The 130,661-nt window shown below is 45.3% G+C and overlaps 2 protein-coding genes across 3 annotated transcripts in view; one reads left to right on the top strand and one right to left on the bottom strand.

The window, feature by feature from the left end:
• Positions 1-6,838, top strand: part of PLD4 (phospholipase D family member 4) — a 15,505-nt gene extending 8,667 nt beyond the window's left edge. Inside the window, exons 5-10 of the mRNA XM_044435866.1 lie at positions 1,277-1,404; positions 2,268-2,468; positions 2,670-2,809; positions 3,877-4,042; positions 5,255-5,351; positions 6,612-6,838. Of these exons, the coding sequence (XP_044291801.1) occupies positions 1,277-1,404; positions 2,268-2,468; positions 2,670-2,809; positions 3,877-4,042; positions 5,255-5,351; positions 6,612-6,838 (959 nt within the window). The remainder of the gene's footprint in view (positions 1-1,276; positions 1,405-2,267; positions 2,469-2,669; positions 2,810-3,876; positions 4,043-5,254; positions 5,352-6,611) is intronic.
• A 9,934-nt stretch (positions 6,839-16,772) lies between these two features.
• Positions 16,773-96,270, bottom strand: AHNAK2 (AHNAK nucleoprotein 2). Of its 2 annotated transcripts, none has more exons than XM_044436655.1 (7): positions 95,972-96,270; positions 51,041-51,108; positions 49,467-49,562; positions 46,832-46,894; positions 41,942-42,083; positions 39,880-40,061; positions 16,773-36,213 (listed from the first exon to the last, which is right to left on the bottom strand). In XM_044436655.1, the coding sequence occupies exons 4-7, from the start codon at positions 46,844-46,846 to the stop codon at positions 16,918-16,920; spliced, it is 19,635 nt and encodes a 6,544-aa protein (XP_044292590.1). In that variant the 5' UTR covers positions 46,847-46,894; positions 49,467-49,562; positions 51,041-51,108; positions 95,972-96,270; the 3' UTR covers positions 16,773-16,917. The 2 variants fall into 2 exon arrangements, with proteins under 2 accessions (XP_044292590.1, XP_044292591.1); XM_044436656.1 differs by lacking the exon at positions 95,972-96,270 and adding an exon at positions 94,779-94,990.
• Between the last annotated feature and the right edge of the window lie 34,391 nt (positions 96,271-130,661).

Below are 130,661 nucleotides of genomic sequence, written 5' to 3'. Positions count from 1 at the left end.
GTAAGCCGCCCCGAGGCTTCGGCAAGGGGTGGCTTACAACACAATAAGATACATTGAAATACAATAGAACATAATAAATTACCACTAAATACAAAAATACAAAAAATACACTGAGATACAATAATATAAAATTAAAATTAACAGTATAAAATAAGTAAATAAAGAATATAGGAGGAGAAAAGAGAAGGAAGAAGAAGTTGCCCTGGCCAGATCATATATTTTTACAATTAAAATGATGTTTAAATAAAAAGGTCATACGATTGTTCTATTCACATAGCAAAACAAAAACCAGATAAAATAATTACCCACAGTTCAGAAGCAATAAAATAAAATAATAAAATAAAAATCACATAAGGAGCCAGAATTAAGCATGAAGGCTTGTTAAAGAGCAAAGTGGGTAGAGAGGGGACCAAATATGGCTCCTGAGCATTCCAAACCTGAGGCCCAGCCTGTGTGCAGAAATGGACTGGAACCTGGAAAGAACAGCAGCTGCAGAATTGCTAGGCAAGAGAGAAGACATAAGAAAGCAGGCAAATAAGAGAGACTGGAACATAGATAAGAGTGCCGAGGAGTGCAGATTTTGCAAATTATTGATAGGGCCAAACAGATAAAGTCTGACTCTGGCAGATCTGCTACTGTGGCAAAGCCTCAGACCTGACCCAGAAGCATTTTCAGATAGGATGGGGAAACTCCAGGTGAATTTGGCCTTTGAATCTGGCAGGTTTCTTCTGCTGTTAAGAAGCTATTCAAAGGCAATTAACTTTTAAATAAAATGAATCAAATTGAAGGGTGCTTTACAGTCCTAAAAGCTGTTGCAGTGGGGCTTATGTTCAAGTGGGCATGCAAAAAATTAGGCTGTGGATTGTATGCTTGGTCGGACAATGTTCAAATTGGTAAGAATCACATTTTTGGCCTTGCCATGTGCCCTTGGCTCAAACGCAGCCCCTGAGACCCTTCCCAAATTGGCATTCAGCTTCTGGGCTGAAAAAGATTAATTGTCCCTGATTTACAGCCAGGAGAATGAGATAATGTTTGGACTGAAAGCATTTGGCTCATACACTCAGACTCTGTGCTATTCTAGTTTTTGCATGAGCATCAGCCAGGACACAAATGAGACTAGCAACCTCACATACCTCTGTACCACCAGAACAGATCTAAAGGACTTTGGCAAATTTGTTTAGTTTCAGTGTTTGGAGATTGGTAGTAAGTCAAATGTGGGTTGCAAGTCGAGGGTATGCAAAACAATTGTTTGGCTTAGCTTTTTTCTTTTGCACAGGAGCTCATGTAAAAAGGATTAATTTTGGGCAGCTGACCCATGGTGTCCTGCATACCAAATTCTGGATTGTAGACAGGAAACACATCTTTCTTGGAAGTGCCAATGTAGACTGGAGGGCCCTGACTCAGGTGAGAGATTTGAGGATAGGAAGTTGAAGGAAAGAAAAAGACTGCTTGGACAATACAAAAGGAATTGACTGAATTTGTATTGAAAATTGCAAGAACAATCCTATTATGATTGATTATTCTATTATGGGAGAATATTAAAGTGCAGAGTCCATATCCTGAGATGAAAATAGATTTGTTTATTATTTCTATTTCTAAGAGAAGAAACTGCTGCTTTATACTAAGCCCAGAGACCTTGGCTATGGAGTGGTATAAGAATGAAATTCATACTAATGATGAACTAGACACTTCATCCATATAAGCCCAGTACAACTGGCTTTCCATGATTTCAGGCAGAAGTTTTTCCAGCTTTACCAAGAGACATGAGGAAATCTTCAGTATCCAAAGCTTGTGCTCTGCCACTGAGCTGGTTCTTTCCATGCCTTAACAGTCGCTATTTAAGTAATTGTAGTACATCTGAAGCCTCCAACTGAATGGAAGCCTCCACCAACCCCCTTGCCCACTGGTTTTTATTTCATTTTTTAAGATTTTAAAAAAGTCTTAACATTTTGCACATCACAAAATGAACCACCACTCTCATCTTTATGTGGGTTCAGTTTGTGTTTTGTATCTCAGAGCCCACCTCTGCCTTGCATGGAAGTTCTTAGGATGGTTACTTTTCTTTTAGTTTGCCTGTGAGGAAATGAGTGTTTGTAACTGGCTGTGCCTGCTGTGGTACCCATTTTATGAATGGTCAAGCCCATGGCACTCTCAAAATTCCAATTGTGTCTACCAGCCCAAAAATATTTGGGACACCAGCTTTAGGGTGTAAATGATAATACATGTTTGCTTTGAAATGTTACTCTACAGCTTTTCTCCTTGTATAGGTGAAAGAACTTGGCGTTTTGATCACAAATTGCAGCTGCTTAGGCAATGACCTCTGGAAAACTTTCAAAACATACTGGGATCTTGGAGAACACAATGCCACAATCCCATCTCCATGGCCAAATAATTATTCTACCAATATTAACAGGCACAGACCATTAGAAGTGCAGTTCAATGGAACCTCCACCAAGACATATTTTTCTGTAAGTAGACTTTATAGTTCAATCCTAAGCATGTTTGCTCAGAAATGCTCAGTTTGCTTCCTGTGGGAATGTACCTTGAACAGCAAATGTTAATTTGAAAGCACAGAATAACCTTTTGCAGCAGGAATCCATTATTCTTATTGAATAAACTTGTGAATAGAGTACTTGATGCTGTAGTAATTAAACTTTTCTTTTATCTAGGCTTCTCCTTTTTCATTTTGCCCAGAAGGCCGCACCTTTGATCTTATGGCAATTCTTGATGTTATCTATGATGCAGAAGAATTTGTGTATGTCTCTCTTATGGCATATTTCCCAACAACTCACTTCAGTCACCCACAAAGGTATCAGGTTAAGCCTGAATGTATCCACTTTTCAATATAATTATCTGAATACCAATTGGTTTTATGGACTGTTCCCCCCATTCACTCCCCAGCATTTGAATTACAAGGGCCGCGGTCTTATTGAGGTGGCAAAATTGTGTCTGGATCATACTTCTTCAGACTGTGGCTACTGGCTTACAATGAATGATCTACAAATTAACATAACCATCCCTGCACACTGAAAACTAGCATGTCGGGATGAATGTGTGACTAGAACACTTCTCTCTGGCATTTTGTTCTAAATATTTTTTATGAGTGGAGATTTGCTTCATGAAATGCAGTGCTGACACCTGTTTACCGTCTCTGTGAGAACTATCTCTAAGTTCACCTCTGCCAGTATTCCATGGGTCCTAAAAAATGCCCCTGGACTGCTCAAAGTTACCCACAATATGCTGTTGCCCTGTAGAAGGGAAATATTTTTCATCTTAGAAAGGATAGTGGGATATTAATGCTGTTATATTCACAGACAAATAGCACCAAAAGGCTGGGGAAATGAAAGTGAGCTTTTCTGCAGGAGGCAGTTTTGGTGTGCTCATTTCCTCAGAATTGTTTCTGGGTTCTTTAGACTATGTCATCGATCTCCATTTTCACTTCTGTTTTTCAAGAAAATTTTCAATAAGATTATTTTTGACCAGGGAAATTATGGTATTATTATTAGTAGTAGTAGCCGCAGCTGCTGCAGCAGTAGCAATTTCATTTCTATATTGTTCTGTAGCCAATGCTCTGCCTAGTTTATTATTTACCAAAGCAAAAGTACCTGTGTTTTCCATCACTATTCTGCTGTAGAACAGATTATATAATGAAACTGTGGGAAAAGAAATGCTCTTTGCTTAGTGCTCACATCTTAGTTCTGTAGCCAACCAAAAGTAGATACTGCAGATTAATAGCCTCATGTAGAAAAGCCCAGTAACTCCTTCCAATCGTGCTATTCCCCCTCTGTGATTTGGATGGAGTAGAAAGCCCAAAGAAAGGTGCTCAGCATACATACAAAGCGCCACATTGCTTATATTACACTGTTATTCTTTCAGATACTGGCCACCTATTGACAATGCTCTGAGAAGTGTGGCGTTCAGCCATAAAATACACCTACGGCTTTTGATCAACTGTTGGATCCATACAGATCCTTCCATGTTTCATTACCTGAAGTCACTGAGTGTTCTCAATGATCCACACTCCAACATCACAATAGAAGTGGTAATTCAAACATGCTTTTGGGCTCATGTCACTTCCCTTCTATGGAGAAGTGAATAGGAAATATGTCCTTTGAGAGGGTTTAAGGGCTTTTTCTGAGTTTTACTTCTTTTCCCACCATGAATTCAAAAAAGCAGACCCTGCCCATATATTAAATTTAATGTGTTACTCTTAGCAGTGCTGCAAGAGTCTTGGAAGGAATGGGTCTGTGGTTCCTGGATGTTGTCAGAACAGTAGGACAGTTCAGATTTGCAGCTCCGAGGCTGGAGCCAGCTCTCCACCCTTGACGCTGGGAATCAGAACTCCGTCTCCTCCCTCCACCACTCACAGCCAGCACAGAAAGAATTACACTGGGAGCAATCCCTGGCTGAGAAAGCAACCTTGGAGAGCTGTGAAAGAGGTGGGAGGGGGGCGCAGGGGAAAAGACCGATAACGCCACCCTAAAGCCACCCCAGCCTCCTTCCCTTCCTCTCCGAGAAAATGACTGCCTAGTGAAATAGCAGAGCAGGAGGGGCGGGCAAAGATCACCTCCTCCACCGCTTCAGCTCTGCATGAGCTTTGAAGGCTCCTACTCCTCTGGATAAGATGGCGCCCTGAGGTTGCTTTTGCTGCAGTAGAGATTAACATCACTCTCCCAGTGGAAACAGTTAAATGCTAGTTACTATTATTGCTTTTAGGAGTATGCTTTCTTTGTTGGTTGATGTACCAGAAAACTGCAGACTATTTTAAAATACCATCAGCCTAGTGTAGCTTAGTCTATAAGGGCCAAAATAGACTTTGGCTTAATTACACAAGTTGAGTTTTATTTACTTTCGTGCACGTGAGCACAGACTTGGTTTTGAGGGGTCATGGTGCCCCAGCAGCATGTAGCTTAAATTTCTGATGCCTATTTCATCCTAAAACTCCTGCCCCCAGTGGGACAGATATTGAAATAAGAGGAAAAAACCTCAATTCCTGGCTTTGTTCTGCTGGAGTTGGGAGGAAGACATTTCAGGATGAAAACATGTTGCGTGAGGCAATGTTTAACACCCCTCCCCTCCTGGAGCACCTTCACTAATGCATGAGGAGATGCACATTTAATTTGATCTGAAAAATACTCTGCTGTAATTTATATTCCACCATTTGAAAATACAGACAATTTGAACAATTGTAAAAAGACACAAAGTGTTTAATTCTTGCTCATTTTTGCTATGTTTTATATTTACTTCTCACCAGAAAATCTTCATTGTTCCAGTTGGGAATCACACAAACATTCCTTTTGCAAGGCTGAATCACAACAAATACATGGTGACTGACAAGACAGCTTATATCGGTAAGCATTGTTGCTGGGCACCAGACCCTTTCAGGGGCCTGTGCTCCTACAGAGGACAGCCCTCTATTTGAAGTGTTGGACTGGGGCTCGCAAAACGTGGGGTCAGGTTCCCACCTGGTCACGAAGGTGACTGGGCCAGTCATTGACTCTTGGCCTAACCAACTCAGGGCCAGACTTTGGGCCAGTCATTGACTCAGGGTTGTCATGAGGATAAAAGGGAGAGGTGGATGATTATGTAAGCTCCTTTAGATTCCTTGCAGGAAAAAGGTGGGATGTAAATATAGATATATATTATATTAATATACTATCAGGGCCAACCTAAGACCTTTTGCTGCCTGAGGTGAAGTAAGGTGGCTACTTACTGGATTCCATATGCAGAAGCTAACCAGACCAAGACCTGAGCTTTACTTCAACCACGGCAATGGGGCAGAACCCCCCCCCCCATTTACATCCAAGAGTGACAGGTTGGCTTAGGGTAGTGGTTTTCAACCTTTCCACAGCTGGGGACCAGCAAAACATGGAAAACCACCCCGGGGACCGCTGAGTCAGAAACAAAAAGCACTGTACACATAATGCGGTATTTGTATTAGTTTCCAAACACGATGCCAAAAAATTGAAAATTCTCCAAAACAACCAGAAACCGAGCAGCAAAATATGCCAACAAAGGAACAAAATACTGTAATCGGCACAGCGTGGCTCACAGTCAACTCCCACTGAGTTGTTTCCCCCCCTCCCCTGGCCCTCTGGTGGCACCGGTGCACCCCCCGTGAATGGGATGCCAATTGAGGAAGAGGTGGTGGAGCACAGCCAGCTCCTGTGCCAGTCCATGGCGAGCAGGGTACAGCCCCCCATGGACCAGCAGGAAACCTCCTGTGGACCAGTGCTGGGCCACGGACTGGTGGTTGAAAACCACTGGCTTAGGGGATACCAAGCAGAATAGGTGGCTCCACACCTCTGACCTCCGACACCTTGCCACCCCTTAGCCTCTGCTGCCTGAGTGACTGCTTCATCCTGCCTCAGGGTACAGTCAGCCCTGATCAGTATGTTTTCCACAGAAACACACACACACGTTTCTTCCCCCACTCACTACTGCATTCGACTGCTTCACTTCAACTGGCCCTGCTCAGAATACTCATTTCAGGTTAGTGAAGTCAGAACTCTCACTTATTTGCCATAAGGAGCTTTGCCTTTTTGTGCATGATGAGGTCAATGACAATCATACTCTTTTTATTCACACTCTGCATTTTCTGCCATCTTCAGGGACTTCTAACTGGGCTGAAGAATACTTCAGTATCACTGCAGGTGTGGGACTGATTGCCGCACAGTCTTCAACAGATACTCAAAAGAGGAATTCATTAATACAGGAACAACTGAGGTCTCTTTTTGAACGAGATTGGAATTCCAAATACTCAGTAAATATGGAGGAACTGCCTGGGCAGAAGGACTGTGCTTGGCAACATGGCTTTACAACTTTGAAAGAATACTGAATTGTTTTGTTGTAGATGGAAATTCAGATTTCTGCATGTCAGATGCAGGATCTCTGTCTCACATTTGTTTGATAATGGGAATTTCAAACTTTGATTAAAGAGGTATTAGTTCCCAAATTACTTTTTGCAACTTACATCTAACATTTGGAGTGGGGGAGGGCCAGATAGAAGACTTTTAAAAGGAGAATTGTGCTTTGGCTGCCACCCTGTGCAAGGAACACTTGATTCCTGGCATTCTCTCTTGAAGATGAGTGCCATTCTGTAGCGTGGTGTGCCTTTTCTTGTGTGCTTTTAAAACGATGATTTTAAGGCAAACAAACTCAAAGGAATAAGTACCAAGGAGGGGTAAGTGAAATTCTTCTTTTAGTTCTACTGCGGTGGAATTCTACAAATACCCAGTGATGAACAGTCACAAATGGCTGTCTGGAGATCACAAAACGGTTATGCAACTTGGCTAAACAATTTGTTGCATTTGCAAAATGCCACAAGGTGGCAATGTTTGAGAAAAGTATGGCCTGCTTGACTCAGCTATTTTTTAAATAGTAAAGGCTGTGCTTTATAACCCGCCCAGTGTTCTTTGGTCTGAATTGACTTAAATTGTATGTTATATTTAAATAGACTGCATGCAGTTGCCCCACTTTAAAAACAAAACAAAACAAAAAACCTTACTCTGAAGTAAGTGCATCCCCACCCCTGCAGGATTTGTCAATCTAATTAAATCTGAGTGACCTTCTGTATTCCAGTCCCCTGTATAAAGTGGTTAACAGCATTCATTCTTGCATCAATTCACTGTAATTTCCCTTTAAAGATGGGGAGCTAAGGAGATTAGTTCGCCAAAGCCCATCAAATGAGTCTGTGTCCTTCTTGATGATCAGCCAAAATGGGCACACTAGAATTCACCTAAGGGAACCAGTGCCTATAGAATGCACCATGTGCAGTTGCCTTTATTTATTTAATTCATTTTTATACTGCCTAATAGCTGAAGCTCCCTGATGGTTAACAAAAGTTAAAATTAAGAAAAAGTTTAAAAGGACACTCACAAAAGCAAAGTATAATTGCAAATGCAATTGCTATTATTCAACACAGAAGTGCAGCAATGGTACAAAATAAAACGGGATATATAAAAACAAAGTTAAAAGGTCAGATTGTTAAAATGCTGGGAAAACAAAAAGGTCTTCACCTTGTGCCAAAAGGAATACAAAATAGGTGCCACCTCTTTCTGGAGCCCATTCTAAAGCTGGGGTGCCGCAACCAAAAAGTCCATCCTCCTTGTAGCCACCTGCTTTACTTCCTTTGGAAGCAGCTCCTGGAGAAGGACCCCTGAAACCGATCTCAGGGTCTGGGTAGACACATACGGGAGAAGATAACCTGACTGCAAGCTGTTTGGGGCTTTAAATGTTAGTACTAGTACTTTGAATTGAGCCCAGACTTTAACCAGCAGCCAATGTAGCAGGAAAAGGGCTGATGTAATGAGTCCCCATTCACAGTCTTGCTGCCCTGTTTTGGATCAGCTGAAGCTTCCGGACCATTTTCAAAGGCAGCCCCACATTCAGTGCACTGCAGCAATCCAAATGCGATGTTACCAGAGCCTGGATGACAATAGCTAGACTCTCTCTGTCCAGGGAGGGTCGCAGTTGGTATATCAGCTGAAGCTGATAGGCGGTGCTTTGTGCTGCAGAGTCCTCTTGTGCCTGAAGTGGTCACTTTGGGCCCAGGAACACCCACAAACTACAAATCTTGTTCTTTAGGGGGAGTGTAACACCATTCAGAACAGGTTGAATATCACCCAAATCACTGCAGACGAACCACCTACTTACAGCACCTCCATCTTGTTTGGATTGAGCCTCAGTGTGTTATCCCGCATCTAATCCATTACCATGCTCAGACACTGATTCACAGTGGCCACTGCCTCATCTGGGTTTGATGAAAAAGACGAGTCTAGCTGAATGTTATCCACGTACTGGTGACACCTCAGCCCATACCTCTGGAGAACCTCCCTCCCCTGCAGCTGTTTCATGTAGAAGTTAAATAGCCTAGGGAATAAAACCCTCTGGGACTCTCTGGAAAAATTGCCATGACACAGAGCAATCATGCACCAGCACCACCCTTAATGACAGATCAGACCCTTTTAATGCTACAGGATCCAGTTGGCTAGATGCTGGTTTGAGTCAGGTGGCTGAAATACGTTACATTAATTTTGTTCTAGTTTTGCTGGATACTGCTGGATTTAGGGCCTAATCTCAGGTACAGATAAAACCCTTAATGATTCTGGGCCATTTGAAGGACTGTTTCACCTATATGAACATGTCGAGACCTTAAGTCTGACCAAAGAGACCCATAATTGCGGGCTCATCTTTAAGGTGACTCAGATTGGTGGGCTCTAAACAGAGGGCTTTGTTTGGGTGGTGCCTCCATTTTTGTGGAAGGGTTATGAGGTTGGCCCTGTTACTGCTGCCTTTTCAATTGACCATGAAAACCCTTTTATTCCAAGCTGCTTTTAAATACAATGCTGTGCTGGCCATTTCCTGCTGAGTTTTGACTGTTGGTTTTAAAAATTGTTCTTTCAGCTATGTAAATTAATTTAAAAGAATGCAATGCTGGTCTTTTCCAAAAGACTGCTGGATTAATTTGCATGTATCTGACTGGAACTATGTTTTGTTCCTTTTTATATATACACCTTGAGAGAACTTAGCTCTAAAAGTCAGTGTAGAAATACTTGATATAAATAAAAATAACTTTCCTTAAGGTAAAAAAAAAGCCTTTAATGGATCACAGCCGAGGTGCAAAACTTCAAGCCTCTGGGCCAAATCCAGCCTTCCTCTGATGCTGGGACCTCTTGCCCTGATTATTTCTTGGCTTTTGTGAAGTTTCTCTATTTTAACCGCCCAGGATGCTCCTCCTAAAGTTTAGTTACTAGCAGTAATAGATTTAAGCAAAAGATATGCAGGATTTTTTAATGCCATTTGGGCCTACAGCTTCTGCTTCTGGCCTCACACACCACAGAAAGCCTTGGAGAGTTTCTCAAAAACTGAATCCAGTTCTGATACTGCACCTCTGGACTACAGCACATATGGGGAATGCCCTCCATCAGTCTCCCTAAGTTTAAAGCTCACAACCACCATCAAAAGGACTGGGTATTTTCTTCTTTTCTTTTTCATGGCAGTCGTGCCTGTTTCCTGCATGACAAGGGAGGACAAAGGGGAGGAACAGAATAGTGCACAAGAAGCACCTGGGGTGGGAGCTGAGGTCTAATAAGAGCTGGAGAGTCATGGTGGGTTGCAGCATGTGTTGGCTTCCATTTTGATTATTTAAGCTTCAACAGGCAAGTGCCATGGCATGTTGTGTCTTGCACACCTGAGCATGGTGGGTTCTGTGAAGGTTAAACAACCATCGGATAACCCTGGAACAACATGTAATGAACCCATGGTAGCTTAGTGTTACATGTGAATAGGCACAGTTTGTCAGGAGACCTTGCGGCATGCGATGAGCTGTGGTGGAGCACGGGGGACAGGAAAACAGACAGCGGTACTTTAATGTGAGTTAACCCTAAACCTAACCCTAATCCCTACAAAGGTCCTTTCCGTCAGGCCTTTTCATCCAGTTGCATCCTTTAAATACAGACTATAATATAATTGTGAATAAGAACTCAGTAATATACTCAAAAATATGTTCATTACGTATTGCTTGTTTCCATGTCTTAAATGTGCATGGAACATTTTTATATTTGTGTGCTGAATTACTGAAAATTGATTTAAAATGGCACAGAAAGTATATTATATGATTGTGGCATTTTGTCCTAGATTACTAAAGACACTGCACCCACTGCCTGATGTGGTCAAAAACTGTTTGTTAGGCCAATGTTCACTGTGATTTCCAGGGCCATTTGGGCCTTAGCGGCAGGTTTTGATGTCTGGAAAGTCCCTGAAGTAAGGAATTTATAAAAATTGCCTTACACTTTGAAAAACATGTATGCTTCATGCAGTGTTCTTTGTCAGGGGCTGTGAGGGGTTAACTTTCTTTCCTTAGATGCCACAGGCTTAGCAGATGCTTCTCAGAAGTAGTTACAACATACATGTTAATGCCTATATTTTTTGTGCAAGGCCTCTTGCCAAGACACTGCATCGTTGATTGTTCCCTGAGCTACAATCATACCTTGTTGTAAACTGCTTAGAGAGCTTCAGCTATGGGGCAGCATAGAAACAAACAAACAAACAAATACTTCATTTGAGGGCCAAAATTCTTTCTTCAGGTTCTCATGGTTCAAGACAGGGAGCAAGGCCTTTAACATAACAGAAGAGTTTCTCCTTCTGTCTGCAATGACGCCATGGTACAGAGGGAAGTGTGTTAATTCTTCCTCCTGCAAAGTTCCTTCCCCTCGTCAGATTTATGTGCCCCAGGAGGTGCCATAGCAGAAAATGGCCTTGTGGAGGCACAAAGAGCAGCTTCAGTTGTGAAGGAGGAGAAAGGATTTTTGACTGGGGAAGTCATGCCATGGGAATGATACTAACTTGGCTCTGGCCTCCATGAATGAGATTTTAAAAAGGAAGTGGCAAGATGAGATAGATGCTGATGTGTTTCACCTCATGTTTAGTTTGGGCTCCCCACAGTACCTGAGAATGGTTTATTTTTAAGCCCTGTTCAGCTTAAGTTGGGTAGGAAGCCATTTGTCTCCTGCAGGCTAGCCCTTGTCCTCTCTGTTCCTGATCTTGCTATGTTGAGGGGCAAGGCTGAAAGGGGTGCTTTTGAATGTGAGTTGAACTCTCTGCACAAGTCAGGATCCTGCTGCATTGTGTTCAAGTGACTGCAAGGGAAATCAAGTACTGCTCTCATGTGGGGCTGCAGGGGTGAGGATGAGGCCAGCATACCTGGCCTCGGCCCCTTCTCCTGTTCACACATTCAGGTAAATGTCTGAACAGGGTTTTAGAATATGTAAGATCTCCAAGTATGGGCCAGAATGGTTAAAGGCAAGCCAAGAACAGTCAGTTAAGGATAAAAGCTCTTGCCTCCTTGACGGCAGATAATTCTGCTAGAACAGGAGCAATGACCTTCCCCAGTTACACCTGGTCTGAGGGACAGGACAGAATCACCTTCCTTCAGTTCACCACATTTGCTACTTTTGGGTTTCATATAAATGGATCCAGAAGAATTTGCCACCTCTGGTTGAAAAATGCCACTTTTATGCTTCTCGCTGATACCAGAGTGTAGGACATGGAATAATCCAGTCAAGTTGTGACAACCCAGGTTCAAGCTAGACCTTAGGAAGTTTCCTCACTGTCAGAGCAATGCAGCAGTGGAACCAGCTGCCTAGGGAGGTGGTGGGCTCTCCCACACTAGAGACATTCAAAAAGAACCTGGACAGCCATCTGAGCGGGATGATGTAAATTGGTGTCCTGCAACAGCAGGGGGTTGGACCCGATGGCCTTCATGGCCCCTTTCAACTCTGCTATGATTCTGTTTCTGTAAATGCTAACATCCCACTGTAGAAAGGCCACCAACAGATGTTGGCGCCTTCAGGAAGCTATACAGGGTTTATAAGAGGTCCTGCCACCATGCAGCTGCTTGTGCTTCTCCCCTCTGTGGGACTGTATGTGTCTCCCCTAGACAATAAGAAGGAACAAAGACATTTCCAAAACAGAAAATCTTCCAATGCTTGATTTTTCAACAGAAAATATTCTGTTGTGTAAGCTCATTAGTAAAAACGAATCTGTGCTAATTGCAAATATAATATTAGATAGACTTGGCAGGGTCAAAGGTGCAATTAATATTTTTCAGGTGATTGTCCCTACCAAGTATATGAGAAAGTACTTAGATGTCATTGAAATACAGTTATGTCTCAGAGTGAAATGGAACTAATTATAATAACTAATAATGGCAGTGCAAGGGAAGGGGCCCCAATAACCTTGGTGGAAGAAAACTGAACTCTGGTGAAAGCAACTTTGTTGATGAGTGGTTTTCTGCATGTCATGAGCAGTTCTTTGGATTGCTGAAATCAATTAGTGTGTCAACAGTTTGCAGTACCTTTGTTTTTTGCTTCCATATTTAAACACTGTAAAGAAAATAGATGCTATGGTCTTTGAAATTTTACAAGAATTCACATAAAAAATTCTGCGCAATAGAACATTTAAGGGCACAGTCCAATGGCCACTAGTTGCTGTATGGCTGGCCACAGGAAGAATGGAGCCCCTGCTGTGAGCTCAGAAAAGCCTTCTAAGGTTGCAGCAGGGATGCTGTCTCTGATGGTCTCTGCTTCATCCTCTCCACTGCATGTTTCTGTCTGCACCAGCTAAAGCTCCAAAGGGTCTGGGACAAGCAATGGGGGCATTCCAGGGGGCAGAGAAGGAAGGGGTGAGCTGCCAGCTCTCAACAAATTCAGGTGGTGCCTCAGCTCCTCCTCATGAGAAGGAGAAAAACATTTAGAAGGCTAAAATGTTTTTATGGTCAAGGGGAGTGGGGAAATAATCCTCATCTCCATACTCCTGCTATACTTAATTGGATACCTCTAACCTTCTGAGGTTTTTAAGCTTACAGGCAGTCACACTTGATTTCTCCCTAAATCTTTAATCTTCTCCCTCAGATATTTCAGGTGAAATACCTTTGCTGTGTATTGGAACAAAAAATAACATGGGGTACTTTTTAAAAACATTGCTAGATTAATTTCAAGTAAAATGAGTATATTTCTCTAGGGCATCATACCATTTTCAGTGCAAACTGGACATTTTCCTATGCAAAAAACCTAATTCAAAATGTTCCAGAATACTGTACCCACATTGCTACCCTCAGAAATTTTTGGCGCCCTCTACTGCCTCAAAAGCATCCGAGGGAGAGCAGTTTAAATCTGTAGAGTGATATAACCATACAGGACTGCTTAACTCAGCAGAACCTGTGTGTGTCTGGGCCTTTAGAGGGCCAGTGTGGTGCAGTGGTTAGAGTGCTAGACTGGAGACCCAAGAGCTCTGGGTTCTGCGGCTTGGGCCACTGGGCGACTTTGGGTCATTCACTCTTTCAATAAAATGGAGCTGTGTAATGTGCTTTGGGTTCCTCACAAGAGGAAAAAACATGGGATGTAAATGTAGTTTAACAATAATAACAACATACAGATTCCCAAGCAAAAGGCTCCCTGTACTGTATTGTTTACTGTATTTCTTAGTAAACAAATTGGGAAGCCCATCTTAAGAACCAAAGACAGATTTATTTCAGCCTTTTCCATCATTTTCAGATTGCAGCATCCCCGTGTTAACAGAATGTATTTCTTCAGGATAGCTTATTTCATCAGAATGATTATCCCAATGCTAACAATACTGCTTTTATTTTTATATCAGGAGCAAAGCCAGGATACATTCCATATTTTTGCAGTACATAAGCACAATGTTTAAAAGTTCTGTACCATCTTATAAGCTGCTTACTTGTAAGAAGCATTCATATAATCCAAAAAGGACAAAGAAAAACTATTTACATCTCTAGCAAAGTGTTCAAACAACTTGCATATGCTCCCTTCTGTACATACTCCAAAGGCTAAACTCCTGACTATTACTGCCATTTTGAAGTCTTTAAATCTCAGTTTCCAATCTAGAGAAGGACTTGACTTTAATTCATATCAGAACCCTTGCAATGGAACCACTGTCCTGAGCCTCAAGTTTGATTCAGAAGTTTCTTTTTATCACTATTGTTGGATTTCACAATCCTTGTCTTAAGATCAATGTCAATGAATGCAACTTTTAAATGGTTATATAGATTTCATGTCAGCAAATACATTGGAATCTCATCTACAAGAGGACTTTGAGTGATTTCAGGTGCCCATGTGACCACATATCTGTACATGATATATTAGGAACTTCTCCATATGGTTGATGGATACAAAGAAGGGTTCACCAAATCGTTACATTCATATTGTGGTGAATTACCCACTGGTAAAAGCCTCTCAATCAATGATTATAGATGACTGTTGAGAAGTGAAAATTTACCATGGAATGTACATGGGCATTTTGTAGGACAACTCTATGTTTTTCCAAGTTGTAAGAAGAATTTGACCATACTACTGTATCTGACAAAAAGTCTGTAGTGGCAGTGATGACATTAAAATTTTGCAGGTTGGTAGCATAATATAGACAACCCCTTTAAGTGATTATATGTACACTATGCTAAGTTATCATGTGGTGGTGTAAACAGTCAGGAGTGTTTATCCTATATTTATTGTAAAACTGGGACTCAGACTGGGACTTGAAACATGGCAGCTGCAGGCCTGTGGGTAGCTGATCGTGTGCCTTTGTGGCCATATGTAGAATTCATTCCCTGGTTCTCCGTTCTAAAAGCATGAAAACAACCTCTGCAGTGGCATTACTCAAGCTGGTTCTTACACTTCGCAGAAGATGCATACACTCCAACTTGCGTGAATGGGTGTGAATGTAGGCCATACTTTTTTATGATTACTGTATACACAGATTATTTGTACCCCCACCCACCCACCCAGATACACGCATACAACACACAAAACTGCAATACAGATCTTAAGATACTGGTGTTAAGAGCTTTGACAATAAAAAGAAATTTCAGAAGCAACTTTCAAATATGTTGTTTGGGCACATAAGGACGTGGGATGAGTTGTATTAACAACTCTTCCAGCACAGTGCAAAATATGGCCTTATGATATTACCGTTCTAGGGCAGTTATAGAAAGGCATGTCACTGCAAATGTTTAGCATGGATATGTAATTGCTTCAGCTTTCGACACTTCAGCCAAACTGAGTTGTAGCTTAGACTGCAATAGGAAGAATAAGTAATATATCATTAAAGTGTTTTTCAATTTGGTCTATGTTTCAGAATGATCTTGGAATATACTGTTCATTCTAAGGTAATGAAAATATATATTTTTCATAAGATAGCAGCAGAAATACAGTTAAAAAAATAAAATCTAGAAAAGGAAATGCTTCTAATTGTTCCAGCACTAGCTTCCTACTACTTTTGCAAATAATCTAGAACAAAATCATCACTGTGATTTTCACATGAACATGTTAATGTTCCTTGATCTGTTTTTTTCTTTTAAATTGGTTTGAAGAAAGAACACTTCAGTGAAAATTAGTAGAAAGGATCTTTGTTAGTTTGATTGGAAGTATGGATACCATTCATCAGTAGTATTGTCTGTCTTTCTTTATGAACATCTCCCACACAGCAAATGTCTTTGTTAGGAGCTGTTTTTCTACATTTCAATATTCTTGTAAACACTATTGGAATATAAAATATTTCTTAGATAATTTTTGTGAAATACACTCTTTACTTTGGCTGGAAAGAAGGCAATGTGTTTTCTGAATTTTAAAGAAGCATTTTTCTCCATCACATTTTAGCATGTATTTGAATTTACAGGTAAAGAAACTATCTCATTTTGATGCCTGTTCTGGAAAGCTTTGTGATGGAACTTTTCCTTTTTCTAGCAGTATCAATTCAGTTCTTGCAGCTGAGGAAACGATGGGTGCAAATAGTGTGGTCCCTGGTGTTTCACTTTCTTCTTTCTCTGGAATCACCTCTTTAGGTGGTAAAGTTTCTTGTGCATCAAAAAAAGTTTCTGATTTTTCAGTTGGACTCTCCTCATCCAGAGATGTACTTTCTTTTGTATCTTTCTCTTCTTTGACAACTTCTGTGCTCTTTTTTGTTGGTGATGAAAAACCTAACTTGGGAAATCTGAACCATCCAGTTTTTTCAGTTTGTTTGGCAGAGTCACTGTCTGATGTGGATGGGTCATCAGGCTGACTTTCTTCTGGAAATGATTTTTGAGCTTCAGGCTTGGAATCTGAGGATGTGTCATCAACAGAGGAAGAAAACCCAATATTTGGAAACCAAAATTTAAACCTGCCAGAAGATTTCTTGCTATCAGATTTTCCTTTCTGATCTGTTGGCTCTTCTTCAGGAGCTGCTAGTTTAGTTTCTTCTGTTACTTCTTCAGCAGATTCAGACGTCTCTCTTGGCTGTGTATCTGAATGACTCTCTGCAAAGTCACTGGAAGATTCCACTTCCACTGTAAATGCTTTTAGCTTTGTCAGTGTAGTAGTGGAAGAAGCTCCTTCAGTGACAATTAGTTCTTCGCCTTTGTCAGATAATGTTAATTTTGTAAAACCAGTCTTTTCTATTGCTTTTTTTGGGGCTTTCATCTGATGATTGGTGATCTTTACTTTCAAATGTTTCACTCATATATTCTGTAGAAGATAGTTTAACTGGTATATCTAAATTCACATGAGATTCCTGTATTTTCACTTTGAGAAGGGAAAACCCATAGGTGGCACTTTTTACTTCTGAAGGAGGAATCTCAGATTCTCTTACTATCTCGGTGGAGAAAGACTCCTGAACTGCAGCATCATCATATCCAAATGAGGATTTACCTTGTATCTTTACTTCTTTATGCTCAAGGTATTGTTGTTGAGCATGCATTGGTGTACTTGGAACAAATGAATCAACTGATGGGAGTTTAATCTCAAATTGTGTTGTCTGAATGTCTGGTTCAGTCAGTGTTGTAATTTTAGCTATTGACTTCTGGATTTTACCATCCATGGCGTCTATGTTACCTGCAGGAAATGCAGTGCTGAATTCCACTGGCCTCGGTATGTGTACTGTTTTCTCTATAAAAGAAGAGTCTCCAGAGTCCATTTGTGCTCTTTGAATGGCAGGTTCAGATAGTGTTGTAATCCTGACTTTAGATTTCTGGATATTATAACCTGAATCTTCTGCTTTCTCTTCAAGGAATGTAGTTCTGAATTCTGATTGAGGTGCACCATCAGGATCAGTAGCAGCACATTTCATATCTGTTGCTCCTTCTGAAATCACAAGTTGTCCTTCAGCTTCAGATGTGCTATGTGTGAATTTGGGCATTTTAAATTTGGGAATTTGAAAACGTAGTTCTGAATCCTCAAACTGTTTGTCCATGAGGTCTACTGGTTTTCCTGTAAAATCTAATGTTAGACTCTTTACATCAACAGACCCTTCTGCTTTTTGAAGAGCTTCGGTTTTGAATCTCTCTCCTTCAGTTTTTGATATTGACACCTCAGTCTCTATCTTTGGTGCATCAGCATGGATGTCTGAACCCCGTGATTTGCTATGTAGACTGCCAAACTTTGGCATCTTGAATTTGGATGCTTTCGTTTTACTTGAGCCATCTCTCTCTTCTGCCTTCATTTCACTTTCGGTGGATGCATCTTTTTCAAAGCCTTCGGATGGGAAGTCTATTATTTCAAAGTCTTCATCAGCAACTGAATCATCCATTTTAACTTCTGAAGGGACAACATCAGACTCTTCCAGCCCAGATATCACATCAGCAACATTGCCAGTGCTCTTTGTGGTGGACCACCCAAACGAAGGCATGCCAAACTTTGGCATTTTGAATATGCTTTCTTTTCCTTGGGTATCCTTTCTTTGTAATTTCAGTTGTTTCTCTGTTTTTTCAGTTTTTGCTACTGTATCGGAGTCTTGCATAACTGCCTGTGCTTCACCAACATCAGCATCAATTTTCTTCTCTGTTTTGTCCACAGTCATTTCAGTTGATGATGCCTCAACCACTGTTATGCTGTCTAATTTGGCTTTGTGTCCTTGAAGTGTCACCTCACATTTAGGGAGAGTGATATTAACATCCATTTTTGGTACATTGTTTTCTGATGTAGGGACAGATAAAATGGGTGTATGCATTTGTAAACTCTCTCCTTCAGCACCATGTTTGACTACGTCAGCATATGTTTTAAACCCCAGGGCACTTAATTTACTGTCTGCTTTTCCTGGGGCTTCTGAAAGACGGCCTTCACTCTCTAATATACCTAAGCCAGATACCTTTTCTTTCAGTACTGATATGCCACCTTCTGTAATCTCTTCTTGAGGAAACATGACTTTGCCTTCTAAAACATCCTTTTCAAAATGTGATCCTATATCTACATGGGAAGACTGGATTACAGTTTCAAGACCTTTTGTTTCACTTTCTCCTTCTGCGACAGGAGCTTTTCCAGTGCTGCTTTCAACTTCAGCATCACCTTTTTTCCCTTTTGAGGATGATCGACCAAATGAAGGCATCCTGAACTTTGGCATTTTAAACCAACCCTGAGACTCCTCGGTCTGAATTTCTCCAGACATTGTTTTGTGTTCTCCTTGTACTTTTATATCCTTCTCATCAGTGCTGCAAACAGACATGCCAGGTACTTCAATTTCGACTCCAGGCGCTTGTGTCATTTTATTTTTTTCAGTTGAAACCTTCATTTCTGCATTAATGCTTTCAGCTTCTGAGGTTGGGGCTTCTCCATCAAGTCTCTCTATTTCTGTTGTCACTTGTAGCTGGGAAACTTCAGCTTCCATTTTTGGTAGAGTGATGCCACTCTCTGGCAATTTCCATTCAGAAACTGAAATTTCAAACTTTGGCATTTGGAGTTTTGGCATTCTAATCTTTCCCTCCATGCCATCCTTTTTTGTACTTGCATTATCCATATCAATTTCATCTTCAAATTCTTTTTCTGAACTCTTCTGCTCAAATGAACTACTGATTATGGGCACCTTAATATCAGGTTTTGGTAAGTTAACATTTGTATCTATTTGGGGAGATTTGACTTCTACTTTTGATATGCCCTTTGACATTTTAATGCTTATTTCAGTTTCATCTTCTTTTCTTGTGGTAAAACTACTTTCTATGTCCGGTATTTGTACCAAAGCTCCATCTCTTTCCATGGTAATATCAGCCTCTACTTTAGGAAGGCTGCCTTGTGATTTTGGAAGTTTTGTCCGAGAAAGGGAAATTTTGGGCATAGTAAAATGAGGCCTTTTCACCTGCCCCTTTTTTGTGGATGTTTCGATATCTTGTTCCATGTGGATTTCTTGATCTTCTGGTAGAATCACTTTTGCTTCGATATCAGTATCATCCAACAATATATTTAGATTAGGTTCCTCCAGAGGTTCTTTTATATTGGTTTTAAGGCTTGCTTCTTTTTTAGGGGACCAATTAAATGATGGCAATTTGAATTTTGGCATTTTGAAATGGCTTTCCTTCTCTTCTGAATCTAAACTTCCACTCTTCATTGTTTTCTCTAATTTTGCTTCTTCAGCTTTAGCATCTGACTCTTGAGTCTCTTGCTGTGGCTGTGTCACAGAAAAGCCAACTGAAGGGAATTTTAGGTCCAGTGCTGGAGTCTTGATGTCAGCACTAGGAATCTGGGGCATCTTAATTTTCCCTTCCACAATAGTTTTTTCTGTATCAACAATATCATACTCTGCTTCAAATGTTGGAGCTTCCACAGCAATATCGGCAATATCTGTGGTAGTTTTCAGCTGGGCAGTATCAGTGTCCTCAGATGGTAAATTAACATCAGTGTCCGGAACTTTACCCTTAGAAAATGAAATTCCAAATTTAGGCATTTGGAATTTTGGCCTTTTTATCTTTCCATCTACACATTCAGTTTTAATCTCTGATCCATCTACAGATACTTCAGTGGATGGTCCTTCCACTTTTATTTCTAGGCCTTTCACTGTAGGGACCTTAATTTCTCCTGTGGATTTATTAATCTCATCAGCAACATCAGTTATTTTTAATTCTGCTTTTGAAAAACTGTCATCAAGTGTAGGAACTTTGGTATCACTTTTAGTTAAGCTGGATTCCATGTCCACTTTGGGAGCTTTAATTTCTGGTTTGGAAAGCTCTACACTTGGAAGTTTAACTTTGGGCATTTTAATGCCTCTTCTAGCATCACCACTACTGATGTCTTTTTCTGATATTTGTGGTGAAATGTCCCCTGCTTCCTCAGAGGTAGACATGGCCATGTCAGTGTCCACTTGTGACATTGAAATGTCAGCTTTATGGCCTTTCATTTTTGGAAGGGATATTTTAGGCATGCTAAACTGAGGCCTTCTGGTTCTCTCACTATCTTTATCAATAGACATATGAACCTCCAATTCTTCTGTTTGGCCTTCAACATCCTCTACAGTGAGTGTTAATTCAGATTCTATTTCACTTGTTGAAAGTGAAACTGAGGGTTCTTCAAAGTTCACATCAGTATCAGTGGAAACACTTGCTTCTTTTTTCGGAGACCAGCTGAATGATGGTAGCTTGAATTTTGGCATCCTAAATTTACTTTCTTTTTCTAGAGTATCCTTTTCATCACTTTCACGTATTATATCTTTGCTATCTAAATCTGGTCCCTGGATATCAATCCTTGATTCTGGTACTGAAGGAAAGACAACATCTATCTGTGATGTTTTAGTATCAGCCCTTAGGATTTGAGGGCCCTTAACTGATGTAATTTCCATTTTTAGGCCTGAAACATCTGCCTCTACATCAAGAATTTCAGATTTTTTGATATCCAAAACTTGCACATCAGTATCTATGTCAGGAATGTCAGTTGCAACTTGGCGTACACTAATTTTACTCTCTGGCACTTTAACTCGTGATGATCCAAACTTTGGCATTTGAAATCTTGGCATTTTACTCTTCCCCTTTGAACCATCAACACTAATTTCAGCTGCACTGGAAACAATATCAGCTGACATGCCTTCAGCTTCTATATTTGGACCATGGATAGTCATTTCAGATTTACTTTCCACTTCTGGCAAATTTACAACTTCATCTCCAAGTTCCTGTTCTGATTCTTGAGAAGTCATATGATAACTGGTAAGAGTGACATCCTTATCTGCTATATTTTCACTGACATCAATTTTAGGAGTTACCTCCACCTTTGAAAAACCCAGATTAGGAAGATGAAATCTAGGCAAGGTAACACTTATCCCCCCTAAACGACCATGAGATTCAGGAACATCCATGGTGCTTTCAGGAATAATTCCTTGGGATAGGTCTCCTGCTCCACAAGCAGATGACTGACTATCAATTTCCACGGGTGGACTAATAGTTCCAATTCCAGACAAAACTACATCACCATCAATTCCAGCAGGAGAAACCAACAAATCAGGTGGTTCAGTCATAATACCAGTCTTGTAAGAGCTGGACTTGCCAAAAGATGGTATGTTAAATTTAGGCATTTTAAACTTACTACCTTTCTTCTTAGCCAGATTTTGTGAAGATAAAGAACCATCTCCCCAGTGCACATCCAAATCACCACCATCATCAGCATCATCAGAGCACGGCAAATCTATCTCTGCTTTACAAACTTCAGCATCCATGATTGGGAGGCCAATGTCCAGCTTTGGTGTTTTAATATCACCTTTAGACATCTTAGATTTCTTAAACGAGGGCATAGAGATCTTCCACACTGATGATTCACTGTCAACAACAGAAGGGTCCCCCTTAATATCAGCATCAATGGCAACAGAGGGCAGCGCCACTTCGGCCTTCAGTTCTGGCGTGGAGAGCTCACCATCCATGGAGGTAATAGTGATCTCGCTTTCTGCAGCTGCTTTCCCTTTGGGAAGGGAAACTCCAAATTTGGGCATGTGGAACTTAGGCATCTTGAACTTGCTGTCCATGCCTTCGAGCTTCACCTTGTCTGTGTCCAGAGAAATCTCAGCAGAAGGCCCCTCCACATGTAGTTCTGGAGCTGAGACTTCCACGGAGGCCTGTCCTGTGGGCACCTGAATGTCAGGTGCGGAGAGGCCAATCCCGGTTGAAAGGTCACCTGTTTTCAGTTCGGGCTTTGCAATGCTGACATCGACTGCCGGAAGAGTGGCATCCACTTTGGGGAGGTGGACGTCAACATCCACTTTGGGTCCTTTGATTTCGGGTTTGGAGAATCCCATGCTGGGCATCTTGAACTTGGACATGTGGATTTTCATTCCGGTGCCATCGATACTGCCTTCTGTCTCAGGTGCCTTGATGGAGACGTCCACCTCTGGGACTTCTATTTTTCCCTTTGGCATGGAGACATCTGCTTCCACCTTTGGCAGGGAGACGCCCACTTGAGGAGCCTTCAGTTTGGGGACTTTCCCAGTTGGCATCTTAAGATCAGGCATTTTCACCTTGCCCTTTTCAGCCACGCCAACTTCCACACTCGGTCCCTCAATCTCAACTGCTGGAACCCGGATGTCTGCATCAACAGCGACAGAGGGCAGCACCACTTCAGCCTTCAGTTCTGGCATAGGGAGCTCACCTTCCACGGAGGGTAGGGTGATTTCACCTTCTGCAGCTGCTTTCCCTTTGGGAAGTGAAATTCCAAGCTTGGGCATATGGAACTTTGGCATCTTGAACTTGCTGTCCATTCCCTCGAGCTTCACCTTGTCTGTGTCCAGAGAAATCTCAGCAGACAGCCCCTCCACGTGTAGTTCTGGAGCTGAGACTTCCCCGGAGGCCTGTCCTGTTGGCACCTGAATGTCAGGTGCGGAGAGGCCAATCCCGGCTGAAAGGTCACCAGTTTTCAGTTCAGGCTTTGTAATGCTGACATCGACTGCCGGAAGAGTGGCATCCACTTTGGGGAGGTGGGCGTCTATGTCCACCTTGGGCCCTTTGATTTTGGACTTAGAGAAACCCATGCTGGGCATCTTGAACTTGGGCATGTGGATTTTCATTCCAGATCCCTCAATGCTGCCTTCTGCCTCAGGCACCTTGACGGAGGCGTCCACCTCTGGCACTTCTATTTTTCCTTTTGGCATGGAGACATCTGCTTCCACCTTTGGCATGGTGACGCCCACTTGAGGAGTCTTCAGTTCCGGGACTTTCACACTTGGCATCTTAAGATCAGGCATTTTCACCTTGCCCTTTTCAGCCACGCCAACTTCCACACTCGGTCCCTCAATCTCAACTGCTGGAACCGTGCCGTCTGCATCAACAGTGACAGAGGGCAGCACCACTTCAGCCTTCAGTTCTGGCTTAGGGAGCTCACCTTCCACAGAGGGTAGGGTGATTTCACCTTCTGCAGCTGCTTTCCCCTTGGGAAGTGAAACTCCAAACTTGGGCATGTGGAACTTTGGCATCTTGAACTTGCTGTCCATGCCTTCAAGCTTCACCTTGTCTGCGTCCAGAGCAATGTCAGCAGATGGCCCCTCTATGTATAGTTCTGGAGCTGAGACTTCCACGAAGGCCTGTTCTGTGGGCACCTGAATGTCAGGTGTGGAGAGGCCGATTCCAGCTGCAAAGTCACCTGTTTTTAGGCTGGGCTTTGTAATGCTGACATCGACTGCTGGAGGAGTGGCATCCACTTTGGGGAGGTTGAGGTCGACATCCACCTTGGGACCTTTGATTTCGGCTTTCGAGAAACCCATGCTGGGCATCTTGAACTTGGGCATGTGGATTTTCATTCCACCTCCGTCAATGCTGCCTTCTGCCTCAGGTGCCTTGACGGAGACGTCCACCTCTGGGACTTCTATTTTTCCTCTTGGCAGGGAGACATCTGCTTCCACCTTTGGCAGGGAGACGCCCACTTGAGGAGCCTTCAGTTTGGGGACTTTCCCAGTTGGCATCTTAAGATCAGGCATTTTTACCTTGCCCTTTTCAGCCACGCCAACTTCCACAGTCGGTGCGTCAATCTCAACTGCTAGAACTGGGATGTCTGCATCAACAGTGACAGAGGGCAGTGCCACGTCGGTCTTCAGTTCTGGCACAGGAAGCTCAGCTTCCACGGAGGGTAGGGTGATTTCACCTTCTGCAGTTGCTTTCCCCTTGGGAAGTGAAACTCCAAACTTGGGCATGTGGAACTTTGGCATCTTGAACTTGCTGTCCATGCCTTCGAGCTTCACCTTGTCTGTGTCCACAGCAATCTCAGCGGACGGCCCCTCCATGTGTAGTTCTGGAGCTGAAACTTCCATGGAGGCCTGTCCTGTGGGCACCTGAATGTCAGGTGCGGAGAGGCCAATCCGGGTTGAAAGGTCACCTGTTTTCAGTTCGGGCTTTGCAATGCTGACATCGACTGTCGGAAGAGTGGCATCCACTTTGGGGAGGTGGGCGTCTACGTCCACCTTGGGCCCTTTGATTTTGGACTTGGAGAAACCCATGCTGGGCATCTTGAACTTGGGCATGTGAATTTTCATTCCAACACCCTCAATACTGCCTTCTGCCTCAGGTGCCTTGACGGAGACATCCACCTCTGGCCCTTCCATTTTTCCCTTTGGCATGGAGACATCTGCTTCCACCTTTGGCAGGGAGACGCCCACTTGAGGAGCCTTCAGTTTGGGGACATTCACACTTGGCATCTTAAGATCCGGCATTTTCACCTTGCCCTTGTCAGCCATGCCAACTTCCACACTCGGTCCCTCAATCCCAACTGCTGGAACCGGGACATCTGTGTCAAAAGTGACAGAGGGCAGCGCCACTTCAGTCTTCAGTTCCGGCATCAGGAGCTCACCTTCCACAGAGGGTAGGGTGATTTCACCTTCTGCAGCTGCTTTCCCTTTGGGAAGTGAAACTCCAAACTTGGGCATGTGGAACTTTGGCATCTTGAACTTGCTGCCCGTACCTTCGAGCTTCACCTTGTCTGTGTCCAGAGAAATCTCAGCAGACGGCCCCTCCACATGTAGTTCTGGAGCTGAGACTTCCACGAAGGCCTGTTCTGTGGGCACCTGAATGTCAGGTGTGGAGAGGCCGATTCCAGCTGCAAGGTCACCTGTTTGTAGGCTGGGCTTTGTAATGCTGATGTCGACTGCTGGAGGAGTGGCATCCACTTTGGGGAGGTTGAAATCGACATCCACCTTGGGACCTTTGATTTCGGGTTTCGAGAAACCCATGCTGGGCATCTTGAACTTGGGCATGTGGATTTTCATTCCACCTCCGTCAATGCTGCCTTCTGCCTCAGGTGCCTTGACGGAGACGTCCACCTCTGGGACTTCTATTTTTCCTCTTGGCAGGGAGACATCTGCTTCCACCTTTGGCAGGGAGACGCCCACTTGAGGAGCCTTCAGTTTGGGGACTTTCCCAGTTGGCATCTTAAGATCAGGCATTTTCACCTTGCCCTTTTCAGCCACGCCAACTTCCACAGTCGGTGCGTCAATCTCAACTGCTAGAACTGGGATGTCTGCATCAACAGTGACAGAGGGCAGTGCCACGTCGGCCTTCAGTTCTGGCACAGGAAGCTCAGCTTCCACGGCGGGTAGGGTGATTTCACCTTCTGCAGTTGCTTTCCCCTTGGGAAATGAAATTCCAAGCTTGGGCATATGGAACTTTGGCATCTTGAACTTGCTGTCCATGCCTTCGAGCTTCACCTTGTCTGTGTCCAAAGCAATCTCAGCGGACGGCCCCTCCATGTGTAGTTCTGGAGCTGAAACTTCCATGGAGGCCTGTCCTGTGGGCACCTGAACGTCAGGTGTGGAGAGGCCAATCCCGGTTGAAAGGTCACCTGTTTTCAGTTCGGGCTTTGCAATGCTGACATCGACTGCCGGAAGAGTGGCATCCACTTTGGGGAGGTTGACGTCTACGTCCACCTTGGGCCCTTTGATTTTGGACTTGGAGAAACCCATGCTGGGCATCTTGAACTTGGGCATGTGAATTTTCATTCCAGCACCCTCAATACTGCCTTCTGCCTCAGGCATCTTGACCGAAATGTCCACATCAGGCACTTCTATTTTTCCTTTTGGCATGGAGAAATCTGCTTCCGCCTTTGGCAGTGTGATGCCCACTTGAGGTGACTTCAGCTTGGGGACTTTCACACTTGGCATCTTAAGATCAGGCATTTCCACCTTGCCCTTGTCAGCCACACCAACTTCCACACTCGGTCCCTCAATTTCAACTGCTGGACCTGGGATGTCTGCATCAACGGCGACAGATGGCACTGCCATTCCAGCCTCCAGTTCCAGTTTAGCGAGCTCAGCTTCCACGGGAGGTAGGGTGATTTCACCCTCTGCAGCTTCTTTCCCTTTGGGAAGTGAAATTCCAAACTTGGGCATGTGGAACTTTGGCATCTTGAACTTGCTGTCCATTCCCTCGAGCTTCACCTTGCCTGTTTCCACAGCAATCTCAGCGGACGGCCCCTCCATGTGCAGTTCTGGAGCTGAAACGTCCATGGAGGCCTGCCCTGTGGGCACCTGAATTTCAGGTGCGGAGAGGCCAATCCCGGGTGCTTTCAGTTCGGGCTTTGTAATGCTGACATCAACTGTTGGAAGAGAGGCATCCACTTTAGGGAGACTGACGGCGACATCCACCTTGGGCCCTTTGATTTCAGGTTTGGAGAAACCCATGCTGGGCATCTTGAACTTGGGCATGTGGACTTTCATTTCAGTGCCCTCGATGCTGCCTTCTGCCTCAGGCACCTTGACGGAGACGTCTACCTCTGGAACGTCTATTTTTCCCTTTGGCATGGAGACATCTGCTTCCATCGTTGGCATGGTGACGCCCACTTGAGGAGTCTTCAGTTTGGGGACTTTCACACTTGGCATCTTGAGATGAGGCATTTTCACCTTGCCCTCGTCAGACACGCCAACTTCCAAACTCGGTCCCTCAATCTCAACTGCTGGAACCGGGATGTCCGCATCAACGGCTACAGAGGGCAGCACAATTTCAGCTTTCATTTCTGGCTTAGGGAGCTCAGCTTGCACTGAAGGTAGGGTGATTTCCCCTTCTGCAGCTGCTTTCCCTTTGGGAAGTGAAACTCCAAACTTGGGCATGTGGAACTTTGGCATCTTGAACTTGCTGTCCATGCCTTCGAGCTTCACCTTTTCTGTGTCCACAGCAATCTCAGCGGACGGCCCCTCCATGTGCAGTTCTGGAGCTGAAACTTCCATGGGGGCCTGCCCTGTGGGCACCTGAATTTCAGGTGCGGAGAGGCCAATCCCGGGTGCTTTCAGTTCGGGCTTTGTAATGCTGACATCAACTGTTGGAAGAGAGGCATCCACTTTAGGGAGACTGACGGCGACATCCACCTTGGGCCCTTTGATTTCAGGTTTGGAGACACCCATGCTGGGCATCTTGAACTTCGGCATGTGGAATTTCATTCCGGTGCCCTCAGTGCTGCCTTCAGCTTCAGGCACCTTGACGGAGGCGTCTACCTCTGGAACTTCTATTTTTCCCTTTGGCACGGAGACATCTGCTTCCACCTTTGGCATGGTGACGCGGACATGAGGCGTCTTCAGTTTGGGGGCTTTCACACTTGGCTTCTTAAGATCAGGCATTTTCACCTTGCCCTTGTCAGCCACGCTGACTTCCACACTTGGTCCCTCAATCTCAACTGCTGGAACCGGGATGTCTGCATCAACGGCAACAGAGGGCAGCACCACTTCAGCCTTCAGTTCTGGCTTAGGGAGCTCAGCTTGCACTGAATGTGGGGTGATTTCACCTTCTGCAGGTGCTTTCCCTTTGGGAAGTGAAACTCCAAATTTGGGCATATGGAACTTTGGCATCTTGAACTTGCTGTCCATGCCCTCGACCATCACCTTGTCTGTGTCCAGAGCAATCTCAGTGGATGGCCCCTCCACGTGCAGTTCTGTGGCTGAGACTTCCACGGAGGCCTGTCCTGTGGGCATCTGAATGTCTGGTGCGGTGAGGCCGATACCGGCTGCAAGGTCACCTCTTTTCAGTTCGGGCTTTGTAATGCTGACTTCAACTGTCGGAAGGGAGGCATCCACTTTAGGGAGACTGACATCGAGTTCCACCTTGGGCCCTTTGATTTCGGGTGTGGAAACACCCATGCTGGGCATCTTGAACTTGGGCATGTGGAATTTCATTCCCGTGCCCTCAATGCTGCCTTCTGCCTCAGGCATCTTGACCGAAATGTCCACATCAGGAACTTCTATTTTTCCTTTTGGCAGGGAGACATCTGCTTCCACCTTTGGCAGGGAGACGCCCACTTGAGGAGTCTTCAGCTTGGGGACTTTCACACTTGGCATCTTAAGATCAGGCATTTTCACCTTGCCCTTGTCAGCCATGCCGACTTCCACACTCGGTGCCTCAATCTCAACTACTGGGAGCGGGATGTCTGCATCAACGGTGACAGATGGCAGTGCCATTCCGGCCTTCAGTTCCGGCTTATGGAGCTCAGCTTCCATGGAAGGTAGTGTGACTTCACCTTCTGCAGCTGCTTTCCCTTTGGGAAGTGAAACTCCAAACTTGGGCATGTGGAGCTTTGGCATCTTGAGTTTGCCATCCATGCCCTTCAGTTTTTCCTTATCTTTGTCCAGAGCAATCTCAGCAGATGGCACCTCCATGTGTCCTTCTGGAGCTCTTAATTCCAACGAAGCTTGTCCTGTTGGCACCTGAATGTCAGGGGCGGAAAGGCCGATCCCAGCTGTTTTCAGTTCGGGCTTTGTAATGCTGAGATCGACTTTTCGAAGAGAGGCATCCACTTTAGGGATGCTGAGGTCGACGTCCACCTTGGGGCCTTTGATTTCAGGTTTGGAGACACCCATGCTGGGCATCTTAAACTTGGGCATGTGGATTTTCATTCCAGTGCCATCAATGCTGCCTTCTGCCTCCCGCGCCTTGACAGAGACGTCCACCTCTGGCACTTCTATTTTTCCTTTTGGCATGGAGACATCTGCTTCCACCTTTGGCATGGTGACGCCCACTTGAGAAGTCTTCAGTTTCGGGACTTTCACACTTGGCATCTTAAGATCAGGCTTTTTTACCTTGCCCTTGTCAGCCACACCAACTTCCACACTCGGTCCCTCAATCTGAACTGCAGGAACTGGGATGTCTGCATCAACGGTGACAGTTGGCAGTGCCATTTCAGCCTTCAGTTCCGGCATAGGGAGCTCTCCTTCAACAGAAGGTAGGGTGACTTCCCCTTCTGCAGCTGCTTTTCCTTTGGGAAGTAAAACTCCAAACTTGGGTACGTGGACCTTTGGCATCTTGAGTTTGCTGTCCATCCCCTTGAGCTTCACCTTGTCTGAGTCCAGAGCAATCTCAGCAGATGAAACATCCATGTGTAGTTCTGGAGCTGTTGATTCCACAGAAACATGTCCTGTGGGCATCTGAATGTCTGGTGTGGAGAGGCTGATCCCAGCTGCCAGGTCACCTGTTTTCAGTTCGGGCTTTGTAATACTGACATCTACGGTTGGAAGAGAGGCATCCATTTCAGGAAGACCGAGGTCAACGTCTACCTTGGGCCCTTTGATTTCAGGTTTGGAGACACCCATGCTGGGCATCTTGAACTTCGGCATGTGGAATTTCATTCCGGTACCCTCAATGCTGCCTTCTGCTTCAGGCACCTTTACGGAGACGTCTACGTCTGGAACTTCTATTTTACCTTTTGGCATGGAGACATCTGCTTCCACCTTTGGCATGGTGACGCCCACTTGAGGAGTCTTCAGTTTGAGGACTTTCACACTTGGCATCTTAACATCAGGCATTTTCACCTTGCCCTTGTCAGCCACGCCAACTTCCACACTCGGTCCCTCAATCTCAACTGCTGGAACCGGGATGTCTGCATCAACAGCGACAGAGGGCAGCACCACTTCAGCCTTCAGTTCTGGCTTAGGGAGTTCAGCTTCCACAGAAGGTAGGGTGATTTCACCTTCTGCAGGTGCTTTCCCTTTGGGAAGTGAAACTCCAAACTTGGGCATGTGGAACTTTGGCATCTTGAACTTGCTGTCCATGCCTTCGACCTTAACCTTGTCTGTGTCCAGGGCAATCTCCGCAGACGGCCCCTGCACGTGTACTTCTGGAGCTGAGTCCTCCATGTAGGCCTGTCCTGTTGGCATCTGAATGTCTGGTGTGGGGAGGCCGATACCGGCTGCAAGGTCACCTGTTTTCAGTTCTGGCTTTGTAATGCTGACATCAACTGTCGGAATGGAGGAATCCACTTTAGGGAGACTGACATCGAGTTCCACCTTGGGCCCTTTGATTTCGGGTGTGGAAACACCCATGCTGGGCATCTTGAACTTGGGCATGTGGAATTTCATTCCCGTGCCCTCAATGCTGCCTTCTGCCTCAGGCATCTTGACCGAAATGTCCACATCAGGAACTTCTAATTTTCCTTTTGGCAGGGAGACATCTGTTTCCACCTTTGGCAGGGAGACGCCCACTTGAGGAGTCTTCAGCTTGGGGACTTTCACACTTGGCATCTTAAGATCAGGCATTTTCACCTTGCCCTTGTCAGCCATGCCGACTTCCACACTCGGTGCCTCAATCTCAACTGCTGGAACTGGGATGTCTGCATCAAAGGTGACAGATGGCAGTGCCATTCCGGCCTTCAATTCCGGCTTATGGAGCACAGCTTCCATGGAAGGTAGTGTGACTTCACCTTCTGCAGCTGCTTTCCCTTTGGGAAGTGAAACTCCAAACTTGGGCATGTGGAGCTTTGGCATTTTGAACTTGCTATCCATGCCCTTGTATTTTACCTTATCTGTGTCCAGAGCAATCTCAGCCGATGGCACCTCCATGTGTAGTTCCGGAGCTGTTAATTCCAACGAAGCTTGTCCTGTTGGCACCTGAATGTCCGGAGCGGAAAGGCCAATACCGTCTGTTTTCAGTTCGGGCTTTGTAATGCTAAGATCGCCTGTTCGAAGAGAGGCATCCACTTTAGGGAGACTGACGGCGACATCCACCTTGGGGCCTTTCATTTCGGGTTTGGAGACACCCATGCTGGGCATCTTAAACTTGGGCATATGGATTTTCATTCCACCTCCCTCAATGCTGCCATCTGCCCCAGGGGCCTTGATGGAGACGTCCACATCTGGAACTTCTATTTTTCCCTTTGACTGTGAGACATCTGTTTCAACCTTTGGCAGGGAGACGCCCAGTTGAGGTGTCTTCAGTTTGGGGACTTTCACACTTGGCATCTTAAGATCAGGCATTTTCACCTTGCCCTTGTCAGCCATGCCAACTTCCAAACTCGGTCCCTCAATCTCAACTGCTGGAAGCGGGATGTCTGCATCAACGGTAACAGATGGCAGTGCCATTCCAGCCTTCAGTGCCGGCGTAGGGAGCTCAGATTCCAAGGAAGGTAGAGTGATTTCACCTTCTGCAGCTGCTTTCCCTTTGGGAAGTGAAACTCCAAACTTGGGCATGTGGAGCTTTGGCATCTTGAGTTTGCCATCCATGCCCTCGAGCTTCACCTTGTCTGTGTCCAGAGCAATCTCAGCAGATGGCACATCAATGTGAAGTTCTGGAGCTGAGACCTCCACGGATGCCTGTCCTGTTGGCACCTGAATGTCAGGTGCAGAAAGGCCGATCCCAGCTGCAAGGTCACCTGTTTTCAGTTCGGGCTTTGTAATACTGACATCAACTGTTGGAAGAGAGGCATCCATTTTAGGGAGACTGACGGCGACATCCACCTTGGGCCCTTTGATTTCAGGTTTGGAGAAACCCATGCTGGGCATCTTGAATTTGGGCATGTGGACTTTCATTTCGGTGCCCTCGATGCTGCCTTCTGCCTCAGGCACCTTGACGGAGACGTCAACCTCTGGAACTTCTATTTTTCCTTTTGGCATGGAGACATCTGCTTCCACCTTTGGCATGGTGATGTGGACTTGAGGCGTCTTCAGTTTCGGGACTTTCACACTTGGCATCTTAAGATCAGGCTTTTTTACCTTGCCCTTGTCAGCCACACCAACTTCCACACTTGGTGCCTCAGTCTCAACTGCTGGGACCGGGATGTCTGCATCAACGGTGACAGATGGCAGTGCCATTCCGGCCTTAAGTTCCGGCTTAGGGAGCTCAGCTTGCACTGAAGGTAGGGTGATTTCACCTTCTGCAGGTGCTTTCCCTTTGGGAAGTGAAACTCCAAACCTGGGCATGTGGAGCTTTGGCATCTTGAGTTTGCCATCCGTGCCCTCGAGCTTCACCTTGTCTGTGTCCAGAGCAATCTCAGCAGATGGCACATCCATGTGTAGTTCTGGAGCTGAGACCTCCACGGACACCTGTCCTGTTGGCACCTCAATGTCAGGTGCAGAAAGGCCGATCCCGGCTTCAAGGCCACTTGTTTTCAGTTCGGGCTTTGTTATGCTGCCATCAACTGTTGGAAGAGAGGCATCCACTTTAGGGAGAATGACGTCGAGTTCCACCTTGGGCCCTTTGATTTCGGGTTTGGAGACCCCCATGCTGGGCTTCTTGAACTTGGGCATGTGGACTTTCATTCTTGTCCCCTCGATGCTGCTTTCTGCCTCAGGGGTCTTGACCGAGATATCCACATCAGGCACTTCTATTTTTCCTCTTGGCAGGGAGACATCTGCTTCCACCTTTGGCAGGGAGACGCCCACTTGAGGAGTCTTCAGTTTGGGGACTTTCACACTTGGCATCTTAAGATCAGGCATTTTCACCTTGCCCTTGTCAGCCACGCCAACTTCCACAGTCGGTGCCTCAATCTCAACTGCTGGAACCGGGATGTCCGCATCAACGGCTACAGAGGGCAGCACCACTTCAGCCTTCAGTTCTGGCATAGGGAGCTCACCTTCCACGGAGGGTAGGGTGATTTCACCTTCTGCAGTTGCTTTCCCTTTGGGAAGTGAAACTCCAAACTTGGGCATGTGGAGTTTTGGCATCTTGAACTTGCTGTCCATGCCCTCGAGCTTCACCTTTTCTGTGTCCAGAGCAATTTCAGCGGACGGCACCTCCACGTGTAGTTCCGGAGCTGTTATGTCTACAGAAGCTTGTCCTGTTGGCACCTGAATGTCAGGTGCAGAAAGGCCGATCCCGGCTTCAAGGTCACTTGTTTTCAGTTCAGGCTTTGTTATGCTGACATCGACTGTTCGAAGGGAGGCATCCACTTTAGGGAGACCGAGGTCGACGTCCACTTTGGTCCCTTTGATTTCAGGTTTGGAGACACCCATGCTGGGCATCTTGAACTTCGGCATGTGGAATTTCATTCCGGTGCCCTCAGGTCTGCCTTCTGCTTCAGGCACCTTGACGGAGATGTCTCCCTCTGGAACTTCTATTTTTCCCTTTGGCATGGAGACATCTGCTTCCACCTTTGGCATGGTGACGCCCACTTGAGGAGTCTTCAGTTCCGGGACTTTCACACTCGGCATCTTAAGATCAGGCATTTTCACCTTGCCCTTGTCAGCCACGCCAACTTCCACACTTGGTGCCTCAATCTCAACTGCTGGAACCGGGATGTCTGCATCAACAGCGACAGAGGGCAGCACCACTTCAGCCTTAATTTCTGGCTTAGGGAGCTCAGCTTCCACAGAAGGTAGGGTGATTTCACCTTCTGCAGCTGCTTTCCCTTTGGGAAGTGAAATTCCAAACTTGGGCATGTGGAACTTTGGCATCTTGAACTTGCTGTCCATGCCTTCGAGCTTCACCTTGTCTGTGTCCAGAGCAATCTCCGCAGACGGACCCTCCACGTGTACTTCTGGAGCTGTTAATTCCACGGAAGCCTGTCCCGTTGGCACCTGAATGTCAGGTGCGGAGAGGCCGATCCCTGCTGTTTTCAGTTTGGGCTGTGTCATGCTGACATCGACTGCCGGAAGAGAGGCATCCACTTTAGGGAGACTGAGGTCGACATCCACCTTGGGCCCTTTGATTTCGGGTTTGGAGACACCCATGCTGGGCATCTTGAACTTCGGCATGTGGAATTTCAGTCCTGCGCCCTCGATGCTGCCTTCTGTCTCAGGCACCTTGATGGAGACGTCTACCTCTGGAACTTCTATTTTTCCCTTTGGCATGGAGACATCTGCTTCCACCTTTGGCATGGTGACGCCCACTTGAGGAGTCTTCAGTTCCGGGACTTTCACACTCGGCATCTTAAGATCAGGCATTTTCACCTTGCCCTTGTCAGCCACGCCAACTTCCACACTTGGTGCCTCAATCTCAACTGCTGGAACTGTGCCATCTGCATCAACGGCGACAGAGGGCAGCACCACTTCAGCCTTCAGTTCTGGCTTAGGGAGCCTTGCTTCCACGGAAGGTAGGGTGATTTCCCCTTCTGCAGCTGCTTTCCCTTTGGGAAGTGAAACTCCAAACTTGGGCATGTGGAACTTTGGCATCTTGAACTTGCTGTCCATGCCTTCGAGCTTCACCTTGTCTGTGTCCAGAGCAATCTCAGTGGACGGCCCCTCCACATGTCGTTCTGGAGCTGTGAATTCCACGGGGGCCTGTCCTGTTGGCACCCGAATGTCAGGTGCAGAGAGGCCCACTCCAGCTGCAATGTCCTCTGTTTTCAGTTCGGGCTTTGTAATTCTGACATCGACTGTCGGAAGAGAGGCATCCACTTTAGGGAGACTGACATCAACATCCACCTTGGGCCCTTTGATTTCGGGTTTGGAGAACCGCATGCTGGGCATCTTGAACTTGGGCATGTGGATTTTCATTCCGGTGCCCTCAATGCTGCCTTCTGCCTCCGGCGCCTTGAAGGAGACGTCCTGCTCTGGCACTTCTATTTTTCCCTGTGGCAGGGAGACATCTGCTTCCACCTTTGGCAGGGAGATGCCCACTTGTGGAGGTTTCAGTTTGGGGACTTTCCCAGTTGGCATCTTATGATCAGGCATTTTCATCGTGCCCTTGTCAGCCATGCCCACTTCCACAATTAGTCCCTCAGTCTCAACTGCTGGAACCGTGCCGTCTGCATCAAGAGCGACAGAAGGCAGCGCCACTTCGTCCTTCAGTTCTGGCTTAGTTAGCTCTCCTTCCATGGAGGGTACAGTGATTTCACCTTCTGCAGCACCTTTCCCTTTGGGAAGTGAAATTCCAAACTTGGGCATCTGGAACTTTGGCATTTTGAATTTGCTTTCCACTCCTTCCAGCTTGAATTCTCCCCCATTCTGAACAGTCTCAGTTGTACGGGCCTCTATACCTTGGTGTGGTTCTTTCATTTCCAGTGAAACCTGTGTTGTCGGTATTGATGCATCAATTGCATGTACCGTGACATTTATGTCTTCTTTTATGTGTGTTATTACATCTTTTAGTTCACTTTTTATTTCATTTTCTTTGTTTTCATTCTCTGATTTTATTTCCAATTGTAATTTTTCTTTTGATGCCTTCTGTTTCTTTTTTCGTATCTTTGGAAATGCTTGTGATGTTCCTATCTGTGAGGTCACAATTGTAGTTTCTGGTTTTGTAGTTGTTTGTTTGGATTTTTCCTTCTTGGTTTTTTTAATAGTCAGTTCAACTTCAGGACATTTTTTCATAAGTTCTGGATGTTCTAATTTTGTTTCACTTATATCTTTTTTGTCTTTATCCCACGAAGTAGCATATGCTACTTCGATCAGTTCTGGAATTTCATGGGTAGTGTCATTTTCATACTTTGTGAGAGGTTTTACATCATATTTTATCCTTCCCTCTGTTTCTTGTCTATTTTTATGCATCTTGAATCCAATACTGGGGAATTTTAATTTCTTTTGACTTCCTTTTTTAGCCTTCACATGCATTTCTTCTGGTTGAAATTGTGATTCAGTGTCTGTGCTTGTTGGAGAAACATCTGGAATGGCTTGCTCATATGCATCTGAAGTGCTTCGAGATCGCCTATGTCCCAAAATAGTTTTTCCTTTTATTGACTGAAATTTTGGCCAGGAGAGTCTGTCCTTCTTGGTTCTTTTTGGTCGCCCAACTCTTTGCTTTACAATTAAGTTTGCTTTGTCTTCTTCTGAGATAGTCTTCTCTGATATTTCCAGAATTTCTTTTCCCTGAGAAAGAGAATTTCCAAAATGATCGCTATGATCTAGATTTTTAATTTAAAATTCCACATTAAAAATATTCAGTGTAGTTTTACCAGTGAACATTTAAACCATAAGTACTAGCAGATGTGGGGACACTGAAATCAAACAATTAGAAATGAGACTTGAGGAAGAAGGTAAACATTTCATAAAAATCACATTCTTTAAGAAGCCGGAAGAATCAGCAATTCAAAAGACCAAACTCTGGCAAAGAATACAAGTATACACATAATATCATTTTTTCCAATATTTAAATTAATCTCATCTTCCTTAATAATTTTTCCCACTGAAACCCAGACACAATGTTCCTAGGCTCTATTTTTCAATGCAAATCTGGAATAAGAGGTGGAGGGGAAGAAGGTACGTACCTCTGTCATGTGTAGTAAGCAATGGTAACCTTAGTAATGCTTTCTCATTTCTCACATTGCCATGTGCAGATTCACATGTTACTTTTTCATGTGTTTAATATATGCAGCAATGGTTTAATTTGCAAAATAATTGAAGCTACAGAGAAGCAAACCAATGATAGTTCCCCATCTGCCTCAGAAATAAATGGAAATTTGAGGGGAACTTGAAATCTGTATTTATCACATTATTTTCAAAACATAACGCATTGGATTGTATCCAGACTTGGTCATAGTTAGCATGAAGTTTCCAACTCTGTATAAAACTGATCTCTCTCTAACATAACAAAACCAGACTGGAAGGGGCCAAGAAGGCCATCAGCTGAATGTAGAATCACTTCAGCATTCACCTCATATGGTTTCCAGTAATGTTAGAAAGGAAACTTGTAGAGTCTTGCTCTCAACCTACAGGATGTGCAATTCTGTGAAATTTCTGTTTAGTTTTCTGAATCTAAGGTTAACATTTGGTGCACTGAATCACAGTGCTCAATAGCGTCTATTGTGGGAAACTATCTTGATACTGAAAAAGGTATTGTGTGCAAAACAGCACTACCTGTTATGGCTAAATACTGCTTTGGCTTCTGCCATTGCTTTTGGCTTTCTCAGAAGATGTGCTTTGTCATGATCTTCTACTCATTATTTATTAGGACATTGTCACATTCTGTGATATTGGTCCTCACCTTGTCAAAAGTGGTTACCCACTCCAATCTAGCAACCCATTTCCTGTAGTTCTAGGTGAAGTAGAGGTGAAGTCTAGCAGTAAACTGGTGAGGTCTCTGCACGCTCTGGGCCAATATGAGGAAGTGCAACAGTGCATTAGCACATGGTTTCAATTCTGAGGTTAGAAGGGCAGTTGTGGAGGAGGCCTTTCCTTCCCAGAAAACAAAATGGCAGTGGCAGCACTGAGATTGGGCTGCAGGCCTGTTGTAGGTCTTCAACGAGCAGTGGGAGGCTCATGTTCTGCATTACTGCAGTTTGGGGCTGTAGATTAAGACCTTTCCTTGTGTGTGTTTATGAGGAAGAGATGGCTTAATCACACACAACAGCATATGGGTGGTTTTAGATTGGCCTTCCATAGCCTTCCCCGACACGATGCTTTCTAGATGTTTTGGACTGGAACTTCTATCAGTCCTGACCAGTGGCCATGCAAGCCAGACTGATAGGAGTTGTAGGCCAAAATACTTGGAGGACATCATTTGAGGGACCTGCTGGTACTACTCAGTTTGGACCAGCAGGTAGATGTATGGGCCCCTGCAGCTTGGAGACTTGCAAGACATCCCGAGACATCTAAGTATGAGATGGTATAGAAATGATTTAAATAAATAAATAAATTTATTTATTTATGGAATGTGCTCCCCAGAGAGGTCCGCCTGGTGCCATCATTATTTGTTTTTCAGCACCAGGTTAAGACCTTTTTATTCCAACAATACTTTAATAACTTTTAATATTGGTTTAATATGTTTTAATCTGCAGCCAGGGTGGATCTGAAATTCATTTGTATTATGTTTTATTATTTTTTATTTATTTATGTAAGCCGTCCTGAGGCCTTCGTGACAGGATGGCATATAAATATTATAATAGATAAATAGATAGATAGATAGATAGATAGATAGATAGATAGATAGATAGATAGATAGACTTCCACCCTACACTAGTGCTCACTTGCTTCCTCATTGACTCACATTTTGTTCCCCCCACCCAGCACTCTTCTTTCTCTCCCCTTCTCAATTTTCTTCAGGGTTGTCTGTCTGTCCGCTCTTCAGATATCCTATGCTGGGGGGAAGGGTGCACTCATGTCAGACATTTTCATTTCTCGAAATATCCTCTAGATGGCCTCCCGGGTCCACAGGCATGCTGCAGAAATTAAGGTCAATTGGAGCTTCTTCTGCAGTGGACTAGGCCTTTTCTAAAAGTTAGAGGGGGAGCACCGTCAAGGGCGAGAGGATGGGGAGAGCAAGGACCAGGATGGGAGAAAGAAAAAGCAGAGAGAAAGAAATAGCGTAGGAAGTTTGGAGAGAGTGACAGAGAAAGAAAGAGCGTGGTGGGGAGTGGTGGACACAGACTGAAGGGGAATAATTAGGAGGAGCAGTGAGGAGTATTTTATTTATTTAGGACATTTATAGGCTGTCCATCACTGTCGTCTCTGGACAGCTTACAAGCGTCTCTGGACGGTATCTGTGTGGGACTTCTTGGGCAGGGCCCCTTGGTCTAGCAGTGCCACTTTTTTTGGTAAGGCTGGTCTTCAGCATCACTCTGCCCTCCTCTCAGAGTGTTCCTCTGTATGTACCTGGTGCAGGATGCAACCAGCCAAAGGATATCATGGCTGGTCATCCAAGTAAAGCTTCCAAGAGGTGCAAGAGTTTTTTCTGTGTAAACATGCAGAAAGGCATGCTTTCAGAGGTAAAGTTCAAGGCTTTCAAGGGATAGGCTCTGTTTGGTAGTGGCACCTGCTGTGGGGAACTCCCTCATGTTATTTTTTCCTAGTGCAAAACTGTGTACACTAGATGAAAACAGTTTTCTGGTCTTTATTTTTTTATTTTTGGGTGGGGGTATATAGCATTTGGTTGTATTGCTGTTCTGTCTTTTCCTGGTGGTGTGCTACTGTGTTTGTTTTCTTGTTATGAATGATAGTTGTTAAACAAAGCTGTAAGCCAGCTTGAAAGCCAAAGATCAAATGGCATGCTAAATTTAAATAATATTATTTGAGGAAAAAAATATCTTTCTAAAACCAGCAGCTGTGCATCAAGTTAGATGATCTTGAGCAAGTCATTTCTCTCAGCTTAATCTACCTTTTGGGCATAGTGAGATATGTAACATGGGGCAGGGAAAGGGAACCATATGCACTCCTTGAAGATAAATACTTAATATAAATTCTGCCCCAAGAAAACCCACCTCTTTAGATTAAGCAAGTGAGTATATATTTTTCAAATGATGCATTTTGCCATTTTTACTATTTTGCATAATTTATTTTGGTTTTGATAGTCATTGATAAGGATAAGGAGCTCTACAAGGCATAGTAGGCTTGTTCACTGATTTGGTTTCTAAGATTTCACTTTAAAGCCAATTTTCACAACCATGAGGTCTAGAAATGTGCTTTTTAAAAGAATATGACATTAGAGATTTTATTTCCATGTGAGGGATTTCTACATTGATGGTCAAATTAATATTTCCCATTATCTGTGTGATATATTTTGATCTTAGTCCAAAAGATCATGCCACAGCTGTACCTTACCTGGCTCCATTTTTCCTTTTTGGACTGTGTTGCAGAAAGTATTTTTTCCACCTCTTCCTTCTCAGTGAGTTTTCTTTTAAGGTTGAACTGTACTTTGTATGGTTCAGAATACTGCAGAATCTTCAGTGCATCTTCATATTTGATATTGTCAAAAAAGACTGTGGCACTCAGAAGCTGATCACCTGTAAAGGGGTAGGAGAAACTGATTGAATTGCAAAATATTATACACATCCACCAATTTTATGTCCATGGACTCAGGGCAGGCTTGCAAGGTGCACAGAAGCACTTCAGAAGACATCTGGGACTTTCAAAATCATAGCTGTAAAATATCTAGTGGAAAGTAGCTTACTGCAAAATTAAAACTGATATTTTATTGTTACCAGCACTTGGTCCCACAATGTACTCATAGAAACATTCACAGTACTTCTAACATCAAAAGCTGGTGTTTGTAACTCCTTGTTTTCTAGATCCTTTCTTCATTCTGGCTGTACATATTTTTCCATCTCTAAGATGTCCCCATGTATAGGCCACCCCTCACTTTTCTTACCGATCTCCAAGCGAGCAAGCTGCTGCCCCGCGCGCGCCCACCGCCTCGCTGCCCCCCTGCCCATGTGCCCATAATTGTGCCAGTATCCCCCCCCGAGCGCACCCACAGTTCTCCTCTCGGCCCCCCGTGTATAAGACACCCCTTCATTTTTAGGTAAATATTTTTAAGGAAAAGTATTGTCTTATACACAGAAAAATACGGTAACTATTATGGCTTGAGTCACAGGTAGACCAGCAAATTGCTTATGACCTTTATGACCTTTTGCCAAATGTTGATGTTAAGGTGTAATCTTATACACGGTGAGACTAAAAAATGTCCTGTGACTCCCAGTATTCCCCAGCCAGTTGTAGACCTTTCCATGGCTGCAAAAGATGCTAGCACTTTCTGCTTGCTTCCCTTACTTGGAACAAACAATCCTATGACCCTTGTGCATTGTGATGTGTTTAGGTGCATGGGATAATTTGGATTCCCAGCATCAAGGTTGGAGACAGCAGTCTGACCTTGTAGCTGGGGAACTGGTGCTCTGTTCTATCTCCCCTGTTTCATAGAAGCTGGTGTGGACTGCTCTGCAAGGTTGGGAATATGACCTTGGAAAGGAGTTACAGAGGGCATTTTGGGAGGTGGAGAGGGGAGGAGACAGGAGCAACAAGGAGACAAGGTATCTGGAAGCTGCTCCAGCATCCTTCGATGCCTCTCTGAGACACTGTAACTAGATGGCTGAAAATGGCCCAGTGGATTGGCCCATTTGCAATGGAATAACAAGCAGCCCAGACTGATTAACTGATGAACATGTATACTGAATGTAGGTCATTCCATAGGCTCTGTTCAAAACTCTTCTGAGCTAGGGGTGCAGGATTGTTATCCAGCCATTCACAAAACAAAGTGCAGGCAGATAAACATCCCCAGGTGCTTGGGGCAGCAGAGGGGTTGGAATCACTCTGGTGTACAGAATGGCTGTATCTGGTCATATGAAACTGCCCTAATTTTGTATGAGCACTGCTGAGCAAGATTTTTGTGTGCATTTGCTTTTATAGTCTAACTGCTGAGCTACAGCAGACTATTTATACATCAACACCACTAAAGGTTTCCTTTCTGGAACAGAAGCTCCAAATAAATTGACTAAGGACACAATCCTATACATGTGTAGACAGAAAAAATCCTACACATGCCAGTATGCCTCAGCCAGACATGCCGTGGAATATTTTTTCTGTTTAAACATGCTTAAGATTGTGCCTTAGGTAGATGACTCCTATAGCTACTGATATTTTTTTTTCAATCATTCATTTATAAGATATATATCTCCTTTTGCCCTTCTCTGTAGAAATCTGAAGGCTTCCTTTATGGCTGAAAGGCATGTGCTATCACAAAGGTTTTGTCCTAAAGCAATGTCCAGTCAGAATCCGATCCCATAATTATGTTTGACTATATTTTCTGAGGTTTGGAAGTAACTTTTGGTGAAATGAATTGGTTAATTTCCAATGAACCAATTGAATATACCATAAGGCCATACCATACCTTCTCTCAGATTGAATAACTTTGATGCTGGGGACTCCTTGAGCACTTGTTTCACAAATATTCCTTCAGCTCCTCCACCAGTCACACTAAATCCGCTTGCGCCAGATTCCACTTCAGTTTGCAAGGTCACCTCCATAGGCTCCTAGGTGTCCCGAAAGTATATGATCAAACCTAATTTCTTATCAGTATATAAGACTTCAAATTGTTCCTGTCATAACATCAACACATATAATAGCATCACAAGCATCACCTACCAGACACCTCAAATGCATACTTCTGAACATCATGTAGATCGGGGTGGGAATTTCAAATGGTTTGGCCTAGAACTCCCATCCCTCTCACTACTGGTGATGTCATAAGTTGCCCACACTTGACACAGTGCTAAAGTGATCTCTGGCCTTTAAAAACTAACTTAGGGTGCTGTCCTATGACCGCAGGATGCTGTTTAGCTGACCACAGGAGAGGTTGTAATGCTAATTCTGACCTTGAAAAGACATTTCAAAGTTGGCACTAGGATTCCATCCTTGGTGCATCCTCCCTCTGATCTTGTAGTTGGTATGGTTCTTTCCACACCATATATGGCTCTGAGAAGACTGATCCCAGAGTCAGTGTTTTATGGATTCTGGGGTGGGGAGGAGCAAGAAAGGGAGAAGTGAAGCTTGCTGGAATATAGTGCATCCTGATGGCACCTCAGGCTGTTCTCCATGCAAGCACAGGACTCGGATAGACAATTTCACAGGGCAGGAGAAGGATGACCTTTGTTTCCATGCTCCTTCTATCCTTGATAGGATGTTCCTAACTCTCAGATCACAGTCATTTATCATAAAACGGAGGGCAAAAGTTTGGAGATTGTGTTGCTCTGAACTTGTGGCCTGATTACTGCGAATGCAACTATCACAATTTAATTTTTGGTGCATATCCAATAAACAACACAGTAGACTGTTAAGAAGTTGTTCACACACTTATCTTTCATTAATAAATAAATCATTCTTAGTTGTTAGGGCCTGTTTCATCTGGATCCCAACAGCTCGGCAGTGACCTTTGCATAGGATAATCCTCTCAGTTTAAAATCAAAACAGAAGACTAATGGCTTCTTAAGGCCATTCCTTCATCCAGAGACCATAACATGATGACCCATGCTTTGAATATTGTCAGATTTTCTTGGTTTGGACAAATGAATGCATACTTAGGAGCTTGGTAATATAATAATTCAATAGAATTGTTGCAGTTCAGCTACTTGCATATCTTGTTCCATTTCATAGGTGTCTACCTTACCACAAATATATCAGGCACCTGCGTAACCTGGATAAACAGGTAGATTCATTGTGACAAATCTGCATGTGAACCTTCCCACACAATTTGGCTTTCCAGATTGGCCTTACCTTCAGCAGATTCAGTTTAACCTTGACAGTCATAAGTCAGCAAAACTACATCTGCTTCACTGGTACTATTCTGCTCATTTGCATGCACTCAAAAGTCAGATAAAATTGTACAGGCAGCCCAGACTGCAGTCTTTCCAGTTTAAAACAACTGACTCTTGTTTCAGTCATGCAAATTAAATTATTTATTTAAAACATTTTCTTCAGCACGAATGATAAATTATTACTGTGGTTGGTTGCGTCTCAGTTTAGCAAGAGGAATGCATGGACAGACTGCCTTCTGGGTTCCTCCTCCCTCCATGACTTCCATGTATTGGTGGTTTCTCTAGTCATATCAGGACTACACAATGTTGCATTGAATATATGGTCAGGTCTGCCTGTTTTGATGGTGCCAATCACCTGTTCAGGGCAGGGGGCTGATTTCAGGCCTGTTTTCTCCTCCTCCCTGCAGCAGGTGATTGTTGTTATGTGCCATCAAGTCATCTTCAACCTATGGCAACTCTATGAATGAACAGTTGATCAGCATGGGTAGAATAGGCAGAGGCAACCATGGCTTGTGGATATGTACATGGGCAAACAATGTGACGCAGCTGCAAAAATGGCAATTGCACGCTTTAATAGAAGTATTCCAAATCATGAGTATTAGTAGTTCTGCAGTACTGTGTCCAGTTCTGGGCACCAAGATTTATGAAAGATGCATTCTTAGAAAGAGTCTAGAAGAGGCCAACAAAAATGATCCAGGGTTTGGAAATATTGCCCAGTGAGGAGAGACTGAGAGAACTGGGCATGTTTAGCCTTGAGAGAAGATTGAGGGGGGCAAGCTATCCCACTATAAGTACCCGAAAGGCTGTCACAAAGAGGAAGGTCAAGATCTCTTCTCACTGATACCAGAGTGTAGGACAATTCAAGTCATGACAAGCCAGATTCAGGCTAGATATCAGGAAAAACTTCCTCATTGTCAGAGCAATACGACAGTAGAACCAATTGTCTAGAGAGGTTGTGGGCTCTCCCACAGAAGACACATTCAATGTGAAACTAGACAAGTCATCTAAGTAGAATGATGTAAACTGGTGTCCTGCAGCAACAGGGCACTGGACCCAATGGCCATCAAGGACCTTTCCAACTCTACTATTCTGTTTCTGTGAAGATATTTTGTAGGTCATAATTCTGCAAGAATGTGGGAAAGGTACAGAATATATTAGTTGGTCCTGAATTCAGCAGCCTTCTAAGAATCAGAATTTTAATTAGTTCATTTTATGTATGTATGAATATATGTGTACATACATGCACACCCACATATACATGCATGTATGTTTTAAGTTTCTAGCAATTAAGGCTGCAAAATTATGCTTGCTATCATATAGGTGATATCTGCTGAAATCTCAGCAAACAGAAAACTCACTGAAAAAAATATTAGGGTGGTGTAGAATGGGTCTTCAGTGTCCATACCCATCTTATCACAAGCAAAGCCAGACTACAATAGAAAACACTGTAGAATGAATTGTGCAAACAATGCTTTCTGAATCCAGCATTTCTTGGCACAGAATTGGGATCGCATGTGGATATATGGGTAGAATACAACACACCCCTGGATGTGTACAGAGCCTTCAGCTCAGCACAGCACAGCCTTCTGTGATGGGCAGGAATCAGTGGGTTGTTGCCTTGCCACTTACTAAGAGTTGGATGTTCTCCAGGGAGCAGTTTAGGGAGCGTGTGGTCTGCTTTAGACAGGCAATATGGCTCAAATGCACCCAGAGTAGACAGGGCACCAACAGAAGCATTCCAAGCTGCAGAGAATGAATCAGTCCAAATCCTAACATGAATATGCCAACAAATGTGGAAAACAAAAGAATGTCCCACAGTTCAAAATACATTCCAATCCCTAGGAAAGGAGATGCAAGGGAGTGCAGCAAGTATAGGACCGTTGCACTGATTTCCCATGCAAGTGATGCTTGAGGCGTTGTAACAAATAATTTTACTTCATGTGGAGCAAGAAATGCCAATTTTCAAGCTGGATTCCAACATGAAAAGGCACTTGAGATCATATTGCAGATGCATGCTAGCTATTGGAGTGCACCAAAGAATTTCAGAAGAAGATCGCTCTGTGTATTATTGACTTTGACTGCATGGATCACGAGAAGCTAGGGAACGGTGTTTCTCAGCACTTGATTGTCCTGATGCATAACTGGTATCTGGACAAGAAACTATTATTATGACAGAATACAAGAAACAGAATAGTTTCCTACAGGCAAAGGCTAAAATCAAGGGCGCATTTTATCCCTATGTGTCCAATCTGTACGTAGAACATATAAGGAAAGCTGGATTAGAATCAGAAGGAAGAGGAGTAAAAATTGGCAGAAGATGCATTAATGGTTTGAGATATGCAGATAACACTATATGGCAGAAAGCAGCAATGAACTGAAACAACTCCTGATCAAAGTGAAAGAAGAAAGTGCAACAGCAGGATTGCAGTGTAACATGAAGAGAACAAAAACCATTACTACAGAAGAACAACACAGCTTTAAAGTTACTAATGAAGAAATTAAAATTGTGAAAGGCTTTGCATACTGTGGCCCAGTCATCAATTCAAAGGGAGACTGCAGCCAAGAAATTAAATGACTGAGACATGGAAGGGCATCAATGAAAGGCCCAGAAAAAATAATCATGTGTAGGGACATTTCAGTGAAGGCCAGGGCCAAGATCATCCAATACTATTGCATTCTCAATCACTGTGTCAGGGTGTGAAAGCTGGACAGTGAAGAAAACAGGAAGAAAATTCAAACCATGGTGCCGGAGGAGAGCTTTGCAAGTATCCTGGACCAACAGAGAGACAAACAAGTCGGTCCTAGGTCAAATCAATCCAGAGCTTTCCTTGAAAGGCAAAAGGACAAAACTGAAGCTGAAATACTTCGGGCGTATCAGGAGAAGGTGAAACTCCCTGGAGAAAACAATCATGCTAGGGAAAGTCGAAGGCAGAAGAAAATGGCGAAGACTAAAGATGAGGATGGCTTAATTCCATAAAGAAAGCCAGAGCCTCAAATTTACAGCTGTTCAGGATTGTAAATGACAGGGTCCTTTATGAATTTATCCATAAGGTTGCTAAAAGTCAGAGATGTAACAAAAACAAAAATGTCCCACCCAATGATCCATCCATTCTTAGTTGTTTTACAGTGTGGCGCTTGAATTGTGTGGATGGTGATTACTTGTATACTCAGTCGCACGCTACTTACTGTATTTGTGGCAAGGAAAGTGGGACCATCTCTCATTTTTGTCTGCACAGACATCCTTCACACCCATGACATGTATCAACTGGCCCTGTGCAGCCTAACAAACTGAAACAATGGGGGAAGTAATCTTCTGCAGGTAGCAGTAAAGCTCCTATTTGTACACTGAGGTTGCATGTACTTCCATGGCCAGACAGAGCGAGGCATCGTGCACTTTAAAGAACTTGAGCACAATGCTCTTCTTTGTTGAAGGGCGTACCTGGCATTTATCAGATACTTAATCTTACCTGTGAATCACTCATTTTGATAGAAGAATCCCTTCTTTGTCTGTTCTCTATATCCTGCTGAAGCTGTAAATGTAAGCAAATTTTTTTCATGCTCAGCTATGATGGATTTGAACACACCATGCAAAACTCTCTGGACACCTGTTCTCCTGAAATCACTAACTCTGGGTGGATGTGTACGTGGGTGGCAGACTAACTAACCAAAGCTATGTTAAAACGACTGGGTGAATTAGCCAAGTATTGAAACAGACAATTAATTTCAAGTGTTTTGAAGCTGTGATAATCCATCATTCACCCATAATATTATTTAACAACTACTTTGCATTGTGGATGAAGGCATAGAAAATAATTGAGTAAAAAGCCCCCTTCAGCTTTCAAAGGCAAATCTATATACATGTGTATTGTAACAAAATGGTGCAGTGCATCCACAGCCATTGAAAGGGGTGCCCCAACCAGCCTGGGATAGGAGCTGTATATTGCTTGTTCAGGTCTTGTGTGTAGATGTTTCTGGCAGAGGGAAAGATACAAAGGTCATTGTTTCCCCACCATTCCCCTTAAACATGTCCTTCCCCTGTTGTGGTGTATAGTGCAGGTTCCAGATATTGTCAGTAGCCTCTATGTATCTTCAAATAATTTCTGTGCTTGATACCATGGCAAAATGATTCGACTTTTTATGCTATCATTTGGGCCCTGGGCAAAAGTTGCTTCTATTTGTCAAGGCATTCCAGAACATAGGCTGTTCTTGGTTTTCATGGTGGCGTTACAGTCGTTACTATTATCATTAGACCATTACTGGTCCCACCAATTTTTGGTACTTTTAGGGATGGGGCAGGGGTGGGAACTGTCCACAAATATTAGATTTTTTTAGAGGGGAGATTGAAGAATAATAGGCTTTTCCTTTATAGACAAGCTGACCAAGAGTTTCTTTCCACCCACCCCTTTTTTAACAAGGGAAACGTATCCTTTTGCCACTGCTGGCTTGGCCACTCTTAGCAGCCCGGCAACTTTCCTTCCTGAAATCGAGAAAGAATGCCCTCTGGCGGAGGGAGACAACTTTTATGCAGCCTTCAGCCTAATTTCAGAAGCCCTCAGCAGACCTCTGGCCAAAGCAATCTGCCCCTTGCGTGCCAGCCCATTGCAAGAGAAGGAAGGGGAAAGAAAACAGAGAGGCAAATGAAGAAAGAGTGGCTTCACTGCCACTTAGCATTAGGATTTCCATTTTAAAATGTGATCTCTGTACTTTTATTAGTGGAAATTTGTGCAAAATTTGTGCCTCCAGTTTGAAAAACTATCCAAATTGCATAGTGGAGGCCTGAATTTTGTACAAATCTGAAATCAACTGTCAGAATTTCAGGGTGGAATGTGTGTGTATGCATTGAGAGAGGCCCCTTCCAAACTTCTCATGTTAAATGCTGCAACAAAAAGAAGAAAGAATTAAATCAAATGAGTCAGCGCATAGCATTCCCAGGACACTCTTAGGGCAGGGAAAGGGAGCACAGGGGGCAGAAGGAAGAGAAAACACCTATTATCCATCCATCAGCTGCGTCCCTACCTGGAGAACGATTGCCTGGCAACAGTGACACACACATTGGTTACTTCCCGATTAGACTTCTGTAACGTGCTCTACGTGGGGCTGCCCTTGAAGATGGTCCGGATACTTCAGATGATGCAAAATAGAGCTGCCAGGTTGCTGACAGGGACTGGGTGTTGTGCTCACATGACTCCAGTCCTCTGACAGCTTCACTGGCTTCCCATCGAAGTCTGGGCCCTATTCAAGGTGCTGGTTATCACCTAAAAAGCCCTTAACGGCTTGGGACCTGGTTACCTAAAGGAGCGCCTGCGTCCATATGTGCCCTCCCGCTCGAGACCGACAGCAGAGGCCCTTCTCCGGGAGCCCTCCGTGAAAGATATTAGGAGGGTGAGTATCCAGAGGAAGGCCTTCTCTGCGATGGCGCCCCAATTATGGAACGCGCCCCCCAGAGAGGTCCGCCTGGCACCGTCGTTATTTGTTTTTCAACGCCAGGCCAAGACCTTTTTATTTAAATGTTATTTTAAATGTTGACTTTATTTATTGATTTTAAATCCGCTACTAGGATGTCTCCAGTATTTTATGTATTTTGTTTAGAAATATATTTATTTATGTATTGGAAGCCGCCCCAAGGCTTATGCAAATGGGGCGGCATACAAGTTGTCCAATAAATAAATAGATATTTCATTGACCAATTAATATCAATTTTGCTTGAGTTCAGAGACCACATCAATCAACACTCAGTGACTGAATATGAATTGATTAGGCTGTTGAAATAAAGATTGCTGTTGAACTGTGGGTTATCCTGTTTCCTGTATCCACTTGTATTACGCCACAATGTCTTGTTGATCAGAAACAATTCATAAAGAAAACCCATGATTTGCTGTTGGGTTGTGAACTATGAATAATTCACCATGGTTTATTATTTTTGCTGGGTTCAGACAACATGATAACCCACACTCCAACCACAACCCACACTCAAGGTTTGTTATCCTGTTATCTTCAGTAGACTAAAGAAAGCAATAAGAATCGGGTCAATAGCTCCACAGGAAGGAGAAATTGCCATTTAATAATTAGATTAATATGAAACTCCTTTGTTTAAAGTCTTGCCTTTTTGTTAAAATACTCGTCTTCTATGCAGTACTCGTAAACTGGAGAGGATCCTTGTGGTCTTGGCCGTATATTTTCAGTTGTCACTTCATCAACCTGCAGAAATTGAACAAAAACAGAGTGAGCAAGAGCCGTCAGGTGTGCTCCGTTACTTCTTGAGCCTTGGAGCAGCAGCTATAACAATGCAGACCCCAAGTTTTACACAGCAGACCATGGAAGAGGGGAATGCTTTGACATTTTCACATCCCTTTTCTTCAACAGACATTGTATAAGCTAGAAATGTTTGCTGTATGATGGTAAAGTAACCATGTTCAGAGTCAATATGGCCAACTTGTGGGGGGGTTAAACAAAGAGGGAGGTCTCCTGCTTTAATGTCAAAATACTGAGCTTTTAAGAGACATTTGTTTAGTTGCTGCCAATAAGAGAATGCTGGACCAGGAGGCAGACTTTGGATTTGATCTCCCCAGGCTCTTCCTGTGTTTTTGAGCATTTTTGGAAAGGGAGTCAAAGCCATGATTTAAGACAGGAGCCAGCATCTCCTTTTATGCACATACACTCATATATAAATATATGTATGTATATGGGTTGCAGGCACATATATATGTGAGTGGATCTCACTACTGACCTTGAGGATAAAGGCAGGTATATTTCCTTTGTACTTGCCCTTTCACAGAGCAACACCAGGAAACTCCTGCAGCTGGTGGCGGTCCATGTGCATGTCAGCGCTCCCAAACCCATAAGAATCAGCACATGTGGGTAATCCTTCTGTGCACATAGTCATGGACAGAACTGGGCATCCTTTCTGAGAAGGATGACTTGTTACTGGCATTTAAATCTATGGATGCATTTTCACAAATCAAAAGAAGCCATGCCAGCTTCAGACAAGCCAACCAGAACCACCCAACAACAATCCATGGGTACACAGGGAAGCTTGTTAATGGAAAACAATCCAAGATGGAAAGAATGCTCCAGGCTTGGCTGTCATGACTTGCGACTGAAACAAAGCGTGATGGCAGCCCATTGTGGTTTCTTGTGTCATGTGAACAAGGTGTCTGTCAGCTGACACAGGCCAAAGCAAGGTCGCTTTAATTAGGTATTGCAAAGGAACATGTGGAAATGGAGAGTGTTATGAATCCATAAGTTGGAGAATCTCAGCCATGGAGTCCTGACACTTAGTTTTTATGTTAATTCTAGTTTGAGCTAATCTGAGGCTGGCATTGTTTTTGTTCAGAAAGGCTTTCTAACCAGTATGGCACAGTTTGAATTCATGGGTCTGATAAGTTTCAAGTAAGTGTCAGTCATGTGCTGCGTAAGAGGCATGAAATAACAATGATATCATATTTAGTATGCACCTGAATGCCTGAAGCAGCATTTATCATAAATGGAAGTAATGAAGCATTTTTTGGGAGGACTGTTCTGGGTCAGGTGCCACAGAATCTTTTAGGCAGTAATGCAGATTCTGTTCCAATTCATGGGAGGAAATGGTTCTTAGCTCCTGCTATAAAGGAAATGAAACTCCAGTAACCTTTCAATTACACAAAATGGAGGCTGTAAAAGCAGTGGCTGATACTCACAGAATCATCTTCCGCATCAGCCTCTCCATCAGCCTCAGTGTCCTCTGGTCTTAGTTGTCTGCCAGAAGCTGTAATCATTAAACAACCCATCAAACAATAGCAGTGAAAAACAAAGATTATAAGCCTCACAAAAGGCAAGAACTTGAAATGCACTCAGATGCAAGAGCATCATGGCCCTGATAACCCTGCTGATATAGCAATAAATTATGAATAATAGTGGTCCTTCATTAGAACACACATCTGTTCTTTCATGCAAAAATGCAAGCAGGAAACGATGGGACATTCATTTAATAGTAATAACATAATAATAGTCTATTCCATTAAGCAGGGCTCAGATGAGCCTCCATACTCGCAATGTACACTGAAGTATTTTCATATTCAGAGATTCTGACAAACTCACATTTGAATATTCTTTTTTTAAAAATTGCTTTCTGCTGATACTCAGGAATGGGTGCTTTTTCACAAAAGAACGCTTTTCAGATGACTTCCACAAATTTGTAACATCTCATGATGTCCACCACATTCAGCAGAGGTGATATCTCCCTTCCACTTCCCATCTACTTAGCGACCATTATATCTGTATCCCAAAATCCTGAATTCTATAATCCATATGATTCAGGGACTTTTATTCATTTTGCATAATTTATTCTAGTTCCACTAATCACTGGGAGAAGCAAAAGATTATGAAGGTCAAGCCATGTTCTAAGCCAGGGGTCCTCAGGTGCCAGTGGTGGCCGCAGGCTGCCAAAGTGGGGACGGGGGCGGGGGCATGTGAGGCGTCGGCTTGCTCATGAGGAGATCGTTTTCTCCTAGCGAGTCCAAAATGACCTCGTGAGCAAGCCCCCACCGGGCGCGCGCATGGCGAGGTGCCAGCTTGCTTATGGGGAGATCGTTTCTCCAAGCGAGTCCAAAATGACCTCCTCACGAGCAAGCTGTGTGCCGGCTCACACCCACGCCCAGCGAGTGCAAAACCTGTGGGGCGGCCCAGTTAAAAGGGCATGGCGGGCCGGATCTGGCCCACAGGCCTTAGTTTGAGGACCCATGTTCTAAGCACTGGTACCTCTTATATTCTTCCTTAGCCATCCTCTTGTCCTGTATGTTTGGAAGGTATTGTGTGCAGTGCGCACAGACAAGGCCAAGTCCCATGGGATACTTGCGGAAGGACTGGGAGGCAAGCAGTGGGGGGAAATTCATGGTCAGCACAACTGTCTGTTGGGCACACTGTAGGTTGTTTGCACCACAACCAATCCACTGTGGCTGATTGCCAAAGTGGCTTAATATATGTGTGAACCCACCCACTGGGAGTGAGCTCCTGGCTAGAACATAGGCCTTAGCAAATACCAGACCTTAATTGTTTTTACCAGCCATTTAGCCTCATGACAGAGAAACAGGCATCCACATTTCACTTTTTCTTAAAGTCTCTCTTTGTGGACTGTGTTTCATAGTCTTATGATATTAAAATGTTCTTCTGATCTGTATAACTCCTACGGTTTTTGTTCAGACTTATTCCCTTGTTTTGAAAGTGGGCCAGTGTCCACTGGAAATAGTTAGTGATGAATTCCATCATGTTTGTGAAAAGCGGCTTGAAACAAAGCATCAATTGTAAAGGATTTATGAAAGAGTAAAAACTTTGAAAAAGTTAGCCACATAAAAAGCGACCACAGCCAGTCATTTCATCTACTTCTTAGTCCATTTCTTTACCGAGGAAAAGTAAGATATGCTCAGTCTGGGATTTACTCTTGTTTTTCAGAGGCTTGAAATTAGTACCTAATGAAATGAGTTTGCTAAATTCTAGAACTTGCATTTCCAGGGCCACAGAATAGCGCAGCTGATGAGGGAAACGCTGCCGACTCATCTGGAGGGAAATTAGACACAGAAGAATTCCCTCCATCATTGAAAAAGTTCATAAATAAACTCAGCAGGAAGCAAATAAGACATACTTATCAGTGTAATGGTGTGCATTTATTGGAGTGTTTAGGTTCCATATAGGGATGCTGGGCAAACCTGTAAACAATTCAAATAAGTTTGGATTCTAGAAATCCAACCGTGAATTCTGCAGTGGATTGGTTTTTCCTGAGTTACACAGATTCTGTGGATATACAGACCGGTTTTTCACTTTTCAGATTTTTATGCAAATTCAATGGTAGAAAAACTCAAAAAATGAAAAGCAAAGACCAAAACATGCATTTCTACCTATAAACTGTACATTTTGGGGAGATTTGTGCAAAAAAGGTAAGACTTGAAGCATTCTACTCCAACCCGGTGCTCTCCAGATGTATTGGACTGCAGCTACTGCCATTCTGGCTGCGGATGATGGGATCTGTAGGCCAACACATCTGGAGGGCACAAAATGGAGGAGGACAGTCACACAAGAATCTGGCACAGTTCTAACCCAAATGTTATCTCCGAACAAGCTACACTGAACCAGATTGTCTTGACAGATTCTGAGAGTCCTCATGCTAAGTGTTTGTTGATGCTAAAGTTATGTCAGTAAAACTGTATTCTGCTTGTTTTACTGCTCTGCACTTTCTTGGGTCCCAGAAGTATCTTACATTTATTCTTTCCCATGAAATTGAATGGTTCCTATTGTCTGCAGCAGGAGAAAGCAAATCAATGTTGTATCCTGTGTGTGCAAAGCTCTGTTTAATAAAGTATATTGTCCGTTATCTTTTAAGCATTAGGACCGAAGTGGGCAGCCTTTCTTCTGCTGAGGGCCATCATCTCCTCTGTCGGGATGGGCATGTCAGAAACCAGAGAAAGATAAAGCTTGGACCAAAAGTGCTGGGCCACCTCTTTTCCCAATTTCTTCCTGCCACCTTCTTTTCTAAAGCTCTTTTAATATATGTTGCCACTGATTTTATTCCGCATTTCAAAAATACTGTCTGCCAGCTAAGAGCTTTGGATATAGGGTGACCCATACATTGAATGAACAAATAATTAAATATAAGGGTGCTTGTTTAATTTTATACATAAACTGCTATTTGTTGGTTGGCTACCTTTCCAGGTGTGTTCATGTGGGGGATTTTGTTTTTGTTCACTGAGTGATGAACTGCTTTTACCTGCTGTTTCAATAAGTTTAACTTTTTAAAATAGTTTTTATTATGGTTCTTTGCATGGATCTTGTCAAGGCCTTGTTAGATGGAAGAATGGGGCAGATGTTTTCCAAATACGACTGAGAACAACCCTTGGTTCTCTACCCAGACAGTGGGTAGAGTACATCCATCAAATGTGATATCTAAGCAGCAGGGAAAGTGGTGGGGGGGGGTTGTGGGGAGTAGGGAGCAAGGGAAATATGTCGGGTTGCTTGATCCCTTTCTTTGCCTCTCTTTTTTGCTCATCACCCCCACCCCCATCTCACTTGGTGGCTCCCAGACATCTGCGGGAATCTGCTTTGTTCTGCTCTGGATTGCAGCCAGTGCATTAAAGCCCCGGTAATGGAGATCTGATTCTCCTACCATTGGTGGGGCTGCTACCTCAAAGATCCAAGTTTGCTTAAAGTATAATGTCTGTTGTACATTCCCCGTGCAACAGGCACCTGGTCCGGTTCTACTTGTGCAGCATCACCAGCAACCTTGAAGGGAATTGATATTCCCATCCAGTTCAAAAGATGTATCTGTTCAATTCACCAGGGGTCAGATGAGCATGACAATAGGCAAAAAGAGGCCCTCCAGCTGTGTGACTACACCCACAAGAGTCTGCATAAGAAAGGCCTCTTCCATAATCAGCCAATCTGCTTTGCTGGGCTGGGGTGCAAATGTTTTCTCAGCACAGAGCAACCTTAATCAATCATCCAAAAATGAACATTTTCTAGCCAAAAGCATGCACCTGCAGTATTTAGCGTTGTTAATCTTTCATTAAAATCGACCTGACCAGCAATGAAGATGTATGAATGTACATAATTGCTTTATTTTCCCTAAGTGCATCATTTGGCTTGAGCAATCTTTGGTCATCCATCTGCTAAAAGCACTATCTCTACAGTATGAACAACACAAAAAGAGTTATTTCACTCAAGAAAAAAAGAAATCAAATGCACAGGGGATATTTAGCCCAACAATGCTGCACACAAGAAGGATGTCAGAATTATTTGTAGATCACAAGATGAGAATGAGTCAACAGTGTGATGTGGCTGTGAAAAGGCAAATGCTATTTTGGGCTGCATTAATAGAAACATCACTTCCAAATCACATGAAGTATTAGTTCCCCTCTACTCAGCACCAGTTAGGTCCCGTCTGGAGTATTACCCCCAATTCTGGGCTCCACAGTTTATGAAAGATGCAAACAAGTTAGAAAAAGTGCAGAGGAAGGCAACAAAGATGATCAGGGTACCAGAAGAGACAGGAAGAATGGGCATGTTTAGCCTTGAGGAGGGGAAATATAATAGCACTCTACCAGTACTTGAAAAGGCTGTCACAGAGAAGAAGGCCAGGACCTCTTCTCAATCATCCTGGAGTGCAAGACATGGAATAATAGCCTCAAGTTAAAGGAAGCCAGAATCTGGCTAAACATCAGGAAAAATCTGAGGCAATATAAAAATGGATCCAATGACATAGTGAGTTCATGGGCTCTCCCACACTGGAGGCATCCAAGATGCAGCTGGACAGCCATCTGAGAGGGATGCTTTGACTTGGGCCCAAATGCTTTTAACTTGGGGTTGGATCCAGTGGCCCTCTAACGGTGATTCTATGCTGTCACAAACATCAGTTTACAGCAGTATCTCTACTTTCCCTGCAGAGCATCTCCTCTTCAGATCTAATTACAAATGGAAGACATTACCTAATGCTAAACTGAAATGATATAAAACAATTCTTTTCATGAGATCTTAGACATCCAGCTCCCAAACAAAACCCCAACGGACTTGCTTTCTGAAATTCCACTCTTCAATGCATCTTTAAACATTCATCTTGGCCCCTGGTCAGTCATCATGACTGAAAGCTCAATATGATCTGAAACCGTTTCTAATTCGAAAGCCATGTTCTTTAAATGCAAAGAATTACAGTGTTTGGACAGAAGAGAAAAGGCAGTGTGATTCAGCATCTGCTGATCAGTCTTTTCTTCCACCCCAAGTATGGTCTTGAGCAACGTAACTTTTCTTCATTATCTCCTCAAAGATCAAGACAGTTTAAACTCAGATGAGTGGCATTTATTAGACTAAAATATCTAAAGCTGCAATTCATATACATATGCACCTGAGATTTATAAAACTCAGGTAGTGTACTTTTGAATTACATGTCTAGAATTGCACTGTTAATAACTTCACAGAAATACAGCAGTGTTTTGATAAGACAAGTGATATTTTCCCCAGAAGTTTGTTTGGTTTTGAAGTGCAGGTGCTCAACATCACAACAGCCCCCACGGCTACACCCCCCAGGGAGTGTCCAAAATTTCATCCTTTGGTTTGGCTTCGATTTCAGCAAAAGTGCAGGTCAACAGGACTTAGAAGGCATATTGTTTCTGTATCGCTTTCCTTATCATAAAGGCATCATGCTAGAAGCTTAAATATCCATGCAAACTTGATTAAGGCCAGTTCTATGCTACAGCCCTTCTGCATGTGGTATTTATGCAAAATGCACATGCTAATGAATCCCATGTTTATCACAGGTGGGGCACATGCTAATGCATACACAACAGTTTCCACTGTGCTGAAAATGTGATCTTGTGCCACATACAGTTGAAATGTGGAAGAACTGGAAAGATTCAAAAACGAAGGTGTGCAGGGAAATGTTCCTTTGAGGTTTGTTTGGTTTTGTGTGTGTTTGATTTTAAGACTGATTAGTTATGCACAGATTCACTGGAGTGAAAAAGCAAAGGAGTGCATTTTTTTTAAGGGAACAAATTAATGGGTAAAACTTCCTCTCTCTCCTCACGTGGAGAAGAAGAGGTAGGGAGAGAAGAAGAGGAGGAGGCCATGGTGAAGGATCAGCACCCCCATTCTTCTCCACCCAAAAACTACTTTTAAAAGCAAGTTAGCCGCTCTCCCATGCCAACTTTCCCATGCGTATGATTTACTTCTGAACAAGGCCACTGGAGATGGTGTGATTCACTTCTGAGTAGACATGAATTTTCAGCTAGTTGTTCCTTGAAGCAAGAGGACAGAGGAGACAACTGAGAAGACTTGAAAGGACATTGGAATCTTAAGCTGTTCAAGGGACGGGGAAGAGAGAAGGGAAATGGCCTTACATTTAATCTCCTGATCACTAGGTGGACAAGAGAGAGAGAGAGCGAGCGAGCGAGCGAGCGTGAACGAAGGTGGATTGGGCGCAAGCAAAATGGGAAAAACTGATCAGACTTCTCCTGTTACAGCTGCTACTGTTTTGTCACTTGTTCTTGCAGTGGCCCTTCCCATCCAGCTGACTTGAAGTCATTTCTCCCGCAAAAGCAGTACCGGAAATTAAGCACCCGCTGGAATATCTCCCTCTGAAAAAAATACAGCCTATGAAAAGCTGTGCTATAACTGGGATAATAATGACAGGAAAGGCACGAGGAGGATGGTCTGGCATTAGCATTATGCCAGATGCCATGAGTCAAAATACTTAGTTTAGATCTCCCCGCCCCACCAATGAATGTTAATTTTTTAAAAACGTTCTTAACTTTCCCTTCTGCCTGCCACACTTCATGTGCATCATCTGCACATTCATTCCGTCGTTATGAAATGGGAAACATAAAACAGTTGCTTTTGACCAACTTGTCCCATGAGGGAAGTGGTATAACTCATCTGGATCAAAGAACATTTTCACTTAAGAGAGTGTTTTCTTTGACTCATGGATACCCAGTGGGTGCTTGTTACTGAATCATCATTTCTATGCAAATTGAGGTGGAGAGACAGGCCCTTGTGGCCTCATGAATACCTTAACTGAAAAATTGGCTAAATTTTAAGGTTTATGTCCTGTCCTCAGCCATACAGTTCGAAGGCAGTTGCATGTTTCTTGTTTCCCTATATACCCTTGCAATTGTAAACTTCTGAACTTGAGATTTATGGGCATCTGGTTGAGCATGGGAAGACCATGTGCTTCTGTGCTCCCCTCACCTTCAAAACCATAAATACTTTGGCTGTGTAAATGGGCAATCATCAGGATGGTGGCCAGTGACAAGCAGGGTCCCCCAGGGGCCTATCCTGGGGACTGATCCTGTTCAGTCTTTTCATCAATGACATGGAAGAGGGTGACCAGTCTGCCGATCAGTTTCACAGATGATACTAAAACGGGGGCAGTGGCCACAACTGAGGAGCAGGTACTCCAGATCCAGAAGGAACTGGACGGACTATGGAAGTGGGCAGGAGACAACAGGATGGCGTTCAATGTGGACAAGTGCAAGGTCTTGCACTTGAGGCACAGGAATAGGTGTCATAAGTACAGGTTAGGTGACAAGTGGCTGGAGAGCAGCGCTTGTGAAAGGGACCTCGGGGTACTGGTTGACTGCAGGCTAAACATGAGTCAGCAGTGTGATACGGTGGTCAAGAGGGCGAATGCCACCCTTGGTTGCATAGCCAGAAGTGTGGCATCTAGATCGAGAGAGGTATTACTACCGCTTTATATGACTGATGCACCCACAACTGGAGTATTGTGTTCAGTTTTGGGTTTCACATTATAGGGAGGATATAGCCAGGTTAGTGCAGAGTGGGCCACAAGGATTGTAGGGAAAGGCGTATGAAGCGAGACTGAGGGAACTGGGTCTTTTCAGAGAGGAGAAGAGGAGACTCCAAGGGGATCTGTTGGTGACATATAGGTTGGTGACAGTGGAAGTGGTTGCCTGGAGAGGGGGTTGGCTCTCCCACACTGAAGGCATTCAAAAGGAAACTGGCCAGTCATCTGAGCGGGATGGTGTCAACTGGTGTCCTACAACAGCAGGGACCTGGACCTGGTGGCCCTCTGGCCCCTTCCAACTCTACTATTCTAGAACTCTATGAGATGCCATAAGGAAGGCTGGATTTCCATCTCCAGGGCTGGAGACAGCACTCTGATCATTGGACATCTGGGCTCTATCCCCCGCTCCCACTCCCTTGTAGCTTCAAAAGACCTCTGCTGGCTGTCCTCCAAAGTCAGCAAAGTGGCATTGGAGTGGTGGGGAAAGAGGCATTTTTGCGGGTGGAGAGAGAAGAGAATAAAGTGGCCAGGATATGAGCTATTCTGAAATTGCCCCAGCCACCACCTCACTGAAACACATTTAGATGAGATAAAGATAAAGCTCATTTAGAGAGAATGCCGGGCAGGAAAATGGGGAGGCAAAGACTCTTTCTCTGCACTGATGCCCTTAAACCTGAGTTCAGGAGCTTAAGGGTATCCCAGCAGGACTGTACCCTACAGTCACGAAAATGAATAAATCAAAAGCAACAATACCAGAGAATGATTCCATAAAGTTCTCCCCACGAGTCCTCCTGTGCTTTCTCTCAGGGCACCTTCTCCAGCCCAGATGTGTTGGATTGTGACGGACAGCATGGGCGGGGATTTTGGGAGTTCCAGTCCAATGAAGTGGCGGGCATCAGGCTGGGCAAGGCTGCATACGCTATTCACACTGGGGCAAGCACCAGAGTATGACTCATTTGGGAAAAATCCATCCACACCATTCTTTAGTAAGCCTAATTGAATGAACTGCCTTGTTTACATGCTCACCCCTTAATGTGCACAGAGATTTCCATTAGGTTTTGGTACCTCATGATGCTTGTCAGCATCTGGGAAATGAGCCAGGCCTCCCAGGCAGGGTACCCCTGTACACCAGTTGCTGGGGAACATGGGTAGGAGGGTGCTGCTGCACTCATGTCCTCCTTAGGCCACTGCATGATCAGAATTTGGGTGGGATGAGCCCTCCCTGCCTGCCCAGCATGGCTCCTCCTGCCTTTTTTGGATACAAGGTTTGATACTTCTTTTATTAGCAGAAATGCTGACCTCATTTGTCCCCTCCCTCAAAATTTCCTCTCCCCTCTAACCTCAGCCCTTGCACCAGGGGTGGGGGGGATGAATGAATGTTCCCAGCAACAATCCGATCATTCCCTGTGGTAATGTAAAGTCCTTTGAGTTGCTTTACAGAAGATTTGCTCCTAGTAGAGACAGACATGGCTAGAATTGGGCTTTTGAAGTGGAGCAAGGCAACTTGCTGAATTTTTGGACACACCTTGGGGGTGTATCTGTGGTGAGTACCTGCACTTCGAAAGTGACCACTCTACCATTGAAAGGAACAGAGTGCCTTCCCCTCAATGCACACAATTCCTCAAATACAAAGCAAAAAAAGATGAGTTAAATCCAATCCATTGCCTTTAAAGTTCAGAACTAGTAACATTTTCAAGGGGACCAGCTACTAGAAACAATAAAATGACCCTTGACATCAATAGGAATAAAGGAAGGAAGAATGGAACAAGGGATAAAATATTCCGATATAAAGAGGCCATCCCGGTGACCGAGGAGAATATTTTTCCAGTCTTTCTATTGAAGGCAGCTCCATCTCCAGATCCAAACTATTACACCCTGCATGACTTCTTCTTCCAAATTCCTTTCTTTCTCATTACTTTTCCCCTTACAAAGACATTGTGACAAGATGTAGGTCTTCTGTAAAGGTGAGGCATCCCTCCTGGAAGAATGCTGAAAAAATTGCCAATTTTTCACTTGGTCTGCACAGCTGGGCCTCTTACCCCCCCGCCCCCCCCCCATGCCCCAAATTCATATTCTGAACTAGGAGGATATTTTGCATGAATGTATCTGTGGAACGACTATCTTTCTCTTCCTCAGAGCTCTTAAATTGACAGGGGCCACATCCCAGAGAACAAGATGAATTTCCTTCCAGGCTTGCCAAGAAATTCCTGCAGCCTTCCAGAAGATACTTTCCAGTTCCCTTATCACTCTACCTTGTATTCCTCTCCCTCAGGGTTAATTTGAAGCTTTCCATGTTCCCCTCTCCTCCCTGCTTAGCCTCTCTCCTGTGAAACCTGCATTTCTTTCTTCATTTCCAGTCAAGCACCCCTGGCCCTGCTCTCACTCCACCTCCAGCTCTCACACATCCCTTCCCGCCCTAAAGAACTGCTTATTTCCTAAACTAGATTCACCACCCTAGGTAACTAGCTAGACTGAGGGAACCCCAACATGATCAAAGAAGCCAGTCGAAAACTAGTTCTGTGTTCAGAAGTCATCAGAAGACTGGTGGTTTTATTGGTAATGTTTTTATGCAAGCACAGTCTAACTTCTGCAAAAAAAAAAAAATCCCATAAATGGAATGATTGGTTGCAAAAAACTGACAGTCGTAGCAATGAGAAACAGCCATTTAATGAGACCACTGGAACTCGGGGGATTTATGGAGCTCACAGAGGGCCAATTAATCCGTGCATAACTTATAGAAAAAAGAGCTTCCAGGGCTGGAGACTGCATTGGTGGTGGTGGGGAATCTTTGTTATGGAAGCCTTTCCTCTAATTCTTGATGTGTAGGCCTCTCTCTAATTACTTGCTGCTGAAGGAAATGCAACTTGCATCCATTTAAGAGCATAGGATTGCAAACCGACCCAGAAAGATCCTGCCCTGTTCTTGTGCCTATAGCAACTGCTTGGCCCGTGAAAATATTAAGATGAAGCTTTGCAAAGGATTGAGAGATGCACCATCCCTTGTTAATACCTGCAGGTAAGGCAGGTATTAAATTAAAGAAGATACAAGGAAAGAAGTTGGCAATCCTAGAATTACTTCTGAGCCTTTTATAGGCAGAAAGGATTGTTTATTTGAACATTGCAAGGGAAGCCTCCAAGAGGAGGTAACTTTAGCAAAATAAATAGTTCAGGCCCCGGGGATCTACCTTCTCTGTCATGCTTCTGGCGAAATGCTAGTGTCCCTCCTTCCCCAGCTTTGGAAGTAAAGAGATGGTGATCAGAGCAAAGGCCTTCTCGGTGGTGGCCCCTTACTTATGGAATGCCCTCACCAGGGAGATCTACTTTTCACCAAATAGGTCCTTTCATCAGCAGGTGAAAACCTTTTTATTTTCCCAAGCTTTCCAGATTACTTTCTGGGGAAATGACCCTATGACTTGTAGACATCTTCTGACAGGATAACTGCCTCCTAAGTACTTCAACTGGATGGCCAATATTAGCTATGTAGCTGAAATGAAAAGCTGATGACCTGGTGGGGGGGCTGAATTACCTTTGTTTCCTCCCACCCCCCAGCTCTGTACCTCCAAGTTCAGGACTCATGAGCATCACTGGTACAGGTGGTGGGATTGCTCCTTAAGTTGGTTTTAATGAGAAGGCAGGAGATCTTCCTGCTAGCCCAGAGGTATCTACTCTGCCAGCTCCCTCCTAGGCCTCAGGCAGAGCCATTTCTATCTCCTGAAACTATTTTATTTTCACATAATTTTCATAAAACAGCTTTTCAATTTCAATTTGCTTTTTGCAAGTTCCAGATGATTGGGCCCAGGGTCTTGTACTCCGTATGGAGAAGGCTAGAAACTGGCAATGTAGTTCTTATGGAGAAACTGTTTTCCCCTGTGTCCCCAGAAGAAAAGGGCCAAAGACTTGTACCCATACCCAGATTCAGGGCTAAGTGTAGCCCTGATCCAGTTGCTGGTGACAGTGACAATCAGCTAATCGAGGAAGGAAAAAGCATTGTGGACATAATCCTGGCTCTGCCATTCCTTCTGAACACTGATTAGTTGTTTGATGTCTGGGTGCTGAGTAACAGTACAAACTGCACACAGAGTATGTATTTCAGGGCATCATCTGTCACCCTGTTGGAGGAGTTTTGACCCTTTCACAAGCCTTTTCCTAAGACAGTTGAACCAGAAGAGGCATTGTTACAGCATGTGATTGGAACAGCAACAACAACTCTGTTTATGCAGCAGAATTGAACATGAGTTATGAACAAGAACTTTGTTCAAGTGACCAACAAGAACATTTGGGGTCATAAGACATAACTCTTTAATGAGAAAAAGACATCGAGTGATTGCCCCATTCGCCTGTCCTGGTCTCAACTTGGAACTGTGACCAGCAACACATTTGTAGAAAGCCATTCTCCAGGGTGGGCCACTGAAGGGCCAGAATCATCCTTGTTTGAAAAGGTGAGACCACCTTCTTCTACCGGTCTTTTTCCTTTCCCTGTAACATCTGCCTGCTATGCAACAGTCATTCCTAGAACATTAAAGTTGGAGGGGGCTTTGTAGGCCATCTAGTCCAACCCACTGCTCAATCCAGGAAACCTGAAGCTAAAGCATTCCCTAGAGGTGGTTGTCCAAGAGCTGCCAGGAAACCTCAGCAAGAGAGGTCATTGGTTTCATTGTTCACTGCTCTCACTATGAGACCATTTCTCCTAATGTTCACCTGAAATCTACCCTCCTGTAACTTATGCCTATTAAATCTGATCCTGCCATTTGAACCAACAGAGAACTGAGTTCAAGACAACAGTATAACCCATGCTAAGTGGTTGAGTATGGGTGGGATGTGGGTCGTCATTGAACTGTGAATTCTTGTTGAACCATGGGCTATCATGTTGTTTGAACTCAGTCAAGCTAACAAACCATTGTGAACAATCCACAGTTGATAACCATGGGCTCCACGACAGAAATAAAAATAAAAAAGGGTTAATGAAAGCAAATAAATATAATGAAATTTGGGAAGATGTTGTAAAAGCAGTACTGATAGAAGGTAAAGGTTGTAAACCTAAGCAAGATTATATGAATTTCTGGAGGGGATATGGATATAATTGAAGTATATTATATATGTTATAATATGTGAGTTAAGTGCTAGTTGTATCGATCTCCAGGGTGGTGGGGGAACTATATTATTTACTCTTTAATTATTGTGTTTTTGTTATGTTATAATATTATTGTTGTGATATGTTGTATTCATGTTTATTTTTTCTGTTTTTAAAAAAATTAAAAAGGGAGAAAAATAACCATGGGTTCCTTTCATGGGTTGTTTGTGGTTAACAAACTATGGCTTGTTAGTGAAATTGGGTTGATAATCTTGTTTAACAACAACCCATGGGTCAATGACAACTCACACTTAGTTCCAACACAAACCTTGAGCATTGGTTATCATGTTGTCTGAACCCAGTTGATAAATTTTTGTACCTTCTCTGTGATAGCACCTCCATTTTCAAAGAATGCTATCATATCCCTCTTCTCCAAGCAAAATATTTCTAGTCCCTTGAACCTTTCCTCCTGGGACTCATATTCCTTGCTGGTGACTCTCCTCCTAACCTTCCTTTGAGTTCCCTCCAGCTTGTCTCTATCTTTCTTAAACTGTGGTGTCCAGAATTGGATACAGTACTCCAGATGAGATCTAACCAGCACATCATAAACGTAGAACTATTCCATCTTGGAACCAGGGTGGCCAAGTGTCCGCTTTTACAGAGCATAGTTTGTATGCTGTGTTTGAAGGACCGCCAGAGGCCTGTCCTATCTTTGAAGGCATTCTCTTTTTATAAGGCTCTTCTGTCCAATTTTTGTTTAAAGGCAATGGACCAGAAAAACTGTAGCCCATCAAACAGTTAGTGGAGGGGCAGGTGGCTGAACAGGTGGGAATGCAGCTGACACAGCCAGAGTCTTCCATGGTATGGTGAGATAGACTTTATTTCTGTTTAAACTATACTTATTTCTAAATCTGCACATCTATGTATAAATTACCACATGCAAATATTTATTTATTTAAGATATTTGTATGCTGTCCTTTGTGAGATCCTCAGGACGGCTTACACAAATAAAATTCCAAAATACATAACAATAAATAAATTGACGACCCACTCTGGCTGCAATTAAAATACGGCAATAAAATTCAATATTAAAACTTATTAAAATATTGATTAAATAAAAAGGTCTTTATTTTTAAATACCAAGCAAATTATTGTCCTCTCTTTGGTGGTGATGCACATCCTCTCTTTCAGCAATTCATAAGTGGCCACACTAACTAGGGTTCCATCAATATAGCCTAAAATTGCTATATTTTAGCCTGTTCTGCAGCTGCTATTTCAGCTTGTGACCCCTTCCTGAGATCCTGAGAATCCCTATTTCCTGGACCCTGATGAATCATGGTCTGCACTTTGCCCAGATTCTTCCCCTTGGGAGTCCTTCCTAAAAGTTTGTTGAGCTGAGTTTTTAGAGTGGCTCTTCTTCACAGATCTACTTCCTCTTCAGGGCTCTAAAAACATTTCTGCACATCTTGTGTCCAGAGCACATGCCTGTAAAGACACATGCAGCAATACCAAGGCAGAGCCTGCTATTTTGCATGCTGCTGCTGGGTGAGATAGTGAACTGTCTGTAATGTACCTGCATGTAACTTTTAAAGCATTGTCAGGTGGGCATTGCAGGTATTAAACAGATACAGTTTGTACTGGGAGCCTTCAGCCAAACATCACAGCAGGGGCTTGCACCGAGATCTTTGCTCAGAGAAACGTATGCATGTTCTGACTTTTGCCCCTGAAATGCTGGAAACTTTTTATCTGGGGAACCGTCATAGGTGGGCATGTCTGCACATCCAGTTCCTGTTTAAGAGCTGGGAACAGGGCCAGTAAAAAGATTCCTACTGCATGTGAGATGAGACTCAGCCTTTTCATTGATCTGGAAGCAGTACCCATCCACAGACAAAGCCTTGCCCAGCCAGCCTGGGAATGCATTGATTGCTGAGAAAGAGAAGGCTGCAGGCAAGCAGAATTAAAAATGGAAGGTTTGCACAACATCAGAGCCACACGGGAAACCCAGCCCTTCAGCTCTGTATGGCACCTCCCTGCCAGGCCGTAACACAGCTCTTGGACTAGGACGGCAGCACCTGTGCAGGTGTTTGTGAAGCACCTGGTGGTGTGGCATGTGACACTGGTGGATGCTATTCAGCTTGGCGGGTCACAAGATGCACAGGCTTGCTCTGAAGAGCGCTAGTGGGCTGGGTGTTTGCAACTGCAACCCTCTGCCAGAACCACAGAACTCTGGAAGGGCCCACAGGTGATATCTGTATTGGGCATCTCAGCCTGGGAAGCCAGAATTTTAATATCTCTGCCATGTCTCAGAGTGAGTCTGGGGGATTGTGGGGAATTTAAAAGGGTGGCTTCCCACCTGCCTGCCCCTGCTTCCAGGTGACCCCTCATTTCTGGGAAAGGTATGGTTAGAGGGGTCCACTAGGGGTTATTTTACAGAGAGCCCCTTGACCCAGGAACTGGTTCTGAGAACTTGATAGGGTCTTGGGTGTTGCTGGCTTTTTAGATTGCATGGAAGAAGAAGTGGAGCTTTGAAAAATAGAAATTGGGGTCTCAGGTAACCAGGGCAGTCCTAGGTACTAAAAATGTGGAGCTCATTTGGGGAAGTAAGCACATATTTACATATTCTAATTTAGATATGCTTCAAAGTCTCTGTGTTTGTTTCTGAATGAGCCGATCTTGTAAGGATACCCCCTATTTGAAAACGAGATGAGTAGATAAAAGAAATGTGGGAATTTGATTTCAGGAAAAAAAAAAAAACCTGGGGCAGAAAGGTTTGAGGAGTGGGCAGCAGGAAGGGAAGCATTGGTGGGCAAATGCTTTGCAAATCCAGAGATCACAGTCCTGGTATCTTTATTTCAGCAAGAACTGAAGGCCAGCCAGTGGGGCAGTAGAGCAGATGGCCACCAAGGGATCTGTGGCTCCAGCTGAAAGAGTTGTGATCCAGCCCCTAACGCGGCTTTTGCTGGACAAGATGTTTTTTAAACATAGAAAAAAGTCAGTCAGAAGGGACCTTCTGGGCCATCTAGTCTGACCTCCAGCTCTAGCCGGCTCTGCTCATGTAATCCCCAACATGTGGTTGTCTGATCTTTCCTTGAATGCCCTCACTGATGGAGCCTCAACCACCTTCCTTGGAAACCCATTCCGTATCCCAGGAGTCCTAACCAGCAGGAAGTATTTCCTGACCTCCAACCTGAAGCCTGGTTCCTTGAGCTTTGCCCCATTGGAATGCATCCTGCCCTCCACTGCAGGGAAGAACAGGTCACAGCCCTCCTCCACAGGACATACCTATAAGTCTCTAAAAGATCCCCTCGGAGTCTCCTCTTCTCCAGGCTGAAAAGACCCAGTTCCCTCAATCTTTCCTCATACATAAGCCCTCCCAACCCAGCTACCATTCTTGTGACCCTGCACTGAACCCATTCTAAACTAGCTACTTCTTTCCTATAATGTGGAGCCCAGAACTGGACACAGTACTGCAGTTGTGGGTGCACCAGAGTTGTGTAGAGTGGTATCAACACTTCCTACATCTGGAAGCCATGCTTCAGGCTATACATCCAAGGGTGGCACTTGCCTTCTCAACCACAGTGTCATCCTGCTGGCTCATGTTCAGCCTGCAGTCAGTCAGTACCCCGAGATCCCTTTCACAGGTGTTGCTTTCCAGCCACTTGTACCTGTGACACCTATTCTGTGTCCCAAGTGCAAGACCTTGACATTGGGCCAGTCACAGGCAATCAGCCCAGCCTACCTCACAGGGTTGTTGTTGTGGGGATAAGTGTGGAGAGAGCCAGCGTGGTGTAGTGGTTAAGAGCATGGGACTGGGACTCAGGCGATCTGGGTTCTAGTCCCCGCTCAGCCATGGAGCCAACTGGGTGACTTTGGGCCAGTCACAGACTCTCAGCCCAACCTACCTCACAGGGTTGTTGTTGTGGGGATAAGATGGAGGAGGAGAATGATGTAAGCTGCCTTGAGCCCTTTGTAGGAAAAAGGCAGCATAGAACTTGAAAAATAAATAAGTCTGAGAACAGCAGGAGCATTGAAGTAAGCCACTTTGAGTTTGTTGTAAGGGAAAGTAGCTTATAAATCTAATAAATAAACACTAAAGATGCTTTATTTACAATGAGGCACGGCTTCAGCTTCTACCAGCAAGCTGTCGCTTAAGCACGTTCCCTTGCAGACAGTCTTCACCACCTGTTTGGGGACCCTCCCAGACCATAGGGTCTGAGCCTTCTGCCCCACAATCAGGTCCTTGCAGGGCCTTTGTGCTCAGTCTTTGCTGCAAACTGGCCTGAAGATCTCAAGACCCACAGGGCTGCAGACAGTCCACCAGCCCTGTAATGTGTCTGGCATCATCTTCTAGCACCCAGTCCAGCATTAAAACCGAGAGGTTTACTGAGCGCTTGCTGGACTATTCCCATCTGTGGATGATGTGTTATATTTAGGGTAGACCAAAAAGGCCCCGCCGTATGAAACATTTTATCCTGCTCTTGATTTTTAGGAGTGGTTGAATCATATGCAGGAGTTCACCTACGAAACTTTTGCAGCACTGGAAACAAACAGCAACCTTTCCTGTCTTTTTCCTCCTGCAAGAAACTCATGGTCCTCTCCCTCTCCATTTTACTTTCACAACAATCCTGTGAGGTAGGGTAGATTGACTCTGATTGGCCTTAAGTCACTCACTCAGCTTCATAGCCAAGTAGATCCAGTGGCTGTTAATGGCTCAGTTACACGGGCCAATCCTAAGGCTGGCCACTGGCCACTATATTTCAGCTCAGGGGTGGGTGGTCACAAGAGGGGCAGGGCTGGATTCAGCTGCTACCCATTTTTAATGTTTCTATTCTTTTATTCCTCTTTCTTGCAAGCTGAAGCTTCTGTGCTGATTTCCTGGAAGAAGCCCCAGATTTGCGAAAGAGTTTGGAGGCATATGGGGCCAATTTCATGAAGTCTGTAAACAAACCCAAGAAGAAGATACTAGTTGGGGGATCATTCTCTGCTTGGCACCAGCAGAATCAACCCTCCACCTCTTGCTCACTTGCCATTTTGTCATGTGTGTGCTGAAGAATTAAACAAAGCAAAAATGCCTCAGCAGTTCACAAACTGATCCTAAATGAGCTCACAGAGAAGTAAGGCATTTTCACCACCATAATGACTCAATGTTTGCATGTTTAAATCTTACTTATTTATGTGGATATGAGCAGCTAGACTAATGCCTGACTATCAAAAAGAACTGGATCAGGGTTTATAAACTGAAATTCAATCCAAATTTGACCAAAATGCTGCTAGGCAGTGGTTTTTCTGATGAATTGTGTTCTGCCACTCTGAATGGGGTTACGCTCTCCTGAAGGAGGAGTTTAGAGTTGGGAGTTCTCCTGGAGCTCTTCAACTGGCAATCCAGCTATGCCCCCCCCCCACCTAGGCAGGGAAAAACTTCCATGTGCTCCAAGAATCTCCAGGTTAAATTGCAGCAGTTCATTCTATGTGGGGCTGCATTTGGAGATGGTTTAGAAACTGCAGCTTGCACAAAATTTAGCTGCCTGATTGCTGAGGGGACCAGAAAGTCCAAGCAATTCTGGCCATCTTCCACTGGATGTCGATATGTTTCTGAGTCTAATACAGGGTGCTGGCTTGAAACATTAAACTGTATACAGGACAGACTTGCAAAACTCGATGGAGTGCCACTATGACCAACCTTTAAGGCCTTTCTCTGAAAACCTTCTCTGAGGAAGGTTTGATGGATGGTAACAATGGAGAGGGTCTTTTTGGTGGTGTCCCCCATTTATGTAATGCTGCCCCTTGGAAGTCTAGCCAAGGTCGTTATCTTGTCAGAGCCAGATTAAGATTGTCCCAGGCATTTGATGCCATAAGATGGACTGTCTGATTTTTTTGGTGCTTTCACTGATTTTCTTTTTAATGAGGTGGTTATATTTCAATGAATTCTTCTTTATCTACTTTCAATTTTCTATGTTTATATCTGTCTTAAGTTATACCTTGAGTCTTTTTTTTTTTGCTTTGAGGAAAGCATTTAAAAAACCTATTACATATAATTAATACTATCAAGAATTCATTAAACAGATGTATGTGGCTAACCCTGTTACCAGACCCTTCAAAATGACAGACACTCTGCAGTGAAACAGTAAAACCAGCATAAATTACACTGGGGTGCTCCTACAGCGCTCTTAAGCACCCACAGCACAACAAACTAGGGGGGCTGTTCAAATATTTGAAACCACGTGCTCCCCATCCCATGGTACTCCGTGAGGGGTGGGACCACCTTTGCTAGCCCTACCTCCTCTGCTGGGTCCCCACGTACGACTCTGCAGCGCCTCATAGGATGCCAAAATGAACTTCTACAACCTGTGGTCCTTAGGCAGTCTCCCCACCGGCTTCAGAGCCTGGATTTCCAGAGCTCTTACACTTGCGAGAGCACGTTCCTTGCTGCAGAAGGTTGGCAGCAACATAAGAGAGGAGCCTCCGTGGGCTAATTAGGATGGCCCTGCTTGTCTGTCACATGATGGGAAACACATGACTTTGACTGGCTAAGCAGAGCTGGTGCAGAATCAGATAGCTATACAATCCACCTACTCAAAAATATATTATCATCGAAACCTAAAATTATTTTTACTTGGTGCCTGAAAGATAAAAGAGCAGGCCGACTAGGGCTACACAGGGGGAGCTGCATGTCCATGATGCCCCCACTGAACCTTCGAAAGCAGGAGCTGCAGAAAATGGACTGAACAAGTGTGCAGTGTGGAGATGAATTGCATATGCAGAGCACGTCTCTTTATCTGCCCTTATCTGCCAATGAACTAGCTACTCCATTTCCCAGTTGTAGACTCATCATGTCCCAAGCCTCTTTCAAATGACCAGACTTCTGTCTAACAGGGAGAAGTGAGAAATGTTCCCACAGTGGTCACCCTTTCATGTCATTGGACATGTGCTCATAGCGGATTTTCAAACCTCTGTGTTGAATCTGAGTAGCCCACCAGGGTCAAATCTTATGTGCATTCTTAAATCAGGAACAACAATTGTCCATACAGGAGATAATGTTATATACACACCACAGAGAAGGCTCTGCCACCTGCAAGCCAAGAATGCAAACCACAGTTTGATCCTGGTTTCAAACATGGTTTGTAGGGAGTGTTTAAACCACAGTTTCCCAGTTTTGGCAACACAGGAAACTGACTTAACAAACTAGGAAGTCTCCTGATTGCCTGAAGGCTGGAGAGGAGGAGGGATCCCCCAAGCTTTTCAAGCGTTCCACTCTAACACACCAGTTGTCAGGTTCCTTGCATCTGAACTGGGCCAGTGACTAGCTGAAGGGCATAGGGCTGAAGCTGTATTTCATCTTTGCAAAAGCAAACGCTTGAATAAGTTGTACAATTTTTCTAGCCACCTTTATTCTTCCCACCCATGAAACATATTCAGAGTCTTTTAAAAATTGTAGAACAGTAAGAAACACAACACCAGTTCAGCAATGTCCAGCAAGGGGATGCAGGGATAGAGGAAATGGGCCATGTAGATGTTAGAAATGCAAAGCCTTATACCATGGCAATTGCATTTTCTAGAAAAGATTTCAGTTCAGCCTTCAACAGCATGGCCTGCCCAGTTGACTAGCAGCAGCACACCACAGAAATTTAGCAAACTCTGGGTAACGTCAGGAAAAAGTAGTGTTTATAGCTCCATGCCAGTTTCTGAGTCATGGTTTTGTTTGTTGCTATAGAGAACCACACATGAATCTACCAGCCAAAAGCACAATTATGACCAGCTCTGTGTCTCTGAGGAATGAAAAAGGGGAATCGAGGAACAATACGAGGAGGCTGAGCAAGGAAACAACTTTTTGGGCACCAAAGCTTTATGAGCACCAAGAGGAAGGATTCTGAGAGAGTGGAAAACATTTGAAAATGAGAGCCAAGAAAAAGGACTGGCTCCAGCTTCAGCCCCTGCCCCTCTCCTGCACTTATTTATAATGCAAAATTCTGGGAGAAGTGCTGTCGTCAGGTTCTATTCTCAGAATTTTTGAGGTTCCCTGGGAGCCTATTTGTGGTTATTTAATTAAAAGATCAAGACATCAGACCTTCAAAAAAATTGTCATGTCCTAAAAGTCCCAGAAGGTGCCTAAGCAGCCTGGGATCAGGGTACTTGAAGGACCTACCTGACCCCTAAGTCTGAGTTGGGAGACCCTTCTGAAAGAGCCACCCTCCAAGTAGGACAGGAGGATGGCAAACCGAAGAAGGCCTTCTTAGTGGCTGCACCCCACCCATAGAACGGCCTCCCAGCAGCAGTTTGCCTGGCGCCTTCTTTAGAGGCATAGAAACAAAGTTTGTCAGAAGGGGCCTCCCAGGCCATCTAGTCTGACCCCCAGCTCCAGCTGGCTCCACTCATGTCATCCCCAGCATGTTTATAATTACACCTTTACAATCTTTTTGGCACCAGGCAAAAACAATTTTATTCTCTAGATAATTTAATATTTGATCTTAATTCTGTATAATTTATTAATTTTCAACTGAATTAAACGTTGGTATGTTTTAAACTCTCAGGTGTGCACTGTACATCATATCATATGTTTATTCTATATTGTTGTGGTTTGTGTCTATGATGGGTGTTGAGTGTTAGGCTGTTGTACATTGCTTTCATTGTCATGGTTTGTTTTCATGTGTTTTGTAAAACTGCCCAGAGAGTCCTCCTGGACTGTTGGCTAACATCATGAATTATAAACTCATTTATAAGTAAGTAAACAAATTGTCACATGTTCCTGTTCATTTTCTTGTTCCTTCCCACATAAGGTTCCTTCCCACAGTCCAGGTGTTACCAAGATGGACAGTTCCTAGCACTACAAAACAAAGGGCATTGTGAACTTTTTTCTTTTCTTTTGTCATAAGAAACAAGATAGAAGAAGCAGGGGGAAAATACTGTGTTTTATAAATTGGAGATGATGAGGACCCCTAGCTGCCCTGTGAAATTCCCTGAATGAGGCAGGGCAAGTGTAAAATAAAAGCCTTCTCTGGAAGCGCTTTCACTTGGCATTCTCTGGGCATGCTCAGTCCTTATTGTGTTATTTTGGTGTTCCCAAGCTTGCATTACTTTTACTTGCCATTACTTTTTCCTAGCAGTTTTTTAAAACTTCTGTAAACCTTGCAATTTTCCCAAGCCCATTGCTTCTTCTCTCTTGTGGGTGATATTGACTGGGATACTGTTGAATCTTGGGTGGTTTGCTGAATCATATGGTTTGTCAATGACCAAAAACTGATGAAGAGAAACCATGGTTTATTGTTGGGTTGTGAACTGTGGGTTTTGTACCATGGTTTATCTCAGCTAGGTTTGGAGAACATGTTTCAGCAACAACCAGTGGTTCAACAACAACCTACATTCAAGCTATACTCAAGCTGTGAGTGTGGGTCATTGTGTTTTCTGAACCCAGTCACTGTTCTGTCCACCGAAGCAGCAGTGTTGACAGCCTGAACAATGGAAATTGAGAAAAAAAACCATGATAATGGGGGACAACTTATGTACCATTATCAATTTTGCTTTCAGCGGATGGTTGACATGGGCTGAGTTGTACCTGATTTAGAAACCCCTGAAGGCTTATCTGATAATGGTTGGACTGCATGTGGCCTGTTGGTCCTTGTAATCTCCTTGTCTTATGGAATCCATGACCAGACAAGGCTGCAGTGGTTTCCAGACAACTGGAAAAGGAAGAGTTCAGCACAGATCCACCCATGGCAGTCTTCATCATCAAGACTATATGTGTCTGTTCGGAAGTAAGTTCCACTGAGTTCAGTGGGATGTACTCCATAGTAAGCATGGGTGCTGGGCTTCCCCAACACAGTGCCCTCTTGATGTGCTTGACTGTAACTCCCAGGCTCCTGAGCCAACACGATAAGCATGCTGTGGGCTGGGGATGATGGGGGTTGTAGTCGACCACATCAATAGGGCAGCGAGTCGGGGAAGGCTAGTGAATCGGATTGCCATTTCAGTGGAATTTTCTAGCTCAGAGGCAGCCATGCTTTGGAGGGGCAGATGCAGAAGGCAAGGAAGAGCAGACAGCAGTTGCTTTATGTGCTTCCTAGAGGTGAGTCTTGGAAGAAAAAGTCCCGGACAAGGGACTCCTCTACACCTGGCATTTATTGCATGCTCATGTTCCTTCACTCATGGAGGCTGGCAGGTCCTTCACATTATGTCATCCCCTCCAGGGCCTCTCCCATGTTTTGCAGCCATCCGATGTATTAGAGATAATAAGGTAATGAGTTTTAAAGGCGGGACAAACTGGAATAAAGGCCCCTGTAATTCAGCAATTGCACTATACTTCTTCGTGTTAGCATAAACAACCTATAGGAGGGCAGAAGAAACAAACCCAGGAAAAATGCATGTGCGAAATGGAAAAAAGAGAACAAAGAGGATGGAAGAAAAAGCTTCCACAAAGCACCTGGTTAAACTCCTCATGCAGAGAGGTCCTCAGTGGGTTTTGCTCTCATTCCTGAAAGGAAATGATTATGTTCTGATGTGCACAGCTACTTCTTTCTTGTTTAAAAAAGCATCATTTTCTAGCTTGCAGAAAATGTTGTTTTAAAAATTCTACATTCCATTTTCTCCCTTTTAAAAAGAAAATAATAATACCATGCTATTTTCAAGAAGAAGAAAGCCTCCATTAATTGTCTTGGCTAACTATTTCTGGACTGGAACCCAAAAATCTAAATTTGTTCAGTGAAATCTAAGAAAACATGATCAAGCAATTTTTGCATCTGGAATCATTCCCCATTTGATGCACGTTCGGTAACATGAGATCAGTTCTGTTGTGGTTTCATTTTTAAATAAAACTTTCCTTCCGCTCTTGAGAACTAACCACCAGGAGCATTGTCTCATTTGTAGGAAAAACTAACAGTTCCTTGTTGACATTAGCTGCTCTGTCCCCATATTTTCACTAGCCCCTATTTGCAAATTAACCTCTGTCCTAAACATTGACAGCATATGTGATTCTCAAGGGGGTCAGGATTTTATCCGGTCTGTGCTTTTTCAGCATTTTGACCCTGCAGGTTTCCCAGCTTGGAGGTCATTTTGCAGAATGGTATTTTTAAGAGCTATTTTTCCCTATAGAAAAATATTTAGGACGTGGGGCTGAACGTGCCCCCCAAGCGTATTCAAAATTGCAGTTCTTGACCCTGAAAGGGCTAAAAAACTGCAGCAAGATGGTGGCAGAGTGCGATGATTTATCACTCTTCAGAAAGCACAGGCAGGTTCAGGGAAGGTGTGCACATGGCGGGAGTGGGCAATTTGGGGCCCTCCAGACGTGGTTGGATGGCAGCTCCCATCAGCCCATGCGAGCCCAGCCAATGGTCAGCTAGTTGCACTCTGGAAGGGCACAGAGTGCCTACTCAGGCATCTGGGCTACGGGATCCTGGCCACGAGTCCAGCTCCCCTGCCACATGTACAGTTCTTTGCACAACTGTTCTTTGCAGGGTGCGCCAACATGCAGGCCACAACTGCCAGCACATCGTATCTGCCATCAGGAACTGTGCTTTTTGCACAGTCCCCAGCTGTACATGTCTGTCTGTCTGTCTGTCTGTCTGTCCGTCCTTCCCTCCCTCCTTCCATCCATCAAGGACTTCAGAAGGTTCAGTTGAGGGGGCACCCTTTGTTTTCAGCATAAAATACATCAAATATAGTTTTTTTCCCTTTTAAATTTTTTGTTGTTATTAATGCATTTTTGCATTGCATTGCATGGTATTATTAAGTTAGCTAATAACTTTTAAAGGTTCAGTTGGACCACGATAGCAGATAATTACTGAAAACACAGGCAGAAGAGGGCTTGGATTCCTTTTAATTCTGCAGGGAAACAGTTTTTAAAGGACACATGCACACACATGTGCAACTGGTGTCTTTTTTTAAACAACAGTAATCAAGAAATGCTTGAAATACAGGTTTTGTGGCCTTGTTGGAATTTCTCTGCTGGAAGCTTTGGCAGCCAGTGGCGAATACCAATATTTCACAGAAGCTGTCCTGTTGTCAAAAGGACAAAGAAATTCAGGCAGTGGGTGTTTTATGATCCCCGTAGGCAGTAAAGATGGCCTGATTCCTTTCAACTTCACAGCATGTGGCCCAAACCTCAGCACTTCCTCCTGAAAAATCAGGGCCTGTCCTTCCACAGGTAGCAGCCCATGTGACAGCGATGCCCAGCTCCGGAACCTCCAATCAGCTCTGCACCATGTTTAACCTGCCAAGGTGTAGTCTGATCTGCCTGCCAGGTGCGGTGCCTTTTCAGTCCTAGGCTGTCAGGCAGCAGAAACAAGTTTATTCAGCCTGTGGAACAGGGTGGCCAGCAATATATGCATGGCAGCTGCATTAAGCATGATGATTTGTGCAAGGCAGGAGTAGTTTCTCAGAGCTGTCCCCTTCCAATCGACCAAAGGCAAGGCTTTTATCTTCTTAGATCCCTCCAACTCTAGGCTTTTCCTATGAAGAGGGGGTTATGGGATGCAGTGTGAAGGGCCACTGCATGCTAATGATGCTACGCACCTGGAGCACCTGGGAGTTAGCCATACTGAAACCAGTGGCTATGTGGAGAGGACGCAACAACCCCAGTACCCTGTTGTTACGACTAAGGGGGGAATAATGGTTCCTGCTGCCCAGTCACTCCCACTGCAAGTAGGAGGAGCTAAACAGTCCCGTGTTTGGGTTTTTGAGCATGCTGTTCAAACCAGGATTTCTGGGTTGTTGCAGGAAAGACGATGGCCATAGTTATGGTTAAATGAGTCCCCATTTCTATGCATAAGTCCTGTCTTGACTTCTGTAACGTGCTCTACGTGGGGCTACCCTTGAAGACGGTCCGGATGCTTCAGTTGGTTCAAAATAGAGCTGCCAGGCTGCTGACGGGGACTGGGCGTTATGTTCACATGACTCCAGTCCTCCGTCAGCTTCACTGGCTTCCCATTGAAGTCCGGGCCCAATTCAAGGTGTTGGGGATGACCTATAAAGCCCTAAACGGCTTGGGTCCTGGTTACCTGAAGGAGCGCTTACATCCATATATGCCTGGCCTTCCCTTGAGATCAGTGGGAGAGGCCCTTCTCCGGGAACCCTCCGTGAAAGAAATGAGAAGGGTGGCTACTCGGAGGAGGGCTTTCTCTGCGGTGGCGCCTAAGTTATGAAATGCGCTCCCCAGAGAGGTCCGCCTGGCGCCGTCGTTATTTGTTTTTCGGCGCCAGGCGAAGACCTTTTTATTTAAGCAGCATTTTAACTGTTAGTATTACTAGATTTTATCTGGCCAGGGCGGCTTATTTTATATTGTATTTTTGTATTTTTAATTTAATGTTTATATTTATTGTAATTTATATTATAATTACTTTTAATTTATTGTTGTAAGCCGCCCCGAGGCTTCGGCGAATGGGGCGGCATAAAAAATGTTTTAATAAATAAATAATATTTTAATGGTACGCAGCTTGGCCTCCCCTCTTGTCCTCTTCTTCGGAGACACGAGTGCTCTTTTTGAGCAGTGGGAATGAGGCTCTTGCCGTAGCCATGGGCAGACCGTGAGGGGTTAATTTTAGGTTTTCGTTCTGTTGGGTTGGAGCTACAGGTTAAGATCCATCTTAAGTGGCCCACTGAAATGATTATGACTGTTTTAAGAGACTGATCTATTTCAGCAGGTCTATTTTGAGTGTGATTTATGTTGGGCGTTCACCTCAGACTGTTCTAGCGCCATTTTCTTGGTTCTGCAATTAAATGCTTGCTACTTGGGTCTTTAAAAGTAATAGATGTTGATTTCTTGGAATTTGTGGAATTTCTAGCCTACAACTCCCATCACCCCCTGGCATTTGCGATGCTGGCTAGGGCAGGTGGGAGCTGTAGACCAAAACATCTGGAGGGACACAAGTTTCTCCCTCCTGCTTTAGAATCTCACAACAGGATAGGATTCAAGGTTGCATAGCCAGAAGCGTGGCTTCTAGATCGAGGGAGGCATTACTACCACTCTATACAACTCTGGTGCGCCCGCAACTGGAGTATGGTGCTCAGTTTTGGGCTCCTCATTACAGGAAGGATATAGCCAGGTTGGAGTCAGTGCAGTGTAGGGCCACAAGGTTGGTGGCCGGTTTGCAGGGGATGGGGTATGAGGCGAGAATGAGGGAACTGGGTCACTTCAGCCTGGAGAAGGGGAGACTCCGAGGGGATCTGTTGGCGACATACAGGTATGTGAGGGGGTGTCACACAGAGGTGGGTCGTGACTTGTTCTGCCCTGCAGAGGAGGGCAGGACGCGCTCCAGTGGAGCCAAGTGCAAGGAACCAAGGTTCAGTTTGGATGCCAGGAAACACTTCCTGACAATTAGGGGCCCAAGGGTGTGGAATGGGCTTCCACGGGAGGTGGTTGAGGCCCCATTGGTGAGGATGTTCAAGCATAGGCTGGACATGCACATGGTAGGCATGTTGTAAGCAGAACTAGCTAGAGCTGGGGGTCAGACTAGATGGCCCAGGAGACCCCTTCTGATTCAGTTTCTTTGTTTCTATGTTTCTGTGTTGTCTGACCCAATGCTGATGTGGCAATTTCCTGTTTCCAGGGCAGTTTAAGGCAGGCTTGAGTTTAAATCCCAGGCTGAATAGTGTGAAAAGCCTTGTGAAGAACACCTTGTTACTGTGGTGCTATTATTCTGCCGAATTGCATGCAGCTTCACAGAGGACAATAAGCAACTGAGGGCTGGGTGGATCCTCCACTCACATGATTTCTACTCATGATTTTCCACCCATGAGTCTTTTTTGGAACCCAAAAGCTGTAACTGGGGTTCCTTTGCAGCCGCAACAGCAAAGCTTTGCTCCATTTTGAAATCCTGCTCTGATTTGTCACTGATGAAAGGATGAGCCAGGCTGCTGATATGCTCTCCCTACAATCCTAGAAATGTTCTCCTCTCCTTTTTTGTAAGTTTCTAGCACTCAAGATCCCTGGGAATATTTGACCATGTTCAGTAGTATTTATTCAGGGACCAAAGGTGGGGGTCGAGGTCAAGGGAAGGAACTTTGGGGCTTATAGTATTTACTTTCACTCCCAGTGGTTCATGATCCCTGCCTTCAATGCACACAGAGAGACTTAGAAATTTGGCAATGTCTGTGCTAATACAAGTCAAGAAAAGAGGCTCCGGGTATACATGTGTGTTCTTTTAGCTACCATCACTTCAACGAATGTTAAAGTCTGCAAAAGTTCAAAATACAGCCAAAACTGTATATCTTAATTAAGCCATTTTGCATTTTTTGTTACAGAAGTGTCTGTCTGTCTTTCTAGTACATTGCCATGTTATATTTTTATATTTGTCCACACCATTCACTTTTTCCCCATTTGCAAGACACATGAGCTGCAGAAGCTGAACCAAACTACTGTAGAGCAGAGTGTTTTGGAGAGGAGAGATTTAGAGTCAAGATATTTTTCTGAGTTAAAAAAAAGTAAAACCAAAACTCCACCCCCGCCAGCAGGGAGTTGCCCGGACTGGAAATTACTCTGCGTACTTGGAAATCGTTAAGAGTCTCAATGCAACCAAAATGTAACTCAGAGGAGAAAAGAATCTTTACTGCATGTTATCTTATCATCTGTGACATATTTGCTAACACCGTCTCCATCTTTCCCATTTACCCTGCCCCATTTTATAGCCTAGAACACCCGGCATGCAGATTGTTTATTGCTCTTTGCTGGGTTAGAAAAACTGAGCCCCTTTCCAGAGGATTAAAAAGCTGATTTTATATCTGAAGTCGTGCCTTGGACTGCCAGGTTCTCACCCTCAGAGAGACTGCCTGTACTTTGAAATCTTGCCACTGTCACATACGCCTTTGCAAGTGGACTGCTTGAAAGGGGCTGCCTTTGGGGGTGAATCCAAGCTGCCTAGAGCTTAGTGGTCTAGCATCTCCCATTTTAAAAAAGTACCTTGGCTGGTGGAGCCTGGAAAGACCTCAGTGGGACAGACAGCTCTAAGTACTGCAGGCAGTTCTGAGCTAGAGGGCCAGTGTGGAGTAACGGGTGGAGGTTTGGACTGGGGATCTGGGAGTTCCAGGTTCTAGGCCCCGCTCAGCCATGGAGCTCGCTGGGTGACTTTGGGCTAGTCATGGACTCTCAGCCCATCCTACCTTACAGGGTTGTTGCTGTAAGGATAAAATGGAGAGGCGGAAGTTTATGTAAGGTGCCTTCTTTGAAAGGAAAAAAAGTGGGTATAAATATAGCAAATAAATAGAGGGACAGAGAGTCTGGCCTGGCCCGTGGCAACAGGGCTGTCCCAAGATGCTTTGCAGAAAGGGGCAAGATGGAGTCTCCTCCCGTTCCATGTGCAAGTAACTGCACTGGCTCTTGAGAAAAGAAGATAGGAAAAGCCACGCTGGACTGAGCTCTGCACAACTGCCACACAAGCGGCCACCCTCTTCCGCGCATGCGCTTGTAATGTTGGTGCTGCGTGTGATGCAGATGGTTGCTGCTTGTGCAGCTGAGCTTCCACAAGTGTTCACAGGCTTCCTCTCGACTCGGCTCACTTTCCAAGACAGGGCCAACTGCAAGAGGAAGGCTGCAGACTGGAGAGGCTGCAGAATGGGGAGGGATGAATTCTGCAGAGTGTCCTCACAACACTCATCATGGGGCTTGTAGTCCAACACACCTGGGAACTGGGAAGATTGATTTAGAGCATAGGTCCTCAAACTACGGCCCACCAGCTGGATCCGGCCTGCCATGCCCACTTATCTGGCCCACCATAGAGGTTTTGGACTCACTGTGCGCGTGCGGTGCGACAGCGGCTTGCTTGTGCGGAGACTGTTTTGGAGCTTGAGAAAACGATCTCTGCACCCACCCCTGCCTCGCTGCGTGCGCCCCCCCATGCACCCCCCCACCTGCGGCCCGTGCCCCCCGCCCACACCACCTTGGCAGCCTGCGCCCATAGCTGGCACCTTTCAACTGGCCCCTGTTGAAAAAGTTTGAGGACCCCTGATTTAGAAGGTCAAGCAAATGGCGAGAATGGTCCTGCTTAATTTCCGTAGAGATCCCCAGAAGGGCTGCAGTGGCACCTTTGCAAATGGACCAGGCACGCTGTCCCTTTTATGAGTTCAGAGGGAGACAGTCCTACGGGTTCAGCAGCTCCCGCAGTGATGCCAAGATTTATTATTTATAACAACACTTAGTGCTCTCCGAGAATTAAGCTACTGTCATGACTGGAAAATCTGTAGCAGCAGAACGGCACTCTGGAACTGCGGTTTTCCAGGACAGAAACCTATCTCTCTTTTAAAGACGATCACTCTATTACTGTCCTTTCATGTAGACCTTGAAGAACTGAGGCGGCATTCGGACACTGCCAAAGTGCAATCTGCAGGGCTGGGCGCCTCCCTTTTTTCTTGGCAGGGGTCCCCAGCACTGAAACTTGCTCCCCCGGCCTAAACCTTTTTTCCAAACTGCCCCCCTCAGCAGCAGCAGATGGCAGTGCTGTAGTTGCCATTTACAATTCCCACAATGCCCTGCACAAGGCTAAATGGAAGGCCGGGCTTACTGTCACTGCAGGGCACTGCGGGAAGCGTAAATGGCAGCCACAGCATTGCTGCTCAGGGCACTGAGGAGAAGCCTGACAGAGGCTGCCAAGAGAGGAAGGGCCAATCTAAAGGCAATGTCATCTAGGCATCCCGCAGAACTGGAACTGCCTTGACAGACCCAATTGGTACCCACAAGGAGATCTGGATTAGTGATTCAGCAGTCCTGAGAACCACAGGAATGTGCACACAGAATCCGTGGAGTGCAGAAGAAGGAAACGAAGCTCATAGAGGAGATGCACAAGCTGCCCTGAAAAGGATTCCTAGGAAATGGGAGTGTGGCGGGATGGAATACAAAGGGTTGTTCCCCTGCAACTGCAGGGCTGAAAGCATTTGACCTAACTGTGGTGAACTACCTCTCCCATCATCCCTTGCCATAGGGGCTGATAGGAATTGCAGTCACACTGTGAGTCTGCCAGTTCTAAGGGACTAGAATCTTACCTGGACTGGCTTTTAGTCCCAGGTAAAGACCTCTTTAATTTCCCAGATGTTTTATCCATTCACTTAAAAAACAACAACAACGTGTTGTTTATGTTTAATGTTTCTATCTCACCTCTTTTACCTGCAAGGAACCCAAAGTGGCTTATATGGGCCCCCTTCTCCATTTTAGCCTCCCAACAACCCTGTGAGATAGGTTGGCCTGAGTCATCCAGCAAGCGCCTTGGCTGAGTGGGAGACTAGAATCCGGCTCAACCAAGTCCTAGTCTGACCAGTCACACAGCACTGGCCATTACTAGATCTTTGCAATTTTGGGGCTTTTATCTTGGTTCTTACTTCAGTTATATTCCATTTTAAATGTATATATATATTATTTCACTTTATGGTTCTTTCTTTGTGAACTTTCCAGACAGGTTGGGAAATGGCCCTTAAAGAAACGCAAGGAAGGAATAAAATAAATAAATAAATATAAAATAGTATTGTTGAACTTGGTCCCTATTTTTAAATTTTATCTTTTATTGTGAGATCCAAAAATCAAAACAAAAACAAAATAAAAAACAGGAAGAAAAGAAAACTAACATGAAATTTAAGTGATTCTATTACAAAGAATATATTTTACGTATAGCACTGTCCTTAGGGACAGTTAAATATAGAGTTCAACAAAAACAGCTTGGATATTCCTGTATTTGTCCATTTACTGATTATGTCTAGAAATTATGCCTAAATGAGCTTGATTCTTGTTTTTGACCAAGATAACACAATGATTATACTAAACATGAGCTCATTGGACCCTCCCAAAGCATCTTATTTACGAACAAGCATTAGATCATTTGTTTGCTGAATACCTTTTTATCCTCCCTTCCTCATACAAGTTCAAGGCAGGGTACAAATTTCTCCCCTCCTGTTTAGACTCGCAGCAATCCTGAGAGAGGAAGAGAAAGCTGGAGCGCAATAGTGCAGTCTCTGCGCAGAAGTAAGCCGTGTGTGTGTGTGTGTGTGTGTGCGCACACACTCGGGGATGGCATTTTGGTCTCAGGGATGGCATTTTGGTTCCACGAACTGGGGCCCAGACCTCTCCACACCTCTTCAACGGCCATTGCCTGGTCACACCCTCCTCACAACCTTACTTCTGGCAAGAGAGGAAGATGAGGAGGACGATTGGCAAGAAACCTGATCGACTGGTATACAAAATCTGGCGCATTCTGCTGAATCAGCATTAACAGTGGCTTAAAGGTGTGGCAGGAGAGAAGGAAGCTTTGCAAAGGGAATTCACACAAAACAGCCTCTTGTGCACTGCCAGCAAACCTTGAAGAAAACACTGGCTAGCATTCAAATCAATTTCTGAAGGAAGCCTTTTCTTTAGAGAAGAATTGAATTCACATACCAAAGTCACCCAGTTCCCAATAGCTTTTTCGAAGAATGAATTAGCATACTTAAAAGTCTCTCCCCCTCTCTCTGTTGCTTTTACTTAGTCTTTCTCACACTTAGGAAGCCATGACTCCTTCCAGCCTTACTAGACTTTCTCTAGCAAATAACCTCACAGCTCTAATGTTTAACAAGCACCATTTATTTATTTAAAACATTTCTATGCCGCCCCATCGCAACAAATCCTTGAGGTGGTTCACAAAGAATACATAAAACATACATAAATAATAATAATATAGCAATTGAAAGAAGAAAAAAGCAACAACAACAACAACAACAACAACATTTAAAAGCCCCCGGTGCATTCTCGGCGAAAAATTTTAAAATCCTAATTAATACAATAATTTAGCAATTAAAATAACTTTTAAATAAAAAGGTCTTCCCCTGGTGCCGAAAAACAAATAACGACGGCGCCAGGCGGACCTCTCTGGGGAGCGCATTCCATAGATGGGGCGCCACCACAGAGAAAGCCCTCCTCCGAGTACTCACCCTCCTAATATCCCTCACAGAGGGCTCCCGGAGGAGGGCCTCTGTTGCTGACCTCAAGGGGCAGGAGGGCATATATGGATGCAAGCGCTTCTTCAGGTAACCAGGTCCCAAGCAGTTTAGGGCTTTATAGGTCATAACCAACACCTTGAATTGGGCCCGGACTTCAATCGGGAGCCAGTGGAGCTGACGGAGGACTGGAATCATGTGAACATAACACCCAGTCCCCGTCAGCAGCCTGGCAGCTCTGTTCTGCACCAACTGAAGTATCCGGACCGTCTTCAAGGGTAGCCCCACGCAGAGCTTCCATTGCATGCTTCCTCTATGAACCCAGCACCGTCTCTCTCCTTTCAGCTCCTGCACTGATTTATATATTTATTATTACTACATTTGCATCTCAGCCTTTTTCTTCTTGCAAGTAACCTGAGCGGCTTACGCAGCCCTCCTCCTCTCCAATTGATCCTCACAGCAACAACCCTGTGAGGTAGGACAGGCTGAGTATGAGTGACTGAGTCAAAGACACACAGTGAGCTTCATGCCCAACTTGGGACTGGAATCTGGATCTTCTGAGTTCTGGTTCAACATTCTAACCACTATACCACCCTGTATACACTCTCTCTTAACAACATAATGCTGTTGCTGTTGTTGTTTTATTATTATTATTATTATTATTATTATTATTATTACATTACATTACGAGGGGCAAATGCCAAATCCTCCGCTGGGAACAAGAAATCAAATGCACTGCCACATGATGGGGATCTTGGGGTTGTCGTGAATTGCAAGCTAAATATGAGCCAACAATGTGATGCAGCTGCGAAAAGGGCAAACACTATTTTGGGCTGCATTAACAGAAGCATCACTCTCAAAACACATGAAGTGCTCAGCACTAGTCAGTCCCCATGTGGAGTATTGTGAGCAATCTGAGCACCTACATTTAAGGAAGATGCAGAAAAGCTATAAAGGGTACAGAAGAGCGCAACAAAGATGATTCAGGGACTGGAGGCAAAGCCCCATAAGGAAAGATTGAGAGACCTGGGCAAGTTCAACATGTTCTCAAGAAGAGAAGACTGAGGGGAGATAAGATACATAGCCCTCTACAGCCCTCTGAATGGCTGCCACGAAGAGAAAGGACAAGGTCTCTTCTCGTTCATTCCAGAGTGCAGGACATGGAATAGTGGACTCAAGATAAAAGAAACCAGTTTTAGCCTAGACATCAGGAAGACCTTCCGGACTGTCAGAGCAGTACTATAGTGGAACCTTTTACCTGGAGAAGTTGTGGGTTCTCCCTCGCTGGACATGCTCAAAAGGCGTTTGGACAGTCATCTAAATGGGATGGTGTCCTGCGACAGCCAGAGGCTGGACCCGATGGCCTTCTGGCTCCTTCCAACTCTACTGCTCTATGATTCTATGATTTCTTTATCGCCCATAGCTGAAGCTCCCTAATGGAAGGGATGCGTGTGTTGTGTGCGCAGTGAAGAATGTTTGAATTTGTGCTTTTGGCAGCCAACTGGGAGTCAGAAATCCTAGCCAATCTGGTGCAGATCTCCCAGAGAAGAACCGGTAGATCCCCACCTGCCAGGTACCCAGCCTGGAGATCACTGTTCCGCCAGAACGAGAAACAAGTTGACCTGGTATCCAGCAGCTTTGGAGGATCTTGCTCTCCATTCTCAGTGCATAATGGTAACACCATTGTTCTCTTTTAAGGAAGCATGAAATGTTGATGTTGACATGCATGATCTCCACAGATTTAATGGCCAAAACTAGCTGCTCTAGAATAATGGGAAAGGTTCCTTTGAAATAACAAACAGACCACCTTTTTCCTGTATTAGAGGGAATGGCGCACGTCCCAACCTTGGCCTTCTTTCCAAGATTCCACACACATGCCAGGGTTGCTTTTGTGTACCTCTGCATTTGGCTGATATTAGAAACAGGAAATGCACTGCTGCTAGAAACAGGAAATATCGGCAATCACATGGCAAGGGACACTCTTCTGAAACACTGCAATGGATTTTATCTCTCAGAGGCCCCTAAGAAAATACATATTGCTGAAAGTGCCCATGACCGATTTAAAAGAACACCATCCCTCTAACCCTCGTGGGTTCTTCATCTCAGAAAGCTCTGGGCACTGGGTAGTGTAGAAATGGAATAAATAATAGTGACAACATCAGTAATAACCCATTTAGTATTATTTAGGGTGCAAAGGAACTATACAGAGTCTCAGGGATGCTTCTCACTAGCTAGGAGCTCCATACAGCTCTCCTGGCAGTGTATAAACTCACAACTGTATTTGCAAATGAGAGATGTCCATATAACAAAATTGTGGTGCACCAGTAGCCCTACCTGGAAACTCTGCATGTGACCTGCCCAGTTGCAACGGCCCTTTTCCAGGCCATGGTGGCCGCAAAAATGCCATGCTGTGCACAAAACCGGGACGTCTGTGCAGATGCTTTGCAGCTCCACGACACTGCCCATATTTTCCTGAGGCGCATCCATGTGGGATGGAGTGCCAGCTAAGGATGGGCAGATCAGTAATGACACAATTCTAAGTTTAGACAGAAAAAGGCCCTTTTGTGTCTTTTAAATGTGCATAGGATTACGTGTTAACATTCATTTTCACTGAGATAGTTGGATCGTCAAGCTTCAGCTTATTTCCACCTGTTTGTGAGGTTTTGTTTTTCCTCCAAATCCTCATGCGACTTCACATGCTTTTCCTGCGAGCTTCTTCCACCTTTCCCTTTGATTTTTTTCAGTTATACAGATGTTGAAAGCACTTTCCCACCCATCTAAACCAGCTTGCGCTGTTCGCTGTCTCTGCATTTTGTATGCATGCATTTTTGGGTGTACGTTTTGCCCACTGCTGCCCACCTACCAACCCACTTCACCAGGCTTTGGAAAGTGTGGATCTCAGCATACAGCTCTAACTTGACTTCCTCGTTGGCTCAGGAGTTGCAAATGTTGTAAATTGCTGCGCCCCTACCTGGAGTACGACTGCCTGGCGACAGTGACACACGCGCTGGTGACCTCCCGCCTTGACTTCTGTCACGTGCTCTACATGGGGCTACCCTTAAAGACGGCCCAGATACTTCAATTGGTTCAAAATAGAGCTGTCAGGCTGCTGACGGGGACTGGGCATCATGTTCACATGACTCCAGTCCTCCTTCAGCTTCACTGGCTTCCCATTGAAGTCTGGGCCCAATTCAAGGTGTTGGTGATGACCTATAAAGCCCTAAACGGCTTGGGTCCTGGTTACCTGAAGGAGCGCTTACATCCATATATGCCCGCCTGCCCCTTGAGATCTGCGGGAGAGGCCCTTCTCCTGGAACCCTCCGTGAAAGAAATTAGGAGGGTAGGTACTCGGAGGAGGGCTTTCTCTGCAGTGGCACCCAATCTATGGAATGCGCTCCCCAGAGAGGTCCGCCTGGCGCCATCGTTATTTGTTTTTCGGAGCCAGGCAAAGACCTTTTTATTTAATCGTCATTTTAATTGTTAATATTATTTGCTTATTTTATCTGGTCAGGGCGACTTATTTTATATTGTTATTTCTTGTATTTTAATTTTATGTTGTGAGCCGCCCCGAGGCTTCGGTGAATGGGGCGGCATAGAAATGTTTTAATAAATAAATAAATTCCTGTAAATATTTTTGTGGAGCAAATAGAGTTCTTCCATTAAGCAACAAGTAACCATTAAACAATGGTCCCAGCAATTTGGTGGGTTATCTATTGCTTGAATTACAAGGGAGTCACCCCACTATCTGTTAGCAGCTCTTTTTGGGGGAGGCTTGATTTAGCTAAACCTGGGAGGATTTGGGGTGGGCTTGGGATTTTGGGATTAAAACTCATGCACACTTTCTGTAATTTGTGCACTGGCTTAGCATTGGCAAAAGAGGCCTTATATAAAGAGCTCCTAATTGTTTGGCTAGGACTAGCTGTGGAGGGATGATTCCAGTATAATTTTGGTGTGAGGCTGATGGTTTAGCTATGTGGCCAGAAAACTAGAACTGAAAGACTGGACTGCTTGGCTATAGGTGCCATGCAGTAAGCCGAAGGAGAGCCTCTTTCAGCCCCAGAACCCAAGTAATTTTGGAGAAACACCTAGGAACTGCATTGCATTGGTGCCCAGGGCTGGAGTGCCCAGAAGCAAAAGAGAAAAGAGGCGGGCCCCAATTATCCCAAATAACCCCCCTCCAAAGCAGCTCCAAATAAGTCATATTTCAGCCAGTAAGTAATGAGAGGGATACTAATGAGAGGGAAGGACTCTTTGGAAAAGGCCTTGATGCTGGGAAAGATTGAAGGCAAAAGGAGAAGGGGATGGCAGAGGATGAGATGGTTAATACTGTCACTGATGAAACGAACATGAATTTGGGTGAACTCCAGAAAGCAGAGGACAGGAGGGCCTGGCATGCTGTGGGCCAAGAGGTTGCGAAGAATTGGGCACAACTGTGCAACTGAACAACAACAACTAACTAACTAAGCCTTGAGAGAAGCAATTCAATTGTTTACAATTGGGAAAAACTGTGTAAAGCCAGGAAACCGGCAGCCAGTCTGCGAGAGAAGGGGGAGCGGCCCTCTAAGGAAGGCAGGACGGGCATGTTGGAGAGACAGGTGTGATAGATTTGGCCCTGGGGCCCGCCTCCAGGATGCCTTTCATGCAGAAAGTCCCAGGTATCTTCAGCTACAACGCGAGTGGACAACCTGTGCCTCTCCGTATGTTCTTGCATTGCAGCTCCCATCAGCCTTAGCCAGCATACTCATGGTGAAGGATGATGGGTGGTGCAATCATCCAGAGGGCCACAAGATGCAAAAGCCCTTGTGCCAGAAGGATCATGAGTAGCACTGCTGGCGAACCCAGCCGTCCAAGAGGGCCTGAGCTGCTTCCGGTCAGAACAGCACACGTTGGACCAGGCAGAGCAGGAATGAGGTTCAGTGCTAAGCTGCTTCCTAGGTTCAGGTGGCTGGAAGGAGGGTTCCGATTTCATGCAGATGCTGCTTGTCTGCTCGAGTGAATCCAACCTGAGCAGGTCAACTGGCATTTGAGAAAGTCATACGGATGTGAGGCGTACACTCACTGTCTGCACTTCATGCTGACAATAAAGGCATTAGCAAAGGCCACCGAAGTTAAATGGTGCGGAGAATATACCCATTCAACCGTAGGAGCAGCTGAGCAGAGTTAATATTTGCCTGGCAGAAAAAAGCCACATTGTGCATCTTCTGCTTCCCAGCCTTTCCTCATCTTGAGTGTGCAGGGAGAGCTGAAGAGAGCTCGCTGACTTCCATGCTGCATTTTAGAAGATTGGACAGCAAATATGGAAAAGGGCCACTCAAATCAGTCAGATTGCTCTCAATTAGCCTGAGAGTCAAGCCATGCCAAAAAAACAAAACCAAAATTAAAAAAGCTACAACTATTGACTTTATGCAAGTTTTTCAAGGATCCTGGAGAAGGAGGGTGTGTTTGTGTATTTACTCCAACAGTTGCTCTGCACAATCAGAGCATGAAGGGTATAGAAACCAGAAAGAACCACAGCTCAGTGGTGAGCTGAGCCAGAATGCTGCGTTCTTTCACTTTTAACGCAGGCTGCAATTCGTGCTTTTTTACGTGCTTGGGAAATTTGCATAGATTCTGGATCCAGTTTGCAGAAATTTTATTTATTTATTTTTCGATTTATATCCTGCCTTTTTCCTACAAAGGGCTCAAGGCAGCTTACATCTCCTCCTCCATCTTATCCCCACGACAACAACCCTGTGAGGTAGGTTGGGCTGAGAGTCTGTGACTGGCCCAAAGTCACCCAGTTGGCTCCATGGCCAAGCGGGGACTCGAACCCAGGTTGTCTGAGTCCCAGTCCCACGCTGTTAACCACTGCTCCACACTGGCTCTCACACCACACTGACCCTGTGGCATTTCCCTCAAACCCCTTTTCCCTTACCCACCCATCACTGGGTGATTTCCTGGCCTTTGGGTCCCCTCCCTGCATTCTAAAAAGCTGAAATGCCTCTGTACGAAGGCTGTCACGGGCAGTAAGAGGTTCAAAACAGGCTGATATTTTTGGTGCTGCCCTTCTGCTTTCAGTCTCACCCAGCACTGGAATGTGGCTCCCAAAATCTGGCCCTCAGACTGAATTAGGTTCTGCACAGCCCACTGCGTACTGGCTCAGGAATTATAAACCCACAATTCCTGGCTAGGGGCCTGTGCTGGGCTTGGGGGACACAAAGTGTCCAGGCCTACCCGAAATGCTCGGCCTCAGCATATATTTCACTGCATTATTGACTGGCTTGTGGGACTTTCAAGCTTGGACGTGCAGAAATAAAGGCATGTTGACCTCAGAGCTGAGAATAAAAACTGAGCTCATAAAACAATGAATAATGTAACTTAAAATATTCTCTACCATCGGGGCCCAGAAAAGTATCCACAAAGAGAAGCTTGCCAGTACAGTACTCCTCCCAGAGCACAAAAACTGTGATGCATTTCACACAAAATCCAAGCGTATCATAGACTGGCAAGCAGCCATCTGCAGTGAACTGCCTTTAAGTAGTGTCTGAGCTCATCTTTAACACACTTTCCCCAAAGAAGATTTATATAAGGCTCCAATCAAAGAGTACAAAACTGCTATACCAAAACAGTAAAAAGCAGAGTCATCAAAGGAAGCAGGTTTACGCTCTGTATCAGCAATTAAACCTGCATTATCCCATAATTAAATCAGAAAATTGGATTAATAGCTCCTGTAAGAATGGGAAGAGCCCAGTGCAGATCCCACCCACAAGAGCAGCTTACAATAAACTCGAAAATTTGGAATAACACTAACACACCTATCTATCTACCTAATCGATCATTTCTATGGTAGATATATCTACCCAGCTACCTAATCTATCATACCCTTTAGCAGAGAGTCAGATGGGTGGTGGTAGGGGGGTCTATCTAAAATATCCTTTAGTACAGGGTCAGAACCTCAAGCCGAGAGGCTCCATCCGGCTGTGTGGGGATTGCTAGAGGGCCAGGCCCCCTTCCTCTGGCTCTATACCTCCCCCAGCTACCAACAGTTTGGTTTCCCCCCCAGTTTTTTCACAGCTTCTCTCAGGTGTGCATTCCAGAGGATGGAAATGCCTCTTCCCAGGCTTCATGATTGGCAGCAAGGGCTTCAGTCTAAAATATACCAGCATTTGGGGTGCTTTGGCCCTCCCCATTGCCTTTGGTTCTGGCCACCGCTGGAACAGAGGATTTCTGAAAAGGAATGTAGCCTTGAAAGAGCGGCATGCGCCAGATGTGCCACAACAGCGGCTCTGTGAGGACTCTCCTATGACTTGCTTTGTTTCAAAGCTGCCTTTCAGGGGAAAAGACCCCCAATGTGGCTTGCATGAAAAGGGTTTTGTAGCAATAGAGGATTCATCCGCCTGGCTGCTCTGCTCAGGAACCCTGTGACACATACGCCATGATCTCAAATTCCTCTAGAAGGTGTGGCACTAAAGGAATGAGGGAATTCCAGTGCCTCTTTAAAATTCACATGGATAGATGCCAGGGCAGTTGGTGACACTGAAGTCCATGGGGTTCCTTATCCATTGCAGCTTTTATGCAGATAGCTGTCTTGGAGCTCCATAGGGGCAAACCTATTTTGGGGGTGGCGTTCAGCACCACAAACAGCCCCTAGAGGGTTCAAAGTGAAAGCTGCAATGGCTTGGGAGACCCAAGCATCACCAGCTTCCCTTGATTAAAGCAAGCCCACATCCAGCAGATGAACCGAAAAGAAATGGCATCTCTAAAGTTTAGTACAATCACATTCTGCACCTGATCAGCGGCCGCCGGAATCTTGCAAAGGCTGCTTACTTCATGATGCTGACAGTCCTGATTGCTAAATGCTAATCATGTGGCCTTTCTCTTTTGACATGGACTTGTTTTCTGCTCCCAGTCCTCTGGTCCAAGAGCACATGAGGGGGCTTCTGTAGCAACCAAAATGTTGCCACTGCGGTGCTCCCCATCCTGTGACTTGTGTGCTGGGATCCAGCCAAACAGGTCACAGTCCCTAATCCACCTACATGCAACTTCATAGAGGATGGAAGATCTGCTTTCTCTCAACAGAAGGACTTTGCTTCTGGAAGGTGACTCTGCTCCAGTTTTGGGATGACCTGCGCCACAGCCCCCCCGTGTAGCATTTTGGGGGGGTGACTGGGGGGCTGCCTTTGGAAGGAGGCACCAGGGATACCCACTTTCGCCACCCAGAGGCACATGCCCAAATCTGGATCTGGCCCCTCCTGCAAAGACCGGTGGCTCACTTGCTCATCCAGATAGTCAAGGGTGCAGTTCTAGGGGTACAGAGGCCATAGGATCACTCTCTAAGGGTGCATATCCAAGCATGAAGAGACAGAAGAGAGTCCTGCAGATGCCAGCATTCCCGGCCAACCTGCCTTGCAGAGGAGTGGGGTGCTGGGGAGTTTTGCTGTCTAAACATTTACAGGATTGCCCCTGAAGGTATTTTGCAGTAGAACAGAAACAGAGATTTGGTAGATATGTAGTCCCGATTAGTAAAAGAGAAAGAAAGAAAGACAGAAAGAAAGCTGCCAGAACTCAGTTCCTGAAGTCATCATTGTAACAATTGCTATCATTCCTGAAATGAACAATCCTAAATAATATATGTGGTGGAGTGCAAGGAACAGCACTTGTCTCTTTACCTACTTCAACAACCCATGGATTAGGGGAGAAGGAAAAGTAGCTGACGAATAATTGCTTCTAAGAGAGGACAAGAATGAAAAATAGAGCTGCAGGGTTGGCAGGGACCTCAGAGATCATCTAGCCTACCCCTCCACTGAGTGCAAGGAGCCCCTTCAGTGAAGCAGAACCCACCTCTTTGGCTAGTAAATTCTACTCTCAGGTGGAGATGTAGCTACATTGGGGTGAACAAGGCATGGCCCTCCCGATGTCTTGGCCAAGGCCCCCAATTGGCCCAAGCTGGTATAAACAATGTGAGGAAAGTTGGGGTCCTCCATGGCCCATGGAGGACCATGAACTGCTTAGCCCCCCGAGTTACAGTATCGCAGAATCACAGAAGAGCTGAATGGGGCCTAGAGGCTATTGCTCAGTGCAGGACACCAAAAATGGCAGACTCCAGAATTCTCATTGGTGAATCTGAATGTGGCAGAAGGCCCTGTATATTCAGAAACTTCAAGCTATCCACCCATGCCTAAGTGGGGGATATGGCCGCTGTAATTCACAGTGCATGGCGTGAAATACCTAATTAATTAATTAATTAATTAATTAATTGAATTTCTATTCTGCCTTTTTTCTTACAAAGAACTCAGAGCAGCTTACATCATCCCCCACCTTCTGCTCTCAGTCTTAGCTTTGCAACAACAACCCTGTGAGGTAGGTTGGGTTGAGATTGGCCCAGAGTCACCCAGCTGGCTCCATGGCTGAGCGGGGACTAGAACCTAGATTGCCTGAGTCCCAGTCCTGTGCTCTTAATCACTACACCACACTGGCTCTCTGTAATATTACTATACAACCAACATTCTTTCCATTATTAATTATTATTTATTTCACTGCTATATTATCCATAGCTGAAGATCTCAGGGCAGTTTCCAACAGTCCAGTCCTTTATTCATGCTCTCCCAAGAACTCAGATGATGTGATTTATTTTTGAACCTGATCATGAGTATGGGAGGAGTATGGATTGCCATATATCTATAATGACAAAGGCCATTTAAAATACCATTTTGGCCTTTGTCCTGCTATTGGAGCTGTCTGTGGGAAAAGGATCTTGGGGAATGAATGGGGGGCACTTAAAATTCCTTGAAAATGTTTTAAAAGGTGAGAATAAATAAAGAATAGATCTGTCTTTATAGTTTTAAATTCATATCACATCCAACGGTTACTTACTGGTTGATGAAGAGTTGGTATCACAACACTGTGACCAGTTCATCTAAAAACCAGGTAGGGGCTCTCCCAACTGGAATATTTATTTATTTATTAGCATTTAATCCCGTCCCTTTAGCCATTAGCCAATGTTGCCCTAATACGATACCAAACCTGCCTTTTACCCCTTTAATATTAATATGTTCTGCATATCGATCAGGTTACAATTAGTCCAATGCTGACAATTTCTTCCATTGCCATTCAATACAATGGGAAAGACATTGCTTTTGAAAAAATGCTCGAAGGAGAAGGACATGTAAGAGAAATGCTCAAGGCTGGGGCTTGTGGTTTGCCTGCTTATCTTACTCTTACAAAGAGGTGTCCTTTCATACTACAATCATCATTCCAGCATCCTGCAGCCACCCTGACTCCCCACGTATCAGTGAAAACCCAGGGAAGACAAGATGTCATGAAGTAACTCCTCCTCCCCTGGTGTCTTTTCTCTACATCTCCAAGCGGGCAGCCTGGGAGGCTACAAAGTGACTGAGAGCTACCTAATAGAAAGAAGACATGGAGCCACCTCAGGTGCCTTGCCATGAGAAGTTCAGCTCAAAATCATCACCAGAACAGTGGCAATGAAAGCAACAAAATGCTTTAGGAAAGAAGAAGAAAGATGCGCTACAGTCACGGCTAATGGTGAGCACTTATTGTAGACATTCTCATTATCCTGGAAAAATTCAGTGAGCTGCCCCTTCATTTATCCATCCACAATACATCAAAAAGTCTAATTGAGCTGAATGAGACTTTTTACTTATTAGTCAACATGCCTCAGATCAAGCTGCAGAAAATCTTAACTTGGACTAGATCACCTGTAGGATGTGAATTTTCACGTAGTACCGAACTATTTCACAGTTGGATATGTTTCCTTTGAAAGTATGTCTGAAAGCCTGCAAGGAGACTCAATTATTACTGTATTTAACTATGAAGACAACCGACATATGCATGCCTTGCTGTTTAGAAAAGGTGATCAAGAAAAGTGTTGTTCTGAAGTTGATGGCGTGTGCAAAGAACGGACGCAAACCAGCTTGATCTTTGCAAACTCTGTAAGCCATGGAAGCAGTCTCTTCTGCCAGTTAATCGGGTTGAGTACATGTGCACGGACGCATGGGGGTCTTGGCTATCGTGAAGCACATTTAGGGATTCAGTGTTTCCCAATGGGGAGGGAAACACTGCTGAACCGTGAACAGCATAACATGCAAAAGGCCCTGAGTTAAACCCTGGCAGCTCCAGGTAAGACTGGGAAACACCTGTCCAAAAGCTTGGCGAGGCACTGCTGACCAACTTAGGTGCCACAGAGTTGGTGTGGACAAATGGAATAAAGGCACCTTCTCATGCGCTCTGCAGATGGAGACACCGTGCAGCTTCCCACACCCAGAAGTTCTGCTTCAGAAGAGAAGCGCAGCTTTGCCTTCAGCACACCGAGGGCTGGATGGACAGTACACCTCTGCATGAGACAAAGGAGTGCAGACTGTGGATACTGCTGGTGCGACAGGGATGAAACTTGCGGACCACCCTTCACAGCCCTCCCACATGAGCCACTGCAAAGCACATCTGCCCCCTTTTATTTCCAATAACACTTATGGGTGTGTCCTTCTACGCTCCATGAAATGAGACACGCGGCTTCTTGGGCACACCGCCTTGTGACACAATGCTGGAAACGGAGTGCGTAGCAAGATGAGGCTGAGAGACGGTGCCCCCCAAGCCCCCTAGAGTGCACAGGGAGGTGAGATCCCCCGGCACCTCCACTGGGAATGTCTTGCAGCTCAGCTTCTGTACACAAGGCTGCCGCAGTAAGAAAGCGGCACGTGGAACTTTCGCATGATCATACAAAACCAATTAAGCTTCCTGAGGCTGCAGCTCAATGGACATTTGCCCACTGATTTTCGTGGGACTTATTTCTGAGTCAAGAAGTGTAGCAGCCACCCCCAATACAGTGCATTCCAGATGTGCTGGGCCCTAACTCCCATCACCTCCAGGCAGCATGGATGGGGATGATAGAGGACGGAATCCAAACTTATTTTTAGGCCATCCGGTGTAGAAAGGCTGATGAAAACAATCTGATTGCAAACTCTTAAATCCAAAGAGAAAGCAATTGGAGAGAAGAACAACAGAGGTCGAAATGTGCCTGAAAGGTATAAATTCCCTTCACCTTTAAGGCCTGTCTATTCTCCCAGAACTCATAAAACAAACTGTCCATCAATCTCCTGTTATCTTGTGCTAGAATTCCTTTTTTTTTTTATTAAAAAAGCCTAACCTCTAAGTGACTCAAAAACCCACACCCCCAGGTGTGTCATTTCTGCAACACAACACGCCATAAGGGAGGGTATGACACAACAAGATAAGACATTTGTGTTACTTATCACATAACTGCTATCCCCGAGTGCAATCCTTCCAATCTACATGCGATCTCTTTAGCACCGTGCAAAAGCACACACCACTACGATCCCCAAACCAGAATTGCTCACTTTGATCTGCAGTCTGGTGGAAGCAAAATAAGCGGAGGGGAAGAGAGACTTACCAACGAACAGGCCAACACAAGATCCCAAAAGTTGCTCTGGAGTGAAAAAGGACCACGCATGCCAATCCCACGGCTTTTCTCCCTCCAGCCTCTGCGACTGGCCGTGCCAAGCTGGGCAGGGAAAGCGGAGCGCCTGCCCGGGTCAGCCTTGGAGGGGCTTTCCGCCCATCCGCGCGGGCAGAGGACTGCGTGGCCCCCGGCCACGCTCCGAGCGGAGTCGCGAAGTTGCAGCTCACGCGGCGCGTGAAACTCAATCTCCTCCTGCAGGAAGGGAACAGCTGGACTGCTTCATTCAGGCACGGGAGAAAGTACTACATGACTTTTGACTCACCCCCTCCGACACGGAGGAATGGGGCGGGTGGCTTTCAATACTGACTGTGTCTCTAAGACTACCTTGCAAGCACCAATGTGCATACAGGGGTGGGGAGACAGAGAGAGAGAGAGGGAGAGGGAGAGGGAGAGAGAGAGAGAGAGAGCGCGCGCAGAAGTTTCCCTGTAGCTGCATCAGGAATGCAGTGCCAAACAAACTTCTCTCTTCCGGAGATTCTTTTCCAATCTTGCCTCGGGGCAATGAGTCATTCTACTCACTATATACATACAGAGCGGAGACCGCACACACGTGCGGGACCCCCAGTGTTTCTCCCCACCCGAACACGCATAACCAGAACAGCCCGTTTCAAATCTGATCCAGCACTTCCAGTTTTAGCACGAACGGGGACCTGAGCTTGCTTGCTGCCTCCTCAGAGTTTGCCAGGTGCTCTCTTGCCAGGTCGGCATACCAGCCTGTTGCAGCCACTTGCGCTTGTGGTTGTGTGCATGAGTCATTGTTGCATTGCCTGGAGCCTGGCAAGGCTCACGCACATGTGGTGTGGAGTCCCTTGCTGAAGAGCCTCCGAAACTGGGAGCTAGCCTGGTGATGGATATGCGTAATAGAAGCCCCACCAGCTCTTGGTTGGACCTGCAACGATACGGAAAAACGTCCTAGCCCTGATCCAATTCGGTGTCGCTTAGGCTGCAGTCCTATCTATTGATTCCCAGGACTAAGCCCCATTGAATTCAATGGGACTGACTTCTGAGTAGACATGTTTAGGATTGCTTAGGGCATTGCTCAGTATGTTGTTGCCAACAGGATAGAAACATAGAAACAGAGTGAGTCAGAAGGGTCTCCCAGGCCATCTAGTCTGACCCCCGGCTCCAGCCGGCTCCGCTCACAACATGCCCACCATGTGCATGTCCAGCCTATCCTTGAACACCCGCACCGATGGGGCCTCAGCGACCTCTTGTGGAAGCCCATTCCACACCCTCGGGGTCCCAACTGTCAGGAAGTGCTTCCTGGCTTCTAAATGGAACCTTGGCTCCCTGAGCTTGGCTCTGTTGGAGCGCATCCTGCCTCCTCTGCAGGGGAGAACAGGTCTCCACCCTCCTCTGTGTGACACCCCTGGCGTACCTGTATGTCGCCAATAGATCCCCTCGGAGTCTCCTCTTCTCCAGGATCTAGTAGAACTTAATGAGCCATGTTCCCTATGTACACTTGCCTGAGAGGATGTCCTACTGAACATTTTGTTGGTATGTTTTTGTTTTTTTGTAAGCTGTCCAGAGATTCTGGTATGGGACGGCATATAAAAACTTTAAATAAGTAAATAAATAAACAAATTCCATGGGACCGATTCTGAGTAGACATGGGAAATGCATTATTGTACACTGCCCAGAGCTTCAGCTGTGCAGCAGTATGGAAATGAAAGAAATGAAATGATGGCATTGTGCAAATTGACTCAGAACAGAGACAACCTAGCATATGGTCTTTCAAGGCTAAAGATGGAAAGGGCCAGAAAAGAAGAATGAAATATAAGAAGAGTCTCATCAAAGTCCACCTAGATGTCTCCTCCACCCAACAAGGTAAAAGAGTCCTGTTTTCTCTCTGTTTTGCCAGCAACTAGTCCTCAGAGGAATGCTGCTTCTGAACCTGGCGTTTCCACATAGCCATTACAACTAATGACAGACCGACACATCCTCGATGTTGCCAGTGGATAATGAAAAGGGCTGGGAAGGAAAATTAAGTGTTTTTCCCTGCAGCACACAAACAGCAAATGGAATCCAGCATTATAAGATGTCATGATGAACACTGGCCAAGGTGAAAACAAGAGTAAGCAAATTTATAGCGTACCAACCCAATTTCTTTCATCCATAATCTGTGCCTTAGAGACTGACTTGTCTCCTTTATAAAGTCTGTGCTTTATGGTCATGCATCTAGCAAAGAGCAAGAGCAAGTGGTGTTCTTGGTGGTCTGCCTGCAATAAGGAACTCCCTCCCCTTAGTGGGTCATAAAAATTCATGCCTGAATACTTTCGAGAACGGCCATAAGAATGCACTGTTTGGGTCTGAACAGCACTCAGCAACCGAGGCTAAGAAGGCATTAGCAGGAATAGAGGACTTCCAGCCCTGGGCCTGCTTTGGCCTACCAGGCTGTCCCATCTGGCCTCTGTGCAAGACCTCTCTCCTGTCCCCCCAGCCCCATCTACACCCTGAAGCCCTTCTCTCCATAGGGAGCAAGGTTAGGAGAGGCAAGGGAGGCTGTAGATGGCTCAGGATTCATCCGCACCCTCTCCATCTGCAGCACCCCTTCGGACGAAGGCTGAGCCAGTGTCACTCTTTCCACTCCTCCAGTTGGAGGAACTAGCGTGGAATTCAGCTGCTTCCTGGCCAAATGGCTACTGCCGGTGCTAGCCAAGTCTTTTGGCTTGCAGCTTACCATCCTGTGCAGAGAACGGTCAAGTAGGCATTGTGGAGGGTGACATCAGGGTAAAACATAGACACACAGAAACAGTGCGAGTCAGAAGGGGCCTCCCGGGCCATCTAGCCTGACCCCCGGCTCCAGCCAGCTCCATTCTTGACACGCCCACCATATGCATGTCCAGCCGATCCTTGAACACCCTCACCGATGGGGCGTCAACGACCTCCCGTGGAAGCCATTCCATACCCTGGGGGTCCTAACTGTCAGGAAGTACTTCCTGGCATCCAAATGGAACCTTGGAAGATGGGTACTTGGGGCTGGGGACCTCTCAGTATGTCACCCATTGCTGGCACAGAGTGATTTTCATTTGTGTGCATTAGATGTTTCATATAATATGGCCTTTTCAACCCAGCATTCATTTTCTGGGCAGGGAGATGAGCACAAGAAGCAGGCCGTTCCTTTCCCAGTTTCAGCACTGCTTGGATTGTTCTGGCCATGAAGGAAGCGGTTCTCCTTGGAACACCATGGCAGCCTTGCTGCATCAGTCCAAAGGTCCTTTTGGTCCTACATTTCCTATAGAGGAAATGGGGATCTCAAAAGGACCCGAGGGCAAGCCTTCTTTCCCAGTTCTCCCCTGTCAGCTGGGAGGAACAGACAATTCTGTCCATTTCACCCAGGCTCAGATCCTCACTTTTCATAAATTTTATTTTTAATTTTAATCTGCACAAAGTTTTGTATAATTTTGTATCCAGTTTTGCAAAGCATTGCCCCAAAATATAACATTTTTGTGCATTCTTGCCATAAATTCATCATCATCACCACCATCATCATCTCTCTGGGTGGTTTACAACATAGTAAGTCACCCATCCAGATTTCAACCAGGCCCAATCCTGCTTAGCTTTTAAGATTAGGCAGGATCAGACACTTCAGTCTATACAGGAGCTAAACATATGAATTCATGTGCATAGTTTCCCTCCATATGCACACAGTCCACATGCACATGCATTTTTTGAGAAATTCATTACAAAAGTCAGAAAAGTACAACCACTGATGTACAAATGCATTTCAGCTGGTGGATTGGTTTGGGGAGCATAGATCTGGTAAGTCTGTATTAAAATGCAAACTAAACAAATCTTTCCCTTTTCCCTAATTCAGAGGAATGTGTTGTCAGCATATCATCACTACAAGCATCTCATGACCAGTAGCCACAAGTGACTTTAGCCTTCATGAATTTGCCTAATCCCCATTTTCAAGCCATCTGAGCTTGCTATCTACTGTAAGGCCAACAGTTGAAGGCCTTGAGCCATATATATTGGAATATTCATGTCCAGTTAACATCAGGGAACAAGAAGTCAGGCTTTTGCATTCACTCTGAATATTATTGCAACTTCAGGTCAGGGTGTGTTGGCGATGCAATGCAAGATACTAATAAGTAAGAAATGTTGCTGAGCATTGGCAGAAACTGGTTTGTTCAAGTTTAGTTCAAGCCCTCCTCTAGTGATTTTCCCTTTGGGGAAGGGGAGGGAAAACGGCAGATTAACATCTTTGTCAAAGTGCCAGAAGCAAACAAACTTCAGGGATATCATCTCACAGGAACCACAGTGGGTTCAGCTTTTGTCCCACCCAAAGTGCAGCCTGAAAGTGAGAAATTACCACCCCATGCAAAGTAAAAACACAGGACTGGATGTGATTTGCCAACATATTACAGCAGAGCAGAGCAAAAGACCACAAGAGACAATAGCAAACGGAGATCACAGTACTCTGTGAAAGACATTTGTTTCATGTCATGGCAAACGTTCCCTAGTTCAGCCTCCAGTTTTGTTCTAACTTCTCCAAACTCTGGGAGTTGAAAGTCCAAATTGGCACATGTATATGGCCTCTTATAGTTCAGTTGCACGCTTCGTTATTTGGGAAGGACATAGCTTGGTGTTAAAGGATATTTTTTCATGCAAAATGACCCAGATTCTATAGTTATGGCCCTGGGTAGAGTTAGGAAAGGTTCCTGTATAAGCAACACCAGCTCAGTGAAACTGGCCAAACCACTTTCTGTGTCCCTAAGAGCATTTTTGCAAACAGGGGCAGCATCAGATTGGAGACCTCTTCAGCCCAAAGGTCGAAAACAAATTGGAGGATTTCTTCGGGATTGCCTCCCCGTGGGGCTGGGCCAAAGGAACAGAGCCAAAATACCAAAAATTGCTGGCGTATTTTAGCTTCAAGCTCTCCTTGCCATGCTAAGTCTCAGGAGAGGCATTTCAAGCTTTGGCAGTGGGGGAAATCTCAGAATGACTGGTTTTTGGCGAAAGGGTTTGGGCGAAATGAACCAGCACCGTTATCTATGCAACCCAGACTATGGAACATGCTCCCCAGGGAGGTCCACCTGGTGCCAACCCTCTACTCTTTCTGGAGCCAGGTAAAGACCTTTTTATTTATTTATTTGGACAACTTGTATGCTGCCCCATTCGCATAAGCCTCGGGGCAGCTTCCAAAACATAAATAAATGTATTTCTATACAAAATACATAAAATTCTGGAGACTTTATTTAATCTCCATTTTAAAACAAATACTATTTTATTAATATTGCTAATTTTAATACAGTTGCATTTTTATTTTTATTACTTTTATTAATTAAGAGAGGATATATTGTGGAATGTTTTACGTTATTTATAATATTGTTATGTATTTTGGAATTTTATTCGTGTAAGCTGTCCTGAGGCTCTTGCGAAGGATGGCATACAAATGCCTTAAACAAACAAACAAACAAACAAACAAACCCTAAAGAGCTGGACTGGGACTACAGGTGGGACAAATCCGACCTAATGGCCTTGGTACGGGCAATACTGAACCAGGTGGTCCCACAGGCTGACTTGGTATACAGCAGATTCCTGGATTTCCTCCTATTGTTTACAAGAGCTGCGTTTTTTGTTTCATTTTGTTTAGGAAAGTTTTCATCTTCTGAGTTGATCTGTATATAGATTGGTTTTCTTTTTCGTCTCCTCCTCCTCCTCCTCCTCCTCCTCCTCCTCCTCCTCCTTTAACTATGCCACGTTTACCTGCCCATCACTGTATATTTTTATTTATTTATTTATTTATTTATTTATTTATTAAAACATTTTATGCCGCCCCATTCGCCGAAGCCTCGGGGCGGCTTACAACAATAAATTAATATAAACATTAACAGTGTTTTTTCTTTTCAATATAAACATTAACAGTGTATTTTCTTTTCATTGTAAATTCCAAGCCCCTGTGAGCATCCCAGGGCCAGTTCAAGGTGGCTTACTTCCAAAAGCAGGTTGCCCTGCAGAAGCTGTGCTGCGTTCAGATTACACGCTGATTCTCCATGGCTATTTTTCCATGCCGGCTTGCCATGTCCGGGGAACAGGGCATTGAGAAGGTGGCTTCGCGGAGGGAGGGTACCCATCACTCGTTCAAAGACCTGGCCCTGCTGTGGCAGGAGGACTATCTCACTCGCTTCTTCCTTGACTGTACCATTTCTAACTGCATGTGATGCGACCTCTTTCTTGTCTTCAGCTCTGCCACTTAAAAACAGACAGCGACCTTCTGTGCATCTTTATTCTGATATACTTCATATTCAAAGCAGGCAGCAGCCTGGTTAAAAAAAACCTTACTATAAAAGATAAGCACCCAAACAGAGTGTATAGGACAACTGAAACATGGGCAGAACTAACATAGTAACACATCCACAGGCAGCAGTTAGTGATCCAAGACGGCAACTTGCAAAACTCAAAAGATCTGCTGGAACAGATGGGTCTTAACGGCTTATCTGCTCTCCAAAAGGGAAGGAACTGGGGGCGGGGCAGGGAGCCAGCACACAATTTAGGTGCCACTACAGAAAAGGCTCTGCCACTGTGTATCTAATGCTGTTAGGAGAGTGAGCAGGGCCCTGAAACCTGATCTAAGAGCCTAGGCAGATCTGTGTGGGAAGTCATTAAGGGGTCCGGGTCTAGGCTGTTAAGGTTTTAAAGGTTAATGAAAGAAAAGCTCTGCTGGTTCATTGCACCAAATGTTGTCCAGTCTGCTTGCCATGGTGGCTAGCCAGTCAAGTGGCCAGTTTGTTGCTGTTACATGCTGTCATGCCATTTCTGACTTAAGGCCAACATGAACACCCTCCAAAATTCCTATCTATAAAATCAAGGCCATATCTTTGGAACTGGTCCGTCTCCTGCTTGGTCTTCCTTTTCCTCTTCTCCCTTCAACTTCTCCTAGCATGATTGCCTTCTCATGATGCTCCCAAAGTATGAGATCTTCACGTTTGTCATTTCTACTTCCAGGGAAAGCTCTGGCGTGATTTGATCTGGCATCTCCTCGTTTTAAGTGGCCAGTTATACCTTGCCAAAAGAGGAGGACAGGAGAGCGCCCAGCTGGGCAAACTTTGCATATGTGGATCCCTACCCATAGTGCAAATTTAGATATCATGACTATAATTCAAGTAGAAATACAATGGATCTCACCTTGGTCTGGAAAGCAGCAACCTGGGGGCTGTTTGGCTGCTCAGGCCACTAGCCAGGTGCTTACTGAGAATGGAGAACGCCAGGCCTTGGCACCTCTTTTTATGATTCTTGCTCTTTAAACTGGAGTTGGACTGGACAGTCCTCCAAACAAAGGACATATGCAGAATAGAGGACTCTCCTCGGACAGACCTTCAAACAGAGAATTGCCCGTTCTTCACATAGCAGGACACCTGCCCCCCTCCACCCACCCACCAGATGTCTCAGGGAAACCCATCAAGAGGAAAACTCCTCTTTCCCTGTTGCTTCCCAGCAGCTGCTGTTCAGAGACAAGCTCCTGCCCATACTGGAGTCAGCACACGTCATCATGACTACTAGGCAGGGGACCCCTTGCCCTCCACAAATAACCCCCCTTGAAAAGCACCCCAAGTTGGCAGTCACTGCTACACTTTGTGGTAGTAAGTTCCTTCGTTTTAACTATGCCCCAGGGGAAGACACAATTCCCTTTATCTGCCCTACAGTGTCCAATCTACAGCATTCACTAATACACCTGCACTATGAAAGGGTACAGTCCAACAAGAGTCACAGCATAACCTTAAGTATATTTAAAAGAAAAACTTGCAAGAAGAGGTGACTTTTCTTCTTACATTCTTGGCAACATAGAAAAATAGAAACTGAGCGAGTCAGAAGGGGCCTCCCAGGCCATCTAGTCTGGCCCCTGGCTCCAAGCAGCTCCGCTCAGGACATGCCCGCCATGTGCATGCCTGGCCTATCCTTGAGCACCCGCACCGGTGGGGCCTCAGCCACCTCCCCTGGAAGCCCATCCCACGCCCTCAGGGTCCTAACCACCAGGAAGTACTTGCTGCAATTCGGATCTGCTGCCTGAGGATGCATCATTTGGATGCCATGCGTTCTGTCCAAGATGCAGTCTGCTTGTAGGCATTCCAGTGCATTTGGCAACAGTGCAATGCAAACCTGTTTGTCTCTCCTTGACGTCTGCAAAGCTGTGAGTCTGGTGTCCCACACAGCCAATGGAGGAGACTTTAGCGAGGAGCAGACTCATTTAAGGGAATTACTGCTCCCACTGTTTTACTATTGAATGGACAGGGACCCAGCTGCTATACCAGTGCAGGACGCGGTACAGTACCTGAGGCAGATAACTCCGAGTTTGAAATCAAAGTGGGCACATTTTGAATTTGAGTACTCGGCAAAGGATAAGAACATTTGGGTATCTATGTGTTCCATATGCATAGCAATGAATAGGTATATAGCCTGGCAGATTTATAAGCTGAAGTAACAAGGCCCGGGAATCTCTAATAGATCACTTAAACAAAACACATCTCCCAGCATTATTTAAGTGAAATTGAATTCAATGGTGTCTCTCATACACCTATCTATTTCATTTTCTTTCATCTGCCTGCACTGGGTGCTCATTTATGGATGTGACACAAAAATCAGGAAACTTTCTTGTTAGATCAAGCCATCCTTTTTGGCCACATAGCCCAATGTTATCTACCAGAAGTGGTTCTTCAGGATCTTATGCACAAGTCCTTCCTAGTTGTTGGCCACCAGATCCTTTAAGCTGAATGCACTGGGGGCTTTCTCTACACAAAACTTCCTCGCTTCCTTCCTTCCTCTCTTAGAAGAAGACAGAAGGTGGGACTATCCAATTTGGTGACCATCAAGCTTTCTAATATTTATTTATTCATTTGTTTGTTTGTTTAAAGCTTTTATATACTGTCCAACTCCTATAGTCTTGGGATGGTCAATAAAAACAGAATAAAATGAAGCACAGCATCCAATAAGTCCAATAAAATAAAACCCACATTAAAACCAACCTTAAAATAATGGGTGAATAAAAAGATTTTAGCCTGGTGCCAAAAAAAATACAGAGTTGGTGCCAGGCGGACCTCTCTGGGGAGCACATTCCATAGCTAGGTGCCACCACTGAGAAGGCCCTTCTCTGGGTAGCCACCCTCCTAATCTCCTTCAAGGAGGGCTCCCGAAGAAGGACCTCCACACCAAATCTTAAGATATTAAAGAATTAATAGTAGCCAATTCCTTAGCTTAACTCTGCACTCTGCTCTTCTTGTGATAATGAAGGTCACAGAAAGCTCTTTCCTTTGCAGTCTGAAGGTGATGGCTGTTACATGCCAGGCTGTCAAATTGTCTTGGACTCACAGTGACCCAGTGAATGAATGTCCTCCAGAATGCCTTCTTCTCCACAGACCTGCTCAGCCTGAAAGGAGCTGTAGGCAATCTGTAGGACCTCAGCATCCATTGACCATGCTGGCTGGGGCATCTGGGGCTTTGTAGTCCAAAATAGCACCAGGCTGTCTAATCAAAGTACTTGGAGCTGGGTACGTGCCAACACTCCTTCCCTGCATCTTGCCTTCCACTGCAATGTTATATACACTCGCATGGGAATAAATTGCACAGAATTCACTGAGAATTGCTTCTGAGAAAGCACGCACAGGGTTGCCTTCTGTCTGCTGGCGCAACCGAGGAGGGAGTGGGTACATGTTTTTCTTTGGGTTTACGTAGATATGATCTTCAGGATGGTGAGGTTTAAGAAATGGAGTAGCACCACCCATTGTTCTTTTCGGGGCTTCGGGCAGGATTTGATGTAAGGAATCCATAATTAGGGGTTTGCAAACATCAAGGGGAGTGTGAACATGAGGAGTCAGCCGCAGTCATGTCTGTTGGGCATCGGATGAAGGATCTAAAGGCAGAGCTGTTGAACCTCCTTCAGCCTGAGGATCGTATTTATTGCTCAGGAAGTTTTTGGGGGCTGCATTCCAGAAGATGGAAGAATAAAGGCAATTGGTTTGGGGTCAAAATACAAACAACGCCAGCAAAGATTAGCTTAAACTTCTTGCTGTCATTAACTAAAACTTAGGAGAGCCATTTCAATTGTTTAGAATATGAAAAGGCAAATGGTTGGTGGTAAGGGAGAGGGCGAAGGGCCAGAGGGAGCAGATATAACCGGAGAGGTCCCTATTTGGCCTCCAGGTGGGCCACTTTTGGCCCTGAGGGTCATCATCTGCTCTAAAGTGGCTTCCAGGTGGGACCCTACGGGGCCTCCATATTCAGAGGGCTTGCTGGAGAAATGGATTATTATGGGTTTATGTGTATTTATTGGGTGTTCAGTCTGTAAGCCGTTCAGAGACGTGCAACATAATTTGACGGGATAAAAATATCCAAATAAAATAAAAATAAAGTAAAAAATAAATGTATTTGACTAGTGCAAGAAGCAAAATACTGAACTTCTTGGATTTTTTGACAGATTCAGTAGAGCAGTCCAAAGATGCAAGGTATGTGTGAACAAAACAAGAGCCCATCTAATCCAGCATGCTGTTCACACAGTGACCAACCAGCTCCCCACAGGAAACCCACAAGCAGGGCATTGGTGCACAACACTCTCCCACCCATGTTCCCCAGCAACTGGTGTATGTAAGCATGCTTCCTATGATACTGGAAGCAGCATATGGCAGGCAGGACTAGTAGTCCCTGCTATTCTTGTGGTCACCCATGGTTTTGCCCGAACCCTTTGAAAGCTCTCCAACTTGGTAGCCATCACTAAATTTTGTGGAAATGATTCCATAGTTTAACTCTGTGTGACGAATTATTTCTTCCCATCTGTCCTGAAACTCCCAGCAAACAACTTCATGTGAGGATCCTACTGGGTTCCAGCAGCCTGAAACAGGGAGCAAAATACATTTCATAGTATGAAATCGGTCTTGGTGGGAGGGTCCCCAGCTCCCCTGACATGCCAAAGATTTTGACCAATACGAATTTTCCAGCAGCTGAAAATCTGGCCCAGCTCCTGCCTCTTTTGCTAGATAGGACCCATCAGCCTTCCCCAATCTGTTGCTTCCTCAAGTTTCAGTCCCAGTCAGCATAGGCAGTGGCCAGGGATCCTGGGCATTGCTTGGAGGGCACCGGGCTGGAGAAGGCTGTTGCTGTGGCACTGTGATTTTGTGAGCATCCAGATCACGGTATTGTGTGTCTGCCCTTGCCCTACCCAGTCCCAAGAAGAGAAACTAGCACTTATACCGAGACCGGGAGGACGTCGCACCCATCTTTAAAAGGGTACCTTGTCCCATGCTGTGCGGGCCACAAAACCTCCCTGATACTGAATGCCTGATTCATCAGCTTGCTCATGCAGTGGGGGAAAGGGCATTTGTGTGCACGGGCAGTGACTAAATGAGCACAAAACTGGATTCCCACAGCCAGAGCCATACCTGTCCAAGGGAGCCAGGCGGGTGGCTGCTGCCCAGAGGGCCTTTTCTGCTGGGGCACCCTGGCTCCGCAATGCCCCTCCCAGGGAGGCTCGCCTGGCACCTACACTGTGCCCCTTCCCGAGTCAGGTGAAAGCTTTCTTATTTCCCCTGGAATTTAGATTTCCAGTTTCTGTTGTTTTATGTCCTGTAGGGTATTCTGTGCCTGGTGGGAGGAACTGCAGCAGCAAGGGATGTGGGAGAATCATACTGGGCTGGGGATCCAACAGAATCACCAGGAATGGAGCAACACACCTGAGCTTAAATTTACAGACAGGTCAGGACTGCATCCAGCAGCGCTCGGCCTCTCACAGAATTGGTGACACTCACACAGCTCTCTCTCTGCAGGAATGCTTTGCTGCCCACCCCCCGTCCCCGGAAAGCATCTCATTTCCCCCCCCCCCTTTTTCTCAACTAGATAATGCTTGCAATGATTCAGTGGGTTCTTTCTCCCTAGAAGAGGATTAAATAGGAAATTCAGGACCTAATTAGGGCCCTGTGAACAGAAGGGCTCCCTCTGTGCTTGGGCAGGACCAAGATCTGGCAGATCAGCTCCCTGATGGAACGGGAGAAGGGGGTTATTTCTAAGGCTTGGCTTCCTCACCCTTTGGCGCAGATTTTTGGAGGCACCCCCCTTTTTTCTATTAGTGGGAGCACCCTATGAGGGGCCTGCATTCAGGGGGTGCACCCACCAGCGGAAATAAACTCAGCCACAGCAATGAAAGCAAGGGCAACGTACTCCCGTCAGGCTGTACCCCATTTCTGTGGATATAGCGAAGTGTTCCAACAGGTCTGTTCAGAATTTAAAGGCCAGCTTACAATATGCTCTTTCAAGTAAAAGAATCTTAATATAATTATGATGATGTAACATCAACAACATGTTAAAGAAACCCTGTAATTTGCCCTTTAGGTATGCCTATGGAATGTGTGCCCTTATTTTATTCACAAAATTGGTCTGTTATGCCATATTCCAGTGTGCAGATCTGGGAATGGTGAACTATACAAAGGAAAGAGTGTAACAATAACAGGGTTTGTGAACTGTGTGGGGTTAAAAGCATGCTGCTGTCTCTGTCAACACCACAACCCATCCCTGGCTTCTAGGTCACCACGGTTTCTCGTGTGGTGTGAACCCAGTCAATATGTTAAAAATGAGATCCATAAAAGTATGTCAGTGAAACTGTGGCTGGCTATATCAGAAAGCTTCCTGCTTTCAGGAGGTGCTGGAAATAACACAAGCTTGGCATCTGCCTGACCTCCAGAAGCACGAAGTTCCACAAAAGGGGGCCACCACCCTGTAGGCTCTTCTCTCTGAGTAGAGAGTGCCAGAGGTCCAGATGGAACTATCAGGGACATGTCATCCAGTGACCTCCATGGCAGTGCAGATTGGTAGAGAAGGATCTCTCTCCGCTAGCCTGGTCCCAAGTTATTCAGGACTTTATACACTTGTACGAAAGCCTTAAACCTGGCCTGGTAGCAAGTACTCAGGTAGTGCAGTTCACTTAGTGAAGGGAAGGTATTCTTTCCGCAGGTATTCATATTTCATTGTTACATTTACTTCCTGCAGTTAGCACAGGGTTAACCAAATGAAAAACATCTGAGTGGCTTAATAAAGTTTAGGATCTGATTAACCTTATCCAATTATCAGCTGATCAAAGGTTAAATAATGTTTTTTCAGATGTCAGCTGAGGCCCTTTGGCGGAGCTCCTTGCTGGCCTTTTTCAACAGCTCAACCAAGCCAAGAACTTAGTGTCATGTTCTGAGTAAGTTCTTCCCCAGCTCAGAATCAAAATGAAATCTGGGCATGTATAGCCTATAGCCAGCATGCCAGAAACCTAATGGCACATGCACTGAATGTTCTTTGGGGTTCAGCTGTTCCCCGTCTGGTGCTCTCCAGATGTGTGAGACTGCAATGGCCATCTTGCCTAGCCATTGCCACGGCCATGGGCCATGCTGGTTGAGAATGATAGCCATGGTAGTCCAAAACATCTGGACAGTATCGCTTTGGGAAGACCATGCTTACTGGTTGTTGTAAACAGCATGAATTGGCCCCCAGACCAGACAGTCTTTTAACTGGTAAATATCTTGGTTTTGGTGAGTATTTATTTTCCGAGGAACAGTTCAGGCTCTTAAATTACGCTAACTGAAGCTAGAAACTACAATTCCCAGAAGGCAGTAGGGATTTGCATGTACTAACATTACACGCTGAGAATCACCTTGTGGGAAATGGATAATCTTTCCACCCTCACCCAGAGCATTAATCAAGAAACCTTGCAATTACTGAGCCAATTCCAGACCGAGCTGATGAGTGTTGACTCATCACTGACAGCAATGCACACACTTGCGCTGATATATTGCAACCACGGCTTCATCTTCATTCTCTGAAGCTCGTTCTCTGCAAAACTGCACCGAAGCAATTCCTCCATTAATCAGGAGCACTCTGATTTGTCAACTTGTTACAGAAATAATGATACAGGCTAGTAAGCAGGATCACCTCTCTTTGCCTCCACCTTTTCCTAGCCTTTGTGTTTCAGTGGAAACAATTGGTGCTTGTCACAGGGAGTTATAATAGCTTGCGGTTTATCTCCAGTGCTAAATTAAATTCCACAAGGTGTAGACTGGGAAGTACATAAATAGCACATCAGGAAAACAGTCCCCTGATACACTGGGAAGAAGAGGCATTAAATCAGTCATGCACCAGCCAGAGGTCCTTTTCTGTGTTGGTTGACCAATGGTACAAATACTGACTCTAAGGAAGTGTGGTCAGCAGCATTGTCCATGGTATAACCTGGGAAGGGGCTTGTGTGAGATGTATACAAATGCTTTCAGTTGGCTTTATGAAGCAATAAGGGGGTTCAGATAACAAGAAGGGGGTTCAGATTTTTGATTTGATAGGTCTACCCCCAAAAGCAAACCGGGACTGCTCCCTGGGGTCCATCAGAAGCCTTAGTCAATCTGTTTCCCTCTGTCATTCCTTTGGCAAGCATTCTAACAAGGAGGGTGGGTGTGGGGGGTGCTTGCAGGAAATGCTGGACCAGGTCGAGGCATGGGAAATGCAGTTCCTATGCTCCCACATTTGTGGATGCTCTGGCATATGCTTGCACCAATATGCAGACCTCGAACTGAAGTCAAATGTGAGCCTGCCCCCACACAGACAAAGCCTTCCAGCTTTCAGTTTTGGCAAGAGGGCAGCCAGGAGTGCAAACAGCAAGGAGAAAGAGGATGTGGATGCCCCTAGGCCTGTGGAGCAGAACCATTTTTCAACCCAAGGATCAAATTCAATTTCAGAGAAGCTCTTGTGGTGGGTGAGACCAGAAGCCAAAGGGAAACAGCCAAAGTAAAAGAAGGTTAGGTGAAAAGCAACCAAAAATGCTAGGTTAATTTACTTAAAGTGCTCCCTGCCAGTAAGTCAGAGTTCAGAGAAGCATTTCAGCCATTCAGAATGGGAGAGAAATGCATAAAAGTTGAGAAACCACCAAACAATCAGCAGGCGGGGGGGGGGGGGGGCGGAGGGCCAGGAAAGGTTTGACCATCAGGGGTTGGTCCATGGTTTGCAGTTCAGCACCCCTGTTCCAGGCCCTGTCCTGCTTCTCAGGATATCAATGGAAGCAAGAGAATCTTGCTTTTGTTGATCTGGGAGGTTTTGCCCTGAAAGGCAGCCTTGAAATCCTTTGAGGAAGGATGCGATCCTATGCCTGTTTAGACAGAGAAAGTACCAAAACTACTAGCATTCCCCAGGCAGACAAATGTGTGGATTTTAAACAATGCCCATTTCGACTTGCAAATGTGTCTGCCCATTCTTGCCTGGAGCTAGTGGTGAATGGCCATGCAGGGGTTGTTGAGTAAAATGGAAAAATGCAGTGAAGCTCCAGAAAAAGATTCAGCAACTATCCAGGAGCTCAGAGCTATTCCAATGTTCCATGGAGCCCTCACCTGTGAGTGGCACGAATGCGTTTCGTCTCCTGGGTTATGTGCCCTGTGGGTACTTTAACGTTCTGCATTATGTGCCAGAGGACATGCTGTTGATCCCATAGGCATAGACCCACAGAAGGGGCCCTTGGGCCAAACCCCTTGCTCAGTGCAGGGATCCAGTGTGAAGCATCCCTGAAACTGGCTGCCCAGTCTCTGCTTCTGGTCCTCCAGCAAAGGTGGGCCAACCATCTCAGGTTCCATTGTCTGACCGCCCTGAGCATTAAGAAACATACTTAGCATTAGCATATTTTCCTAATGCTCAACCAAAATCTGCATACTTATAATGCCCCTTGTTAAGAATGTTGGCTCTCTTGAGTGTGACTTGTCAAATGCTAGCATATCTCAGTCTCCTCTGCTCAAGGCTAAACGTGCCAGTTCCTTCCATCTTTCTTCGGAGGATAGCAGGTTCCGCCTCCCTGACGTTTCTATCCCTCTTCTCTCTCCCAGAGCTGTCTTTCCTCTGTTGCTGCTCCTTACCTTTGCAGAGCCCTCCTTGGCTTCTCTTTGGCCACTTTCAAATGAACGTTCTTTCCACCTTTCCATAAATGATGCTTTTATGGCTCGCGCCCTGCTAATTTTGCCTTTTTTCATTATGCCTTTTTCCGGTTTACTCTTTCCATCTCTCTTAATTTGATTGTGAGCTGCAGGCAAAGGACGCCTCCAGTGCCCTGCCTAGCTATTTTAGGCACTTAAAGTATGTATTATTAATCACGGTACGAATTTCATGATGGAGCATTCCAGCTGTTGCAAAGGGCTCAGCGGCTCGGGGAAGGCTCTCCGAGGCCGAGACACGCAGCAGGATCAGGCGCCAATGTGTCCAGGTGGGAGAGAATGGATCCTGCCAGTTCAGGTGGAAGGCAGGGAAGCTCCTTTTGGAAGCTTCCTGTAATGTTAACAAAGTCCCCGCAAGTGGAAGACGGGCACATGTGGCAAAACACAGAGCTTCACTGTTTCGTCCTTGCTACTTTTCTTTTCACAGAGAAGGGTGTTTATTGTTCGGCTTTATTTAGGTGGAGGGAGCATCCCCAAGTGGAAACTTCTACCCAGAGTGCAAAACAATGCATTCCACCAGCTCATTCTGATGCATGGACTGATCAGAATAGAAGCCCAGAACAGAGAAACAGAGCAAGTCAGAAGGGGTCTTCCGGGCCATCTAGTCTGACCCCTGGCTCCAGCTGCCTTCACGCATGACATGCCTACCACGTGCATGTCCAGCCTATCCTTGAACACCCTCACCGATGGGGCCTCAACCACCTCCCATGGAAGCCCATTCCACACCCTCGGGATCCTAACTGTCAGGAAGTGCTTCCTGGCATCCAAATTGAACCTTGTTAGCTCCTCTGCTTGTTGAAATTGTGCATTTTTAGATTTTTACACAGCTGCAACATTTATCTTGGTTACCACTTTAAATTTCTCCTATATTAAACTTACACCTTAATACCTTTCTATGCTATTATATTTTATGGGTTTAAACTTTGTCTTGCAAGCTTTTCTTACAGGTAAAGCTTCAGCTAATAGATGGTAGGGAAATGGGATGAAGAAAGCACGCTTGGGTTGCCAGGTCTCAGATTTAGCGATTGCCAAATCCATCAGACTTGATCTCAGTCTCTCATTTTCCAGGGCTAACTTTGCTCCCTCTGGTTTCTGCCCAGAATTGCATTTTAGTCTGCATTTTAAAACCAGACATATTGTTGTGCACATCACCTATGGGCAAAGCGGACAAGGCACCAGAAGTGCGTGGAGTCTGGGGACAGGCCTAGTGGTGCAGTCCCACTGCTCATTCCAGCCACAGAGCATTGCCTGCTTTTCTCGCAGCACTGTTGGGTTCCCCACCCTTCCAAATAGGTTAAGATGGGTGGAAAGTCCGTATTATCTCCTTTTTTTCTCAGCTGGGTTCAGTCCTAGGCCAACCCCCCGCCCCAGCTGCATAAGGGAAACTAGCCTTATCTCTGCCAGATTCTCATCCCTACCTGTCCTTTAGTTTAATCCTCATTCAGAACACATCTGCAGTATTGCTCACACACCATCGCCAAGGTCTGTTTAGAAGACCTCTCTCTCTCTTTAAAACTTGGACATCGTCCCAGATTGTTCAGTCCATCTGCCATCACTTCTGATTTATATGATAGGGGATATGAAGGTGACCAGCCATTGGATCCTTTGCATTCGGGCTGGAGACAGGCAATAATTTTATTAGTGACCGTGGGGGTGAGCTGTTTCACCAGATGCAAAAAACACAGCTGGGTTTGCCTCCAGATGTTCTGACACTGACAAACATGCCTGTATGATGCTTGGGGTTGAAGTTTTAAAACAATGGACTTTTCATGTTATGTTACATGTTAGGTGCATGTTAAAAAGTGCAGGTATAATCTTTTGTGACCAGGGTGCAGTGCTGGTCTGCCAACAGTAGGGCTAAGATGATTCTGATCCTGCCTAATCTTGGGAGCTAAGCAGGATCAGGTCTGGTCAGAATTGGGATGGGTGACTTGAGTGTATGATTCTATGATTATTGTTGTAAACTGCCCAGGGAGCTTTGGCTATGGGCTGTATAGAAATGCAATAATAATAATTATAATAATCTCTTAGTTGTCCCCCTAAACCTTCCTTCCAGACTCAAGAGGCCACTTTTCTTTGTTTTTTGGAGGATGCCTTGGAAGTTGATTTGACTTTTAGGGAATTGTGGTGGAATTGTGGCCTAGTTGTCTCTTACACCCAGATCACAGCTGCCCTTAGGCTTCTGCAGGGCTGTGTGAATCAGTGAAACTGGAGCTCACCAGAGTTCATCAAAGCCCACTTTGAAGCTCATTTTGACTTGTGCTTACATTGGACTGTGAACTCTGCATGAACATTTCTGCATATGTTTTTCTCCCTTTGATGAAATTGTATTTGTGCACATATTTCAAAAGCACACATTTTTTCCATGTACACTTTCTCCCAAATGTACACATTTTTCAAGTGCATACTTGTTGGACAAATCACATTTCAAGTTTGGAAATATACAGACTTCAGATTAGGTCCATATTTCAATTAGGTCAAAAATGAATGGAAATGAATGTCTTATCTGTCCCTTATCTTCTGGCAATTCCTAAATAAGCACATGCTTTTGAATTCTCGGGCTCCTTTCTCTGCTTGCACTGACTTGCCATTCTTGCCTGCTACATGGAGGAGTTTTACAGCATAAGAAGATACAAAAACCAGCAACCATCCGGCCCAGCACAACATACACACGGCGGCAAAGCAGCTGCCCACGGGATCCCTCAGGCAGGATGGGCACAAGACCACCTCCTGCCCAAGCTCCTCAGCAACTTTGGTACGCAGGCAGGCCACCTCTGGTGAAGGAGGGAGCCCATGGCCAGCAAGGCTAGTAGCACTGGTAGCCTTCTCCTTCAGGAATCTGCCCAACAGGTAAGTCCACATGCATCTGTACATCAAGCACAGGGTGGCCCTGTGTCTGACATTGCAGAAGACATGTCCTTATCTCATGGGAGATTCTTCTCCTCTGTTTGAAGACATCCACTCTTGGATGCATTGTCCAATTCACGGTCCTGTCGAAAAGACTGGAGCAGGGATAGGTCTTGAAGCTGCTCACCCGGACACAAACTTTCTCAGTGTTGCGATGTGTTCCTACTTGGATTTGAACGACACAGATGATTTCCACATGTACTTGCATATGCAAATGCTGTGCAAATCTGTGTTGTCTTTTATCCTTATTTTTGGTGATGCTTAAATGGCCACCCTCTGTCCTTGAGGCCTGTTTCCTCTTGCACTATCTGGCCAGACACACACATTGATAAAAGTGTTCAGACAAACCAGGATCCCAATAACTTGTTTTCAATCAGTGCCTATCTCATTTCTGTGCTGGTCATTGATTGAGATGCGTAAGCCAATGATTGCCAGCAGTGATCACACCTCTGCAGAACTGTCACCCCTAACCCTGGCTGTGCTCCATCGGCTGAAATTTTGGTGGGTCCACCTGGAGCATGAATGCTTGATGGACCTACAAGTCTTGGAACAGCACTCATTTAACAGCAATCCTCAGTTTTCCTGGTTGCTGCTTTTTGACTTGGTATAAATTTCCTCAGGTAGTTAGTTCATTTCTCAGGTGAAACTGAACAGGTGAAAATTTGTTGGGGGTCCTGAGCTGAACTCAAAAGTCTGTTCAAATTTGAACAAGCCGTTCATGGTTCATGGTTGCCTGCAGGACTTCCTGGTTTCTAGGGACATGTCCCCGCCCCCTTTCATATCTATAAGTGTGTGCACACCAGCATGTGCTATAATATACATTTGCGGTTTTGTGGCACATGTTAGAGCTGAAGTGATGCTGAAGCAGAGATGAAGAAATCTATATTTCAAATGGCTCATTCAAGCTACATAGTGTTCTTACATAATTTAGAGTGTTTTTCCATTAGTTCCAAGGGAAGTCCACCTTGATCAAATATTTATTGTTGGAAAATTGGGTCATATTTTTTCCAGACTGCTAGTTTGAAATTTTCTTTCTATAAAACTTTGGCAAATTTCCTTGGTCCAAATGCCTCGCTTTATTTTTCTCCGAATCAACCGGAAAACCCACCCCCTTATGTACGACTTCTGAAACTCATCGATGTGAGTTCTCACTTGATTTTGTCACTGATAATGGGAAGTGGCACTATTCTGCAGGATGAATAATGGAAAAGTTCTGTTTTGTTTTCTGGATTTTAAACTATCCAGTTCTTCTGGCGAACTGAGCAGTTCTTGCATGTGCTTATTCTTCCTCTGCAAAAATGTGTTGGGACAGAAGAAGCTTTTCACAAGCATACAGACCTGGTATTGGTTTCACCTTCACTGATGCTGCCAGGAATGGAAATCTGCATCTCTTCTTTTTATATGAAATATTAGCAATGTGTTTCAGTTTAGATGGCATATTATTCATTTCCAAATGACCACTTAACTTTCAATACAGGGTAGCAATAATTTTGAGTTCACTGTTAATTGTTCATCATCTGGAACTGGCAAAGTATTAAACCAGTGTCCCACTTAAAGGCAACATTTGTTCCATGCAAATCCACTGTCAGGATCCAATCACCACCAGTTTTATTGGAATCAACCATATCTACCTACTCCAGACATTGTTCAATTGCATGCAATTCAATTTTCTTGTTTGGTGAACTGTAGCATTGTGCAAACAATTTAAAACCCCGAATAATGGCAGTTCTTTACAAATGTAGCATGCTATTCAAAGCCCTCTTGCATTCCATACCAGCTACAAAAACTTCCACGCTCCCTTCTTTTAATAGCTGCATTTATAGCAGGCAGCCTCATAGCCTGCGTCAGCCTTTTTGGCGGTATCCTGTTCATGGACCACACCTTCAGTCCATTCACTTTTTTGGCCTGTACCATCACCATTTCAGCTAACAAGCAGATCTGGAGTGTCTTTTCCAGGCATAAGTTTCTTTTAGAAAGTAGCTGCTCCTGTAACACACCCTGCTGAACTCACACGAGTCCTTCAGTTTCACGGGGGACATTTCAAAAGCAGCAGAATTTGCAGAGTTCATCATTTCAGTGTCTTACAATAAAATTATATCTCTCCCTGGAGAAGGCAATCATGCTAGGGAAAGTTGAAGACAGACGAAGAAAAGGAAGAGCAAATATGAGATGGGTCGACTCCTTAAAGGAAGTCACAGCTTGGAATTTCAAAATGCTGAGCAGGGCGATCATGGATAAGATATTTTGAAGGGCTTGCCAATAAGTCGGAGATCACTTGATGGCACATAGCAACCACCCATCCACCCATCCAGTTATCCATAGGTAATTTTAGACCCTGGAAGTAATGTCCTTATGATGCAGAAGCCCTTTAAATGTCTATTTTGCTGCTGCACAGCTAAAATTTCTCTGCATCTACCATTCCGTGCTTCTACATTCCTCTTATGTTAAAGGAAATGAGCAAATGTTTCTGAAAAACAAAACAAAACAAAGCAAGACAACAAAGCTTATTTGCCAACCATTAAAAACTAAAGAAAAATGCTCTAAGCATGTGCAGTTTTGCATTTTGAACTGCATTGTCATGACTATCAAAAAATAATGGTGTTGGCGTCCATTGCCTGATGCTGGCTAAACACATTTACTTGGGAAGCAGCAGCGTTTTGTTCTGGGGCATATGAACACAGTTTTAAAGGAAAAAGAATAAAATCTGCACCCATAGCCATGTATGCACCCAGCCATCTATCCCCCCACTGCAAAATGCTTGTTAAAACTAAGAAGAAAGGAAGGAAGGAGACCAGCAGCCGCTCTAGTGTGCCTCGGCATATTTATGCCTTCCTGGGCATTCCTGTGTCATAACCTGGCATACCTAGGCCATGCCGACCTTTGCTGCTGCTTCATCACCTGCTGGTCATTTGGACTCCCTGTGCTACAGAGCCCTCCACCTCAAGCAAGGTGCCCATTCATAGCCAGGGGAGACAGGGAGGTCTTGGCCAGGTGCCTACAAGGATGCTCCAGTGTCAAGCTGCTACACCGCAGAAGACCCTCTCTCCAGTAGCCATTTGGCTAACTTCTGATGGTGGTGGGACACCAGAGTTGCAGCTCTTGAACAGATGGGTAGGTTCTCCAGAGAGAAGCATTCTCAATTCCAGACTGTTCATGGTAGGCAGAGGAACCCAAGGGCCTTCTAGATGTTTTTGGACTATGACTCAACTCACCCTTGACCATGGGCCATGTTGGTTGGTGTTGATGGGAACTGTAGTCCAAAAGATATGAAAAAGGCCGAGTTGCCTACACTGGATTAGGGCTTTCAAGGTAAGGACCAGCGTCTTGCAAAAACAAGACAACTCAGTTACTTGTGCAGCAGCTGCAACATGAAACTGTTGGGCGCAGCTCCTTATGCAACCTGCTCTAGAAACGTCATTGCCATATTTTTCTTTTGCAGCAGATGCTGAGCTCAGATTTACGGCGGATCAGGCCGTCCGTGGCATCCCATCACGATGGCCATATAGCACCCCAGCATCGAATGCAAATATGCCGCTTGGTACTGCAGGACACACCGGTCGGCGCTGTTTCACTCCTGTCTTGCTCGTGGGTTTCCTGGAAGCAGCTTCTGGGCCCTGCGCTAGTCCTGATGGCCCTATGCTACTCCAGCATAGTAGGGAGTGTGCTCTGTACACCAGTTGCTGGGGAACATGGGTAGGAGGGTGCCGTTGCACTTATGTCCTATTTGTAGGCTTCCTGCAGACAACTTGTGTGCCGCTGTGAGAACAAAGCGGGTCTTTGATCTGATGCAGCAGCATCCCTATAACTTTGTATAGCACACAATATGTATATCCACTTCTGGTATAAAACTCTGAGCGTCCACAAATTGTATGTCTTTATCACCCCCCCTGCAAATTCTGTTATCATTTGGATACTGGATTATATAATAGTACTTACATGGTACATACCTTATTAACTATTTTGATTCCTCCTGCTCCCAAAATAGCTGCTTCCTATGCATGCTACTCGGTAGTAAGTGCTATTGGGTTCAAAGGAGCCCTGCTCCCGAGTAAACACTGCAGGACTGCAGCTGAACTTTAGCTGCTATGCTATCTCACACTTCTTTCAATATCTGCTAACAGTGACCCTCAGCAAGATGTTGACAGTGAGCGCGTTTGTTCAAAGATTTATTGAATTTACATCCTAGTTAATGAATAGATTCTTTGGTCAAAAGGCAACTTTTCTAGAGAAATGTCCAATGAAGGGAACACTGATCTATTTCCTTGGGCCATAGAATTGGTGCTAAGTCATCCTTACTTCCTAACTGAATCATAACTCTTGCCAACAACAGTGCAGAATTCCGCCAAGAAGCTCATGCCTTTCTTATTTGGCCCAATTAAGCATAAAACAAGCTTGCTGTTTACAGCTTAAGTGATGAATAAAGAGGCTGTTTGTTGATTATGGTCCTCCATAATGTTGGGATTTCTTTCTGTCCTATACAGTCCTCAGCCCTTACATTTATTGCAATGCAAAACATGGAAATGCAGCTACAAGCATGGAGGCAAATTTGGCCACACGCAGCTGAGATGATGGACACAGACTCCCAGCGCCCCTTCTGCTGGTCATTCTAGGCCCGCCAGACCCTCAGAAATTCGACACAGAGAGTTGGGGGAGTCTACTGAATGGGCTTGGGAGTGGAGTGGTGGGGGAATCCCTGAAAATATGGAGAATTCTCTTTCAGTGAGGACAACTTCACCCAGGAAACGTGCCCCCAGCCCATTATGGAGGATCATGCCCTTTCCCATCAGCTCCTCAGGCTGATGGGAGGTGTGCTTATGTCATCCGTGCTTCAGACTGGATCCAACTCCAGCTGATCAGAAGGCCTTGGGAGGTGGGGAAAATAAGCCATGGAAGTGAATTGATTTCACCTCCCTTGCTGAGTGGGCCAATAGCACAGAGCCAAAGCAGAGTCTAAGGCATCCATCCGTCTAACTTCAGTGCCATTCATTCAGTAGGTCTCCCCTAACCAGGGCGACCTTTGTCCACAACCCTGACCAAACACAGTAGTGTCATATCACAATGATTGTGAGCTAGTTGCTACTGAAGGCAAACGACCAAATTAAACAGTATCACTATGAGGTTAAAGAGTCAGTCACAATTTGCTTTGCCACACAGAAGCGTTCAATAACGATGGATTGGCAAAAGGCCGCCTGCCAGGTCAGATGTGCATATCCATCACTCCCTTTCCCTTTAGTCACAGCAGAACGTAACAGTTTGGTGGAACTGACGCCAACAAAAAGCACTGAACTGGGGCTGACTCAAGACATTAAAAAATGCTGCTACAACTACTAGCAACAGCAACAGCACTCCATTCCATTCCAATTACATCCTGGCTTTTTCCTTCTCGCAAGGAACACAAGCCGGCTTCCACAGCTCTGTTTTATCCTCAGAACAACAATCCTGTGAGGTAGGTTAGGCTGAGAGTCTGTGACTGGTCCAACATCACCCAGTGAGTTTCAGGGCTGGGTGGGGACTAGAACCCTGATTTCCTGGATCCCAGTCGAGCACTCTAACCACTACAACATGCCGCCTCTCTGCCTCTGTCTCTGGTGCTCTGTAATCCAAGTAAGCCAAAGGGACCAGATATATACATGCGACTCCTGCTGTCTGCATAGTACGCTGTGCTAGAATGGGTACAGCTGGGTAGAGGGCAGGCTCAAAACCCATGATAGATGATGCAACAACACACACAGCATTTAAAAAAAATTGTGCAGCAAATCAAACTGGTGCAAAGGGCAAGATTGGGACAGAGGAAATAGTAATAATAATACAAATATTAATATCTGTCCAAGCGACAACACCAGCAACTACAGAGCTGTGAAATCTTGTTCATACCTGCTCCTTGACGACTAAAAAGAAGTAAGGCTCAGAACCCAAAGAGTCGAGAAGATGTCGAGCTGGTATGTTACACCATTTTTACCCTGTGGGCCAAATTCAGCCCTGGAGAAGCTCTTGGGGGCCACACTGCAGTGGCAGGCGTGGATGCGGGCGAGACGGAGTGAGGGCAAACGCAAAGCGGTGGGTCAAAATTCCAAGAATTCCGGCACATTTTATCTCAGTGGTCCCACTGTCAGTAGCAGAGCCTTGGGAGAGACGTCTGAACCTTCCCGAATGTGGTGTGGGGACGGCACAAAGCCAGGAAGCCACCAAACAACAGCAGAGGTCTGGGGAAGGGGCTGCAGCAGGCATGGCCCCCTGGACAACCTGGAGGGCCAACCTGGACCTGAGATTCGACATGCTTGCAGTAGACTATGCTTGCGTCCTAACCGTGGATCAATGCAACTGCCAGGGCTTCCTCCGAGGAATCCTGGGAGTTATGACTGATGTCCTCGGCTAGATGCATCCAGCCCCGAGGAAGCTGCTTCCACCAAATCCGACAATGGAGCTGTCTAGGTCAGCACTGAGACCTTTGTTTGGTAGCTGCTCTCCATGGTCCCAAGACTGGGACCCTGGCCGGCCCTCAAAGCCTTTGCAATGGTGTTGCTGAGAACAGAGCCTGAGGCCGCGTTCTGCACGCAGAGGAAATGGGCTGCTCTTGAGCAACAGCCTCTCTTGCACTGTTTTACAGGAGTGGAACTGTGCCTTTTTATTATTATTATAACATTTCTATGCCGCCCCTTGCCGAAACCTCGGGGCAGCTTACAACAGCCTTCCACCAGCCCTATCCGATACGGAATTGCTCCAAGATCAGTCCCACCAAGTTGAATGACACCCCCTGATGGTCAGGACCCCGAGGGTATGGAATGGGCTTCCGGGGGGGGGGGGTTGAAGCCCCTCTGGTGAGGGTGTTTAAGGATAGGCTGGACATGCACATGGCAGGTATGTCGTAAGTGGAGCCGGGGGTCAGACTAGATGGCCCAGGAGACCCCTTCTGACTCGCTCTGTTTCTATGTTTCCTGCTTGTTAAAAGTGGATGGAATTGCAGCCATCAGACTATGGGTTATATTCGATATTTGTCCTGCTCTGGGAAGACCCATGGAAATGAGTGAGGATGCATTAGACTGACACTGGATGCAATCCTAGCCCAATCATCTCATCTTAGTGGGACAGCAATGAATTCAATGGAGATGTTAGAGGCTTTGCAGAACAGGGACCTCTGGAAGGCACATAGGGGCAGGATCCTGTGCTCATACATCGACTGGTTGCCCGCAGAAGCCAGGGCACTGTAGCCCAAAACACAAAAGAGGTTGCTGACGGGGACTGGGCGTTATGTTCACATGACTCCAGTCCTCCGTCAACTTCACTGGCTTCCTATTGAAGTCCGGGCCCAATTCAAGGTGTTGGTGATGACCTATAAAGCCCTAAACAGCTTGGGTCCTGGCTACCTGAAGGAGCGCTTACGTCCATATACGCCCACCCACCTCCTGAGATCTGCGGGAGAGGCCCTTCTCCGGGAACCCTCTGTGAAGGAAATTAGGAGGATAGGTACTCGGAGGAGGGCTTTCTCTGCGGTGGCGCCTAAGTTATGGAACGCGCTCCCCAGAGAGGTCCGCCTGGCGCCGTCGTTATTTGTTTTTCGGCGCCAGGCGAAGACCTTTTTATTCAAACGTCATTTTAATTGCTAATATTATTTGCTTAATTCTTCAGCCAGGGCGACTTATTTTATAATGTTAATATGGTTTACATTTTTAGTGTTTTATATTTTAACTGATGTTTTGTAAGCCACCCCGAGGCTTCGGTGAATGGGGCGGCATGGAAATTTTTAAATAAACAAACAAATAAATAAACAATGTCGTGCCCGCTTTCTAGTGAAATCAGCTGATAGGAGTTCCTAAACAGGCATAGCCCTCCCTTGTGTATTCCTGGGGGCCAAACCTGCTGTCCAGAAATGAACATTGGAGGCAGGGAGCAGAAACAAAGCCAAGCTTCAGTGGGTGGACCGGGCCTGCGATAATCTTGGGCAACCTTCTCCAGTCCGGCATCCTTCCGGTGGCTTCAGGCATAGCATGAGCACAGTGACTAGGGATGGCGGCAGCCGCAAAACTGGAAGACGCCAGATTGCGGGTGGCACTGGGAGGGTCCCCCACATGGATCCAGCGCGCTCTCCAGTGGAGTAAGGTCATGGCTTGGCTCGAGAAATCCATGAATCCAAGAGGGGGGCGGAAGGGCAAACGCTCCTGCATTTCCAGAACCAGCTGAAAGAGTCATCAGCACACAATAACACTTATACAAGAGGCCCGTGGACTCTCGTCGCTTCTCTCACGTAAAAGTGAAACTGTGCACGAGGTCTTTCCTCACGGCTGCGACAGGGTTTTGTGGGGGGACAGAGAGGGGGCAGATCTCTCCCTTGGGTTCTCACTTGGCCACCGCTTTGCAAAATATCAAGCTGGAAAATATTATTCAGAGAATGCTCATCTAAGCAAAATATTATCCTGGGATTAGGAGAGGGCTGAACAATGTTTGGATCCTCCTGGGGCTCCCTGGGGAAATAATCAACAGGACCCATTAAGCATAATATTCCTGCTTTGCATGAGGAAGAAGGGATGATAAAGCTAGTCCCATAAATTCCACCGCATTAGGAAACAGGACTGTACAAATCTTGCAAAAGAAGGAGGGGAGAGGGGGAGAAATGTAAAAAGAAGACTTTATAACATGTCATGCATTCAATAAGCCCTTTTAAAGATGTTTTCCAGGGCTTTTTACAAGCAAAGGTCATTCAGATTCCTGCCTAGAATTACTGAACAAGATCAGCTAGGAAGAGAGACATGTTTTGCAGCAAAGTTTTTATGTTGACTTTGATCTTGTAGGAAATAAAGATTCTGCTTTAACTTCTCTGATGCTCTAATTTGATACTGACCTTCTCTGTCTGTTCACTACACATTCCCAATATATCAAACACCTGGCCGCCAGCCAGCCGCTTGGCAATTACATATGTTTTTACGAAGTTGTCTTTGGAATGAATTGACCAATCACATCTGTCTGTCTGTCTGATTGCCACCCTGTTTTTCTCCTTCTTTTTAAAGGGATACTTTACCCTTTGCATTGCATGAGGATTGCGATCATATAGATGCTATAGCTACTTTGCACTGTTGCTTGAATGAGGTGCAAACAGGAAAGTAAAACTTGAGCAAATTCTGTTCTTCATAGCCTTGTCATTAACACCACCCATACGGCTCCCTCCATTGTCTTCTTTAGAGGAACATACAAAGTAATATATCATACATACAAAGTAATATATCATAAAGAAGAGCACCTCTGAGCATGCACAGTGAACCTTCCTCTCTCACTGAGCACCTGTATTTTCCCACACACTCAGAATGTAGGTGAATGTAGAAAACTTTGACACAGAATTTAGAAAACTTTCACCCTGAAACCTCTCCTTTTAGAAGTTAAATTCTGTCTCCCACCTTCTCCCTTGAGATGCTTCTGGGAACATCGGTTTACATTATCTTTTAAAACTCCCCGAAGTAATTGCTTAGGGTGGCTCCCCACGCCAGCACCAAACTGTCTACTCATGTTCCCCAACCTGACCATACCTCCAGCTTCCATCCCTGTTGCTTATCAGCTCTGACACCAAGCAAGAGAAACATTAAACTCTACTCAAAGCATTTATCACATCTTTCCAGTTCCAGTCCCCCAAAGCCAGCTTGTGCCATATATTTCTCTTTAAAAATCATGCCATGCACAGTGTCCCAGCAACCTCACTACGACGGAGAAAGCAGCAAAAAGTGGCATCGGAGACATGCGATCAGAGAAAAAGCAGATATTCTGACAGCGTTTAGACTTTATGAGGCGTCTTGCAGGTGATTGGAAAGGTGACTTTGGAAAGATGTAAGCAAGTGAAAGGAAAGTTTCTCCTGGCTGCCTATGACAGGCTGCTCTGGAGGCTTATCGGATTCATGCGGTATCTGGGATGAGCCACACCCTGAAAGCTGCAGGGATTGTTTACGGAGGGAAGACCTGCAAAGGCATTTTAAAGCAGCAGCAAAACCAGCAACAGCACAGAAGGCAAAGATAGGAAAAAAGAAGTAAGCCCACCACTGGCTGGAGATCCTGGCCAGTTAGGAAGTACTAGATGAAAGCAGTCGCACATCTTGGTAGGTTATGTTGGCACAGCGAGAACAGAGAGAGAGAGAGAAAGGAAAACAGCCTCTTGTCCTTTCTAGAGAGACTCTCTAATCTGTTGTAGAATCAGTTCCAGTGCGGAAGACGGAAGGTTTGTGATTTTCTGAGATGCAGGAAAAGTGCAGCTAGGTTGGAAGGAACTGCTGACACACACTCCGTCGTCAGGAAAAGATAAGCATCCCCTGGACGAGGACCAGACTGAGCAGGTCTGCCCTGCATTGCATGCCTGCTTGATCACAGTCTTGCAGAGCTGATGTTTTAGGTCAATGCAGAGAAAGGGAGTGGTGTGGTGGATGCGTCTCCTTCTTGCGGGGACCAAAGACTCCCAGGGAAATGGGCTGAAGAACACGCAGCTCGCTGCACTCCCCTGATTGGCTACTGCTCTCCTATTAAAACCGAAAGCTGAGAGAGCAAACAGGCACCACGGGAGTGGATGCAATTTTTGCACACTCTCTCAGGCGAAAGGCACAGATCAGAGGGGCCGAATGGTGGGACCTTTTATTGCTGGTTCTAGATCTTCGACTTTTGCTACCACAGCCCTTGAATTATGCAATGAAGATTGAATTCTTGCTCTCTGAAAGGCACATCACAATTGTGGATTTGCTTACGTTCTGTGCCATGCTTCTAAATCTTTTGGACACATTGGCACCGCATTAAGAAGAACACACCTCTTTGATTCATGTGGTCTAGAAACTTGCTGCTTGGACTGAGAAGCAGGATTACAGAAAATTCACACATGCTGGTCTGTAAAAGGATCTCCAAATGTGGACGTGTTTCTCACTTTTTGAAAATGAGGCATGCTCCCCTCGCCTCTCTCATGCAAAGGAACCTGGCTGGGTCCCTGGAGGGTGCAGGATCTATCCATCCAATCACTATGGGCATGTTTGGGTGCAGCTATTCATCTCATAGCTGCGGGCATGCCTTAGGTAGTGCACTCTCACTATGCTCAGAGGAGGTGAGCTTGAGACCAGCCGCAAATGATAAGAAGGGCTGCGATAGCTCAGACCAGCATTCTGTCGCCACTGAAGCTAGCCAGATGGCAACGAGGAGCCCACACGTCGGGCATAGCAGCCTCTGCAACCTCCCATCCATGTTCCCCAGCAGCTGAGAGACATAGTGATACTTCTGCTTCAGGATATGATATGTCCCCACAGGACAAACAAAATGCATGCATTTGCATCTGTTACTTTTTACACTGCCTCTGGGTTTGTTGGCGAAAGAGCCAGTCTCCCAAGGACGCTCCTATAACAGACGTAGGAGATGGCAGAGGGGGCATTTGATTTCAGAAAAAAAAGCTTCGGGCAAAAAGATTCCAAGGGGGTGCGCAGCAGGAGGGAGGCACAGCTGGCCAAAAGCTAGTTAATTTGGGCAGGGGTGTGTCTCTGATGCCACAGTGACCTTTGGGGTCCCTGTACCTTCGTTTCAGCCAGTGCCCATAGATTTCAGCACGGTGGGGCAGCTGCCCCCCTGAGATTCAGGGTTGCAGATGGAAGATTTGGGGCCCCAGCCCTAGTGGGACAGCCCCCAGCAACACCTTGGTGGGGCAGGTCACAAAATGTCCGTTTGGTAAGTGCCTTGAGGCATCTTCCTGAGTGCTGACTCATGGGCCCAAAGCGAGAGGGGCTCTCCAGAGGTGGTGCAAGCGCCCTTCCCCTGTCCTCAGCTGTGAGGGATTTTGGCTGGGGCAGGACCATCCATTCCCCTTGACTAGTCAGGGGCTCTCACTCAGAAGGAGGTGGAGCCAAAGGAGTCTGGTGCCTTTACATCCACCTGGTGGAAACTGACAATGGACAGGGGGACTGAAACTGAACTCTTGACATACACAACGTGACAAGCGACCCTGCCTGGTTGCTGTGGTTCGCAGGTTCATGGTCTGCCTGATGGACCATCAAGTGGCTCCTGTGTCGTCATGGTTTCCATCCTCCCACTTAGTCTTCCTGGTGTTGGCATGTTTCCCATCAGCCGCTCCATCCGAAATTCAACCCCATCCTCTGCCTATGTCACCTCCCTCTCCCTTATAGGTCCGCACACAGAGGCTGGATGGTTGGAGAGGTTCATGCAGTTGTTGCTTTTTTTTGGAGGACTCTGCAGTGGTTGAATACCAGGATGGTGGAAACCATGAACCTGGGTTCAGACAACCCAACTAGTCATGGTGGTATAGAGAAACCATAGAGCAAACCAGTGTTTCATATCATGGTTTCTAAAGACCAAACTTACCATGGTGAAATACCGTGACTGGGTTCAGACAACAACAAAGCACCATGACTTGCTGAGTTGTCTGAACCTAGACAATGTCTTCACAAAATTAATAAATGTTGTAGCTTATTGAACTCCATTTAATTGATCTCACCTGTTTATTACTCTGGTGCTATAAGCTTTGTGGCTGAGCAGGGCTCCCTCAGTCCTGATGCTGTAATAGGCAGAGCCCACTGGCAACATATGGTCATGGGGATTCCTTATCTGGCCTACGAGAGGCCAAGGCTAGAAACCAAGGGTGCTTCCCAGTTCAGGCCACCAAGAACTACCGGTGAGATACATCGGACAGCAATTCCATCTCCCCCAGTGGCTTTTCTGTGGCAAGGAAAAAGACGGACGCAGTGGCAGGAAAACACAGGATGGTTACACGGTGATGTTGCCTGGACATATCCCTGCAAACTTATGTGAAGGAGGCACGGCTGGTGGCGCCATAAAACCGCAGCTGAAAAGACCCCATATCTTATATGGAACTGTTGAAAGAGTTGGATTGGGGACAAGTAGCCTGGGGAAGAAAAGGTTAAACCTCTGCATGCAATGGCTGGACGTTGAATTCATGGACATGGCACCTGGATATTTTTCTAGAAGAAGAAGGGGGCAGGGAAGCTCTGCTTTGTTGTTCTGGTCACACTGCCATTACGCTCCTGCATTTACCACCCAAGAGAACAATAGAGAGAGGACAAAGTGACCAGGAACTAAAGAATAAATCAGAGTAAGAAACAGGAGAGTTTCAGTGTTCACTGGCCATTCTCTCTGGTGTCTTCTGGCACTCGATCCTCACCTTGCTTTCTGATGAGATGAAGCTCATGCTGCTTAGCTACCATCATAGCTTTTTAGTGAGGCCTGAAGTCACTTTAGGTGACTTACAGCTCGTCTTGCCAGACAGACTCTCTGAGGTGGATGGGAATATGGAGGTCATCCAGTCAAACCCTCTACTCCATGCAGGACCTCAGTGCAAGATGCATCCCAGACAGAAGGCTGTCCAGCCGCTGCTTAATGAAGGAGAGGTCTCCAGCTACCGAGAGACACTGTTCCACCATTGCACGGCCCGTACCAGTGGGTGTCCCTCTCAAGTTCTGGCTGAAATCTGCCTTGCTGCCATTTCCACTAGCTGGTTCCAAGTGTGCCTCCTGGAAGAGCAGAGAATGACTCTGCTCCTCCTTCGGCCTGACAGGATGGGCGCAAGACCTCCACCTGCCCAATATCTTCGCAACTGGTGCAGGCAGGCAGACACACCACCCTTGGTCAAGGAGAAAGCACCCGGCCACTCCAAGCAGTTCCCAAATGTCCATCGGCTGTTGGCAGCCTCTATATAGAACATGCTTTAGATTAGCAAATTGTTTTGAAACTCTTATTGTGACTCTTGTGAGAAAATAATCAGCAGCTTTTTGGAAGGAAGTTGCAAGCAGCATCCCAATACCCAAAAGCATTTGTATCTGTGGGAATGGGAACCTGGAAGACGGTTCTCATTAGCGGCGACATTGTCTTATATGCAAGTCCTAGACCTACATTTCTGGCTAATATCGCTCCATCTTTGCCATGCAGACATCCTCTGGCTCAGTGAGGCATCCTGCTTGCAGTCAGTGATGTATACCGATTGACAAAATTTGCCCTGGCAGCAAGGAAAGGACGCATTAAGCAGCAAAAGACATAGTGATGTGGAACAGGTCATTTCATATTGTGTGAGCGACTCTTCATAAATGTATAAAAATATATTTTTGTGCTGCTGGTAGTTTTAGACCGTGGTGTCTCATAGTATGTTCAAAAGTGTGTCCTTCTTTTATTACTGTTTTTACTGCTGTTTAATGTTTTACTGCAGGTATATCGTGGGAGCCTAGCTAGGGCATGTGTATTATTTTGCAGGTTGTAGAAAATGAGGTTGCCAACTGAGCGAGAAGATCCTAGGCTTTGCCTCTCTGCCTTGATCAGTAGAAGCAGTGGAGTTTCTCAAGACATTTATCAGCTGCTGCTGCTTCTGAGGCAAGATGCAGTTGAAGGTGCAGGAGCAGAGGGCAGTAAAAAGCTGGCGAGCTGAGTATGGTTTTATTCTTACAGTTTTGGCCCAATGGCTTTACCACCTGCTCTGCTCACCAGCGAAATGTTGCTTCAGGCTAACTGTTCTTGTTGGTTAGGGACGGACATGTGGCTGCCCAAGGCAAGGAGCAAGACCTTCAACCTGTTCTGTAGGTCAGGGACGTTGAGCCTCTTTCAGCCTAAGAGCAGAATTCTATTTCTGAGACTGTCTTGGGTCCACATTGGACCAGCCACTCATTCTGAGCCCAACCTACTTGCGGGGTTGTTGTTGTGAGAATGAATTGGACCTGTGTACACCGCCTTGGGTTCCTCCTAAGAGGAAAAAGCTGGGATGTAAATGCAAGGATGATGATGATGATGATGATGATGATGATGATAAATGCAGGGAAACTATTGAGCAATCAGTGTCAGGGGAAAGAGAGTGGGGCCATGTTTTTCTGGGAGACTTTGGAAGGCCAGGCTGAGACCCTTGGAGGGCCAGAGTCGGCCCTTGTGCATGAGGGTCAGCACACCTCTGCAGGTGATTGCAAGATTTGGGATGCTGTCCAGTGGTCCCTCACCCCCACCAGAGGCACAAGCATCCTCTGTGCCTTGGAGCAAGTGCGCTGGGACACCTGGTCTTGCTGCGGCGAGCCTTCTCCCTGCTCAGCTCGTCCTTGGATTGCCCCTGTGCCTTGCTTGTGGGGTGCCTTGGGAAATGCTGTGGAAACTTCCATAGGGTTGCAGGATTGCTCTCTGAGACTGGGCACACGGAACATGCTGCAGCAGTCCTTCATCATCCCCCTTGCTGGCAACACAAACTGCTGGGCTTGAACTTGGGGCTCTCATTCCAGTGGACATCTCTTCACTTCACACAACACGCACATCCCTTCCATTAGGGAGCTTCAGCTCCAGGCGGTACAGAAATCATAGAACGGGAGAGTTGCAAGGGGCCATGAAGGCCATCGGGTCCAGCCTCCTGCTGTTGCAGCACTCCAGGTTGCGCCCTCCCACTCAGATGGCTGTCCAGATGCTTTTTGAATGCCTCTACTGAGGGAGAATCCACAACTTTCCCAGGTAATAGGAAAGGTTCCAGTGTCATTCTGCTTGACAGTGAGGGAATTCTTCCTGAGGTCTAAATCTGGTTTCTTTTAACTAATGTCCATTATCACGTGTGCTGCACTCTGGAATGAATGAGAAGAGAGCTTGTCCTTCCACTCTGTGACAGCCTTTCAGGTACTTGAAGGGCTATCATATCACCCCTTGGCCTTGCCTTCTTGAGGCTGAACATGTCCCGTTCTCTCAATCTCTCCTCCTAGGGTTTTGCCTCCAGTCCCTGCATCATCCTTGTTGTCCTCCTCTGTACCCTTTCTAGCTTGTCCGCATCTTTTTAAAACTGTGGTGCCCAGAACTAG

This window comes from Varanus komodoensis, unplaced genomic scaffold (genome assembly GCF_004798865.1).
Source record: "Varanus komodoensis strain SLA01 unplaced genomic scaffold, ASM479886v1 scaffold3, whole genome shotgun sequence".
NCBI lineage: Eukaryota > Metazoa > Chordata > Lepidosauria > Squamata > Varanidae > Varanus > Varanus komodoensis.
Note: the sequence above shows the minus strand (reverse complement) of the source record. Positions and strands in the feature narration are given on the sequence as shown.

What these genes read in the sequence shown, in the direction of transcription:
- AHNAK2 (XM_044436655.1), bottom strand. An exon ending in GTTATTCAATCTGAGAGAAG is followed by an intron (nt 40,062 to 41,941) that starts GTATGGTATGGC and finishes ACCCCTTTACAG; the next exon opens with GTGATCAGCTTCTGAGTGCC. An exon ending in AAAAGGAAAAATGGAGCCAG is followed by an intron (nt 36,214 to 39,879) that starts GTAAGGTACAGC and finishes TCTCTTTCTCAG; the next exon opens with GGAAAAGAAATTCTGGAAAT.